The sequence below is a fragment of the Pristiophorus japonicus genome, chromosome 14 (genome assembly GCF_044704955.1).
Source record: "Pristiophorus japonicus isolate sPriJap1 chromosome 14, sPriJap1.hap1, whole genome shotgun sequence".
Lineage (NCBI taxonomy): Eukaryota > Metazoa > Chordata > Chondrichthyes > Pristiophoridae > Pristiophorus > Pristiophorus japonicus.
This window is the reverse complement of record NC_091990.1, coordinates 99581712-99725890: the sequence shown is the minus strand read 5'-3', so window position 1 is coordinate 99725890 and position 144179 is coordinate 99581712. Positions and strand designations below refer to the sequence as shown.

The following is a 144179-nucleotide window of genomic DNA, read 5'->3' as shown; positions in this document are numbered from 1 at the left end:
AAGCACACAACCGACCCCATATGATGAGGCATCGCAGGCCAGCACTAACCGTTTACATGGGTCATAGTGTTCCAGTAATTTATTGGAACATAGCAGGTTCCTGGCCTTCTCAAAGAGATGTGTCCCAAACCCAGTCATTACTCTTTCTCAGCAACATGTGCAAAAGCTCGAGTAATATGCTCAAACTAGGTAGGAATTCACCGAAATAGTTGAGAAGGCCCAGGAATGAATGCAGCTCCATCACGCTCTGGGGTCTGGGTACATTCCTGATGGCATCTGTCTTCGAATCCATAGGTCTGATACCGTCTACTGCAATCTTTCTCCCCAGGAATTCGACTTCTGGTGCCATGAAAACGCACTTGGAGCGTTTTAGTCTGAGTCCCACTCTGTCCATTGATTGGGCTCAGTTTGGGTCTTTTTACCTTAGTGTCCCACAGCTTTTCGAAAGCCCTCTTGCTCATTATTGACTGACTCGCACCCGTGTCCAATTCCAGGGATACTAGAACCCCATTTAATTTAACTTCCAGCATTATCGGAGGACTTTTGGTAAGAGAATGTACCCCGTACTCTTCTTCGTCCTGTACCTCGGGTTGAGTTGCCTGTGCCGTTTGATCCTCGCTGGATCGATCATCCTCAGCCACGTGGCATGTCGCAGCATGCCTGCTCGTTTGTGGACACATTCGCTGAAGGTGCTCTATTGCACAGCCTTTGCACATGTATTGCTTGAATCGACATTGATGGGCCTGATAATAGCCCCGCAATGCCAACAAGGCGAGATTTGATTCACGCCCGATGGTGGACTTTGAGCAGTTACAGGTAGTACGAATGCGGACGAGTAGGCCCTGCCATGTGCAGCTCTGCCTGCTGATGATATTATTTTATGCACAGTACTTGCCGGTGAGTTTCGATGCTGGGAAGTTATCTGTTTCAAATTTTCGTCCATGGACATACATGCCTGGGCGATCGTGATGGCTTTGCTCAGGTCTAGAGATTCAGCAGCCAGCAGCTTTCAAAGGATGACCTCGTGGCCAATGCCAAGCACGAAAAAGTCCTGCAGCATTTCCTCCAACGCAGCTCCGAAGTTGCACGGCCCAGCGAGACATCTCAGATTGACGACAAATTCCGCCATGTCCTGGCCCTCGGAGCGATTGTGCGTTTAGAAACGATATCTCGCCATGATGATGCTTTCCTTTGGTTTAAAGTGGTTCCAAACCAGCGTACAGAATTCATTGTAAGTCGTATCCATTGGTCGAGTTGGTGAGAGTAGATTCTTGATAAGGCTATAAATCTTTGACCCACAAACGGTGAGGAGAAGCGCCCTGCACTTAATTGCGTTATCAGTTCCTTTCAAATATATTGGCTACGAAGTACTGGTTGAGGCAATCAGTGAAAGCCTCCCAGTCTTCTCCTTCCACGAATCTCTCCAAAATTCCAACAGACATGGTTGCGTGAAAGTTCGTATTTTTGACTCGTCACCAATTGTTAAGTATCGAATAACTCCACGAGGCTAAGTACGATGAGCTAGTTAAGGCATGACCTTACTCCAGTTTATTTATTCTCAAAGTGAGGATTCAACATGGCTGCCAACATTATATACACGGCTTCCACGTGTCTGCCAGTGACAATTAGGACTCCGACAGTTGCGCCCTCCGGTGGCAGGTAAAACCTAGTTAACATACATAACACTTTAAAAGTAAACTAGCACAAAATATAAAAACAGATAGCAAGAGTTCCTTTGGTATATAAAAAGGAAAAGAGTGGCTAAAGTAAATATTGGTTCCTGAGAGGACGAGACCGGAGAATTAGTAATGGGGAACATGGAGATGGCAGAAACTTTGATCAAATATTTTGTATCATTCTTTACGGTAGAGGACACTAACAATATTCCAACAGTGGATAGTCAAGAGGCTTTGGGGAGGAGGAACTTAACACAATCACAATCACTAAGGAGGTGGTACTCAGTAAGATAATGGGACTAAAGACAGATAAATTCCCTGGACCTGATGGCTTGCATCCTCAGGTCTTAAGAGAAGTAGTGACAGGGATTGTGGATGCATTGGTTGTAATTGACCAAAATTCCCTAGATTCTGGGGCGGTCCCAGTAGATTGGAAAATTGCAAATGTAATGCCCCTATTTAAAAAAGGAGGCAGACAAAAAGCAGGAAACTATAGACCAGTTAGCCTAACATCTGTGGTTGGGAAAATGTTGGAGTCTATTATTAAAGAAGCAGTAGCAGGACATTTGGAAAAGCAAAATTCGGTCAGGCAGAGTCAGCACTGATTTATGAAGGGGAAGTCATGTTTGACAAATTTGCTTGATTTCTTTGAGGATGTAACAAACAAGGTGGATAAAGGGGAACAAGTGGATGTGGTGTATTTGGACTTCCAGAAGGCATTTGACAAGGTGCCACATAAAAAGTTACTGCACAAGATAAAAGTTCACGGGGTTGGGGGTAATATATTAGCATGGATAGAGGATTGGCTAACTAACAGAAAACAGAGAGTTGGGATAAATGGTTCAAACTCTGGTTGGCAACCAGTAACTCATGGGGTGCTGCAGGGATCAGTGCTGGGACCCTGCTGAGATATAAGGAGCTGGCACTGCTCAAGAAAGGAGAATGTGAGTAAGGATAGGCTTGAGCAGGAACATCAAAAGCAAATTATCCTCACCAATAAGTTTGAAGCACTGGCTTCCTGTAGGGAGGATGAAGTCTTTGGAAAGGAACATCAAATAGATGACATTGACAGCGGTCCATGGGTGGGTTTTGAAGGGTGGGGAGAGTTGGGGGGGGGGGGGGGGTGGAACAATCGAGAGGGAGAGGGAAACTGGGAATAAGAACAAAATTATTCATAACATTAAGAAGTATCTTGATACCCCAATGGAAAAGGAGCTCGTTAGTAAAGAAACCAGCTTATTATCTGACGTTATTGTAAAAGTATAAGTCCAATTAGATTCGCCTTATATGGAGCTGTATTTTTACTTTTGGTATAATCATGTAATGCATAAACGTACAAGTTGTCACTTAATTTGGGGTGAGAGGAATTTATAACAAGTGGCAGAATGTAGTGAGTGTTTAGATTCATAAGGGTTTGATCCTCCTAAAATACTTAGCTCAGGGCTATAGCACTTTGGAGTCCCCAACCATCAGATGTAAGAGTATGTTTATGTAATATTGCATGTACTGGATGCTTAATAAATCATCACTAGACCACAATCGATAGAACATCTAATCATAAATAAAAACCATCCTCTAACAACGCCAAGATCCTGTCCTCTCTCAACTGATTTTAGTTCCCAACACTGCACCTATCGAGGTTAAATACCATTTGCCAGAGTTTGGCCCACTCCCCCAGTGTCTCCAAATCTGCTTGCAGAAATTTTGGGGAAAAAATTGGGCTCTGCAGTGCCCATTTTTTAGGCAATATGCAGCCTCCTAATGGTGAAAAATAGTGCCCATGATCCGCACGCACACTTTCAATGGGAAGTGCACCGGATGCTATCTTGGTAAAGGGGGGTTGGGTGTGCGTGCACTTAACGACCATTGGCAGCATGCAGAACAGGCAAATTATGATGTCAATCATTGTGCAATGCTGATTTGATGCCAGCGCTGCCATTTTCAAATGCCGTACTTCAGTCTGCGCCCTGTCCTAACCTTGCACAGCCGGGTGCAACATTAAGTGGTATGAAGGACCCCCACCAGCGCTATTTACTGAACAAATTACAGGTTAGTTGCTGAAGAGGAGCCAGACACAGACTTGTCTGTTCTAACCTCCAGCTTATTTCATTTAAATCCTCCCCAAAGGCTTATTCAAAATTCCAAGCATGTGAAAAATTAAGATGGAGGCTGTCCCTTCCAAAAAGCTTACCTTTTCTTTAGAATGTTGTTAATGAAGACCAGTCACTCCCTCTTGCACCAAACCTCTAATCACATATTGAATCCAATGATGTGACTTTTTTTCTGGAGTTCCATTCAGCACCAGATGTAGGCCTGAGATGATTATCTTTGTTCCTTTGTCCTTCAATGTATTGACCAGTTGTTTATAGTTCTGCTGTAAAACAAATTACTTTTAAACTATAATATTATTGGTACCAATATAAAGTGCTATTGCAGTTTTAGCCTTTCATTAGGCTATCCACACTATTGTGAAGATCCTTCATCTTGGCTCCTAGAAAATATCGAACTGCATGGGATAATGCCTTACCATTGCAAAGTGTGGTGGCCATGTGCCTCATGATGGAGTCGCCAATGACGAGAGCACACTGCCTTACTATCAGTCTGCCTTTGTCTTGGCTTTCCTACCTGTCGTCTTTTCTTTCTTCTGCACAGTTCCTGTCCTCTTGGAAGGGTGGGTTGAGGTGGAGGCTGTGGCTGCTTCGATAATGTTGCCATTGATGACAAAACTACCCTCCTCAAGATTACAGAATAATACAAACCGGTTGACTAATGCAAAGGTACAATTAATGGTTGAGAAAGAATCAGTCAGTTCAATTGAATTATCTGACTGCTGTTGCCTGGTTCAGGATGTCAACAAAATCCACAACATACGTGTGGACCTTTACTGGCTTCTTCAGACAGCCGATCTCCTGTTTGTGAGCTTCAAGCTCATACTTCTAGTACATATAAAATAACCATAATGTCTCATCTCAACTTCCTCCCTGTCCAAGGTTACCTTACGCTGAAGATGTCATATTCCTGAGGTGGCCATAATGAACTTAGTATTGCTCATGTGAAGAGATATAAAGCAGAAAAAGGAGAAAAACCCACAAACAGGAAAAAGCACACTAGTATTTAAGATGGAAGGAAAAATGAATGAACTAGTTCTTACACTTTCAGTCACAACTGTTGCAAAATACTTTTTCACTTTCCTGAACAGTTGCTCTACTATTAATCCCTTAGGTTAGCTTTGACAAAAATTCAAAGAAAAAGCAGCAGCATTAAGTATGAACAAAAAATAGATAAAGTGTTTGCTTGTGATGTTCAGAATGTAGGAAATAAACTGAGGGAATCAGAGGTAGTTTGCCACAGGAGGATATAGATTTAATAGCACGAACAGAAACTTGTCTGCAAGCTGGGCAGGAAAGAAAAATAAGCAGGTTATAATACTTTTAAGAAGGACATCTCTGGTCCTCTCACATGGTGGGTGATATAGAAGCTTTGGAAAAAGTCCAAAGGAGGCCACAACAATAACCCCAGCTTAAAAGACCTTAGTTGTTCAGAAATGCTTCAAAGGCTGGTTCTATTCCCATTAGAAATGTGTGGACTATGGGGGAATTGATAGAGGTATGCAAAATTGTTAAAGGGCATGATTGTGTTCCCGTTGAGAGGCTATTTCAACTAGACAAGGGCCTAGAAATTCAGGTGGTTTTCTTCACGCATTTTAAGTGGTTTTGCCCTTGGTGGTTTCAAATCACCCCTCTCACAACAGTTCTAGGCCCGGGAATTATAGCGGTGAACAGAATACACAGTTATATGGACAGATCTTTCGATTTCAACCATCACAATGCTTTTATTCAAGTTAAAGCACACATCTGTACCAGTAAAACACACCCTGGTGGTGTAAAACAAACAAACAGTACAACACACAACACTGGCCCGTCAGATCAGGGCCCTATCGCGAAGTACTCATGACTCAAACACCCCTGCTTGGCTCAATAGGGCATCACCGAATCTGTCCAACACACTGTGCGTACGCCTATGATCCGTGCAGAAACCACCCCACTAACTTGGTTAGGACACACAACACCCCTTCACACTGTAAAGATGTGTGGGCTGGGATAACGCTCACCAGTTACCCCTCTGGCTTACTTGCTGCTTCTCCTGATGAGTGAGGCTCTCTTTGCTCGTAGATGATGGTTTCTTCTCTCCGTCCCAGATGGACTGCTCAGTCCTGAGTACGTTGAACGAAGCAAGCAAGCGTGGAAGAGGAGCGCGAGCGAGATGGCTGCAAACTGCCGTCTCTTACACCTGAAAAATGCTTCTGAATTCTCGCGCCAAAAAACAATCCTTTGCCTGAGGCAGTCCAACTAAAAAGTAATGAATCACATCTTCGGCCTGTGCCTTTGTTACTGGGCTGTTCCTGGGGATAAAGGCTCTAATGAGTCTAGGTGGCCAAATGGCTTCCTTTGTCCTGAGGTTCCCGCGCTCCGAGGCTCTCAGTCATTTCAATGGCTTGAGCACTGACCAGTTTACCTGATCACTCGCTGATGGGTTCCCATTACTTGACAAAGGGTCCTCCGTCAGCCATCTTCCTGCGATTTCAGCCATTGACCCATCCCCGCTCACCTGATGTGTACTCCTGTGGAACATGTCTGGACCTATCCCAGTCCACTGACTGCTCTTCTGCAGTAACAGAAAATATGGAAAAGCAATGTACAAAACTTAAAGCCCAAAATGTTTACGCTGATGCTATCGGTGTTTCCGCCGATTCTTACACCATTAGCAAGCTTTCTTACACCAGCTGGGGTGGCTACCACGGTGGCCGTCATTTTTGGCAGGTTGTCATCGCTACCGTCACCTGCTATCAGCGAGAATATTTTAATGAAGTGGAGAGTGACCTCAATCAGCATGCAGCGCCAAGTTAACGCCAGCTCATCCATTTTGGAATTCTCCTCTCGCATTGCCGCCCGTGTTAAATCACACCAGTGATGGCTACCGCAAAAAGGTCTTTCAGCAGTGTTAACAGCCACGAGGAGACTGACAGGACATAGGAGGATGGACGGCGGAAATTCAAATATCTCCTTTGTCAAGGTTCTTTTAAACTTCATTCTTTGCCCATCAGTTGGGGGGGGCACTTTCAGACTGTTTTCCGAGAGGCCTACAGTGTTTGTAAATCAAAGGGCAAACTCCATTGCAGCGATTGAAGATGATCTGTGATAAGATCTCTTTTATCTGCATTCATGGGGTACCGCAAAGTTCTGTGCTGGGGCCCCAGCTATTTACACTGTACATTAATGATTTAGACGAGGGGATTAAATGTAGTATCTCCAAATTTGCGGATGACACTAAGTTGGGTGGCAGTGTGAGCTGCAAGGAGGATTCTATGAGGCTGCAGAGTGACTTGGATAGGTTAGGTGAGTGGGCAAATGCATGGCAGATGAAGTATAATGTGGATAAATGTGAGGTTATCCACTTTGGTGGTAAAAACAGAGAGACAGACTATTATCTGAATGGTGACAGATTAGGAAAAGGGCAGGTGCAAAGAGACCTGGGTGTCATGGTACATCAGTCATTGAAGGTTGGCATGCAGGTACAGCAGGCGGTTAAGAAAGCAAATGGCATGTTGGCCTTCATAGCGAGGGGATTTGAGTACAAGGGCAGGGAGGTGTTGCTACAATTGTACAGGGCCTTGGTGAGGCCACACCTGGAGTATTGTGTACAGTTTTGGTCTCCTAACCTGAGGAAGGACATTCTTGCTATTGAGGGAGTGCAGCGAAGGTTCACCAGACTGATTCCCGGGATGGCGGGACTGACCTATCAAGAAAGACTGGATCAACTGGGCTTGTATTCACTGGAGTTCAGAAGAATGAGAGGGGACATCATAGAAACGTTTAAAATTCTGACGGGGTTAGACAGGTTAGATGCAGGAAGAATGTTCCCAATGTTGGGGAAGTCCATAACCAGGGGACACAGTCTAAGGATAAGGGGGAAGCCATTTAGGACCGAGATGAGGAGGAATTTCTTCACCCAGAGAGTGGTGAACCTGTGGAATTCTCTACCACAGAAAGTTGTTGAGGCCAATTCACTAAATATATTCAAAAAGGAGTTAGATGAAGTCCTTACTACTAGGGGAATCAAGGGGTATGGTGAGAAAGCAGGAATGGGGTACTGAAGTTGCATGTTCAGCCATGAACTCATTGAATGGCGGTGCAGGCTAGAAGGGCCGAATGGCCTACTCCTGCACCTATTTTCTATGTTTCTATGTTTCTATGTTTCTATACCATAAACAAACAAAAAAAAAATCAACAAACGTTGGATGGCAGCTAATATTTTTGGAGCACACGCTGCAACTTTTTGGGTCGCTCCTTTCTTCCCCGCTCCCCTGCGCTGTGAGTGGGAGACCGAGGCAACCTTTGGTCTTCTGAAATTCACACTGCAAAGAGCGCGTTGCACTAGCAAATCACCACCAGGTTGATGATAATGAGCAGGTAGTAGCAAAATGCTGGTACTGCCTGCGCTCGCTTCGCTGGTGGCCGTTATTCTTGGCCGCCAATGTTACTGGCAGGTTTCCAACGTTCCCCAATTTTTAGGCCCAGAAGTTATGTGGGAAAAGCTACCGAATGGTAGGGCTAGGTTAGATGGTAGACGGTTCTTCTTTTCGCAGAGAATAGTACATCAATGGAACAAGTTACCAGCTGAAGTGATGAGTTTCGACTCTCTGCTTGCTGAGACCTGTTTGCTGAGATCCTGATTGGGGTAATGATCATAGTTTGTAAAAGGTATGTAGAATACCAGGGGTCAAAATTGCCTTGCGCCCCGATCGGGAGCGGTAAACCTAAAGGCCGGGACTTTTATCGCCCGGCCGGAATGTCCCACCCCAACACGGAATTGGGCACGTGCACGCCACCAAGGATGCGGAGCACTGACTCCAGTACTCTGCGTCCTAGGAGGGGTGCTCCAGGGGCAGGAGTGCGGCGCTGAGTGTAGCACCACACACAGAAGCCCAGAGCCGCAGTCCAGAGCGTAGCACTACATGGATGCTCCGCGTAGCGCTGACACACTACAACGCCCCGCCCTTTCACTTAAAGGGGAGGGCCGCTGCGAACTCCGCAGGCCCTTTGGTGGCTGCAACTGGGCCACCAGGGAGGCAATTGACTGGGCACCCATGACGGAATGTTGGGCTGCATGATGGCGGTGCAAGGGCCGCCATTGTCGGGCAGACGGAAGAGGTGGTCGGCAAAATAACATGCCGGCCCACAGCGCAAAAGGCCTCTCCTTTAATGGGCGCCCCAGCAGTGGATGTCCGCCACCTTCCCTGAACAGCCTAGCTCTAATTTTCAAGTTATGTCCCCCTTGTTCTGGTCTCCCCCATCAAAGGAAATCATTTATCTCTATCCACCCACACTATCCTTTAATCATTTTAAACACTTCAATTAGATCACCTCTTAATATTCTACATTCAAGTGAATACAAACCTAGTCTATGCAACCTGTTCCCATTATTTAACTCTTATAACCCTGGTATCATTCTGGAGAATCTGCGCTGTCCCCTCTCCAAGGCCAATATATCCTTCCTGAGGTGAGGTCCCCACAACTGAATGTAGTACTCCAGATGGGGTCTGACCAAAGCTCGACAGCTGTAACATAATTTCCACACCATTGTAGTCCAGCCCTCCTGAGATAAAGGCCAATATTTCATTAGACTTTTTAATTATTTTTTGTATCTGTCCACTAGCTTTTAGAGATTTCTGTACTTGGACCCCTAAATCTCACTGCTCATCCACAGTTCCGAGCTTCTCGTTATTTTGAAAACACTCTGATCTATCTTTCTCAGGTCCAAAAAGGATGACCTCACATTTTCCCACATTGAACTCCATCCCACTCACTTAATCTGTCAATGTCCCTTTGCAACTTTCTGCTCCCAACAAAACTATTTACTGTGCCACCTAACCTAGTGTCAGAAGAAAACCTAGATATATGATCTCTATTCCTTCATCCAAGTCATTTATAAATATGTTGAAAATCTGTAGCCCCAGTACAGATTCTTGGGGGACACCACGAGTCACATCCTGCCAATTTCAGTACAGGCCCATTATCCCAACTCTCTGTCTCCTACCTCCTAACCAATTCCCTATCCAAGCCCATAGGTTTCCTAAGAGCTGAATAAGACTAATCTGACACCACCAAATTTCTAATTTCTTTCCTTAAAATTAATGAAATAATGACTTTTATTTAAAGACACAGATACATAAGTGCAGTCACACAAGATACAAGTGTAAGAAATTAATGTAAGCTTTTACTTTTCGTGAGTTCTGCCACATCAAGAAAGCCAGCAGAAGCATGTGTCTGGTGCACAATCCTCACATTAACCAGAGGAGACAAAAAAATAACCCCCACAATTTCTAATATAACTATCAACAGCACTCACAAAATTATGCAGTTACTGATAAAACTGGCATTCAAATGTAATGTATTCTGAAGCTGAGGAGCTGAATATTACCTTTTCAATTAAAAACAGTCATTGTCTGTTAAAATTAGGCTTGCAAGGATCGCTATCAATCATAGATAATTATACCATCATTTTATGTGTGTATTTATGGAAGCAGTTATGCCATTAAGGTTGACTATTATGTATGATTGACCATGCTTTGCAAACCAAATAAACAGCTGAGTCATGTCTTTGTTTATTTGGACACTTAACTTGATATATCATCAAAATTAGAGGCATTCAAGTCACATTACATTATATGTTGACATAAAATAAATTAAGACATATTTTATTTTATAAATCAACTTACAATGGGAGAGAAATTCGGGAACATCCTCCTTCCTGGAGCGCAACAGGATGCAGGCGGGGAGGTAGGTGTGCAGCGCTGTATAATGAGCCATGCAACACCAATGTATTCGGAGGCTCCTTCCCTCCATTAAAGGGAAAGGTCATCGCTGCAGACTCTGCATTGGGACCTGTGAGCTGGTCCCCGACGGCAGCCGCGGTCCAGCCCAATCAGCCCAATGCACTGCAGCAGAGTGCCGGGCTCATCGACCACAGCTGAGGAGGAAGCTAAAAAAATGAGCAAGACCATTTCTGAAATTGTTTTACTTACCTCAGCCACCTTGCCTTTAACTTTAGTCTCCCAAGCGCCCAGCCTTCCGATCAATGCCTCTTGCAGCTGCCAGTGATGATCAGAGGGCGCAACCGAAGTTCGGGTCTGTGGCGGTACCCGGGCGATGCTCATGTCAATGACGTCACGATCTCTGGGCAAAGAAGCCTGGAGCACAATGTCTTACCACCGCCACAAATCTCCTGCGGGAGTTGTTCATCTTGCCGTGCCCACTGGTTAGTGCCCCCTTATTGCCCCCGGAGAATATAAAGGGATATGCTAAGGAGGCCAATTTCTAGGCCAATATGTTTAAAATAACAGCTGTAAAATAACTTCAAAGGGATTCTGTTATCTTGTCAAAGTGGCCAGTAAAATGCAAGTGAGATCAAATTTGGGAATTTCCAACACGCAGGAATTTTTCCTCTGTGTATTTTGTGTAAAGATAATCTTAAGTCTGTTTATAAGGAAAGTGTTTATTCTCTTGCTGCACATAGCCCACCAAAGAAATCTTCCTCCATGCTACCAAGTGTTAGAGTTTCTGGGTCCTGGCCAATTAACTCATCAGTTCCAAAAGATTCAACTTGACCCTATTTGGTGACAGTGATTATATTTCATTCAGTGTAAGTGAAGTTTGATATATTACAGCATCTGAACAGTAGTCTAACAAGGCACAATCATGTGTTATATTATCCATTAAACCCTGGGTAGCAGTCGTGACCTCCACCAGTCCACCCTCTTCAGCCCTGGCCTCTGCACTTCTTTGTTCACTGGTGTGACATGTGTCACCTTCACCAACCCGTTCTCTCTTTGGCTCATCTGGTGGAAGTTCCCAAGCCCATGGTGAATGATTCTATAACCGAAGTGTCTGAGAGACCCCTTCTTATAATATTTTTCACCGGCAAAGCCTATAGAGTACAGTTAACCCAATCATTGACTTACATCCAAAACCCAAAATCCAATCATAAAGATATCACAGTACCTTGGCTTACATAGGTTCTAGTCACTCTTACATCTGTTTTTGAACAGCAAGACTCATATCTGGGATAGTTAGGGCAACACAAAAGGAACATATCTCCATAGTGTAGAGATATGGCATTCTTGCTGTTTCCGTGAAAGGTCTATATTTGTAATTCACTGCAGATATCATAACATTCCAACACAGTGGCTCCTACACCTGGCCTTGCTTTCCAGGCTAGCTGCATTCTATTCAACCATGGCAATCCTCTTTCTCACCCCAGGCTGTCTGGTTGCAGCTTACTCACAGACTTTTAATTATAAGTAAAAGGGTTGCATGTCATATATAATTCAGGTTATCATTGCATACAATTGATGATTACAAACTTCTACATTTAATTCTTACACACTATTATAAATCCATTACTGATGATTATATCACTAAAGATAGAAAACAAACATTCTAATAATTAACTAATCTATCTAACCAGGTCCACCCAGGGCATAATACACTAGTTTAAAAGTATGATTATTCAAGAACCGTTGTGTATCGTGTAACAGTTACATAATACAAACTTGAACCTATAACTAATAATACTTATTTCATTTGTCCAAGTTAGTTAGTGGGGAGAATCTGAGATGGAGACTTCCCAAAATTCTCACACAAGCTATGAACCTGCATTCCTTGAGCAATGTTATTTATTAGGTTTCCATGTACAACTAGGCCATGTCATTCAAGCTGATCAATAACATAACTATAGACACCCCTCCTGCTCCACGGTGCTACCCTTTTCTCTTGAAGGTATTGACACATGATGTACAGTTCCACCAGAAAAGTAGCTGGCCTAGAGAGACTGACGATGGGGTTTGTTAATGCTGCTTACATCTGTTCCCCCAACAGCCCCTATCGCCTCCACGCTTAACTCTCGGTCAAGAAGCATCGAAACACAGGAACAGGAGGAGGCCATTCAGCTGCTCGGACCTGCCCTGCCATTTAATGAGATCATGGCTGATCTACCCAATCAGCGACCTGGACCTTGGTGACGTCCAATCCGGTCGCCCTCTTCACAGCAATCACTCTCCAGCACGCGCTGTACCTTGAGGTGGTTAGCCGGGTCGGGCTCCATGTTGCTCCTTTGAAGGCCCCGACCAGCTGATGGTCCTTGCAGGTCAGGGCCGCCGCACCGAATGCTGGGATTGGACCGTGGACAGGTGCAACAGGAGTGGCGAGGTTGGGGCGTAGGAGCAGCAAGTGATCGTGGAACGACGTAATCAGGGGTCCAGAAGAGGCGAGGCCCCCGGACAGCACGGGCCAGCCCACACTGCGATATGTGTGCGCATGAGGTCCGTGCAGCAGAACTGGTCTCCATTGGTCTTGGTCAATCCTTGCCACTGGACCAAGGCCTAGCTCTGTCAAGCCCATGTGGTGGGTGCTGTGCAACGGCCACCCCACATTAAAAAAATCCACGCACAGGCATCATCCACCCTTGAACGTGTAGTTCGGGACAATATTCGGTCCTTCATTGAAACACTTGTGAGCTCATCCCTTTTTGGCGTGGAAGCAAATCATCCTCGACACGAGGGACCGCCTACGATGACAGTTCCATAGTACCCTTTAGTACCTCCCCCAAGTGGCCACTATTGATATGTGACCATTGCAGGCTATTCTATCGCAGCACTTGACAGCAGAGCCTAATTCTGTTCTCACACAAACGCCTCATATGCACACGTTCCTGCAAGAGTCACCAGATTTAGGTTCAGGGTGGGGTAGGGTGAGAATTCCTCTGGCTGCTATGATGAGCAACATTATAAATGTGTTCACAAAAATCTCATCATAAATATGCTCTGAAGAATCCATTACCGCAGGAGTGGCATAAGGACATTTTAAACTCACAGTAGATTCAAGAGCTCCTGCCACATTAGCTTACCCTCAATATAACCTCATGGAATTTTGCTGATGCACAGACACATCTCCCTTTTAAATTGGATTAATGCTGTCTATATATTGTCTATATAGTTCTAATATGAATTTTGCAGGGATGTTCGAAACACTGTTTAGAATTATTTGACACTTAAGTACGAAGTGGTCCTATTAAAGACCACTAGGAAGAAATAGTTGCCGAGGCAGCTGTAGAGTTTGTCCTACTAAACTGAAACATATGAATTGACTTCAAATCAGCAAAATCCTTCTCCTCCCCCCACCCCGCCCGCCAACCCCCCGGTGCTGCAACCAGAGAGTATCTCAATAATAAGGACCAAGTTGGTCCCAGGCCTCATCTCTATTCTGTGCTGAACAAATTGACCTCAGGGGCACTAAAATTTGCCTCAGAAGCTGTGGGTTAGGGAAGAGAAACTCAGATAGGGCTCCTGGTTGTTACCCAACAACATCTGCTGAAAGTACCCATGGGTGGGTGTCTGGGTTGTGTACACCCCTGCTGTCAGATCAGCAGCCAATGCTCACAATCAAGATTTACATATGAATAATAGTCACATTGGTGAGGTACTTAAGAGAACTGTACCAAAGCAAGAAGCCATTGTCTTCAGGAGAGGGGAAGAGAGCAAGAGGAAAAAAGAAAAAAAATCAGCATCATGAGTCCTGATTGTGGTCCTGAAGTTCCCTTTTGGCGATGGGACTGAAGCTTTACAGTTCAACATGGGTGAACTCCCATGATAGATTCTTCAACACGACACCTTTCTGTTGGTAGCAGAATACCGAATGATTTCTTGATCAGTCTTGGTTGAAACATAGAAACATAGAAAATAGGTGCAGGAGTAGGCCATTCGGCCCTTCGAGCCTGCACCACCATTCAATATGATCATGCAACTTCAGTACCCCATTCCTACTTTCTCTGCATACCCTTTGATCCCTTTAGCCATAAGGGTCACATCTAACTCCCTTTTGAATATATATAATGAACTGGCCTCAATAACTTTCTGTGGTGGAGAATTACATAGGTTAACAATTCTCCAAGTGAAGAAGTTTCTCCTCATCTCAGTCCTAAATGGCTTACCCTTTATCCTTAGACTGTGACCCCTGGTGCTGGACTTCCCCAACATCGGGAACATTCTTCCTGCATCTAAACTGTCCAATCCGATCAGAATTTTATATGTTTTTATGAGATCCCCTCTCATTCTTCGAAATTCCAGTGAATATAAGCCTAGTCGATCCAGTCTTTCTTCATATGTCAGTTCTGCCATCCCGGGAATCAGTCTGGTGAACCTTCGCTGCACTCCCTCAATAGCAAGAATGTCCTTCCTCAGATTAAGAAACCAAAACTGTACACTATATTCAAGGTGTGGCCTCACCAATGCCCTGTACAACTGCAGTAAGACCTCCCTGCTCCTGTACTCAAATCCTCTCGCTATGAAGACCAACATGCCATTTGCCTTCTTCACCGCTTGCTGTACCTGCATGCCAACTTTCAATGACTGATGTATCATGACACCCAAGTCTCTTTGCACCTCCCCTTTTCCTAATCTGTCACCATTCAGATAATATTCTGTTTTTGCCACCAAAGTGGATAACCTCACATTTATCTACATTATACTGCATCTGCCATGCATTTGCCCACTCACCTAACCTGTCCAAGTCACTCTGCAGCCAGTTAGCATCCTCCTCACAGTTCACACTGCCACCCAGCTTAGTGTCATCTGCAAACTTGGAGATATTACATTCAGTTCTTTCGTCTAAATCATTGATGTATATTGTAAATAGCTGGGATCTCAGCACTGAACCTTGTGGTACCCCACTAGTCACTGCCTGCCATTCTGAAAAGGACCCGTTTATTCCTATTCTTTGTCTCCTGTCTGCCAACCAGTTCTCTATCCACGTGAATACAATACCCCCAATACCATGTGCTTTAATGTTGCACAATAATCTCTTGTGTGGACCTTGTCAATAGCCTTTTGAAAGTCCAAATACATCACATCCACTGGTTCTCCCTTGTCCACTCTACTAGTTACATCCTCAAAAAACTCTAGAAGATTTGTCAAGCATGATTTCCCTCTCATAAATCTATGCTGACTTGGACCGATCCTGTCACTGCCTTCCAAATGCACTGCTATTACATCTTTAATAATTGATTCCAACATTTTCCCCACTACCGATGTCAGGCTAACTGGTCTATAATTCTCTGTTTTCTCTCTCCTTTTTAAAAAAGTGGGGTTACATTAGCTACCCTCCAATCCATAGGAACTGATCCAGAGTCTATAGAATGTTGGGAAATGACCACCAATGCATCCACTATTTCGAGGGCCACTTCCTTAAGTACTCTGGGATGCAAACTATCAGGCCCTGGGCATTTATCGGCCTTCAATCCCATCAATTTCCCTAACACAATTTCCTGACAAATAAGGATTTCCTTCAGTTCCTCCTTCTCGCTAGACCCTTGATCCTCTATTATTTTCAGGAGGTTATTCGTGTCTTCCTTAGTGAAGACAGAACCGAAGTAGTTGTTCAATTGGTCTGCCATTTCCTTGTTCCCCATTATGAATTCACCTGATTCTGACTGCAAGGGACCTACATTAGTCTTCACTAATCTTTTCCTCTTCACATAGCTTACTCTCGTACTCTATTTTCCCCCTCCTAATTAAATGCTTAGTCCTCCTCTGATGGATTCTAAATTTTTCCCAGTCCTCAGGATTGTTGCTTTTTCTGGCCAATTTATATGCCTCTTCCTTGGATTTAAAATTATCCCTAATTTCCCTTGTTAGCCACGGTTGAGCCAACTTCCCCTTTTTATATTTACGCCAGATGTACAATTGTTGTAGTTCATCCATGTGATCTTTAAATGTCTGCTATTGCCTATCCACCGTCAGCCCTTTAAATATCATTCACTAGTCTATCCTAGCCAATTCACGTCTCATACCATCGAAGTTATCTTTCTTTAAGTTCAGGACCCTAGTCTTTGAATTAACTGTGTCACTCTCCATCTTAATGAAGAATTCTACCATACTATGGTCACTCTTCCCCAACAAGATTGTTAATTAATCCTCTGTCATTACACAAGACTCAGTCTAGGATGGTCTGCTCTCTAGTTGGTTCCTCAACATATTGGTTTAGAAAACCATCCCTTATACACTCCATGTAATCCTCCTCCACAATACTGCTACCAATTTGCTTAGCCCAATCTATATGTAAATTAAAGTCACCCATGATAACTGCTGTACCATTATTGCACGCTTCCCTAATTTCCTGTTTGATGCCATCCCCAACCTCCCTCCTACTGTTTGATGGTATGTACGCAACTCCCACTAACGTTTTTTGTGCTTTGGTGTTTTGCAGCTCTACCCATATAGATTCCACATCATCCAAGCGAATATCCTTCCTTACTATTGCATTAATCTCCTCTTTAACCAGTAATGTTACCCCACCTCCTTTTCCATCCTGTCCATCCTTCCTGAATATTGAATACCCCTGGATGTTGAGTTTCCAGCCTTGGTTACCCTGGAGCCATGTCTCCGTAATCCCAATTACATCATATCCGTTAACAGCTGTCTGCACAGTTAATTCATCCACCTTATTACGAATGCTCCTCGCATTGAGACTCAGAGCCTTCAGGCTTGTTTTTTTAACACTCTTTGTCCTTTTAGAATTATGTTGTAATGTGGCCTTTTTGATTTTTGCCCTTGATTTTTCTGCCCTCCACTCTTGTTTTTCTCCTTCCTACCTTTTGCTTCTGCCTGCTTTTTACTTCCCTCTACCTCCCTGCATAGATTCCCATCCCCCTCCATATTTGTTTCAACCCTCCCCAACAGCACTAATAAACACTCTGCCTAGGACATCGGTTCCGGTCCTGTCCAGGTGCAGACCGTCTGTACTGTAGTGGTTTGTACTGGTCCCACCTCCTCCAGAACCGGTTCCAATGTCCCAGGAATTTATATCCCTCCCCCTTGCACCACTCCTCAAGCCATGTATTCATCTGAACTATCCTGCTATTCCTACTCTAACTAGCATGTGGCACTGGTAGCAATCCTGAGATTACTACCTTTGAGGTTCTACTTTTTAATTTAACTCCTAGCTCCCTAAATTCAGCTTGTAGGACCTCATCCCATTTTTTCCAATATCATTGGTACCTATATGCACCACGACAACTGGCAATTTACTCTCCCATTCCAGAATGCCCTGCAGCAGCTCCAAGACATCCTTGACCCTTGCATCAGGGAGGCAACATACCATCCTGGAGTCTCGTTTGCGGCTGCAGAAACACCTATCTATTCCCCTTACAATAGAATCCCCTATCACTATAGCTCTCCCATTTTTTTTTCCTGTCCTCCTGTGCAGCAGAGCCACCCATGGTGCCATGAACTTGACTGCTGCTGCCTTCCCCTGATGAGCTATCTCCCCCAACAGTACCCAAAATGGTATATCTCATTTGGAATAGCACACTTAGTGAGTTAGTCACACCACAGGGAATGGGTGACCAACACTACCTTCCTTCCCCTGCTTTTCCTGTTGGTCTGGACTCTCCTGCCATGACTTAACCCTTAAATTAACTTAATTTGGCAACAATGCCAAAGGTTTCTTACTGATACGAAAAGAAAAAGAAAAAGATAAAATACTCACCAATCCACCAGCCAATCACTTACCCGCTTGGCTGTGACGTCACACTTCAATTTATTTTTTCTTCTTTCTTTACTTTCTGCCCCTACTGCAGCTGGCCTCATCCCAACTGCCCCTGCTCCAAGCTCCCGCCCCCACTTTTTAATCCTGCGCCCGCTTCTTTCTCACGATGCTGGCTTCCTGAATTATTAGGACCATTATTTTAATATATATTATGCTGAATATTATAGTATATCATTATTGAAACTCAAAACTCTGTAATTTCATGTATGGTTCAGAAAAATTGGAAACTTAAGTGCGCTGGCATGTGTCTATAGCAGGAAGCAATTCCTAGCTGCCTTCTGGTCAATTTGAAGTTTCATCAATATTAATTCTTTCTCCACAGTCATCACAAGTGGTTATATTTGGATTCAACATAAATTTTTTATTATGCAACTGATCTGGCTTGAACTGTGAAAGAAAACTAGATCAACTAAAGCCAAATAATAAGAATGCAATGTTTTTGGAATGTAAGAGCAGGAGTAAAGCATTCAGCTCCTTGAGCCTGTTCCACCATTCAATTAGATCATGGCTGATCTGTAACTAAACTCCATTTACTTGGTGTTATTCTACATCCTTCGATATCCTTATTATCATAGAATCATATAATCTTACAACATAAAAGGGGGCCATTCAGCCCATCATGCCTGTGCCAGTTCTTTGAAAGAGCTATCCAATTTATTTACACACCCCCAGCTTTCACCCCATAACATTGCAAATTAGATCTCTTCAAATACATGTCCAATTGTCTTTTGAAAATTCCAATGGAATCTGATTCCATCACCCTTTCAGGCAATGCATTCCAAATCATAACAACCCTGTGTGAAATATATCTTTTGCTAATTCTTTTTAATCTATGACCTCCTGTAACCTTCTCTGCTCTACAGGAGAACAACCCCAGCTTCTCCAATCTCTCCACATAACTGAAGTCCCTCATTCCTGGTATCATTCTGCTAAGCCTCCTCTCCAAAGCCTTGATATCCTTCCTAAAGTGTGGTACCAAAAGTGTACACAATACAGCAGCTGAGGCCTAACTAGTGATTTGTAACGCTTTAGTATGACTTCCTTATTATTGTATTCAGTGCCCATATTTAAAAAGCTAAGTAACCTCTACACTTTCTTAATCGCCTTATCAACTTGCCCTGCCATATTCAGCGGTTGGTGAATATGTACCCCTAGGTCCTCTACTCTTGCACCTGCCCCCCAAAATAGTACCATTTAGATTATACTGTCTCTCCATGTTGTTTATCCAAAAGTGCATCGCTTCACACTTATCCACATTAAATTGCATCTGCCATGTGCCTGCCCATTTCACGAGTCTGCCGAGGTCCTCCTGAAGTTTGCTACTTTCATGCTCACTACTGACTACATTGGCAAATTTAGTATCATCAGCAAACTTCAACATTTTACTCCCTAAACTCAAGTCCAGGTCATTTATATATAAAGCAAGAAAAGCAATGGTCTGAATACCGACATCTGGGAATCCCACTGCATACTTCTCTCCAGTCAGAAAAGTATCCATCCACCACTACTCTCTGCCTCCTATCCTTTAGTCAATTATGTACCCAAGTTACCACTGTCCATTTAGTGCCATGTGCTTCTATTTTCCATGTAAGCCTGTTCTTTGGTACTTTATCAAATGCTTTTTGAAAGTCCATATATACATCCACTGCACTTCCTTCATCAACCCTCTCTGTTACTTCATCAAAGAAGTCAATTAGGTTCGTCAGACACAATTTGTCTTTAACACATCCATGCTGACTGTTCCTTAATAACCCATGCTTATCCAAGTGAGAATTAATTTTTTCCTCAACCGTGGTCTCTAGTTGTTTTCCCACAATTGATGTTAGACTGATTAGTCCGTAATTACCACGTTTATCTCTCTTCCCTTTTTTTAACCAGGGTGTAACATTTGCAATCCTCCAGTGCTCTGGCACCACTCCCATATCCAAGGAGGGTACCTAACATGAATCTATTGATCTCAGTCTTGAAAGTATCAATTGACCTAGTCTCAACAGCTTTTTAGAGGCATAAGTTCCATGTTTTTGTTACCCTATGTGAGATTGTTTTTCTCTTATTTCATTCCTAAATGGCCTAGTTCTAATTTTAAGATTAAGACCTCCTGTTCTGGATTTCACCACCAGAGGAAATAGTTTCTCTATATCTACCCTATTGAATCTCTTTATCACTTTATACACCTTGATTAGATCACTCCTCAACCTTCTAAACTCAAGGAAATACAAGTCAAATTTATGCAACCTCTCCTCATAGTTTAACCCTTTTACGCCCCGGTATCATTCTGGTGAATCTACACTGTACTCCCTCCAAGGCCAATATATCCTATAACGAAATGCAATACTCCAGATAGGATGTGACCAAAGCTCTGTACAACTGAAGCATCACTTCCTCACTTTTGAATTCTAGTCCGCTTGATATAAAGACTAACATTCCATTAGCCTTTTTAACAACTTTTTATACCGGTGCGCTTTTGTGCAGATGGACACCTAATTCCCTTTGTTTCTCCACAGCTCCGAATCGCGCACCATTAAGAAAATACGTGGGTTCAGCAGCAAATTTATTCAGAAGGAATTCAACATTGCCACTTGGTTTTGAAAAAAAATATTGTAAATGTGCGGTCTTGATTTTTATGTTTTACTCAGGCTATTTAACCAAATTGGCTATAAATATAGAAACCAGTTTTCACGTTAGTGAAAAAGTACATCGTTGCATTTATACTGAGCATTTGATGTACAATTACGACGATCGCTAGAACGTCTGTCAAAATACAGCTGTTGCCTCTTTGATCTCCAGCTCACAGAGTGAATGAGTAATAGGTCCAAATCATACTTTATTGCTTGTACTATACATGTAATTTGTCAAAACTGACAAATTGCATAGGGTGCTTAGGGGCGATCTGTGTGCAAATACGTGTTATCTTTTTGTGTGTGGACTTTCTGACTCATACAGGGTGGTCGGTTCCTCTCCAATCTGAACGCCCTTTGACTCCCCCATATTCCTGCATTTAATAGTTCTATTAAGCACTACTATTTCAAAACGATTCTTTATGGAGAGAAAATTGCACTTAAGCAGGGCTGAATCGATCGGCACAGGAAGAGTTTCTGCGGATTTGTTTGTTCTCTATATATGTCAGCGATTACACTCAATATGACATTTGTACTGTTCCAGAATATAGAGCATCCTTGTTTTGAATGTTCTTCTCGGTTCTCACTGAACAGGCAAACCTTGTTATGGGAATTCTACATTTTGACTTTATGGCTCCCAAAACAAAGCAATTGAATAAACTTATTAAAAAAAACTGCATATCCACGACTCGGTTTAAATCTGCTATGGTTATTGATTCAATAAATCCCTACAATCGCTGTACAAGTTCCCTGTTTGTCAGATGTTTTACGACGTTTTCAGGGTTAAAGCAAAAAAAGACAAACCATTAGACACTAGTACACAGAACACGGGATTATATTTTAGCATTTACCTTTGTCGACCTTCTGTGCATAATACGATATATTACTTAAAACATGTGGTAAATATTATATCTGCAGTATGTAAAATAAATGCTACATGCCAGATAGTTACATAAATATGCGGCTCGGTGTCACATTTTTATCGCATAACACTCCTGTGAAGCACCTTAGGACGTTTCAATACATTAAAGGTACTCTATAAATACAAGTTGTTGTTGTTTTTGCTGTTGAAGTGTACTAACTCTATGAATAACTGCATGTAAAAGTTTGCACACTATAAATAAGACGTGTATCCCTAAAAAAGCCGGTATACTATGCAAATACAACTTTTAAAATGCTGCTATACTATTAAATACTACATCTAAAAATTACCGTGTCACGTACATGCAATCGATGTCACAAACAATACACATCATCACGGCTCTCTGATATAAATAGCTGCCCATTCAATCTCTCATCAGTGTGGTTTAGTTGTAATGTCAATGAAACACCCAGTTATTGTTATCAAATAAGGCTGCCCAATACTCTGCGGACACGCATACCAAGGATTTTCCTGGGCGCTGTTTCACGGCCGTGAGTAGCTGTCACAGTTAGCCCCGAATCCGCCTCTGGGGTGTCGAATTTTGCCCGTGCCTACAACATCTGTAGCATCTCCAGTTAATGTTGTTTTGCAAAGGTAACCTGAGAGTGCTACTTTGCCCAAAGCTGCGGGCGCAATCTTAGCCTCGGAGCAGCTGAAACCATGGAATGGAGAAGGCGATACTAATAAAAACTAGGATAAACACTTCTGAACCCGAATATTACAAATATTTGAAATACATAAAGCTTGAGTCAATTTCAAAGTATTACCAAAAAAGGAAAAGTGTACGGCTTGAAAACAGAAAGTTATTTGGCAACAAAGCAAAAAGGACAATTCAGGTCGGCTCCATACTCAGAAACAGTGTCCATGGTTAAAGCCGTGTTGGAAGTATGCGCGGCTGCTGTGGAGCCAGAGTTACATTCTGTTAGACAGACTTGCATTTATATAGCGAGGACGTCCCAAAGCGCTCCATTGTCAATGAAGTATAGTCACACTTTCCATACAGCAAGCTCCCACAAACAGCAATGTGATAATCACCAAATAATCGGTGTTAGTGATGTTGGTTGAGGGATAAATATTGCCCAGAACACTAGTGAAAACTGAATCGTTTTCATACATCTGAGATGTTGATGGGGTCGCGGTTTAACAGGTCATCTGAAAGACGGCACCTCCACCAGTGCAGCACTCCCTCAGTGTCAACCGGAATTGTGTGCGCAAGTCCTTGGAGTGGTGCTCGAACCCACAGCCTTCTGACTCAAAAGCAATAGTGCTACCAACTAAACCACAACAATAACCATGTACTGCCTATACCAAGAGGTGTTTAACGAACAGTATGTCGTTTACAAGCCCAGGAGATTAGGTAAATCGGATTAAACACGTTTTATTGGGTTTCTTGAGTCCGGACTTTTCTCCCTCCCCAGACAGCATCGAAATGCTTTCTAACTTTTTCGGGAAGACGATGGTCACGGCAAGGTTTACTCCAGAGCTGAATGTGATACACTGAAGGCTCAGCCGGTCAGAAGAACGCAAACATAACCCACCATCGAATGTCTGTGGGCATTATGTTGGGGGATGGGTAGCAATCGTTAATTCAAAGCATGGTGTATCACAGGGGGTATAATTATCTGTTATTTAAAATGTGTTTTATGGCTATTTGTGATGGAGATTTGGGGGGAAAGTATCCAGCAACAGAGAAAACACCGCTCTAACTGCACAATGTGACACGCTGTAATTATCAAAACTGAAATCAAGCAATTACAACCAGCATTCTGAACCACACGACAAATCGGGCACTTATTTTTACTGAGACCTTTAAGGACTCAGCATTTTATTGACTGTCTTTTTTGTGTGTGTTATGTTATCAGTCATACAATCTCATTCAAGAGGAAACATTTAGATATAAAAGCAAAATACTACGGATGTTGGAATCTGGAACAAAAAAATTAGATGCGTGCAAATAAAATGGGTAATTTGTACATTCTAGGATACTATCGAACAATCCAATATTTTTCATCGGCAGTTATCAAATGAGGAGTGTAAGGGGTATAACGGTCACAGTAATTCAGTGAGGGAGCCTTAATTACCTCAACAGGAAGCGATTTGCTTATTACAGCATTGGTATAGCAGATTACATCATCAACCTAGCAACAAAGGACAATTACTTATCACAATAACAGTGACTCCTTACTATATATCTGTTTAGCAACAGAAAACGACTTTAATCTTCAAACTGCTCACATTGGCATTGGTGTGTGTTTACTCTGCAACTTTTCCTGAGGTCCCACCATTGTCCATTCTTTGTTTTCCTTTCGAAACTATATCATCGTCATAGGCAGTCCCTCGGAATCGAGGAAGACTTGCTTCCACTCCTGAAGTGAGTTCTTTGGTGGCTGAATAGTTCAGTACGAGAGCCACAGACTCTGTCACAGGCAGGACAGATAGTCGTTGAGGGAAGGGGTGGATGGGACTGGTTCGCCGCACGCTCTTTCCGCTGTCTGCGCTTGGTTTCTGCATGCTCTCGGCGTTGAAACTCGAGATGCTCAGCGCCCTCTCGGATTTACTTCCTCCACTTAGGCCAGGGACTCCCATGTGTCAGTGGGGATGTTGCACTTTACCAGGGAGGCTTTGAAGGTGTCCTAGTAGCGTTTCCGCTGCCTACCTTTGGCTCATTTGCCATGAAGGAGCTTCGAGTAGAGCACTTGCTTTGGGAGTCTCGTGTCTGGTATGCGGACTATGTGGCCTGCCCAGCAGAGCTGATCGAGTGTGGTCAGTGCTTCAACGCTGGGGATGTTAGCCTGAGTGAGGACGCTGATGTTGGTGCACCTGTCCTCCCAGGGGATTTGTAGGATCTTGCAGAGACATTGTTGGTGATATGTCTCCAGCAACTTGAGGTGTCTACTGTACATGATCCATGTCTCTGAGCCATACAGGAGGGCAGGTATTACTACAGACTTGTAGACCATGAGCTTGGTGGCCGTTTGGAGGGCCTGGTCTTCAAACACTCTTCCTCAGGTGACCAAAGGCTGCACTGGCACACTGGAGGCGGTGTTGGATCTCATCGTCGATGCCTGCTCTTGATAGGAGGCTCCTGATATATGGGAGGTGGGTCCATGGTGTCCAGGGCCGTGCTATGGATCTTGATGACTGGGGGGGCAGCGCTGTGCGGTGAAGACAGGCTGGTGGAGGACCTTTGTCTTACGGCTGTTTAGCGTAAAGCCCATGCTTTCGTACACCTCAGTAAATACGTCGACTATGTCCTGTAGTTCAGCCTCTGTATGTGCGCAGACGCAGGTGGCATCAGCGTACTGTAGCTCGACGACAGAGGTCGGGGTGGTCTTGGATCTGGCCTGGAGACGGCGCAGGTTGAATAGGTTCCCACTGGTTCTGTAGTTTAGTTCCACTCCAGCGGGGAGCTTGTTGACTGTGAGGTGGAGCATGGCAGCGAGAAAGATTGAGAAGAGGGTTGGGCCGATGACGCAGCCCTGTTTGAACCCGGTCCGGACGTGAATTGGGTCTGTAAGGATCACGGCCTGCATGTCGTCGTGGAGCAGGCGGAGGATGGTGATGAACTTTTGGGGACATCGAAATGGAGGACATTCCATAGACCCTCGTGGTTGACAGTGTCAAAGGCCTTTGTAAGGTCGAAGAAGGTCATGTATAAGGGTTGGTGCTGTTCTCTGCATTATTCCCGTAGCTGTCGCGCTGCAAAAACATGTCCATTGTGCCCCGTAGGGGATGAAATCTGTACTGTGACTCCGGGATGAGCTCCTTGGCCACGGGAAGAAGACGGTTGAGGAGGACTCTAGCGACGACTTTCCCAGTGGCTGATAGCGTCTCGAAGTTGTCAATGCATGCCAGGTTAGTTGTGAGGCGCTGGCTGTGAGGGCTTTCTTAGCTGGGTCCTTAAGTGCTCCAGCATTGAATTTTTTGCGGCACTGCTTCTGCTGCCCCCTCCGCTTTGGGGCTATGTTGATCTCGATGATGGATCGGATTAGGCGGTGGTCCATCCAGCAGTCGTCGGCTCCTGTTATGGCGCGGGTGAGGCGCACATCCTTGTGATCCCTGGCTCGTACGATGACGTAGTCGAGCAGGTGCCAGCGTTTGGAGCGAGGGTGTTGCCACGATGCCTTGTATTTGTCCCTCTGGCATGTTCTCCTCCCTCCAGATGATAGAGATGAGGTTGTGTATTCGTGCCAGCAGTACCTCTCCACCATACTTTAATGCCTCAGCAGGGATTCCGTCCGCATCTGTAGCCTTGTTGTTCTTGAGCTGTTTTATGGCTTTTCCTACCTCGTGCAGTTTTGGGGTCTCACTGAGGTGGTGGCGGGTAGCATGCTGCGGAATGGAATCGAGAACACTCGAGTTAAAGGCAGAGTCTCAATTGAGGAGATCTTTGAAGTGCTCCTTCCAGCGGGCCCTGACTGCCTCGATGTCCTTGATGAGTGTTTCCCCATTCTTGCCCAGCAGTGGGGTGAGGCCTTGGGTGTTTGGCCCGTAGGTGACCTTGACTATGATGAAGAATCCTCACACATCCTCGCCAGTTGTTGTATCTCCTATGCTTTCTTCATCCACCACCTATTCTTTAGGTCCCGGGTTTTTTGTTGGACCTCAGCCTTGAGCCGTCTGTAATACTGTTTTGCTGTTCCTGTATTGGGTTGTTGTTTAAGGCTCAGAAACGCCCTGCACTTGTGATCTATTAGCTCTTGGATCTCCTGAGCATTCTCATCAAACCAGTCCTGGTGCATCCTGGTTGAGTAACCGAGTGTCTCTTTGCATGCACTAGTAATGGAGGCCTGGAGGGCAGACCAAGCGCTGTGGGCATTCTGCGTCTCGAAGTTGTCAAGGCATGCCAGGTTAGTTGTGAGGCGCTGGCTGTGAGGGCTTTCTTAGCTGGATCCTTAAGTGCTTCAGCATTGAATTTTTTGCGGCACTGTTTCTGCTGCCCCCTCGCTTTGGGGCTATGTTGATCTCGATGATGGATCGGATTAGGCAGTGGTCCATCCAGCAGTCGTCGACTCCTGTCATGGCGCGGGTGAGGCGCACATCCTTGTGATCCCTGGCTCGTACGATGACGTAGTCGAGCAGGTGCCAGTGTTTGGAGCGAGGGTGTTGCCACGATGCCTTGTATTTGTCCCTATGGCGGAACAAGGTGTTGGTGATGACAAGTTCATGCTCTCGACATTTTGTCAGGAATAGGGTACCACTGGAGTGGCTTTCCCTACTCCCTCTCTGCCAATCACGCCCCCCCAGAGGTCTGTGTCCTTACCAAACCTGGCATTGAAGTCATCGAGGAGGATCAGTTTGTTGCCCGCGGGGGACGCAGGACAGGGATTTTTCGAGGTTGGCATAGAAACCCTCTTTGGCCTCATCAGTTGCATCAAGTGTCGGGGTGTACGCACTGATGACTGTGGCACACTGGTTCCGGGATAGGGTGAGTCGAAGCGTCATGAGGCGTTCGTTAGTCCCACAGGGGGAGTCTTTGAGGCAGTCAACCAGCTCAGTTTTTATTGGCGAAGCCGACTCCGTGGAGGTGGCGTTCTTCTGGTTTCCCTTTACAGAAGAAGGTGTAACCTCCACCTTGTTCCTTGTGCTGGCCTTCCCCTGCCCGTTGGGTCTCACTTAGGGCGGCGATGTCAATATCGAAGTGTCTAAATTCCCGGGCAACTATGGCGATGCGACGTTCAGGCCTGTCGCTGTTGGGGTTGTCCTTTAGAGTCCTGACGTTTCAGGTCCTGAACTTCATGATAACAGAGTGGAAGATGCCTGTGCGTGAGTTCTTTTAACGTGGGGTGGTCGTTGCACACCGGCAACCACATGGGCTTAGCTGAGCAAGGTCTTGATCCAGAGGCAAGGGGGTCCAAGACGACTGGAGACCAGGCACATGGGCCTTGTTGCCTGCGGCGAGAAATTGGCCGCAGGCTCGGCGCTGGATAGCGCCCTTGGTGGTAGGTGGTCCGAGGCCTGGTTGGGGACAGGCACTGGGAGGGTCAGTGGCCCACTGGGGTTCAGGTAACTGCTTTGATGAAGCTCAACTACTGTAAAGGCAGCAAAGAATGAAAGAGCTTACATTTATATAGCATTTTTCATGGTCTCAGGACATTTTAAGGCACTTCACAACCAATTAATTATTTTGAAGTGCAATCACTGTTGTGAAGTAGGACACATGGCAGCCAAGTAGCAATTAAATAAATTAGCAGATAATCTGTTTTTAGTGGTGTTGGTTGAGAAATAAAGGTTGATTAGGACACTGGGAGAACTCCCTACTCTCCTTCAAAATAGTGGCACTTGAGAGGGAAAATGGGGCCCCAGTTTAATGTCTCATCTGAAACATGGCACCTCCAATGGTGCAGCACTCCCTCAGTACTGCACTCCACTGTCAGACTGGATTATGTGCTCAGAACTCTGGATTGGGACTTGAACCCATAACCTACTGACTCAAAGGCCACTGGCACCTTGAACTGGATATATTGAAAAAGCAATTGGTCTGCTTAAAAACAAACCAGGTTAATTGTTTTCTATATTTAAGAACAAAAGAACATGAGAATTAGGAGCAGGAGTAGGCCATATGGCCCCTCCAACCTGACCCACCATTCAATAAGATCATGGCTGATCTTTCACCTCAACTCCACTTTCCTGCCATCTCCCCACAACCCTCTGGAGACCAAAAATCTATTTATCTCAGCCTTGAATATACTCAACGACTGAGCATTTTGGGGCAGAGAATTCACAATCCTCTGAGTGAGGAAATTCCTCCTCATCTAAATCTTAAAAGACCGGCCCATTATCCTGAGAATATGCCACCTAGTTCTAGACTCTCTAGCCTGGGGAAAGAATCTCTTAGCATCTACCCTGCCAATTCCTCCCTCAGAATCTTATATGTTTCCATGAGATCGCCTTTCATTTTTCTAAACTCCAGAGATTATAGGCTCAATCTACTCAATCTCTCCTCATAGGAAAAACCTCTCATCCCAGGGATCAACCTAGTGAACCTTCATTGCACTGCCACTACAGTAAGTATATCCTTCCTTAAATAAGGAGACCAAATTGTGCGTAGTACTCCAGGTATGGTCTCTCCAGAGCCCTGTACAATTGTAGCAAGCTTTCCTTATGGTATGATTTAACTTTTTATGGAAAAATATCCATATATAGCTAGTATAGCACTAGTAATTCCATTCTTATCTATCTAATCATAGCCAGAGAATCACCTACAATGGCTTCTCTTCCCGCTCTTGCATCGTTACCTCTGGTGTCCCCCAAGGATATATCCTTCACCCTCTCCTATTTCTCATCTACATGTTGTCCCTTGGCGACATCATCTGAAAACACAATGTCAGTTTCCATGTGTATGCTGATGACACCCAGCTCCAGCTCACCAACACTTCTCTCGAACCTTCCATGGTTTCTAAACTGTCAGACTGCTTGTACTAAGCCCCGTACTCGCACCAAGCCCCGTTTACCCATCACCCCTGTGCTCGGTGACCTACATTGGCTCCTGGTTAAGCAACGTCTTGATTTCAAAATTATCATTCTTGTTTTCAAATCCCTCTATGGCCTCGCCCCTCTCTATCCCTGTAATCTCCTTCAGCTCCCCCGCTACCACCCCCCGCCCCCACCGAGATATCTGCACTCCTCTAATTCTGTCCTCTTGAGCATCCCTGATTATAATCGTTCAACCATTGGTGGCCGTGCCTTCTGTTGTCTAAACCTCTACACCTCTCTACTTCTCTTTCCTCCTTTAAGACACTCTTTGACCAAGCTTTTGGTCACCAGCCCTAATTTCTTCTTATGAGGGTCGGTGCAAATTTTTTGTCTTATAATACTCCTGTGAAGCGCCTTGGGATGTTTTACTACGTTAAAAGTGCTAGAAATAAATACAAGTTGTTGTTGTTGTTGTAATGTTTCAAAATTCCACTTTTACCTCACAACAGTTAGATTTGATCTGCTGACATTTGTGACCATAAATAATCCAGCTCTCCTGGCCCTCTGTTTCCAGAGATTCAACTTCATTTTGGCGCATTGCTGTAAATCTCATTGAAATTATGCATCACATTCATTTTGAAAAAATTCCTTTTTTGGGAGGACTTCTCCCCAGTTCAAATAAAGTTGCCTCGTGCTATTTCATAAAAATAATGGACTGGAACCTCCACTTTTGTGCTTATCGCCCTAAAATGGGCGTTATTTCCAGTGTGGGTGGTAAAAAAGGGTTTTCAGATCGCCGGCTTCTCGTCCATTCTCAAAGCACCTAGTCTCCATTTTTGAAAATAGGCGTTACTGCAAACGATATGAAATGGGCGTTAGCGTAACATTTTTTTGACTTTCTGCCGTAAAATGTCGCCGTCCTTAGCAACGGCATTGCAACACTTGATTCCCGCGATTCAGGAGGTCAAGGGTCATCATGACATGCGCAGAGGTTTTGTCCAACAAATAAGATATAACATGGAAAGGATGGAGGAGGCCTTGGGAGCTGATAGCCAGGAACACTGGTGGCAGAGGGCTCTCAGTAGGCCTGGAGTGTGGCACTGCACCCCAAGGTGCTGCACCCCTTTTGCCAACCTCACATGAGAGCCAGGAGCAACATCTTGCTTCTGGCTCGGAGCACGTTCCCACCTCGGGACCATCCTCTCCCATATCCATCCAAGCAGCATTTTGGCCGTCAAACGTCCCCCCGCCCCCGCCCCAGTGAAGCATCAGCTGAGGAGCTCCTCGGCCAGGTGGCTTGAAGTCAGGAGGGGAAGGGGTCGAGGTGGGGAGGAGAAGCGGGGTGTGGGGGGGGGGGTGAAGGGAGGGTTGGTTTGGACAGAAATACTGATGATTTCAGACTAATGTTCGGTGTAAATGTTTTTTATTTAACAAAACCTTGTAGCTCATTGGCTCAGATAGTTGCACTGTTACATGCTGGTGATTCCTTAACATCAAAGGGTATAATGACACTTAACTTCAATCAACTTAAACTTTAACTGTCACCAAGGTGATGCCCACCATTGCTGTATCAACTGCACACCCAACAGTGTGTCAGCCTTGTAAATAACACCAATGTTCTTTCAGGCAAAGCGATCATTGATGAGCTCCTGACATAAGGCTCTTGCAGCTATAATGCCACCATGGGCCATTCCATGTGGTCTACGGGGGGGGCGGGGCATGGCTTCAGCATCAGCCTGATTGTCTGGGCTCCTCATCCCCATCTTTCTCTCTCTGGTGAGGTGGAGTGTCCGCCTCCTCGTCCTCATCTTTCTCTCTCTGGTGAGGTGGACTGTCAAACTCATCAGGCAATTCTTGTCCGCTCCTGATAGCCAAGTTGTGCAACATTGAGCATACCACCACAAATTGAGCTATCTGCTCAGGGTGGTATTGGAGCTCATCTCCTGAGTGGCTAATTGTTAAACAAGTCAGATACAGTGCTCTCACGCAGGATGTGAGCATCATGGATGCTGCCCGGAAATTGAGCATTCACTGCCAATATAATTTTCTGGTGGTCGACAACCAGTTGGACATTCAGGGAATGGAATCCCTTGCGGTTCCTGGAAACCTCTGCATCCTGAAAAGGTGCCCGCATCATGATGTGCGTCCAGTCTATTGCTCCCTGCACCTTGGGGAAGTTTGCAATTCTGGAGAATCCTAGAGCCCTCTCAGTCTGAGCCTCCCTGGTCATAGGGAAGCTGATCAAGTCCCTCCTGCATGCGTACAGGGCTTCAGTGACCTGTCTAATGCAGCGATGTGTGGCATGCTGAGAAAGTCCACAAATGTCTCCAGCTGTGGCTTGAAAAGAACCCGCGGTGACTTTGACCTCAACGGAGAGTGTAGTATTGATGGTGCTGGCAAGCTACAGATCTGCCCTTATCAGCTGGCATACCTCAGTGATAACCTCTTTATGGAAGCGCAGTCTCCGAAGGCAGGTGGTTGAGGTAAGACTGCTTCTCCTTGTACTTGCTGGGGGTGTAATGTCTGGTCCTCCTCATCAGTCTGTCATGTCTTACATTGGGCACATAATGCAGTGGAGCGTACCTTCGGCAATGTCAAGTCTGCTGCATGTAATTGGTCACCAAGAGAGGGTGAGAAAGAACTGGTCCCATTGCAGTAGTCTCTGTTTTCCACCGATTGATCACAAACAAAGAATGTCCCGACCTATTCAATTCCAATCGGTCACAGTATGGTCAAGATGTTTGTAGAGATGTTCACATCAACTCCAACGACGTGTAGAGTACATCCAAGCTCCGCCGAGGGTGAAGCACAGTAGCCTTTTAAAGGATGTGACATGTGATTTAGAACACGGCGTCCATAACGCTGTGATTAGTTCTGGTTAGTTCCACTTTTTCTGGGAGGTTTTGTGGATGAGCGATATTGTGGGCGATATGTGTGTGAGGTGGTGAACTTGACGCTGGGTGATCTCATGGCCACTAGTTTCGGTAAATATGCTCTTTACGATAAAAATAAAGTGGGCGGGTGATTTAATTTCCGCACTCGGCATTAAATCAGTGCGGAAATTAACGGCGGGCGATATTATGGGCATTGATTTGGCCCATTCTGATGATTCCGCCCCAAAAAAGTGGGTGGGCGGTAATAATTTTTCCCGGCGCTACGCACATGGGGAAAGTAATGCTCGGCAATAAGTTTCCTAAAAATGCCCATCAATTTCAATGTTGTGCCAAAATAGGCGATATATAGGCGTTATACGTCATTTCAGCGGTAAAATGGGCATTAGGTGGGTGTTAAGCATGCAAAAAAAGTGGAGGTTCTAGCCCAATGTCCTTTTCATGTCAGTTACTCAGTTGATCATTACCCCACTCACTTGTGACTTTTTCTTGCTTGGTGACTTACACTTTTCATTACGTAAATAGTGGGCTAGAATTTTCTTGCAAAATAACAGTACATTTAATGTGCATGCCTTCATTAGTGCAAAAACACCAGCAGGGTTTTGACCTCCCTATGAGTTTCAAGAAATTACTACATTTGCCCATTCATTAAAAATTTAATTCACAGCAGAAAGGTAAGGCTGGTACTTAACAGTGTAAGGACCCTTTTAATTATGAAATTTATGCCATTCAATGCTAATTTACCTCTCCTGCCCAGAAAGGGTACAATTGAAACTGTGGACTCTCATTCCTGTGGGTAGTAAATTATTCTTGGAGATTTGTAAATTTAAATTTTATGCATTTTTTTTCTTACTTTTCCTTTCTGTCTCTTTTTTCTCTCTCTCTTAATCCAATCTTTCCTTCCCTCTCTTTTTGTCTCTTTCTGTATATTATTTGACTTTAATTCACCCTATTTCCTTCTCCCCCATTCCCCTGCAGCTTTCTCAATCCTTAATCATTGGTTAAGGAGATACACTGCTGGTCCTGTCATTCACCATTGCCCTCACTGCACCGTTATCAGCTCCCAGTTCCAGCAATTTACAGGCAAAGACATTTTGAGCTGAAAGGTGGAAGAAAAAGTCAAACTAATGAGGCATGCTCCATCAAATCCTGGGTGAATACTACATAGATACTGCATGTCCACAGCATCTTTGAGATCTGAGTTGAACTGAGCACCAGTAGGTGGGAATATGACTGAAGCTCTCGAGTAACTTATAAGCATGTACTGCATTAAACACCAGGGGTCGTTTAGGGAGAAGAGTCAAAAAAAGAATGTTATGAGACATAATTATCAGTAAAATCTTTTCCCAATGAATAATTGAGAGACGCATTTTAGTGAGGAAGAGTTAAGAAACACCCATCAGTAGGCCCATAAGGAAAGTAAGATCATACTTTCTTCAGGCAGGAGAAAGTTATGCCCTACCTCCTGGATGCTGGTTACACGCCCAGTAATGTTGAACATAGAACATAAGAACATAAGAAATAAGAGCAGGAGTAGGCCATTTGGCTTCTCGAGCCTGCTCCGCCATTCACTAAGATCATGGCTAATCTGATCTTGGCCTCAACTCCCCGCTCCCCATAACCCTTGAAATTGCTCCCAACAAGCATCATTCATAAATGTGATTAATACTCAAAGCCATGTTTACTATAATATTGGACATACATCCTTGGGTTTTTACAGAACCTTTGCTTACTAACTTGTACAAATATTATTGAGCTTTCCAGTGTCATATTGAGCTAATGGATTATATTCATAGTTTTGATCTTTTTGTAGTAAACTATTATTTATATATGTTATCCCGAAGAAGCGTTTTGCTCCCCAGATGCCTCCTCATGTTTATATGTAAACAGATGAATAAAAATATCTGCCTAGAATGTCTCCTTAGTTTAGTCAAACATTTCATGTTATGTTCCAAGTTAGAGCATAATGTGAAATGCTTGGATAAACTAAGGAGACATCTTGGTGGATTTTTTTTGCAACTTGTGCATGCATGCTTGTGAAGGGGATGGATCGTGAGGGAGATACATCGGAATAGGTGTGCTTTTTTCAAATAAGTAAAAATAAAACAAGTATAATTGCTGTCAACATTCAGTATCTTACAGTTTTACATCAAACAGTTTCAAATCCACTCATTTTCAGCATAAACATTAAACCATTTAATCTCCAATTTCTCAAACATATGTGAATGGAATTATACAAATATGAAGAGGCCTGGAATTTTCACAATGCAATTGGGCGCAGTTATGACACCACTATATTAATTTGTTCATTTAATGATTAATGCTCAATTATATATACACTGAGGGTCTCAGAGTAGTTTTAATGCCAGATAATTTAAACATATGGCATTTCCTTATGAACAGAAAACCCAGATAGACCTGTCATACAAACGGGTAATACCTATGAGATAATTTACCAGTGACGGACACTGAAGATAAAAGTAGGAATGGGTTCAAAAGCTCACATATATGTGGACAAACAGAAGGCAGAAAGATGGGTTTGAAGTCAATCAGTATAGGCGATTAGCAAAGGTAGGTTTCAGATCAATCAGTATAGGCGATGGGAAAAGGTGATTTGAGAGCAATTAGTGAGGTAGTGGAGTTGAGGCAAAGAACAGATCAGCCATGAATTTACTGAATGGTGGAGCAAGCTTGAGGGGCCAAATGGCCTAGGTTCTTATGTGATGGATAAGGGAAACATAGAAACATAGAAAATAGGTGCAGGAGTAGGCCATTCGGCCCTTCGAGCCTGCACCGCCATTCAATATGATCATGGCTGATCAGGCAACCTCAGTACCCCACCCCTGCCTTCTCTCCATACCCCCTGATCCCATTAGCCTTAAGGGCCACATCTAACTCTCTTTTGAATATATCCAACAAACTGGACTCAACAACTTTCTGTGGTAGAGAATTCCATAGGTTCACAATTCTCTGGGTGAAAAAGTTTCTCCTCATCTCGGTCCTAGATGACTTACCCTTTATCCTTAAACTGTACTCCTGGTTATGGACTTCGTCTACATCGGAATATTTTTCCAGTATCTAACCTGTTCAATCCCTCAGAATTTGATATGCTTCTATGAGATCCCCTCTCATTCTTCTAAATTCAAGTGAATATAAGCCTAGTCGATCCAATCTTTCTTCATATGTCAGTCCTGCCATCCCGGGAATCAGTCTGGTGAACCTTTGCTGCACTCCCTCAATAGCAATAATGTCCTTCCTCAGATTAGGAGACCAGAACTGTACCCAATATTCCAGGTGTGGCCTCACTAAGGCCCTGTACAACTGCAGTAAGACCTCCCTGCTCCTGTACTCAAGTCCTCTCGCTATGAAGGCCAACATGCCATTTGCTTTCTTTACTGCCTGATGTAACCGCATGCCAACTTTCAATGACTGATGTACCATGACACCCAGGTCTCGTTGCAGCCCTTTTCCTAATCTGTCACTATTCAGATAATAATCTGCCTTCCTGTTTTTGCCACCAAAGTGGATAACCTCACACTTATCCACATTATACTGCATCTGCCATGCATTTGCCCACTCACCTAACCTGTCCAAGTCACCCTGCAGCCTCCTCACAACTCACACTGCCACCCAGCTTAGCGTCATCTGCAAACTTGGAGATATTACATTCAATTCCTTTGTCTAAATCATTAATGTATATTGTAAATAGCTCGGGTCCCAGCACTGAACCTTGCGGTACCCCACTAGTCACTGCCTGCCATTCTGAAAAGGATTTGTTTATTCCCACTCTTTGCTTCCTGTCTGCCAAACAGTTCTCTATCCATGTCAATACATTACCCCAATCCCATATGCCTTAATTTTGCACACTAATCACTTGTGTGGGACCTTGTCAAAAGCCTTTTGAAAGTCCAAATACACCACATCCACTGGTTCTCCCTTATCCACTCTAGTAGTTACATCCTCAAAAAATTCTAGAAAATTTGTCAAGCATGAATTCCCTTTCATAAATCCATGCTGACTGGGACCGATTCTGTCACTGCTTTCCAAATGCGCTGCTATTACATCTTTAATAATTGATTCTAGCATTTTCCCACTACCGATGTCAGGCTAACCGGTCTATAATTCCCTGTTTTCTCTCTCCCTCCTTTTTTAAAAAGTGGTGTTAAGTTAGCTACCCTCCAATCCATTGGAACTGATCCCGAGTCCATGGAATGGTGGAAAATGACCACCAATGCATCCACTATTTCTAGGGCCACTTCCTTAAATACTCTGGGATGCAGACTATCAGGCCCTGTGGATTTATTGGCCTTCAATCCCATCAATTTCCCTAACACCATTTCCTGACTAATAAGGATTTCCCTCAGTTCCTCCTTCTCACTAGACCCTTGGTCCCCTAGTATTTTCAGGAGGTTATTCGTGTCTTCCTTAGTGAAGACAGAACCAAAGTATTTGTTCAATTGCTCTGCCATTTCCTTGTTCCCCATTATGAATTTACCTGATTCAGGTTGCAAGGTGTGGTGTATGTAGGCACCTTTTGCAATGACTCCACGAGGCAGTGTGCAGGTAACCCTTAGGCCTCCAGCAGCAGCACCCTGTGGTGTACAGGTAAGGTGTGTACAGTGTAAGGGTACATTCAGTGCTACAGACATCACACAACAATACAACATAGGAATGTTGTTTATATAACAACACTCCTCCCTAAGCATTTTGACCTGGGGAGGTGATCAGTAGTGGGCTATGGGAGATTGTGGTGAGAGTTGTGTGGGTGCCAGATGTGACCCATGTACTTGAGGCTGGCCTCATACGTTAGCCCCCCTCCCCCCTCCCCCACCCCCCCCCGCCGCCTCACACACAGACCATGTGGGTGTCACTGTTGTGGGATCCCTCAGTGGGGTAGCCACAGTAGCAGTAGGTAGGGTGCATACACTGTGATGTGGGTAGTTGTGTGTTGGTCGGCAGGGCCACATGACTGTGTGGACTCCTTGTCCTCCAATTGGAATGAGGGTCTGGTCATCCCAGGGTTTGCCAAGGAAGCTGGAGGGTATTGGCCTCTCGCTCCTGGTGCTGGCCTGGTGCCCAGGGTGTGTTGGGCTTGTCTGGGGCAGGTTGCCAGTGGTGGTGGCTGTGCTGCCCATTGACCACTGTCCCTGTAGTGGGTCTGCTCCCACTGGGTGTGTGTGTGTCCTTCCAAGGGCATCGCATTTGTTCAAAAGGTCCAGGCTACATGGTCTGGTAGCCAGCTGGACCTGGGGGTCACCCACAGGGGGATTCCTCTCGCATTTGCATGGTCCCTATAGAACCCAATGTCCTTTAACAGTTTCCTAGCTGTATACATGACACCTTGGCTCTGATCACACATAGTCGAGCCAACATTATAAATTACAATATTTGCATCACTTTTTGTGGTCATGGTCTCACCAGACATGGTTACATTAGTAATTTAAAACTCTCTGTCATAATTATCAAACCTAACAAGCTTGTTCTTAACCTTACTTACACAAGCATTCATCTCATTTGTTACACCAGCATCACAATTCATGTTTACATTATCATACTTGCATCCTTTTATTGCATCTTTAGCTTTAAAGTCCTTGTCCTCATTTAGTTGAAACTGTCCCTTTAAATTTTTTACCGGTCTCCTTTAAGGGAGCCTTCCAATCCAATTGGCAGCTCGGTGCCATGTGTCGCTCCTCCAACGCTGCCTCTCGTGTTCTGGCCGAGGCCATTTTGTTTGCAGGTTCTGCTCCTCGTGGTACGGCCGCCATCTTCTGGCTCTCCTCCAGGTAAGCTGTGGTGATCTTTTCTTCCTCAGGTTCGGCCATGGGCATCGGGAATCCACTTCTTTCGACGATGTTCACCTCTTGGAGTCCTGCCCCGGCCCGGAAGGTGGAGTTTGTGGAGATTTTGCCACGATGTTGTGGAGTCGTCGCCACGCAGTTGAGCTGGATGGTGGGATCTCTGGATGCAGTGGTGGATCCATGTTTGATGTCGATTGCTGGAGCCGGGAAACCGTCGCCACTTCAACCGACTTGGACCAGGTTCATCCAATTACTTCCCCGCAGCGTGGGACCGACGCTGGCTGTGATCCACGGGGGAAGTTCGTTCAACACGCCGCCCTGGGAGAACTGGATGTCCGCGCTGCCAACGACCTTTGGTGTAGGTGAGCAGCTTCGCTTGGACAGGATGCAGTTTTGGTCAATTGGCGGGATTTATGCAAAGTTTTTCAAAGGTCGTTTGGCTCATCACAGACTGGCTCACCCCTGTGTCAATCACCATAGAAACTGGGACTCTGTCGATGTCTATTTTCATCGTCCACGGAGAACTTTTGGTGGAGCAGGTATAAATTCCATACTCTTCTTCCAGGAGTTGAGCAGCTTCACCGTCATCTGTGTCGGAGCCTTGGTGATCACCAACTCATCAGAGACGCGGTGAGTACAGCTTTTTCTGCACATTCTTTGAAGGTGCCCTTTCTCTTTGCAGCCTTTAAATGCATAGTCTTTGTAGCAGCACTGGTGGGCCCTATGGTTTCCCCCACAGCGCCAGCACGGGGCCATCTGGTTTGCCCCATGTGGCGGACTCAGGTTTGCTGGACTCGGGGCAGCATTTCTGCCTTTAGAAGTATCCATGCGGTGCACTGCATTCACCGGTTTAGAGTCCTGGGTCAGTATTCGCCTGGAGTCGCTGGCCGAAACCATATAGACCTGGCTCACTTGAATTGCTTTCTGCAGGGTGACTGTGATGTCTGCAGAGAGCAATTTGTGCAGGAGGCCCTCGTGGCCAATTCTGATGAAAATATGTCCCTTAGTGCTTCATTAAGGTGGCCTCCAAAATCACACGGTCTTCTTAAATGTGCAGCATACTTAGTAATTTCTTGGCCTTCGGGTCCTGGTAAGTGTAGAACCAGTGCCTGGCTGTGAGGATGCTTTCTTTTGGTTTTAGTTGCTCCTGTATACGTGTTACAAGTTCCTCATAGCTTTTGGTGTTGTCTTCGCTGGGGCTAGCAAGTCCCTCACGAGACAATGGATGATGGGCCCACAACTGCTAAGCAAGTTGGCCCTGCGCTTGTTCGGTCGTGTAACCAGTGTGTCCCCATCCAGGTCGTTGGCTATGAAGAAATGTTCCAATTTTTCGACAAACATGTTCCAATCTTCCCCATCGGTAAATTGCTGAAAGTTGCTGAGTTTAACATGCCGAACGTGTAGTTCGTGACCTCATAGCCTCGTCACCAGGTGTATGTAGGCACCTTTTGCAATGACACCACAAGGCAGAGTATGGTACTTAAACTGTGTAGACTGAAGTCCTTTATTTGCAGCTCCTCGAGTGAGGACACCAAGCTGTGAGCTTGCTTTTATAAGGGTGCAGGTACCCCTTAGGTCCCCAGCAGCAGCACCCTCTGGTGTACAGGTAAGGTGTGTACAGTGTAAGGGTATATTCAGTGTTACAGACATCACACAACAATACAAGCATGCATATATAACACAAGGGACCTACATTAGTCTTCACTAATCTTTTTCTCTTCACATATCTATAGAAGCTTTTGCAGTCAGTTTTTATGTTCCCTGCAAGCTTACTCTCATCCTCTATTTTCCCCCTCTTAATTAAACCCTTAGTCCCCCTCAGCTGAATTCTAAATTTCTCCCAGTCCTCAGGTTTGCTGCTTTTTCTGGCCAATTTCTATGCCTCTTCCTTGGATTTAACACTATCCCTAATTTCCCTCGTTAGCCACGGTTGAGCCACCTTCCCCATTTTATTTTTATGCCAGACAGGGATGTACAATTGTTGTAGTTCATCCATGTGATCTTTAAATGTCTACCATTTCCTATCTATCGTCAACCCTTTAGGTATCATTCGCCAGTCTATCCTAGCCAATTCACATCTCATACCATTGAAGTTACCTTTCTTTTAGTTCAGGACTCTAGTAGTCTCTGAATTAACTGTGTCACTCTAAATCTTAATGAAGAATTCTACCATATTATGGTCACTCTTCCCCAAAGGGCCTCACACGAAAAGATTGCTAATTAATCCACTCTCATTACATAAGACCCATTCTAGGATGGCCTGCTCTCTAGTTGGTTCCTTGACATATTGGTCTAGAAAACCAACCTTATACACTCCAGGAAATCCTCCTCCACAGTATTGCTACCAGTTTGGTTAGCCCAATCTATATGTAGATTAAAGTCACCCATGATAACTGGTGTACCTTTATTGCACGCATCCCTAATTTCCTGTTTGATGGCATCCCTAACCTCACTACTACTGTTTGGTGGTCTGTACACAACTCCCACTAACGTTTCCTGCCCTTTGGTGTTTCGCAGCTCTAACCATATAGATTCCACATCATCCATGCTAATGTCCTTCCTTACTATTGCGTTAATCTCCTCTTTAACCAGTAACGCTACCCCATCTCCTTTTCCTTTCAGTCTATCCTTCCTACATATTGAATACCCCTGTTATTTAGTTCCCAGCCTTCGTTACCCTGGAGCCATGTCTCTGTACTCCCAATTACATCATATCCATTAACAGCTATCTGCGCAGTTAATTCATCCACCTTATTACGAATGCTCCTCGCATTGAGACTCAGAGCCTTCAAGCTTGTTTTTTTAACACTCTTTGTCCTTTTAAAATTATGTTGTAATGTGGCCCTTTTTGATTTTTGCCCTTGACTTCTCTGCCCTTCTCTTACTTTTCTCCTTCCTACCTTTTGCTTCTGCCCCCTTTTTACTTCCCTCTGCCTCCCTGCATAAATTCCCATCCGCCTGCTATATTAGTTTAAACCCTCCCCAACAGCACTAGCAAACATTCTGCCTAGGACATCGGTTCCGGTCCTGCCCACGTGCAGACCGTCCGGTTTGTACTGGTCCCACCTCCCCCAGAACCGGTTCCAATGTCACAGGAATTTGAATCCCTCCCCCTTGCACCATTCCTCAAGCCACGTAGTCATCTGAACTATCCTGCTGTTCCTACTCTGACTAACATGTGGCACTGGTAGCAATCCTGAGATTACTACCTTTGAGGTCCTACTTTTTAATTTAACTCCTAGCTCCCTAAATTCAGCTTGTAGGACCTCATCCTGTTTTTTACTTATATTATTAGTACCTATATACACCACGACAGCTGGCTGTTCACCCTCCCCCTCCAGAATGCCCTGCAGCCACTCCGAGACATCCTTGACCCTTGCACCAGGGAGGCAACATACCATCCTGGAGTCTCGATTGCGGCCACAGAAACGCCTATCTATTCCCCTTACACTAGAATCCCCTATCACTATAGCTCTCCCACTCTTTTTCCTGCCCTCCTGTGCAGCAGAGTCACCCCTGGTGCCATGAACTTGGCTGCTGCTGCCTTCCCCTGATGAGCTACCTCCCTCAACAGTATCCAAAATGGTATATCTGTTTTGGAGGGAGGTGACTGCAGAGGACCCCTGCTCTTCCTGAGGTAGGTTTGTGATCAATCATTGTAGGTAATGGGGAAAGGTGGATTCAAAATCAATCAGTGTAAACTATGGGGAAATTTGGGTTTGAGATTGGACAATGGAGAAATGGGATTTGTGATCAGTCGGTATAAGCATTGAGTAAAGGTGGATTTGAGATTAATCAGTACAGGTGATGGAAAAATATGGATTTCAGATCAATCAATGCAGTCTGTGGGGAAAGGTCAGATTTGAGGTCAACCACCATGAGAGTGGTGAAAAGTGGTTTTGAGAACAACCAGTACAGGTGATGAGGAAAGTTTCATTTCAGATCAAACAGTATAGACAATGTTGAAAGGTGGGATTTGAGAACAATCAGTACAAGTGACGGGGAAAGGTGGGGTTTGAGAACCATCAGTATAAGTGATGGGGAAAGGTGAGGTTTGAGAACAATCAGTATAAGTGACGGGGAAAGTTGGGAGTTGAAATCAAACACGGCAGGCAATGGCGAAAGCTGGGATTTGAAATAAAACAGTTTAAGCGATGTGGAAAGGTGGGTTTGTTGATCCGAATGGCCTTTCCGGTTCCCACAATCTTTTGTATTCATATTTTGGATGCTACATTTTTCTTATTCTTATGCTGTGCTCTTCCGTTTATTAGTACAGTCTATCCTCATAGACTAAACCCCTGGAGGTTTGTTTCTTATGTGAACGAAGTTTAACCTTTTCAGAGCGTCACTATCTCCAGCTGAGAAACAGCATTATTTGATGATCTTGGGAAGAATATGGCTGATGCGATAGGCATTGGAGATACATGCAGCAGCCTTTCGATTTTGGCTGCGCCCCTCCCCCACAGACCAACCTCGTGTATATTGCAGTTGAAAAAAAGGTCAACATTCCCATCGACTATTAAAGCTTCTATTTGTGTGCTGCACAGAACTCCAGTCGTCACTTGGCGCGCTCCGATTGCACCGTGTTAAATGTTGCACTTGATGCTGTGTAACTCAAGTTAGAATACGCGGTTAATTTGAAAGATCCTTGAATGTTGTGACTTACGAACAACGAGGGACAGGGAAATACCCTGTGCCCCACACAGCTTGTCAACTTGTTTTGTTACTGTTTAAATAACGGCGCTTGAGTAAAATGTAAAAATGAAGTAGTTACGTTTTTAATCTTACGTTAAGTCGAGTGTGTTATTGAATAGCAAATCACGTGCTGGGTCATCCGGATCACCTCGAAGTGTTTGTTAACCGTGTCAGCCTCTCTGGGAATAAAAAAATAGGTTTATGAGCTTTACCTCTAACCAGCAACTCGGGTTATTTAAACCTTTAGGTTTTCACTGGGCTCTCCCGGTTTCTTTCCGTCTGTCACATGCACGTTTGTATTTTTTTCAGTATTTATCTCTTATGTTGTTGTATTGCAAACAAAAAGGGGCTTCTGCAATGAAAGCTCCTAAGAACGCCTTTCACAGGTTAGAACAGGGTGTACCGGAGTGTGTTAATATTGGGGCTTCCCATACACTGCCAAGTTTGATGGGCATTAGTTTAAAGTTCTGATCGCTGCAAGAGACGCTTCGGAGAATCTAGCCGTTTCAAATGATTGGTTTTTTACGCCTCAAGCTTACACAGCCCCGAATCGTGTTTTTGCTTCTTTCGGTTTTAAGATAACTCTATCAACCGATTTTCCTTAAAAGTCTTTGGAACCGTTGAGTGAAAGCTCTGAGTGAGGTGGACACTCAACAGATGCAGCAAATGCCGACTGTCATTTGACTTGACCTCCACACAGGATGGAGCATGTCTCTGTGTGTGTGTCGCTCAGAAGCGAAATTGCAGGAGATAATGAAATTAGACGCGTCTGGTCTCCTGGGCAACTCGTATTTAAAGTTCCGGCTTTACCGCTTCCTCTGCTTCTCCAAGAGCGGACAACTAATCTGACAACCTCCCCCCACCCCCAACCCTCCACCGTCCCACCGTTTGCACGTAGCGTCTCAAGAGAAATGATGGGAAGGGGTCTAATCAAAGGCACCGTGTCCTGCCATACCCCAGTGGTGTCGGGGATCTGGCTTAGTGGCGAATCCGGCCTCATATAGGAGAGACTTGAGAAGCTGGGGCTGATCTCCTTTGAGCAGAGAAGGTTAAGAGGAGACGAGACAGAGTTGTTCAAAATCGCGAATGGTTGCGATAGAATAAATATGGACAAGTTGTTTCCATTGGCAGAAGGGTCGGTAACCAGAGGACACAGATTTAGGCAAGAGAACCAGAGGGAACATTTTGTTACACAGCGAGTTAGGATCTGGAATGCACTGCCTGAAAGGGTGGTGGAAGCAGATTCAATAATAACTTTCAAAAGAGAATTGGATAAGTACTTGAGGGAATAAATGTCTGTCACACCTGTAACAGTGTCTGTGGCTCTGGTATCGGACTGTTCAGCCATCAAAGAGCTCACTTTGGGAGTGGAAACAAGCCCTCCTCAATTCCGAGGGCCTGCCTATGATCATGATGAGGAACCATGTTCCAGGGCTGAGGGGAAAGAGCAGGGGTGTGGGACTAATTGGATAGCTGGGCACAGTCATGGGCCAAATGACCTCCGATGTAGTGTATCAGTTCACAGTTCTGTCATCCTAAGGAATAACAACGAGGTAGAAAGGAATAGAAGGAGGTGCTAATATGTTGAGATGAAGAGAGGTGGGAGGAGGCTCGAGTGGAACATAAACACCGACATAGACTAGTTGGGCCGAATGGCCTGTTTGTGTGCTGTAAATACTTTGTAAGTCGCATTGAGGGGAGGGGGAAACTTTTTATAGAACTCTTCTGATTCGTTTTTTTTAAGGGGAAGGGGGGATGGGGGAGAGATTTGCTGTTTGTTCGACATTCAGAAAATCCAATAAATGGACGCGATGGGGTGTCAGATAAGTAAATGAGAGCAGTTGACGTAAGGAAGAAGATGCCGTTTCCTTATAAATAGGAGCGGAGGGTTCGCTGGCTCAGGCACCAGTTGACCAACTCGCACGGACGCTCCATGATGTCCACCTCAAGTTCGTCGTCCGCCAAGGGCTTCCGCCGGGCAATTTCCGAGCTGGATTCCAAACAAGTGGATGCGGTGACGGTGAGATTCATAATTCTACTCTCTGTAGAAATAACCATTGTTTGCATCCATTCTCTTATCTCGGCATACTGGGCTCAGTCTGTGCGCCCCGATTACCTTGGTATCTATCTCTCTCCCCTAGAGCATGCACTCGCTGCATCTGCAGAACGCAAAGATTTGTTTTTATCCGCGAGGTATAGATAGATATATTTTAGTTATCTATCCAATAAAAAAGCAGATTCCTGAAAATTCGGCATCCTACCGATTTCTTTCATGGGTTTAAAAACTCAAAAATCTCATCCTTTTCAACTGCAAAAGTAAAGCATTTATAGCAGCTGTTGGTGTTAAATTATAATTCAAGAGGATCGCTAGATGCCCTGCAATTCTCATCTTGAATTGACAGGAACCCCTTACAGCCAATTCTGTTTGTTTAAAATTGGAATTTTGTTTTCACTGGATGGAAATCGCCAAGCGGAAACACTGTGCTGATAATCGGGACTTTATTTCACTCAATGCCGTACGGACCGGACACTCCGCTGCCCAGCTGCCGATAGAATCAATCACACGGTAGTTCCAACAGAACGGGGCAGCACTTCAAGCGAATCACAGAAAAGGGTTTATTCAAAGATAGAGCCTTACGTTGCTTCCCACGTATTTGATGTTATTTTAATATTAAATTCATAATACATATGCACACAGCCAGAGCAATTCTTTAAAAACCCACAGGGGAAGTAATATTTACAAAAGATATTGCCCATATTATTAACAATCTAGAACAATATATAAACTGGGGGCATGAAATTGAGTTTTAATCAGGATGATTCCGTGACCCTATTGGTGCAATGCTGCGCTCGCCTTGCAAGTTAGAACTTTTAGAATCTAACTTAGTGTTTTCCTGCAGGGAGTTTATTTCAAGTTACCAACGCCTGGAGGTATCTTGGAATAAATGATCCATCGTCACTGAACACAAGTGGGTCGTCCAGTGTCCGGGCCAGTTATTGAGCCAACTAGAAGCTGGGCGAATGAACTCTCTTTGAGGTTATTCTTTTGCGTCTTCGCCGTGGTTTGGGAGATGGTCGTCACTGTTTCTTTGTGCAATCGTGTGGAGTGCCTTTGCTCCCAGAGATACGACCCCCTCCGGGAGCGACTGAGTGGAAACAATTCCCCCCTCGCCATATCCCCGAGTCACCCACTTCATTGAAACTCTGGAATCAGAAGAATTAGAGCTGTCTCCTGGCAAAAAGTCCAATTCAAGTCAGACCCTTGAAATAGATCATGCGATTCCAAAACAAAAGCGTAAAGTTTTATATTTAAAATAAAACGTTCCAAGGAAATAGAAAGCAAAGGCCAACACAACATATAGATTTTCTTCAAACCCCCTTCGAGCCACTTTTGGCGATGTGCTGCTGAGCATGGCCAGCAACCCTTTCCAAACTGCTTGGTGCCTCTCACTGTGTGTAGTTTCTTTCCACTACATGCGGTGTACTGCTCGGTACTTACTGAGTGTGCGGTAACACAGGAGGATCCCTGCAGGTTCTTCATCCCACTTCCACATCCCAGGTTACGGGCGACAATGTTACGTCGGTGTGAAGACCTTATTCGATTTTGTGTGAAAATTACTCCATGATTTCATTTTCAGCCATAAATCCGTAAAGAAATAAAATGCTACCCACCTCCCCTTTCCTGTCTCTAAATTACAACCGGTCTCTCCGTTTCTCTTCATCCAATATATGTTCCGTTTCCTTTACGTGCCTGTTACTAGTGAGTGCAACACCATTATCAATCTGAAACCACAGCAGAAAATGTTGGAAACACTCAGCAGGTTAGGCAACATCTGTGGAGAGAGAAACTGAGTCAATCTACCTGACCCGTCCTTCTGTCTATTCATTCAACTCTTCACCTCAGTCTGTCTCTGCTCTGTTTCAGTCAATGACCTATCTCTGTCTTTCACGGATCCTCTCACTGATTGTGTATGTGTGTGTGTGTCCGTGTGGTCTCTGTCTCAGAGGTACAGTGTTTTCCACACTTCTCTCTTTGTAACTCGGGAATCTCTCTATCTGATCCTCTCTTTCTTTGATTTCTCAATCGCTCTAATTGACTTTCTGATCCCTATCCCTCTCATCCCTATTTCTTCAATTCCGCTCTTTTTCTTTCTTTCTGTTGTTTCTTTTTGATTCCTGTCTGCCTTTGACTACTCGCTCTTTGATTCCTATCTGTCTGATTCCTCTCTCTCTCTCTCTGGTCTCCACCCAATCTTGTTTGCCCCTGTCTCTCTTTGATTAGCCTCACCTATCATTTCTCTGTTATTCCTCTCTATCTTGTTCATGTCTATTTCTGATCCTTTGTCTCTGATCCTCTTGTTTTCTAATCCTCTCTTTCTTTGATTCCCCTCTTTAATTACTCTTACTTTCTCTTTCTCTCCTCTTTGATTTCAGGTGTCAATCTTGACTAACTGGTGGCACTCTCACCCGGAGTTAGAAGGTTGAGGAGTTAAGTCTCTCCAGAGACTTACGCAGACATTAGTGCTGCATTGTGAGAAGTGCCACCTTTTAAGTGAGATGTTAATCTGATGGCGTTGGGCCATCTAGTGGGTATAAAAGGTCCCATGGCACTATTTGAAGAACAGGGGAGGTGTCCTGGCCAAAATGTAACCCTCAACCAACATACCCAGAACAGATCTCTGGTTATTTGTTGCATTACTGCTTGTAAGACCCTATGGGCTGTGTGTGCTTACATATTAACAGCGACTACACTTCAAAAGTAATATAATGACTGTGGAGCACTTTGGGATGTCCTACTGATGTGAAAGTTGCTAGTGGGAGGACAGAAGACTAGGAAGCTTTTAAAAGTCAGCAAAGAATGATTAAAAAATGATTAAGAAAGGGAAGATAGACTATGAAAGTAAACTAGCACAAAATATAAAAACAGATAGCAAGAGTTTCTACAGGTATATAAAAAGGAAAAGGGTGGCTAAAGTAAATGTTGGTCTCTGAGAGGACAAGACTGGGAATTAGTAATGGGGAACATGGAGATGGCAGAAACTCTGAACAAATATTTTGTATCAGTCTTTACAATGTCCCAACAGTGGATAGTCTAGAGGCTATGGGAAGGAGGAACTTAACACAATCACAAGGAGGTGGTACTCAGTAAGATAATGGAACTAAAGGCAGATAAATCCCCTGGACCTGATGGCTTGCATCCTAGGGTCTTAAGAGAAGTAGTGGCAGGGATTGTAGATGCATTGGTTGTAATTTAACAACATTCCCTGGATTCTGGGGAGGTCCCAGCAGATTGGAAAACTGCAAATGTAAAGCCCCTATTTAAAAAAGGAGGCAGACAAAAAGCAGGGAACTATAGACCAGTTAGTCTAACATCTGTGGCTGGGAAAATGTTGGAGTCCATTATTAAAGAAGCAGTAGCAGGACATTTGGAAAAGCAAAATTCAGTCAGGCAGAGTCAGCATGGATTTATGAAGGGGAAGTCACGTTTGACAAATTTGCTGGAGTTCTTTGAGGATGTAACGAACAGGGTGGATAAAGGGGAACCAGTGGATGTGATATTTTTGGACTTCCAGAAGGCATTTGACAAGGTGCCACATAAAAGGTTACTGCACAAGATAAAAGTTCACGGGGTTGTGTGTAATATATTAGCATGGATAGAGGATTGGCTAACTAACAGAGAACAGAGAGTCAGGATAGCTGGTTCATTCTCTGGTTGGCAATCAGTAACTATTGGGGTGTCGCAGTGATCATTGCTGGGACCCCAACTATTTACAATCTATATTAACGACTTGGAAGAAGGGACTGAGTGTAATGTAGCCAAGTTTGCTGATGATACAAAGATGAGAAGAAAAGCAATGTGTGAGAAAGAGACAAAAAATCTTCAAAAGGACATAGACAGGCTAAGTGAGTGGGCATAAATTTGGCAAATGGAGTATAATGTTGGAAAGTGTGAGGTCATGCATTTTGGCAGAAAAAAAATCAAAGAGCAAGTTATTATTTAAATGGAGAAAGATGGCAAAGTGCCACAGTACAGTGGGACCTGGAGGTACTTGTGCATGAAACACAAAAGGATAGTATGCAGGTACAGCAAGTGATCAGGAAGGCCAGTGGTATCTTGGCCTTTATTGAAAAGGGGATGGAGTATAAAAGCAGGGAAGTCTTGCTATATAAGTATTGGTAAGGCTACACCTGGAATACTGCATGCAGTTTTGGTTTCCATATTTACGAAAGGATATACTTGCTTTGGAGGCAGTTCAGAGATGGTTCACTAGGTTGATTCCAGGGACGAGGGGGTTGATTTATGAGGAAAGGTTAAGTAGGTTGTGCCTCTATACATTGGAATTCAGAAGAATGAGAGGTGATCTTATCAAAAGGTATACGATTATGAGGGGGCTTGACAAGGTGGATGTAGAGACGATGTTTCCACTGATGGGGGAGACTAGAACTAGAGGGCATGATCTTAGAATAAAGGGCCACCCATTTAAAACAGAGATGATGAGAAATTTCTTCTGTCAGAGGGTTGTGTATCTGTGGAATTTGCTGCCTCAAAGAGCTGTGGAAGCTGGGACATTGAATAAATTTAAGACAGAAATAGACAGTTTCTTAAACGATAAGGGGATAAGGAGTTATGGGAGCGGGTGGGGAAGTGGAGCTGAGTCCATGATCAGATCAGCCATGATCTTATTGAATTGTGGATCAGGCTCGAGGGGCCGTATGGCCTACTCCTGTTCCTATTTCTTATGTTCTTATGTTCTTATGTGCAAACTGGCTACTGTGTGTGCCTACATTATAACAGTGGCTACACTTCAGAAGTAATATATAGACTGTGGTGCACTTTGGGATGTCCTAAGGATGTGAAAGGTGCTATGTAAATACAAATTCTTTCCATCTCTGATAATTTGTAACTTTGATACTTTCCTTCTCTGTCTCTATGATTCCTCTCTGTCACTCTCGGCGAGTCCTTTCTCTATTTTCTCTCTGATTCTTCTCTCTTTGATCCTCTCTGATCCTCTATTGATTCTATCTCGGATTCCCCCTCGGTCTCTCTGATCCTCTATTCATTCTATCTTGGATTCCCCCTCTGTCTCTCTGATCCTCTATTCATTCTATCTCGGATTCTCCCTCTGTCTCTCTGACCCTCTGTTCATTCTATCTCAGATTCTCCCTCTGTCTCTCTGATCCTCTGATCCTCTGGTTAATTCCAGTCTTTCATTCCTGTCTGAAACCCTTGCTGATTCCTCTATTTTTGAACCTTGTATTCTCGGCTCCATTATTTAATTTCTCCTTTCACTTATCTTTTCTTTCTGATTTGTCTTGGATTTATCTTGCTGTTAGTGTGAGTCCACTCTCTCTGAACCATTACATTTATTTCCTCATTCTAGGACATCTGATTCTCCATTCTGCTGCTCCCCATTTTTGATTCCCTTCTCTCTCTATGGTCTTTCTCTCTGATTCTTTTTCAAAACCTCTCCCTCTGCTTCTCTCTTTTGGATTCTGTTCTTCCATTGTCCTCTCTTTCCAATCCTACCTATAAACACTCTCTGATTTTACTCTTGTTGAAGCTCTCTAATTAATTCTCTCTCTCTGATCCTTTCTCACTTTGATTCCTTTGTTTTCTATGAACCTTTTTCTCTCTGGTCTTCTCTCACTCCTTTGTTGCTCTCATTTTGAGACCACTCTCTCTCTTTCTCTCTTTGACCCCCTCATTTTCTCTGTGATCACTTTATGATCTGCTCCCATTTATTACCCTCCCTCTTTCTGACCCGGTTTGATTTATCACTCCCTGTTGCTCCATGATTCTAATTGCCCTGTGTTTGCTCTCCGTTTGTCTCACTCTTACTTCCTCCCCTTGATTCCTTTTTCTGATACCACTCTCTCACCTTTGATCCTTTCATCTCTGATTCCTCCTTCTTCCTCTGATCATCCTCTCTTCCTCTTCCTATTTCTCAGAGTCTCATCTCAGATTCCTCTAATTCCAATCTCATGCCCTTTTCTCTGATGTCTCATTCTGGGATCCATCCCTCTCTCTTTCACTGGTCTGTTTATTCCTCTCTCTTTCTGATCTTCTGGGTCTTTCCCCTCTCACCCTGATTCCAACTTCCTAATCCACTTTCTCCAGTTACTCTTTGATTTCTATCCCTGTTCCTGTTTCTCATTCCTCTTATTTTCTCTTCTCGCTTCTTTCTTTCTTTGATTTCGCTATGTCTCTGATTCCTCTCCCTCATTTCCAACTCTCTTTACTTTCCTCTCTCTCTCTCTGATCCTCTGCCTGAACTGCTAGAGGTGTTCATGGAGGGTTTTGATAAAGTCAATATGGCAATCTATTTCCACTGGCTGATGATTGGGTACAGGAGGTCATAGATTTAAAACCGCCACCAAAAGGACAAAGGAAATGATTAACACTGCAGAACTGGTTGTTAAAGGTTGTTGGAAAATAATACACCTCTTCTCTCTTAGATTCCTCTTCTCTCATTCCAATTTCCAATATCCTCACTCACTTTGTTCACTTACTTCTCTTTGATTCCATTCTTTCTGTCTGATCCTTTTTCTACAATCTTCTCTCTTTGCCTCATCTCTTCATCAATCCTCTCCATCTGATCCAGTCTCTGATACTCTCTCTGATACTCTCTGTCCTTTCTCTCTCATTCTGCTGATTCTCTCTTTTATACCATGTGCTCAGATATGTCTTCTCATTGATCACCGATACTCTCCTTGATTCCACCCTCTTTAGGATCCTCTCCCCATCCTCTCTCTAACTTATCTGGCTAATTGATCCTGACTTTGATGCCTCTATTTCTTCTGATCTTTTCGCTGATCTCTCTCTCTCTCTCTCTCTCTCTCAGACTCTCTTTCTCTGATACTTTTATCATGTTTCTAATCCCCTTTCATTGTTCTCTGTGACGTTTTTCTCCCTCTCTCTATCATTTTTCTCTACCATGGCCTTTCTTTTTTGTTCTCACTCTTGATTCTTTTCCTTGGTCGTCTTTCTGACTCCACTTTCCTCCTGATCCCCCTCTCTTTCTCTTTTGATTCCTTCTTTGGTTTTTCTCTGATCCTCTGTCTCTTATTTCTCTCTATTCCTCTCTCAATCTGACCTTCGGATCCTGCTCCTCTCTGAATCATTTGATTTGACATTCTGCTTTGGACTGAACTCTGTCTTGACCCTGTATTATATTGAACCTTGCTGGCTTCATTCTGACCCTGTTGCATGTCCTTTGTTTACCGCTGGCAGTCCCCCCATTTCATCGGGCGCAGACAGTCCCTGATCGAAGATGCCCGGAAGGAGCGAGAAGCGGCCGCTGCCGCCGTGGGGTCTGCTGATTCTCGGGACCAGCTGGTGTTCGAGGAGGAGGATGGCAGGGCCATGGTTAACTTGTTCTTCACACTTCACTGCGCCAAGAGCTCTTCGCTCTCCCGGACCCTCAAAGTATTCGAGGTAATGTCCCATATTAACCCTTGTGTGCAATGAACCAGTCACTGTCGATATAAGATACGATGCAAGTGTTTAAAATACCCAGGCTGGAGCCCGATTGAATCCGAGCCCAAACTCTGAAACTATTACTGAGAAAATGAAGTTGAAAGCTGAAGCCTATGCCATTGCTTTGGTTACAGCTTTGACACCTGTACCGTCTGCAGTTGGACTGTAGCTGTCACTCTCAGGTCCCTCACTGAAAGGCAGTGCTCGCAAATCGGAGTTATACTGACGGCTGCTGGCCGCACTGAGGTCAGTGACGCAGAGGACTACGCATTCATGACCGGGTGGTGTGACTTCAGGCTGAGCCAGGCTTGGGCAGAGCAGGGAAGTCTTTGAACTCACAGGGAGTTGTGACAGAGGGTGTTTGCAGGGACCTGTATTCCGGTGGGCTTGTAGTGATTGAGTGGATTGTGTTTGAACTTGCGCTTGTTCAGAACATTTACATAGGATTACATAGGCTATACGGCATAGAAACAGGCCATTTGGCCCAACCAGTCCAAGCCAGGTTTATGCTCCACTCGAGCCATCTCCCGTTTTTCCTCATCTAACGGCATCAGCATAACCTTCTCCCAATGCTTGTCTAGTCTCTCCTTAAATGCATGTAACGCTGTGGTAGCGAGTTCCGTTTCTAAAAACTGCTGTTATTAATCGATATAAAGAAAGTGCAGATAAGATTGCTCATTTTCTAGTAACATTGAAAATGCTGAAAAGTCAGTTTATATAGTGTCCCAAAATGGGCACTTTAAAATGTGCGTCTCCACGTGGTTTTAACTCAGACTGGTTTAGAGTTCGCCTTCCATTATTGGGCTCCAGTTGGCTCAGATAGACCTGACTCCAGCCGTGTTTGCATTAATGTCCACTTGAATACAGATAAGAACTCAAAAGTTTAATTACTGTAAGTGTAACTTAAGGCAGCAGTTACCTGCAACATAACCCTTCACTGCCACAGTATAACTTCAGGATCATTTCACAATGTGATTCTGGAACTCAGCAGTGTGAGTGTTCCTCCGGGAGGACATCTTACTTCAACTTCGCATCCAGTGCAATGTAACTCCAGCCAAGTACCCAGTGCAGTACAACTCCAGTACGGCACCCAGTGCAGTATAACTCCAGTACAGTACCCAGTGCAGTACAACTCCAGCACGGCACCCAGTGCAGTTAACTCCAGTACAGTACCCAGTGCAGTACAACTACAGCACGGCACCCAGTGCAGTATAAATCCAATACAGTACCCAGTGCAGTATACCTCCAGTGTGGTGTCAAGCTTGATTTAAAAAATACTCAGGTGCTAACAGTTTCTCTTCTAACTGGTTTGAAAGAACCTGCATATGTTCCCATCTATTCTCTCAAAATATTCCAAATATACCCTCTGGGAGGTAAGTGCGCATGGGTGGAGTTCTCTCATGACACCCTGTGTGCGTTTCTCAACCAAGGGCAGCCTGGTATATACAATGGATTTTGCTAGTTGTAAATTGTACCTTTTAGCCTCAGATTTAAAGTCTCAGCATGTAGAAGAGGTATCTGATTCAACTCAGCACTTAAGGTAAGGTTGGTAGCAATTCCTTAGTTCTGTTCATCATGCCTTTACGTGTGACAAGTAGTTACTGGTGTGTTATCAGTTGGGGAGGAGGGTAGAAATTGGACTATATTGTGCCTGTTGTATGGCCGTAATGGTGCCCAAATTTGGGTCCAATGTCCTACCCTCAGAGGGCTGAGAAAAATATGATCTGAAATTGGGTTGGGCAATTTTTCAGGCATCCCTGGCAGCCTCATTAAAAAGCCATTGGGTGCCTTAAATAGGGCCAAGTGCCTGTTTTGGGTCCCCTTGCAGAAATTCAATGGTGATGAGCAGGGAAGGCGTTGGGCTTGCCTCACTAAAGATGTTTAATCGACTATTGCGGCCTAAGCAGCAGCCGACAACAAATGGTAAGTTTAAAAGACATTCCCTAAAATATCCTTCCTGTGGAACCAGGAGGAGCAGGAGTACTCTCCCAACTCCCAATTGTTAGGATCACCTCCCCTTCCCACCCCCTCCACTGCCTGCACCAAACCCCTGTCCTGGGACTCATGTTTGAGCCACTGCCCATGAATCTACTGCCCGTGGGCCTGAACTATGCGGTGTCTGTGGAGGTGCGCCTATGCCTGCGGCTCACGCACAACACGTTAATGAGGCCGTGGACCAATTGCGGACCTCTCGTTTGGGGCGCGCACTGTCTGTGCAGCATTGAGTTTGGGACTGAAAACGGGCCCAGACGAATTTCTGCCCTGGGTCTTTTCAGGAGTTTGCCAGAAGGAGTTGAATGAACACAAGGTACTTTTAATGTGTCCTGTCAGTTTATGTATTGTAAATTATCAATTGCGTTTTGTGTTTGCGATTTTTGGAATAATTTTATAATTATGAATATACCTGCTCATAAGTTTGGACCGAATTAAATTGTGTTTGTGTTGTTTTTTTTCTGCTGGTCAGTTTGACAGGAAATGTACTGAGAATCATACAGGCTTTGCATTAAACATGTTATAGTGATCGGAGATCACCTGGGCTACAGAAAAATAGTGCATCAGGCAGTGAAAGACAGTTGGTAAGAGATGCTGGCCAGGATTCTGGAAGCAGTGGAGACTGAAGGAAAATGCAGTGAAAATTACCACTACCTCACTGCCCAACCTGCATTTTCCTCCCCTATCCCCATAGTGACCACCGTTGAGAGTTGTTGATGCCAGTTCATTGGATATATTCAAGAGGGAGTTAGATATGGCCCCTACGGCTAAGGGGATCAAGGGGTATGGAGAAAAAGCAGGAAAGGGGTACTGAGGGAATGATCAGCCATGATCTTATTGAATGGCGGTGCAGGTTCAAAGGGCCGAATGGCCTACTCCTGCACCTATTTTCTATGTTTTCTATGTTTCTATGTCACTTTTTCCTCAACTACTACATGTAACTGGTGGTAGGGAGCATCGGGCAAACCACGGGGGGAATTTCCCAACCAGAATTTCCTGTGTAAGAGTTTGCAGCAGTGCAGCATTTTGGGATTGAGAAGCTTAAAGCGAAAGGTCGTTCTGCAGGACACGGTTGTGAAGAGTAGAGGAAGTGACTCAAGAAAACCAAGCTGGGCTTTCAATGTCTACAAAGGATTGAGAGAAGCGATGAGTCTCACAGTTTTGCGGTTCTGAGACAGAATTGATTAAAGTCGGAGTTTACAGTGAGTCCTCATTAAGACATAGTGAGGATGCAGGGAGGTGGAAGATGCATTTTTAGGAAAATAAAAGTTGTAACAAAGTCGGACCTGCGTGCAGTGGCACTGACACTAATGCACAGTTTCAAATTGGAGTAATTAATTTAAGAAAAGTTCAGAGCTCTGCAGTCTGACATGAGTGATATGTGAGAGAGCAGCAATCATTTCAAGGCCCCCTCTGGCAAACAAATACATTGTTCAAACAGATTCGGGTTTAATAGTATTTGTATGCTAAAGAACAGCCTCAGGGGCTGTAGCCAGAAAGCAGCCTTACATTATTGTAGTCACACGGAGGGGTAATTTAATATTCAATGGAAAGTTTTTGTTCTCCATCTAAGTTGATTGACAGGAGGCTTTAACAAGGGTAGGAGGCTGAATAACAAACATGCAGTAATTGAATTGAGATACAGCATCACATTTATGTTGATTGTATCTATCATGAGAATGAACAACTTTTTTTTTCCTGATGTTGGAGATGAATTGAAGGTATTCAAGGAATTGAAGTCACTCGTTTTAGTATATTCCTCTCTGATTACATGTCTGTGCTCAGTTGGCTGATCTCGATTGAGGTGGCAATAGAGGTATGGCAATTGCCTTTGGACTAGGGAGGAGAAACATCAGCCAGGGCTTACACTCCTGCTTGATCTCCAGTAACTCCTGCTGGACAGTGAACAACAGGTGAGGACAGGTTTGGGTTTGGCCGTGCTGTCCCCACGTTGCCGAATAGCCCATTGGCATTCAGGTCAGGTTTCTCTGGTCTCCTTTGATTGAGTTGCATCTGTGATGGGGTGGATCTTCCGCTCACCAAGGAGATGTGTCCTTGACCCCAGCTGAACTACTGACCTGAGCGGCTTTTAACACAATCAAGGTGGGCTCTCCGGAATCCACCAGGGAGTTGCACTGAAAAGTGACGGGGGATGTTTGGAGCACCGAGTCTCGGGGGACTGCCACAGTGCAGGTTGCAGGATATTCTTTTTTTGAAAAAAAATTGCTGGTTCCATTTCGATCTGTGCAGGGCAGCACACTGAGAGTGCTTGCATAGGCTCTGGCTCCTCCGAAAAGTTCTTCAGCCCCTCTTCTGACCTCAGAAAGCTGGATGCCTGGACCTAATAGGCGAATTTTGTGTCCTGCATTCAAATGGCCCTCATTTGCATTTATTTAACATATACCTGCCCACATATGGATGGACACTTTCTGTGCCACCAGTCCCAGCCAGCAGGAAATACCTGGGGGTGGTTTGGGTGGGTGGGAAGGTGAAGGTGTGCACAGAGGTAGAGCGTTGGTAGAGCATGTACATCAGCAAATATCTGCCCATTCTTGTCCCAGATCCACCAAAACATCAGCAGGAGGGTATTGGAAAGTCTTGGCCTCATTGTCTTGGCCTGTATATGAAGAATGGCCATTTGGATAAGGTACTGCAATATTGTTAGTGCCAATGAAGCCATATTCTTGGGAAGCTTTCGGAATAGGTGTCAATGGGTGTCACTTGGCAAAAAGAAGAGGAGAGAATGGTCTCAATTTCAAACTGTTCAAAGTCAACAAGGGAACCCTCTGCCCTGAATTATATTTGAAAAATACAGTAATCATTGATATTAAAGATAGTGAAAGATCTAGCAAACCATCTTTACAACTGCGATAAAATATAAAATACTGTAAAAGCATAGGAAGTGGATTAGTCGGCATCTGGAATAAAGCATGTTAACCCACTTTAAAGTGGTGTCCCTTTAGAATATTTGTAGACGTGTTTAAGTATAAAATATAAAATCTTATATACCTGGGAATGAATTGAAGACTACACTTCAAACTAAAGCTTCCAACTACACAGAGAACCACTTGATTTTCACAGTCTAATCTGGCAACAGTTCAGTCTCAGTACCAACAGCAGCAGAATCCTGAGATTGAAGTGATAGGCTTCTGCTCACTCCCAAATTTGTGTTTGTATCTAATACTTATATAATTAAAAAAAAGGAATGATCACTTCCTTCGGTGAATGGAGCAGGAACTGAGCAAGGTAATTATGGGGAGACAATGCAACTTAAGAGAAAGGGTCTTAAAACTGGTTATGATGCTTGTCCTTAAGTGCTAAAGCAATACAAGCTTTTCAACCGTAGTTTATTGGGTTATTTATTATTCAGCACACAATATACAGTATTATATATGCAGAATAAATGGTGTCAGGGAGTCCTTTACGAAACTGTAATACACTTCAGTGATTCAGATGATTTTGCTGGTTTATGTTTACTAAGTGCTAATCCACAGAGGCCAGAAAAATCCACAATATTTTCTGTATTGGTTCAACCCAGCCAGGGCAGCAACTAGTACACTGCAATTGGCCCAGTAGCCTTAGGGGAGAGGAAAAACCCAATTCTTGATTATGATTGAGTGATTCCCACTGGAAAATGCAAATGGGTGGATGGCGGGTGAGGACAAGATGGGCTCAGCCACAGTACCTCTTGGGATCAAATAGTCTGCACATTAAAAGCAACCATGTTGGTAAGATACTGGCAGCTGGCCAGCACTTATATACCCGCAGTTCCTTCGAAAGGGGACGGAGGAAAAAGGAGATTGTGAAACCCTTGCACTAAGCACCATAACATTGGTAATTCTCTGACATCGATGACACCATAACTGCATGGACTGGTTATTGGTGTCTGTCTTGACAGCGGCTGTGAGCAAGAGCAATAATGATTTTCACCCTGGGTAGAGCCACCCCTAAACTTCAGATTGTACACATTATAAAGGAAAAAAATATACATATCTTGAAGTGATTCAAAAGCTGTAATTTCATGTCAGGATTCATCCACTGGTTATAAATGTTTAAAACTTTGCTCCAGTGCTTTCTGGTGTCTCCCAAACGTCTCACTGAGATTATTGGCTTGTTTCTATTATGCTTTCCCTGTCTGTAAATAGTATTATCCACAATGCTGTGCCATATCAGAAGGTTTAAAAAAAAAATTACTGTTAAAGATGCTCCAAAAACATGGTTAGTCTGCATCCATCCATACATTTATCAAAACGTTACACCTAGCTCATATATTGTCCATCGTGTCACACGTCCAGTGTCGCACTTGCGATGTCACATTCAATTTATTGTAACAAATCACAGTTGTCAGAGGCAGCACTCTTGCCTCTGATTTAGAAGATTGTGGGGTCAGTTCCGACTCCAGAGACCTAAGCACAAGAGCTACCTGACTTTCAAATGAGATGTTAAATTGAGGCCCGGTCTGCCCTCTCAGAGTGGATGTAAAAGATCCTACGACACTATTCAAAGAAGAGCAGAGAAGTTTTCTCTGGTTTCCTGTCCAATATTTATTCTGAACCAACATCACTGAAAAGAAAATGATCTGGTCATTATCTCAGTGCTGTTTGTGGGATCTTACTATGAAAGATTCTGCCCCATGATCCCGCCTGATTTTGGATGCAGTGGAGACTGAAGGAAAATGCAGGAAGTGAAACGTACCACCACATCTCTGCCCAATCTGTATTTTTCTCCCCTATCCCCATAGGGACCACCACTTGTCCCTTTTTCCTCACCTGCTACATATAACTGGTGCTAGGGGGCATGGGGCACATACCCCTGGCAGATTTCCCTCTGTGCTACTGCCACTTCCATGGGCTGCCATACAGAAGGTGATGGTAGGCTTCAGGAGCAGTCCTGCACTGACCGTGTGAAGGGAGAGGGTCTTGTAGCAGCCTCAACTCCCTCCAGTTTGGCCCCCAACAGACACCTGCGGAAGGTCCCAGTCTCAGCCAGGGACTAGAGTGGGACCACCTCCCATCTTTGTGAGGAGGCAATATCCTTATTTTTGAATTGGTATTTTTTCCTCTTTTTTAATTCTCCCCCAAGACATACCACATTTTCTGACTAGTGACCATCTGTTAATACCATTTTTAGGTGACTGGACGGTGTGTGGAAAAAGATCTTAGTCGCTAACTAAAGCACTAGCGTTTACCCTGACATCAGGGTCAAACACATTTCATTGTGTGGAAATTATGGGTTACTCCGGAGCACAGCAGAAAAGAGCATCAGGACATGATTTTCCCTGTCTGTAATGAGTTAGCTGATTTCAGCTGGAACGATTGGTCTCAGAAACTCTGGGACTGAGGAGGGAAAAATCATCCAGAGTTCCAGCTCCTGGTCCTTATGCTGAGACTCCTGCTGGAAGAGCACATGTGTGAACATCAGGCGAAGCTGTACTGAGGTGCCCCTGTCAACAGAAGAGCCTTTTATACTCACTATTTAGGATCAGAGGTGGGTAGTAGCCACTTGAATGAAGTATAGGAGCGTACTCGGTGACACTGAAATTGTGTAACTCAATAACAGTCATTGGGGGTCATTTTAACTCTGAACGATGGTGCAAAATGAACAGTATCGGATCAGTTACCATGGAAATTTAAATTGGGAGAGATGTATAGCAGGCGCCTGAATTGATAGTGGCCATTGTACACAATCACTCAAAGTCAAAATTACCCCATTGTCTTCAGGAGAACTTTGAGGTTCTTTCCTATTTATAGTGGAAATGGTGCTGTCACTAGAAAGAAAAATAAGTGCCCGGAAATTCCTTGGGATGGTGGGGTGGGGGCACAGTAACTTCTGTGAAAACCCCAGGTGAACGCATAAATGATGCCTCCCGCTGAAATTACGGTGGCCGATCAGGGGAACCACAGGAGGAATTTCACAGGCAGAATTTCCTGTGTCAGTGTTTGTAGAAGTGCAGCATTTGGGGATTGAGAACCCTAAAGTGAAAGGTCGTACTGCAGGGCATGGCCAAGGTTGTGAAGAGTAGAAGAAGTGAATCAAGAATTGTAGAGAGAGGAAAGATTGAGGGAACATAAGAATATAAGAAATAGTAGCAGGATAGGCCATTTGGCCGCCCGAAGCCTATTCCACCATTTAATAGCATCATGGCTGATCTGATCATGGACTTAGCTCCACTTCCCTGACCGCTCCCCGTAACCCTTTATTTCCTTATCGCTCAAAAATCTGTCTATCTCCGCCTTTAATATATTCACTGACCCAACCTCCACAGCTTTCTGGGGCAGAGAAGTCCACAGATTTACAACCCTCTGAGAGAAGAAATTCCTCCTCATCTCAGTTTTAAATGGGCAGCCCCTTATTCTGAGACTATGCCCCCTAGCTTTAGTTTCCTTTATGAGTGCAAAAACCTCTCTGCATCCACCTTGTCGAGCCCCCTCATTTTCTTATATGTTTTGATAAGATCACCTCTCATTCTTCTGAACTCCAATGAGTATAGGCCCAACCTATTCAACCGATTTTCATAAATCAACCCTCTCACCTCTGGAATCAACCTAATGAAACCTTCTCTGAACAGCCTCCAATGCAAATATATCCTTCCTTAAATACGGAGACCAAAACTGCACACAGTACTCCAGGTGTGGCATCACCAATAACCTGCACAGTTGTAGCAGGACTTCTCTGCTTTTATACTCCATCCCCCTTGCAATAAAGGCCAACATTCCATTTGCCTTCCTGATTACTTGCTGTCCCTGCATACTAACTCTTTGTGTTTCATGCAGAAGGACCCCCAGGTCCCTCTACTGCAGCACTTTGCAATTTTTCTGCCTTTAAATAATAATTTGCTTTTCTATTTTTTCTGCCAAAGTGGATAACCTCACATTTTTCCACATTATATTGCATTTGCAAAAATTTGCACACTCAGTTAGCTTGTCTATATCCCTTTGCAGATTTCTTTTGTCCTCCTCACAATTTGCTCTCCCACCCATCTTTATATCATCAGCAAACTTGGCTACATTATACTCGGTCCCTTCATCCAAGTCATTAATATAGATTGTAAATAGTTGAGGCCCCAGCACCAATCCATACAGCACCCCACTAGTTACTGTTTGCCAACCGGAAAATGACCCATTTATCCCAAATCTCTGTGTTCTGTTAGCCAATCATCTATCCATGCTAAAATATTACCTCCAAACCCATGATCTTTTATCTTGTGCATTAATCTTTTATGTGGCACCTATTGAATGCCTTCTTGAAATCTAAATACACCACATCCACTGGTTCCTATTTATCCACCCTGTTTGTTATATACTCAAAGAACTCCAGCAAATTTGTCAAACATGATTTCCCTTTCATAAAACCATGCTGACTGCTTGATTGAATCATGCTTTTCCAAATGTCCTGCTACTGCTTCCTTAATAATGGACTCCAGTATTTTCCCAATGACAGATGTTAGGCTAACTGCTCGATAGTTTCCTGCTTTCTGTCTGCCTGCTTTTTAAAATAGGGGCATTGCATTTGCGGTTTTCCAATCCTCTGGGACCTCCACTGAATCCAGGGAATTTTGGTAGATTACAACCACTGCATCCACTATCTCTGCAGCCATCTTTTAGGACCCTAGGATGCAAGCCATCATGTCCAGGGGACTTTCCATTTTTAGTCCCATTATTTTACCAAATACTACTTTAGTGATAGAAAGCGAGGCATCCCACAGTTTCGAGGTCCTGGGACAGAATTGATTAAAGTCGGAGTTTACAGTGAATCCTCATTAAGACATAGTGAGGATGCAGGGAGGTGTAAGAGTGTGTAGGATGCATTTCTAAGAAAATAAAAGTTGTAACAAAGTCGAACCTGCATGCAGTGGCACTGACACTAATGCACAGTTTCAAATTGGAGTAATTACCTTTAGAAGAGATCAGAGATCTGCAGTGTCACATGAGTGATATGTGAGAGAGCAGCAAGGCCTCTTCTAGCAAAACAAATACATTGTTTAAACAGATTCAGGTATAATACTACTTGTATGCTAGTTGTATAATTGTATGCTAAAGGACAGCCTCTGGGTCTATAGGCAGAAACCAGCCTTACGTTATTGTAGGCACATGGAAGGATCATTTAATATTCAATGGCAAGTTTTTTCTCCCATCTAAACTGATTGAACAAGAGGCTTTAACAAGGGTAGGAGGCTGAATAAAAAACATACAGTAATTGAATTGACATACAGCGTCACATTTATGTTGATTGTATTGTTCATGAGAATGAACAACTTTTTTTCTGGATGTTGGGGATGAATTGAGGGTATTCAAGGAATTGAAGTCACTTGTTTTAGGGTGTGTATATCTTGACTGCGACTGTGAGCAAAAGCAATTTGTAACAAATCACAGTTGTCAGAGGTAGCATTCTTGCCTCTGATTTAAAAGATTGTGGGGTCAGTTCCCACTCCAGAGAGCTAAGCACAAGAGCTACCTGACTTTCGAATGAGATGTTAAATTGAGGCCCGGTCTGCCCTCAGAATGGACATAAAAGATCCTACGACACTATTCAAAGAAGAGCAGAGAAGTTTTCTCTGGTTTCCTGTCCAATATTTATCCTGAACTAACATCACTGAAAAGAAAATGATCTGGTCATTATCTCAATGCCTTTTCCTCAATGCTGGGATCTTTCTATGCATGTCTACATAGTGCATTATACCCACACAACCTCAGACACACACAATGTCCTGATATAAGACTATCTATGAAAATTTAACAAATACATATATTTCCTGCCTTCCACACATCAGATGTCACACATTGTCTAATCTAAGTTGGTTTGTCACATTTGAAAAAGAAACAAAGGCTGTCAATTTAAAGTACAGGAACAAAAACACTCCAGGAACATAAATAACAGCTACAATTTGTGCAGTTCTTCCCACAAGTAAAGCTAGGGAGGGTTCTGATCTCCAGTCTGAATAGGAATTGGCCATTGAATAAAATCACTCAGTGTTTACTTAACAGCAATTGAATTTATAAGCTAAAAGGGACACACACCTATACTTTAGTAGCAGAATAATACATTTTACATTACATTTATAACACTCCTGTATTTATAAAATAGCATACTATTTGATCATCACAGGAGAGTCACTAGTTGCACTAAATGCAATTTTTTCTAAAACTGTGTCTGAGACAACACAGAAAAAGTTTGCAAACTTTCACAAAAATATGTCTTGACATGTCTGTTAGTGCTAAGACCATTCTTGACTTTACCATTGGTGAGGCCAAGTATGGAGCATTCTGTGAAGTTTTGCTTATCCTATCTCAGAAAATATATAAATCTATTGGAAAGATTCAGAGAAGAGTGACCAGGGTGATTCCTGTTTTAAGGACATATAAAATTCTGACGGGATTGGATAGGTTAAATGCAGGAAAAATGTTCTCAATGTTGGGAAAATCCAAAACCAGGGGACACAGTCTAAGGATAAGGGGTAAGCCATTTAGGACTGAGATGAGGAGAAACTTCTTCACTCAGAGAGTTGTTAACCTGTGGAATTCCCTACCGCAGAAAGTTGTTGATGCCAGTTCATTGGATATATTCAAGAGGGAGTTAGATATGGCCCTTACAGCTAAAGGGATCAAGGGGTTTGGAGAGAAAGCAGGAAAGGGGTACTGAGGTGAATGATCAGCCATGATCTTATTGAATGGTGGTCAGGCTCGAAGAGCTGAATGGTCTACTCCTGCACCTATTTTCTATGTTTCTATGTTTTTATAAAAACTCACAAACCTTAGGCAAGCTTAGAGCTTAGAAAACAAATATTTCCTTGATATTGGATATGTGGAACAAGCTCCCAGAGAATGTAGTTGAATTAGGGTCAATTTGGAGGTACTTTAAGAGACAGCTGGAGTGACATATGTTGAGTAGGGGGATCGATGGTTATCATAGGCAGTCCCTCGAATGAGGATGACTTGCTTCCACAAGAGTTCACAGATGTTTCAATTCTTAACTGCAATTGAGGGAGTGAAAGATGCCTGTGCATGGATTTTTTTGACGTGTGGTGACCGTTGCATATCAGCCACCATACGGGCTCGACAGAGCTAGGCATTTATCCAGTGGCAAGTTTTGAACCAGGACGACTGGAGACCTGCTCTGCTGCATGTGCGCACAAATATCGCAGTGTGGGCTGGCCCGTGTTGCCCCTGGGCCCTCGGCTCTTCTGGGCCCCCAACCCTCATTCGCCGCACCTCCGCCATGATCTCTCTCCGCTCCTCCGCCTAAAAGAGGAAACCAAGGCATGGATGAACCATACCTTTCAACAGTGACTACACTGCAAAAGTATTTGATTGGCTGGAACGCTCTTTGGAACGTCCTGAGATTGTTCAAGGTGCTATAGCAATGCAGGTCTTTTCTTGAGTTTTTTTTCTTCTTTTATTTCAAACCAGACTCTGCGCTGTTCAAAGGGAAAGAAAGACTTGCATTTCGACAGCACCCCTTTGCCATCTCAGGACGACCCAAAGCGTCTTACAGCCACTGAAGTACTTTTCGAAGTGTGGTCACTGTCGGTAATGTAGGAAATGCCTACGATGGTTATAGAGATATTACCAATACTTATTTTTAGTGGAATTCTGGAAAGTATTACCTAAAGTGGGAGATCAACGAGTAGCATGAGATAAGGGTCTAAAATAAAATAATCTTACATGGGATCTAGATGGATTCGATTCAATGTGCAAAATTGCATTTTTTTATTCTGGATTTTCTAACATAATTATGGTGTCATGTTCTGTTTGTTTAAACATGATTTTTTTTCTCATTCTGTTATATAGACTTTTGAAGCTAAGATACACCACATTGAAACAAAGCCAACCAAGAAATCTAAAGATAACCTGGAGGTATTAGAATTCTTCATCCGTTGTGAGACAAACAGCTCGGATATCAGCACCTTGATCAGTTCTTTGAAAAGAGTTGCTGAAGATGTCAAAACAACAAAAGAAGTGAAATGTAAGAATGATGACCTTTCACTCTATCTAACCATTGTGTGCCTCCTCTTAGACCGTACAACCGCAATACTTTTAGGGGTGGAAATTCCGTCCGTTGCCGCCTCTGTTTGCGCCCTGGAGGGGCTGTAATGGTGGCAGAAATCATTTCCAGGTGGGTGGTCAGCTTCCAGCGCCCCACTGATACATTTGCCGCCGGTTTTGCGGGGATGTGACACAGCATTGAAATTTGTTTCGTGCGGGATCCGTAGCGCCCTGCAGTGGGATCGCCTGGGAAAGCGGACGGTCCGAGCTGTATCAGTGGCAGTGAAGGAAGCAATGTCTACCTGAGATAAGTGTGATGGTTTAAATGTTTTTATTTTTGCGATTTATATTTATTTGGCGTCAGTGAGGTATTGGGAATGTTTTTGTTGTTTTCCTTGCCGATATTATTTTTCCCCAGGGAAGCCTCTCTCAGGGTGCTGCGAGGCTGTCTATTTAGCTTGGGATTTTCAGTTGCTCAGCCGACTTAGTGCCCTAAAAAGGGTGTGGAACGCCTCCCTTAATGCTCCGCTCCATACTCAGGGCCCAGCTGATGAATTTTGCGGCTGCAAAATCAAACCATTTCCCGGTGCAAACTTTACCGCCCGCTGCCATTAGCGCCTCAAAATGGGTGGTACTGAATTTCCACCCCTTAGTCTTTAGTGAATATCATCAATCATTTCCCAGTCATGTTCGAGACTGAGCTCATTTCTTTTCGGATTTTCATTCATTTTTTTCCAGAATCCTCCACAATGTTTTCCTCTCCTTTGCTGAAGGAATTATTTCATGCTGAAATACAATTCCATGGTTACTGGCTGTCCTGAGACACATACCCAATTGGGTATTGTGAGCCTTAGACAGTGAGTGTTGGTATCACAGCAGAGCCCAATCAAATCCAGCAGGATATTTGGGGTGGAGGGCGGGGCAGTGGGGGCACGGGGGGTGGGGGGGCGTGGGTGGAAACTGGATATTAATCCTGAGCAGGAATCCTGGACGATATGTTTTACCCTTCGTAGCTCAGGGGAGCTGAAGCACCTTGACTGCTGTACCAGCTGAGATCAGATAACTTATCAGAGACTAGGGGTTAACCCTGACCTTCATGATCTGCAAGACTCAGTACCCACAACAATAACGTGCATTTATATAGCACCTTTTATATAGTAAAATCTCCCAAGATGCTTCACAGGAGAGTTATCCATCAAAGTTTGACACCGACACACTAAAGGAGATAATAGGACAGATGACTTGGTCACAGAGACAGGTTTTAAGGAATGTCTTAAAGGAGGGAGAAAGCTAAAAATGCAGAGAGGTTTAGGGAGGGAATTCCAGAGCTCAGAGTCCTAAGCACGCTGAAGGCACAGTTACCAATGGTAGAGCAATTAAAATCGGAGATGTGCAAGAGGCCAGAATTGGAGAAGCTCAGATATCTTGAAGGGTTGTAGGGCTGAAGGTGGTTACAGAGACAGGTAGGGGCGAGGCCATGGAGGGATTAAAAAAAGAGAATTTTAAAATCGAGACATTGCCAGCCAGTGTAGGTCAGCAAGCACAGGTGTGAAGGATGAATGGGACTTGGAGCGAGTTAGGATACAGGCAGCAGAGTTTTGAATGAGCTCAATTTATGGAGGATGGAAATTGGGAGGTCGGTCAGGAGAGCTTTGGAATAGTCAAGTCTAGAGGTAACAAAAACATGGCTGAGGGTTCCAGCAGCGGATGAGCTGAAGCAGGGTTGGAGATGGACGATTTTACGGAGTAGGAAGTCAGTGGTTTTTGGTCATGGATATGTGGTTGAAAGCTAATTTCAGAGTCAAAGAGGGCGCCAAGTCCTACCACATCAGTGCTGTATTTCACTAGTCAGGCCATTGGTGGAACTCCCATTTCTGTTTAAAAAAATTTAAACTGCGCTCCTGTGGGACTGCATCCCAACTTGAATCACCGCCTTCTGGAGAGGAGGGACACGAGGAGAAAATCAGAAAGAAAATTAGAGAGTTACTAAAAAAAACAACCCAGACAGTCATATTACTGAAATAAAAACAGAAAATGCTGGAAATACTCAGCAGGTCATGGCAGCATCAGTGGAGAATGAAATAGAGTTAACGTTTCAGGTCAGAACGAAAGATCATTGTTTTATATCATATTTCCAGCATCCGCAGTATTTTGTTTTTGTAGGAGTATTACTGAACTTTTTGAACATGGTGCTTAAATAAGACAATAGGTTGTTGTGGCTGTTAGTGAGATACAGGCAGCAATTGAATCAAAATGATCTGATGGCCTGATCATAAACTGGGAGGATGAGAACTGCAAAGCTAAATAATGTCTTTAAAGAGATTGCATTGATATAGTGCTTTATCATGTCTCTCAAGAATAGCCCAGGGCACTTCACATGCAATGAATTGAAGTGTAGTCAGCGCTGTTATGCTCAGTGCATGTGACAGCCATTTTACACACATCAATGACCCACAAATAGCAATCAGATAAATTCCAAGTTCATCTGTTTTTACTGTTAATTGAGGGAAGATTGTTGTCCAGATGAGCAGGAGAGCACCCCATTCTTCCTGAAATAGTGCCATGGGATCTTAAAATTTCCCACCCAAAACAGGCATATCAGGACTCCATGTACTGACAGTGCAGCACTCCCTCAGTACTGCCCTGAAGTGTCAACACAGTTTATGTGCTCAAATCCTGGAGTAGGGCTTGAACCCACATCCTTCTGACTCAGAGATGAGAGTGCTGCCAACTCAGCCAAGCTGACACACTGCCAGGCATTTCTTATGCTTTATGTCATATAGCACAGTTTATTTCATTTGTTTGAATTTTTTAAAACCTTTATGCAGCATTCAGGCCACAGGTTCTGGATGTACATGATATACAAAATGTACCTGTCTTTCAATATGCCATTTAGTACTTATACTATATAATATACAGGTTCCAATCAATATATGTGTTCCAATAAACATTCCAAATGCCCACACCTTTGCTAAGTATTTATATAACATATTGGAAAAACTGATCGAGTGAGGCTGAAAGAACTAGGCAGCAATCCTTCCCGTCTATCCGCATGCCCCAGAGCAATTTATGCTTGGCATGGATCCTGCAATTGCATCAAAGAGAGGATTAAACAATATTAAACAACTGCTGCTCCTCTGATACGTCTGATAATTACATTCTTTCAATGGCTCATTTAGTCAGAATGCACATCATTCCTTGTGGGATTCTCATTGAGACAAACAGTCTTGCTGCAGGTACACACTGGGGACGTACAGCTTACCCTTCCCTTGCTCAGTGCCTCTATTTATCACACTGGGTTTTCATTTGAAAATACTACAGGATTATTCTTTCCATTACCGGCTCCGTGTAAGTCGACTACCTTCAGTAATACTCTGGTTCCTACAGCACATCTTCTCAATGCACTGAGATGTTATAGCGATTTATCAGTTATTTTCTTTTGTCTCTGCTTCCAGTTCATTGGTTTCCAAAAAAGCTATCAGATTTGGACAAATGCCATCAATTAGTTACAAAATATGACCCAGACCTGGACTTCGATCACCCGGTAAGTTTTGAAAGTTTATTTGAAGGTATCCTTGCCAGGGAGATGGGGGGGTCAACCAAGCACTTTCAATGTAAAGGGTTATGGTTCGATGAATAGTGTGGGAGCAGGCTTCCGTGGAGTATAAACACCGGCATAGACCAGTTGGGTCGAAAGGCCTGTTTCTGTGCTGTAAATTCTATGTTAAATATTTCTCTTCTGTCTTTTCTGCCACAATTAAAGATGAATTACCAAACAATCACAACATATTATAAAAGGAGATAACTGTATCCCTTACTGGCCATCTTTCACCTTGCTCTTTGCATTCATGTTGTACACTTTAGAATTGCTGCTAACAGGTAGGATTATACATTTTGAGTAAAACTTTCCTCAGCATAACATAGTTCAGTTCTTCTCTACCATGTCTAACAAGTGCTGTCTGCTGTTCACTGTCCTACATCATGGTATCTCTGGAGCAAATACTTCAGAGGACTTCGGCATCAAAGGGAAGATTTTATGCTCCTGGCAATGAAGTGGCAGTGTGCGCTTCAATGGGCAGAAGCTCATCAAAACAGGGCGGGGATGGCGAGAAATCACATGTGTCATCAGCCTACAGGCTACAGGTAAAAGAATGCAGCCATTTAAAGGTAAGGTGTCAAAAATATGTTCAGCCTTTTCAAAAGCTGCATGAATCTAAAATATATTTTCAACCTTTCCAAAGGCCGGATGAAAGATAAGGAATGGTTGGCAAAAACCGAGGGAAAACAAAAACAAAGGTGTCAGCTGGTAACAGTGCCTATAGATAAGTGATGAAGCAGTTTGATGAGTGGTGAAGTGGAGGTAGTGTTGCTTGACATCAGTTGTGAGAAGAGTTCTAAATGGCACTCCATTGCATACTTCCTAGAGGACAGTAGTGCAGACAGAATCACACAGTGTGCACTACCCCCAGGACCTGGGAACATATGAAGAAGAAAATGGCCACCTTAAGAAAGGTAAGATTACCCAATAGCATCATTGACCAGGTAGATGGTTCGAGTATACATGCCAGAATGTGTTGCTTGTCAGTTTGTTCACACTTACTGCTGATTCATGCTGAATCCTCACATAACATTACAGCTCTTTCATTCCTTGTCATACACAGCCATACTCCAGCAGGGCATGCATTCAAGCTGCAGCTTACAATTCAACTCTTTGCACACTAGTGTTTTCAAAGAGCATCGACATATAATCATTGCAACACAACCTACCTGCATGATGCATGTCACTCACTGATGGACTGCAGGCTGCCACAGTTCTGTCACTATGCACCGTCAACACTTCAAGACTACTTCCCCGCTTTGTATGATAAGATAGCCCATAACACAAGAAAACAGACCTTATCTGGAGGAGGACTTGGGCATTATCTGCCCTCGACTTATTTGGAGGAAGCCACCCGATATCTTCGCATGAAAGTGTATCAATGGGTGAGGGGAAGGTGAAGGCTCAGACATCCCCAACCGCAGGGTGGATTCTATTCTGCTCTTCTGTCTTGGCCCCTTCTTTCTTCCTTCCGCACAGGTGTATACAGAATACAAATATCACTCAGTATCTTAACGGGCAAACTGTTGGAAGCCTGCACTGGAGCAAGAGTTCTTTGGTGCCATTGTAGGCCTGGGGGAGCAGCCCTCCAGCAGAGTCTATGTCACAGAACCAGGCCGTGGCTCACAGTACTCTTCATCCATCTCACTGAAGCCTGCAAGCACCAGCTTGGTATACATATGTCCTGGAAAACAGAGTTAGGTTGCTTGGGGAAGTAGCACCAGATGAGTCAGACTGCGTTGGTGAGGAGGAGCGGCAGTGGCACTGGAGGGGCAGAAACCCACTGGCCGGATGGCCACGTGGCTGCCATCAGTAACCACCTTGACGTTAGGAGCGTGGTGCAGTTGGGCAGCCAGGTCAGGATCTTGTTGATGATCAGTGGAAAAGGATATGAATTATACTGCAAATTGACTGAAGTTGGGGATGTACCCCTGAGGTAGATGGGAAGAAAGAAAAAGAAAAGAAAGACTTGCATTTTTATACAGCGCCTTTCATGACCTCATGTCCCAAAGCGCTTTACAGCCAATGAAGTACTTTTGTATTGTAGTCCCATTGTAATGTAGGAAACACAGCAGCCAATTTGCACATAGCAAGGTCCCACAAACATTAATGTGATAATGGCCAGATAATTTTTTTTGGTTATGTTGGCCGAGGGATAGATATTGGCCAAGACACTGAGGATAGCTCCCCTGCTCTTCTTTGAAATAGTGCCATGGGATCTTTTACATCTGCCTGAAAGTCAGAAAGGGTTTCAGTTTAACATCTCATCCAAAAGACCGCACCTCCGACAGTGCAGGACTCCCTCGGTACTGCCCTGTAGTGTCAGCCTTGATTTTGTGCTCAAGTCTCTGGAGTGACAATTGAACCCACAACCTTCTGACTCTGGGGTGAGAACGCTATCCACTGAGACATGGCTGGGAAGGAACTGGAGAGATAAAAGTTCAGTGCTTAAGCCACTTTCACAGCCAGTGGCAAGGCATTATCTTTTGCCAATGTTTTCTGCAGATAAGATACCAGCAGATGGCACTGTTACTCTGGCAAAGAAGAGCCAGTAAAGTCAATTGTCATTGGACATTCCCAGGTACGTGTGCCTGGGTCTGTGCATTGCTAAGGGTGGGTGCAGGGAGTCTACCTCTAGTCCAGCTGAATCTGCCTCGTATCCATCTCTTTGTCCTCCTTCTCCACCTTCAAAAAATCTAAGAGATGAGCACACAATCCAGTGCCCCTTCGATTGCAGCGATGAAAGACACAGCAAAGCTGCGGATGTTGGAAATCTGAAATAAATACAAAAAATGCTGAAACACTCAGCAGGCCAGGCAGCATCTGTGGAGAGAGAAACAGAGCTAATGTTTCAGGTCGATGACCATTCATCAGAATTGATAAGGCAAGATACAGCAATATAGCTTTAAATATTCACTTCCTGCCTGCTCTTTATTGTGGGTGATCTGAATGCATATAAATGCATTTTGTGTTAGAGCACTTTAAGGCACTCTACAGATTATGCACTGGGCGAATCAGATGGGGATTTGACAAAACAGTTTCCCAGCTCAATTTTCTAGCTCTCGCTTGTACATTCCATGCTGGTAGAAGGAATTCCATTTAGTTCCTGATATCCTTGTATCCCCTTGGTCCTTAGTACTTCTGAATTCCAGATCATATTCCAGAAATACCCTCACCAAAAAGGCCAAACCTGTAATGAAACATAATAATAATTACATATAGTAAACAACATTGTAAAACCTTTTTGCTAAAATTGCATTTTGAAGGTTGGTTTTATTGCAACCCTACACAATATTTGCAGCTATACCATTTACAGTCATTTCCCTACATGGCCAACAGAGGGCAACGAAGGACATGCTGTTGGATCAGGGTAATCACAAGCACTGTTACCCGGAGGGAAAGTGTCTCGGTGTGCTGTTATTCATCTGTCATTGTCACATCACAAGCAGGTGATGCAAGATCATTTTGTGGACATTATACATAATCTACGTGGTACGAATGAGACCATTGCACCCGCTTATGAACAGTCACAGAGGTCTCACAACTACTTTTCATGGGGGAACGATGTCTCTTTGTCACTCACCACCTTCTCCATCTGACATTGTGTGGATCCTGAAATTAAAACGAAAATCGTAAAAAATTGTAATAATAAAACAACGATGGTATGAATGAGCCTGATTTTTTCCATCCCACCCACTCTCACCCACCCGCTCCGCCCACCCCCACCCGCTCCGCCCACCCACCCTCACTTCCTGGTTTTCCCAAGCTACTCATTGTTTAAGGCCGATAAGCAGATGTACCAAAATGAACGGATTAACGCATGGGCTTACAGGGCCTGTGCCCAGAGGCCCCAGACAAATATGGAGCTCCCAGTTAAACTTGCCATAATACAGGAAAACTAAGTTTTTGCAGGATCAGTTTCACTTAAGTGCAGTATATTGCGATATTGATTTGCTTTAATATTAAGCTGTGTGTAAACATTCTGTTGGCCTATTTCTTGGTGCATTTTACTACATATTTGTGTTTTAATGGATCGGGGAAAGGGTTGTGTGGAGGGTTGCAACAATTCTTAGTCCGGCTCTGTCTACCAAGTCACAGTGAGAGGCCAACACCTAAGATCGCAATGGCTTAGCCCTCGACTCAGGATTGCATTCTCATCATCATCATCATCATCAGAGGCAGTCCCTCAAAATCGAGGAAGACTTGCTTCCACTCTAAAAATGAGTTCTCAGGTGGCTGTACAGTCCAATACGGAAATTACAGTCTCTGTCACAGGTGGGACAGACAGTGGTTGAAGGAAAGGGTGGGTGGGGAGTCTGGTTTGCCGCATGCTCCTTCCACTGCCTGCGCTTGATTTCTGCATGCTCTTGGCGACGAGACTCGAGGTGCTCAGTGCCCTCCCGGATGCTCTTCCTCCATTTTGGACAGTCTTGGGCCAGGGATTCCCAGGTGCCGGTGGGGATGTTGCACTTTATCAAGGAGGCTTTGAGGGTCTTCTTGAAACGTTTCCTCTGCCCACCTGGGGCTCACTTGCCGTGTAGGAGTTCCGAGTAGAGTGCTTGCTTAGGGAGTCTCGTGTCAGGAATGCAGACGATGTGGCCCGCGCAACGGAGCTGGTCAAGCATAGTCAGTGCTTCAATGCTGGGGATGTTGGCCCGAGCGAGAACACTGACGCTGGTGCGTCTATCCTCCCAGGGGATTTGCAGGATCTTGAGGAGGCAGCATTGGTCGTACTTCTCCAGCACTTTCAGATGTCTGCTGTATATGGTCCACATCTCTGAACCATACAGGAGGGCGGATATCACTATTGCCCTGTAGACCATAAGCTTGGTGCCAGATTTGAGGTCCTGGTCTTCACTCTCTTCCTCAGATGACCGAAGGCTGCGCTGGCAGACTGGAGGCGGTGTTGGACCTCGTCATTGATGTCTGCCCTTGCTCCCGAGGTATGGAAAATGGTCCACATTGTCCAAGGCCGCGGCGTGGATTTTGATGAATGGGGGGCAGTGCTGTGTGGTGGTGTCAGGTTGGAGTCTTACGGATGTTTAGCGTAAGGCCCATGCTTTTGTACTCCTTGGTGAAGCTGTTTATGAAGGCTTGGAAGCCATGATCCTGAACAACAAATCCATCACAGACCAAAGCCACGTCCGGACCGGGGTCAAGTAGGGCTGCGTCATCGCACCAACGCTTTTCTTGATCTTCCTTGCTGCAGTGCTCCATCTCACTCAACAAGCTCCCCACTGGAGTGGAACTAAACTATAGAACCTGTTCAACCTTCACCGCCTCCAGGCTAGATCCAAGGTCGTCCCATCCTCTGTCATCGAATTACAGTACGCGGACGATGCTTGCATCTGCGCACATTCTGATTGTATTCTCAAACTTGTATTGACCATGGCAGTAATTCCCAGCATTTCTCTCCAGCACGAAAAGTGAGCCTTGAGGGCTGTGTTGTCCCAACAGCCATCCATGAGGCTTTGTTCAATAATTTCAGTTCCAATCTACATAGCCTCAGCTTCAAAGTATTCCCGTGCTCTCTATTGCTGTCAACCAAGAAAAAACGCTTGCACATTCCAACGTGCAAGGAACTGCAGAGAGCAAAAGAGAAAACAGCACAGGGTGATAAAGAATGAGAGGAAGAGAGGAAAGGAAACTGAGGAAGTAAAGCAGAGAAAATGCAAGAGAAAGGAGGAACAGGGGATAAGAGAGAGGAGAAAACCTATTTGACTGTCCTTAGAAGACTGTGACAAACAAAACTTTTTAACTGTGTTTATGTTTTTAGTGAGAGGCAATGCCTCAGATTTTTGGCTTGTAAATTAACATTTCAAGCCCAGAGTTTGTTAAACATTGATTAACATTACCAAGGGGATAGGCAGGGGAAGAGTCTACCAGATCTTCAGGCTCCTTTACATTGGCTGCAGGAGATGTGGCACAGTAGGCCGGGGATGAACATCTCCTCCAGTTGTATGTACAACCTGGCCTTGTGGAAGCATTCTATGTAGTATCGTTCGCTACCTGCCAGTATCTGACGTCAAGCAACTATCGACCTAGACATGTTTGATGAAAACAGAGCACAACGCCTAACATTTTAATGCAATATAAATACCACTCACAGCTTAAATGATGGTTTATTTAAAATAAACCATCTTTTGACATTGCGCAGCTACTTAACCCAGTCCCCCTTTAGGCCAGCGGATTATGCAGTGCACCATCACTCGGTGGTTTATTTTGCTTTGGTCACCGCTGGTTCCTATCGTGTATGCTGAATGCAAGAACTTGCCAAAAAGATCAGCGGAACTTTTTATGTTTTGTTTTCACTGAACTACAGAACAGAGGCTAAAATCCTACAAACTTGCAGCTTCAGCCCAGCAGAGCTCAGGAAGTTTACGGGACAGTACCCAGACTCAACATTGTACCGAAGCACATTGTGTACTGCTTCTGTGCACTCAGTTTACTGTAGCTACAGCCAATGTCACTGTCTCTCTCTCTCTGCTGTTTATTGTAAGTGTGTGCATTTGCTTGGGGTTTGGACTGGACCGTCTGGTTTTATAGCCATGTCTCGCGTGCCCAGAAAATCCTGGGTGTAAACCGGACTCCAAAGGGGATGATATACAAAGGGGCCTGAGCAAGCAGTATATCCCTGGAAGTGACACATCCTCAAGATTAAGGAGATGCAATGGGTGTGTTAATGTGGATTTTCAAAAAGCATTCGATAAGGCAGTGCATAAGACACTAATAGAAACATAGAAACATAGAAAATAGGTGCAGGAGTAGGCCATTCGGCCCTTCGAGCCTGCACCACCATTCAATATGATCATGGCTGATCACGCAACTTCAGTACCCTATTCCTGCTTTCTCTCCATACCCCTTGGTCCCTTTAGCCGTAAGAGCCACATCTAACTCCCTTTTGAATATATCTAACAAACTGGCCTCAACAACTTTGTGGTAGAGAACTCCACAGGTTCACAATTCTCTGAGTGAAGAAGTTTCTCCTTATCTCGGTCCTAAATGGCTTACTCCTTATCCTTAGATTGTGACCCCTGGTTCTGGACTTCCCCAACATCAGGAACATTCTTCCTGCATCTAACCTGTCCAATCCCGTCAGAATTTTATATGTTTCTATGAGATCCCCTCTCATTCTTCTAAATTCCAGTGAATATAAACCTAGTCAATCCAGTCTCTCTTCATATGTCAGTCCTGCCATCCCGGGAATCAGTCTGGTGAACCTTCGCTGCACTCTCTCAATAGCAAGAATGTCCTTCCTCAGATTAGGAGACCAAAACTGCACACACTACTCTCACCAAGGCCCTATACAACTGCAGTAGGACATCCCTGCTCCTATACTCAAATCCCCTTGCTATGAAGGCCAGCATGCAATTTGGTTTCTTTACTGCCTGCTGTACCTGCATGCCTACCTTCAATGACTGATGTACCATGACACCCAGGTCTCATTGCACCTTCCCTTTTACTAATCTGTCACCATTCAGATAATAATCTGCCTTCCTGTTTTTGCCACCAAAGTGGATAACTTCACACTTATCCACATTATACTGCATCTGCCATGCATTTGCCCATTCACCTTATCCGTCCAAGTCCCCCTGCAGCCTCCTAGCATCCCCCTCGCAGCTCGCACTGCCACCCAGCTTAGTGTCATCTGCAAACTTTGAGATATTACAATCAATTCCTTTGTCTAAATCATGAATGTTTATTGTAAATAGCTGGGGTCCCAGCACTGAACCTTGCGATACCCCACTAGTCACTGACTGCCATTCTAAAAAGGACCCGTTTATTCCCACTCTTTGCTTCCTGTCTGCAACCAGTTCGCTATCCACATCAAAATACATTACCCCCAATAACATGTGCCTTAATTTTGCACACTAATCTCTCGTGTGGGACCTTGTCAAAAGCCTTTTGAAAGTCCAAATACACCACATCCACTGGTTCTCCCTTATCCACTCTGCTAGTTACATCCTCAAAAAACTCTAGAAGATTTGTCAAGCATGATTTCCCTTTCATAAATCCATGCTTACTTGGACCGATCCTGTCACTGCTTTCCAAATTAGATGCTATTACTTCTTTAATAATTGGTTCCAGCATTTTCCCCACCATCGATGTCAGGCTAACCGGTCTATAATTCCCTGTTTTTTCTCTTCCTCATTTTTTAAAAAGTTGGGTTACATTAGCTACCCACCAATCCATAGGAACTGAACCAGAGTCCATGGACTGTTGGAAAATGACCACCAATGCATTACTATTTCTAGGGCCACTTCCTTAAGTACTCTGGGATGCAGACTATCAGGCCCTGGGGATTTATCGGCCTTCAGTCCCTTCAATTTCCCGAACATCATTTCCTGATTAATAAGGATTTCCCTCAGTTCCCCCTTCTCGCTAGACCCTCGGTCCCCTAGTATTTTCGGGAGGTTATTCGTGTCTTCATTAGTCTGCCATTTCCTTGATCCCGATTATGAATTCACCTGATTCTGACTGCAAGGGACCTACATTAGTCTTCACTAATCTTTTTCTCTTCACATATCTGTAGAAGCTTTTGCAGTCAGTTTTTATGTTCTCTGCAAGCTTACTTTAATACTCTATTTTCCCCCTCCTAATTAAATCCTTAGTCCTCCTCTGCTGAATTCTAAATTTCTCCCAGTCCTTCGCTGCTTTTTCTGGCCTATTTTATGTCTCTTCCTTGGATTTAACACTATCCCTAATTTCCCTTGTTAGCCACGGTTGAACCACCTTCCCTTTTTTATTCTTACGCCACACAGGGATGTACAATTGTTGTATTTCATCCATGTGATATTTAAATGTCTGCCATTGCCTATCCACCATCAACCCTTTAATTATCATTGTCCAGTCTATCCTAGCCAATTCACGTCTCATACCGTCGAAGATTCCTTTCTTTAAGTTCAGGACCCTAGATTCTGAATTAACTGTGTCACTCTCCATCTTAATGAAGAATTCTACCATATTATGGTCACTCTTCCCAAGGGGCCCCGCACAACCAATTGCTAATTAATCCTCTCTCGTTACACAAGACACAGTCTAGGATGGCCTGCTCTCCAGTTGGTTCCTCGACATATTGGGCTAGAAAACCATCTCTTACACACTCCAGGAAATCCTCCTCCACAGTATTGCTACTGTCATATATTCAACTATCATTGTAACCCATGTATAAGCTGACCTAAGTTGTACACCCTGAGAACATTGACCACAAGTGGGTGAACTTGTGGGAGACACTTCTAACTTGGACTTTCAGGTACAAAAGGGGAAGTTCCACCCACCTTCATCACTTGAGGTCTTGGTAATAAAGGTAACTGGTCACAGAGTGACCTTCTCTCAAGTATGGACCTCGTGTGCATTTATACTGTACAGTAAGGACTTATCATTGGCGACGAGAAACTGGGATTTAAACCACGCGAGCATGGCCACTAGCAGCACAGAAGAGAGGCACTGTGTTGGTGATGATTGGGACAACTTTATTGAGAGACTACAGCAAAGTTTTGTCACTAAGGAATGGTTGGGACAGGATTCGGCCGACAAACGCAGGGCTCATCTCCTGACGGTTTGTGGATCCAGAACGTACTCCCTGATGAAGGACTTTCTAGCGCCAGAGAAGCCGGCGGACAAGACGTTCCAAGAGCTCAGTAAGTTGATCGGGGAACACCCTAAACCGGCGAGCAGCATGCACATGGCGAGACACCGGTTTTACACGCACCGGCGGCGAGAAGGGCAAAGCGTTCCTGACATTGTGGCAGATCTCCGGCGACTGGCGAGCCTATGTAAGTTCCCAGATACATGCAGAGCGGAGATGCTGCAAGACATTTTATTGAGGGCATCGGGCACGCTGGGGTTTTCAGGAAACTGATTGAGACCAAAGACTTGACCTTGGAAGCAGCGGCTCTGATAGCCCAGACATTTATCTCAGGGGAGGAAGAGACCAGAATGATGTATGACAAAAATCTTGGCTCAAATGCGGCAAACGACCAGGGAGTCAACATTGTTAACACGGCACACAGATCTCTAGGCAGACAAGGGCAATCGGACATGCCCCAGCATGTAGTCGAACCCAAAGGGGGAATTCAACAGAGACAATGACTAGCTGTACGGCGATTCGTGCCATCGCAATGGACAATGCGGCCAGTAATGGGGCCATCAACACCTGTTAATGGTGCGTTTAAGGTCAGTTACAGAGACAGTCAGAGATGATCGACTGGTAATGGACCTTTTGTTTCCAACAACGGCTCATGTTGGAGGTGTGGAGGCAAACACCCAGCCAAAGCTGGCAGGTATCAGCAATATACCTGCAGAAATTGCAAAGTCAGCGATCACTTGGCGCGTATGTGCAGGAAGCCTGCAGCCAGGTTGATGTACGAGGAGGACGGGCCCGATGTAAGCCCTACGAGACCAAATGAATACTGGGGGAAATCGCTGGAAGCTGAAGTTCAGCAAGTTCATGTGGAGCACATATACAGTTCATATACCACGATGCCACCGATAATGATTAAAGTGTTCCTCAATGGCATCCCAGTATTAAATGAGCTAGACACAGTGGCCAACCAGTCCCTGATGAGTATCAAACAGTTTGAAAGGTTGTGGGTGTCCAAGGCCAGGAGGCCAAAATTATTGCCGATTGACGCACAGCTACGGACATACACAAAGCAGATCATTCCGGTGCTAGGCAGCACCACGGTAGCCGCGACCCACAAAGATTTGGAGAACAGGTTGCCACTCTGGATTGTCCCAGGGGACAGTCCCGCACTACTGGGGAGGAGTTGGCTTGCTGTCATGAACTGGAAATGGGGCGATGTTAATGCAATTTCTTCTGTGAAGCGAGTGTCATGCTCACAGGTCCTGGACAAATTTGACTCGTTATTTCAGCCCAGCATCGGCACTTTCATGGGGGCCAAGGTAGTGATTCACATAAACCCGGACGCCAGGCCAGTACACCACAAGGCCAGAGCAGTGTCGTACGTGATGCGGGAAAAGATAAAATGCGAATTGGACCGCCTGCTGAGGGAAGGCATCATCTCGCCAGTCGAATTCAGTGACTGGGCGAGCCCGATCGTGCTGGTGCTGAAGGCGGATGGGTCAGTCAGGATTTGTGGCGATTACAAGGCCACCATCAATCGGGTGTCATTCTAAGACCAGTACCCGCTACCGAGAGCAGAGGATATCTTTGCGACGCTATCCGGAGGCAAACTTTTTTCAAAATTGGACCTGACCTCGGCTTACATGACCCAGGAGCTGGCGAGTGAGTCGACGAAGCTGATCATCATCATGGCACACAAGGTGTTGTTTGAGTACAACTGATGTCCGTTCGGGATTCGCTCGGCCACCGCGATCTTTCAGCGAAATATGGAAAGTCTCCTTAAGTCGATTCCAAGGACGGTGGTTTTTCAAGACGACATCCTTATCACGGGTCGCGATACTGAAGAACACCTCCACAACCTGGAGGAGGTGTTACGCAGACTGGACCGGGTAGGGCTGCGACTGAAAAAGGCGAAGTGCATCTTCCTAGCTCCAGAGGTAGAATTCCTGTGGAGGAGGGTAGCAGCAGATGGGATCAGACCCACTGCGTCCAAAACTGTAGCGATCCAGAGAGCACCCAGACCCCGTAACACGACAGAGCTGCGTTCGTTCCTGGGGCTCCTGAACTATTTTGGTAACTTTCTTCTCAAATTGAGCACGCTGTTAGAGCCGCTACATGCGCTCCTACACAAAGGTCGTGATTGGGTCTGGGGGGACAGCCAGGAAAGGGCTTTTGATAGAGCATCCAACATGTTATGCTCCAACAAACTGTTAACGTTATATGACCCGTGTAAGAAACTTGTTCCAACGATCGATGCGTTGTCCTATGGGGTCAGGTGTGTGTTGCAGCATGTGAAAGCCAATGGTCAGTTACAGCCGGTAGCTTATGCCTCCAGAAGTCTGTCCCAGGCAGAAAGGGGCTACGGGATGGTAGAAAAGGAAGCGCGAGCATGTGTATATGCAGTAACAAAAATGCACCAGTACCTGTTTGGCAGGAAATTTGAGCTGGAGACAGATCACAAACCCCTAACGTCCCTTTTGGCTGACAACAAGGTCATAAATGCAAATGCATCGGCCCGCACACAGAGGTGGACACTCACTTTAGCCACCGATGACTACACAATGCGGCACAGACCAGGCACTGAAAACTGCGCCGATGCACTCAGCAGGCTCCCATTAGCCATCACTGAGGGGGCAACTGAGCATGATGCTAAGATGGTCATGGCTGTTGAAGCTTTCGAAAGCGAAGGCTCACCTGTGACAGTCCTACTCTCTTTAGTTAAGAAATGTGTCCTGAATGGGGACTGGGCAGCCACGTACGGGGCATGCCCTGAGGAATTTAAACCGTTTCATAGGCGCAAGGATGAACTCTCGATTCAGGCCGATTGCTGACTGTGGGGAAACCAAGTAGTCATGCCCCAGAGGGGTAGAGAGGTGTTTATCAGCGAACTTTACAATGAGCACACAGGCATTGTCATGATGAAGGCAATTGCCAGGTCACACGTTTGGTGGCCAGGTATAGATGCAGAACTGGAACTTTGTGTTCGCAGGTGCAACACGTGTGCTCAGCTGGGCAACGCACCCAGGGAAGCCCCCCTTAGCCCCCGGTACTGGCCTGCCAAGCCATGGTCACGCATCCATGTGGACTACGCAGGTCCTTTCATGGGAAAAATATTTTTGGTTGTCGTAGATGCCTACTCCAAATGGATTGAGTGTGCAATTTTAAATTCAAGCACATCCTCCGCCACGGTGGAAAGTCTACGGGCAATGTTTGCCGCCCATGGTCTACCGGATGTCTTGGTCAGCGACAATGGCCCATGCTTCACAAGCACTGAATTCCAGGACTTCATGGCAGGCAATGGAATCAACCATGTCAGAACAGCACCGTTCAAGCCGGCCTCAAACAGCCAGGTGGAACGAGCAGTGCAGATAATCAAACAGGGGATCCTCAGAATCCAAGGGGGTTCCCGACAAAGCCGCTTCCTCCTGTTGGCCAATAGATCCCAACCACACTCACTCACAGGGGTTCCACCCGCAGAGCTGCTAATGAAAAAAACGCTCAAAACCAGGTTATTCCTTATACACCCTACTATGAAAGAAATTGTTGAGAGCAGGCGTCAGTCACAATGTAACTACCATGACAGGAATGCGAGGGTGCAATGTATTGATGTCAATGACCCTGTTTTTCTCCTTAATTACGCTGCAGGGCCCAAATGGCTTGCAGGCACTGTGATTGCCAAAGAGGGGAATGGGGTTTTGGTAGTTAAATTTACCAATGGGCTAATCTGCCACAAACATGTGGATCAAACTAAAAGGAGGTTCAGCAACACCATAGAATAAGCAGAAGAAGAACACGATGTAGAGTTGACTCCACCACAGGTGACCGAACACCGTAACCAAGTGGAGGAGAGCCCAGTCACTGTGGGCAGTCCGGACAGGCCTGAGGCACCGCAAACAGCAGACACTCAGGCCAGCGCCCAACAACCGGAGCCCCAACTCAGGCGCTCTACAAGGGAGCGTAAACCACCAGAGAGACTTAACCTGTGATCCCAATAAGACTTTGGGGGGGAGGTGATGTCATGTATTCAATTGTCATTGTAACCCATGTATAAGCTGACCTAAGTTGTACACCTTGAGAACATTGACCACAAGGGGGTGAACTTGTGGGAGACTCTCCTAACCTGGACTTTCAGGTTTAAAAGGGGAAGCTCCATCCACCTTCATCACTTGAGGTCTTGGTAATAAAGGTAACTGGTCACAGAGAACCTTCTCTCAAGTATGGGCCTCGTGTGCATTTATACTGTATAGTAAGGACTTATCAGCTACAAGTTTGGTTAGCCCAATCAATATGTAGATTAAAGTCGCCCATGATAGCTGCTGTACCCTTATTGCACAGGTCCCTAATTTCCTGTTTGATGCAATCCCCAACCTCCCTACTACTGTTTGGTGATCTGTACACAACTCCCACTAATGTTTTATGTGCTTTGGTGTTTCGCAGCTCTACCCATATAGATTCCACATCATCCATGCTAATGTCCTTCCTTACTATTGCGTTAATCTCCTCTTTAACGAGCAACGCTACCCCACCTTCTTTTCCTTCCTGTCTGTCCTTCCTGAATATTGAATACCCCTGGATATTGAGTTCCCAGCCTTGGTTACCTTCGAGCCATGTCTCCATAATCCCAATTACATCCTATCCGTTAACAGCTATCTGCGCAGTCAATTCATCCACCTTATTACGAATGCTCCTTTCATTGAGACTCAGAGCCTTCAGACTTGTTTTTTTAACACTCTTTGTCCTTTTAGAATTATGTTGTAATGTGGCCCTTTTTGATTTTTGCTCGATTTCTCTGCCCTCCACACTTGTTTTTCACCTTCCTACCTTTTGCTTCTGCCCCCTTTTTACTTCCTTCTGCCTCCCTGCATAGATTTCCATCCCCTGCCATTTTAGTTTAAACCCTCCCCAACAGCACTAGCAAACACTCCCCCTAGGACATTGATTCCAGTCCTGCCCAGGTGCAGACCGTCCAGTTTATACTGGTCCCACCTCCCCCAGAACTGGTTCCAATGTATCAGGAATTTGAATCCCTCCCGCTTGCACCATTCCTCAAGCCACGTATTCATCTGAACTATCCTGCAATTCCTACTCTAACTAGCATGTGGCACTGGTAGCAGTCCTGAGATTACTACCTTTGAGGTCCTACTTTTTAATTTAACTCCTAGCTCCCTAAATTCAGCTTGTAGGACCTCATCACGTTTTTTACCTATATTGTTGGTACCTATATGTACACGACAGCTGGCTGTTCACCCTCCCCCTCCAGAATGCGCTGCAGCCGCTCCATGACATCCTTGACCCTTGCACCAGGGAGGCAACATACCATCCTGGAGTCTCGTTTGTGGCCGCAGAAACGCCTATCTATTCCCCTTACAATTGAATCCCTCCCACTTGCACCATTCTTCAAGCCACGTATTCATCTGAGCTATCCTGCAATTCCTACTCTGACTAGCATGTGGCACTGGTAGCTATCCTGAAATTACTACCTTTGAGGTCCTACTTTTTAACTTAACTCCTAGCTCCCTAAATTCAGCTTGTAGGTTTTTTACCTATATTGTAGCTCTCCCAGTCTTTTTCCTGCCCTCCTGTGCAGCAGAGCCACCCTTGGGGCTATGGACTTGGTTGCTGCTGCTTTCCCCTGATGAGCCATCTCCCCCAACATTACCCAAGGTGGTCTATCTGCTTGGAGGGAGATGACCGCAGGGGACCCCTGCACTACCTTCCACTGCTCTGCCTGATGGTCACCCATTCCCTATCTGGGGCTCCACAGTGAATTCATCCACAGCTCCAGTGTCGCAATGTGGTCTGTCAGAAGCTGCAGCTGGATACACTTCCTGCACATGTAGTTGTCAGGAACACTGGAAGCGTTCCTGACTTCCCACATAGCACAGGAGGAGAATGACATGGGTCTGGGCTCTTCTGCCATGACCTAACCCTTAAATTAACCTAATTGGTAACAACACCAAAGGTTTCTTACTGATAAGAAAAGAAAAAGAAAAGAAAAATATTAAATACTCACCAATCCACCAGCCAATCACTTTCCCGCTTGGCTGTGACGTCACACTTTGATTTATTTTTGCTTCTTTGTTTACCTTCTGCCCCTGCACCAGCTGGTTTCTCCCACCTTCTGGGCCCCTTTTAGGGTCTCGCTGCTCCTGACCTGCTGTGCTGTGACCTCCGCTGCTTCTCCCGACTCCTGGGCCCCTTTTATGGGCGTCGCTGCTCCTGACCTGCTTCGCTGCGACCTCAAGATAGTAGCATGTGGAATTAAAGGGGAATATGGCAATTTGATGTGAGGATAAAAGGACTGGAGAGTTGCAGTGAATGGCGCTCCACAGGTATCATCTGTGTTGGGCCCCTCTAATTTACTATATACATAACTGATCTGACCATTGGAACTGAGGGAGCACCATTGAAACTTGCTGATTACACCAATTTGCGGATATATAGCAATTTGTCATGAGGGCTGCAAAAGACTGCAGGAGGAATTAGATAGACTGCCTGATGCAACTCCATATAGAAGAATATATTTGTACATTTTAAAATAGATAAACAAAATTTGCCTTAGACAGTAAGATTTTAAAAGGTTGGAGGAGGAGGAACCCTTGGTGCGCAGATACAAATGTCATTAAAGGTGACAGCAGAAGCAGGTAAAGCTATTAAAAAATAAGGCAAATTGAATCCTTGGTTTTGTACCGAGAGGCATAGAACACAAACGCAAAAAGGAAATGTTTAACTTTTGCAAACCATAATTCGACTGTATTTGAAGTTTGTGTGCAGTTTGGGCATCCGATTGTAGGAAGGATGTAAAAGTATTGAAATGGTTTGTGATGAGGGGTTACTGTTATGAAGAGAGACTTAGGAAGTCAAGTTTTCCTCCACTGGGGCTTAGAAGATTAAGGGGTGAGCTGACATAAATCTTTATGAAGGCTCCTGATGCAGTGAATGTTTCCACTGGCTGGCAAGACAGTAACAAGGAATCAGAATACTGTATAAAATAATCAGAAAAATAATTGAAGGGTTAGAATAAAATCTTTCTATAGACAGTGGTTAGAAGGTGGAATTCTGTGTCACAAACCATTGTCAATTCTTCTTTTTAAAAACAAGGGAATCTGATGGTTGCTTATAAAAAAAAAGGAATTTGAAAAGATATGGGGAGTGAGCAGTAGAATGGGAATAGACTGGGTGACTTATGTGGAGAAAAGCACCCATTGATCAAATTGCCTGTTTCCATGCAGTGACATTTTATCATTCTATTTTATGATTTTCTCCTTCAGAGAGGTAGTGTGCTTATATACCCTGATTGTTCGTTGCAAGCATAACACTATATAAACCTATAAATTACTGTGGACAATTAAGAGATAAATGCTTATCATATTCAAATGACATCCCCCTGAAGCTCTGCTCGAAATTCCTACACAGCAAGCGAGCCCCAGGTGGACAGAGGAAACGCTTCAAGGACACCCTCAAAGCCTCCTTGATAAAGTGTAACATCCCCACCAGCACATGGGAATCCCTGGCCCAAGATCGCCCAAAGTGGAGGAAGAGCATCTGGGAGGACGCTGAGCTCCTCAAGTCTTGTCGCCGAGAGCATACAGAAATCAAGCGCGGACAGCGGAAGGAACGCACGGCAAACCAGACTCCCTACCCATCCTTTCCTTCAACCACTGTCTGTTCCACCTGTGACAGAGACTGTAATTCCTGCATTGGACTCATTTTTAGAGTGGAAGCAAGTCTTCCTCAATTTTGAGGGACTGTCTATGATGATAATCCATTTTGAATGAAAGGGTTAACACCTGCATTAATATATTGGACAGAGTAATGTCATATCAACATGTAAAACATCTGTTCGCTAATTGCTGACAGTCATTTTTAGGCTTTAGTCTCATCAGAATTTGCGCGATCTAATAAGAATTTAGTCACTGTTTTTTGCCAAATTTAGACCTAGTGGATTTCAGCAAGAGAAACAGTTGGCATTGACTCCAATTGTTAAATTCAGCAAGGATCCTCTCTCTCAGGGTAGAGCCTCGCTAGGCAGCAACACATTTAGAGATAGAGATATCACAACAAAGCCACATTCTCCAATCTGTATTCCTGTCACTCGAGTTTCTCACCTCACTTAAGTCATCCTATAATATCACCCAAAAATCATTCCTTGTAACATAGAAATTGCTATACAAAGAAATACCATGGTCTATCTCGTTTGCCTTCTCTTCTCTTCTTCAGCAGTCCCTCGGAGTCGAGGATGACTTGCTGCCACACTAATATGAGTTCTAAGGTAACCGATGAGACCAATGCGGGACCTACAGTTTCTGTCACAGGTGGGGCAGATGGTGGTTGGAGGGACGGGTGGATGGAGTGCCTTCTACCATTGATAATGGAGTTGTTGACAAACTATAGCAATTAATCTCTATCAATTAGTTTACAACCTGTCCAGACATGACCTGAATAATACTGATGTTTTATTACAGGTGGGGACGAACGTTTGCACAAGTTCTGTGACCTTGCTGGATTGTACAATGTAACACTTCCACCTTGTTTCATTATCATTTTTGTATTTTGGTGATTTATTGCAGGGATTCTCTGATACTGAATACAGGGAACGACGGAAACAAATTGTACAAATTGCATTAAACTATAAACAGTAAGTTTATTGTGCACTCTAAGGCCGAGATTTTTCAGGGGCTCAGCGGGCACGTTCGGTGGTGGGTCGGGTAGGAAATGTTTTTTTCTGACAGCGAGTCAGGACTTCACTGTCAAGCCGTCACCACACTACTTTCCCAGATGTCAGGTCTGTCAGAGCTGAACAGACCCGACACACAGCGGCGGGGGGAGGCAAGTTAGGTCATTATGACTTTGTTAAGAGCCTATTAAAAAGAATTTTGAGCTGAAATTACCATTTTACCAGGTTGTCCATGGGGTACACACTGCTAGGGGATCATGTCATGTAAGGATGTCGGGAGTTGTGCGACCATGAATTCATTTCTTTACTTGACAGCTACAATTGTGCTATAAAAGCTCCCATTTTACAGCTGTTCGCTTTCCTAGATCAAACGATTTTGCTTACTGCATTTGGAAGACAAATTGAACTATATGCAGCTTGCAAGTGTTTGGAGCAAACTCTCTATCCATTGTCACCTCATTGCAACAACCTCTCTTACCAGTGACAGATCGCTTCTGTCATCTCAAGTTCACCTGCCATCTATTACATTAGCATTGATGCCCTTTAAACTATCTCACCTTGGTCCTCAGAATCCCACCATGATCAGCCCCAACACCAGCAGCACCAGGCACACCAGCAGTACCAACAACAACACCAACCTTTTCCACAATCACCTGATGCTGCACAGGACACAGCGCATCAGCACCCGACCACATTGCTGCCCGGGAGGCCAGGGATGGCCTTACCATGGCCAGATTTACTTCACTTAACATTGCACATCCTGGCTGCCACATGATGTGCCAGGTTGGCACCACGCACACCAGCACCAGAAAACATCCCTACATTGCTCAAGCCATTCCTTTCACACTCATGACCATTTTAGGGGGTACCGTTATGTCTCACCATTCACTACAACTCACTAAGGCACTTCCAAAGGTGTACACAAATCTGTCCAAGAACACAAAGTGTTGAAAATAAAGATTTCAATGTTTGACAGCACATTCACAAGAAGCTTTACATGAACATTGGCTAAAAGACCCAAGTGCCTACCCTTGTGTGTTGTTAGTTGATTTGATTGGACAAGGATGAAGGTAAGTGTGAGGGGTGGCTAGTGAGAAGGGAAGTGATAATATAGATAGACAGGGATGGGTGGAAGTGCAAGGTGAGTTGGTGTGAGTAAGGATGTGCAGGAGTAGGGTAAGGAAGGCAGAGTGATGGGGATGTGATGAGTGGCCCAGCAGGATGAGGTTGAGTGCGGCTTTGCAGTGACATTCCGTGATCTACTGAGATCATTTTGCGCCACTGCACCCTGGTCCTCCTGACGACACCCCTACTTGTGCCCTCCTGTGCAATGTGCAACTAGGCTGAGTTAGTGTCCTAGAGAGGTCCTAGAGAGGTCTCTTCCGCCTATTGGAAGAGAAGAGAACCTCCCTGCATGCTGTGACTCGGAGGGAATGATGGGAGAGCCTGGGTGCAGCCCTGCACCTTTGTGCAGTGTTTGTCAGTGTTTGCAGCACCTCAATGTCATCAGACACGCTTCCTCCATTGGCCAGGAAACGCGTTGGACGGGCTCAACAAGCCCAATCAGGGGAAATCATTTCACAGAGTGGGCTGGAGCCAGCAGCAAGGTTGGGACCCGCCACCAACCCCGGCTACACCGGACCCGCTCCTAATGTAATTAGAATATGTACCGTCTCTTTCACTGATTTCCTTGTTTACTGTAGTGATGTAAAACCATGAGTATTAACTGCTCTTGTCTCCACAGGGGTGAGTCAATCCCCAGAGTAGAATACACCCCAGAGGAAATTGCGACTTGGTTAGTTTACTTCGTTATTATTTTCTACTGAGACTCCATAGAGATAAAATTCTTCCTGTCAGTGAAAGAAATGGGTGTGAATATAAAATGGATAGTCATAAGAAATATCAAGGTCAATAAAAGCCATTTGGCCTAATTAAGCTCATTGCTCTTGTTCCCCATCTCTCCTGTTCTGCTATTCAGCCTTATTTCGAATGTCACTGATATTTCCCCTCTACTACCCGTCCTGGCAGATTGTTCCACATTGATTGCTTGGGTTAAATAATCTACAGGAGGAATTTCACCCCCTCTGTACCTAATCTTGTCCATATATGAAACCTGGAAGAACTTGCTAGTAAGAAGGCAATTCTATCAGTATGCATGTGTATCACTGACGCGTTCCAACGCCACTCCCTTTCCGTTGAACTCTGCAGGCCATTTGATGGCCTCCACTGGGCCACCAGGGCTGTGTGGTATCATGGCCACAGGCCGGCACCCAAACAGAATGCGGGGTTGCACGATCGCGGCCCGGAACTCGCGACATCGCTGGAGCACAGGCCGACCAGTGAGTCGGCCGAAGAAAAAAAATGGTGCTATGCAACGCAGCACACCTCCCCTCCCCTTTAACTTCCGACCCGCAAGGCTCATAGGGGCTAGGAAATTTCCACCGTGAGGCGGAAAATGGTTCTGCGCACAGCGATGATGTCATTGCCGGTTGTGCAGCAGCCCAGTGCGCTACTAACATGGCGCGGTGCTACCGTGTTCGCACCCCCGCTAACTCCCACGCAATTTCACGGGAGCCGGTTGGGACCCCCTCCCCCCTCGCCTCCCCATGCCCCGGGCAAAACAGTTTCGCACCAAATTAGCATCCCCCAGAGGCACTAACGGGAGGTACAGTTTAGGGCAATTTCAGCCCCGTAGTTTCTAACCTATATAGACACTGTTCAATAAATTGAACTGTGATCGCAGATTAAGAACTACAGAAAAGCAGCTTTGTCATTGGGCCACTGGTCAAATGCACCTCCTCATTTGGTAATGAGCCATAAATGTCAGGAAAATTCCAGGTACAATCATGGGTCTGTTCTTTGTTAGCTGATCTCAGCCAGCCCAGTGGTGATTGTGCTAAATTGACCTCAGCACAAACTCAAGGAAGCAGCCTTATGGCATTTCTACATTCTGCTGATGGCTAATTAGGTCTCCTGCTGTCAATGGGACTTTAGTGCACAGCTGGTAACCACCAGAGACCCAGTTGTATTGGAGACCCCCCATCAGCCGGTCCAGGCAGCGGGCGGTCGAGGGAGTGGTTCAGCCTGACTGCCTGCCTCTCTTCCGTGCTTACATCCGGGCCAGGGTGTCCCGAGAGATGGAGCACGCGGTGTCCACCGGTACGCACGCGGCCTTCTGCGAGAGGTGGGCGGCGGAGGGACTGGAATGCATTATCACCCCCGGCAACCAAATTTTAATTTGATTTTATATGCTTTAAAGTTTAATTTGTTTTAATTGCCAGTTTTAGTGTCCCCCTCCCCTTTTATAGGGGGCACTTGTAAATTTATGCTTTTAGTGCCCCCCCAAAAAAAACAAAAACAAAAACAAACACAAAAAAAAAGGGCACTTGTTTGAAAGTGTTTGGAGTGTCCCCCAAATCAGGGGGCACTTGAGTTAATGTTTATTTTCTCCAATCAAAAGAGTTGTATTGGAGACCCACATTTATCACCTTTGGCCATTGGTCACCTTTGATTGTTGAGTTTTTTAAATGGGTATGCAGTGGTATTATGCAGGGAAAGTCTTGCTTGACCAAGCTCACTGAATTTTTTGAAGAGGTAACAGAGAGAGTAAACAAAGGTAATGCAGTAGATGTAATTTATCTAGATTTTTTAAAAGGCCTTGATAGACTGATGAACAAGGTCAGAAAATGCAAAGTTAGGGGACAAGTAGCAGAATGGATCGCTAGTTGGTTGCAAGACAGAAAGCAGAGAGTAAGGGTAAAGGGTAGCTAGTCACAGTGGCAGTAGGTGGGTAGTGGTGTTCCACAAGGATCAGTGCTGGGACCATTGTTGTTCACAATTTATATTAACGATTTAGACTTTGGAATTAAAAACACAATTTCTAAATTTGCAGATGATACCCAACTAGGGGATAGTTAATACTGAGGAGGACTGCAACAAATTACAGGGGAACATTAATAAACTTGAAGAATGGCATATAATTAGCAAATGAAATTCAACACAAGATAAATGTGAGGTATTAAATTTCGGTTAGAAAAATGGGGAGGTCACATATTACTTGGAAAATACAAATCTAAGTGGGGTAGAAGAGCAAAGAGAGCTCAGAGTACAAATACACAAATCACTGACAGTAGTGGTACAGGTCAACAAAGCCATTAAAAAAAAACAAGCACTTGAGTTTATTTCTGGAGGGTTTGAAATGAAAAGTAGAGAAATTATGTTAAACTTGTATTGAACCTTGGTTAGACCACACATGGAGTACTGTGTACAATTCTTGTCACCATATTATGAAAAGGATATAGAGGCACTGGAGAGGGTGCAAAAAGATTTACAAGGATGATACCAAGAATGTGAGTGTATACCTATCAAGAGAGGATAAACAGGCTGGGTCTCTTTTCTCTTGAAAAAAGAAGACTGAGGGGTGATCTAATAGAGGTCTTTAAAATTACAAAAGGTTTTGATAGAGTAGATATGTAGAGAATGTTTCCACTTGTGGGGAAGAGCATAACTGAGGCCAGCAATATAAGATAGTCACCAAGAAATCCAATAGGGAATTCAGAAGAAACTTATTTACCCAAAGAGTGGTAAGAATGTGGAACTTGATACCACAGGGAGTGGTTGAAGTGAATAGTATAGATGCATTTAAGGGAAGGCTAGATAAGCATATGAGGTAGAAGAGAATAGAGGGTTAAGCTGATAGAGTTAGATGAAGAAAGACAGGAGGAGGCTCGAGTGAGCATAAATGCCAGCATAGACTGGTTGGGCCAAATGGTCTGTTTCTGTGCTGTATATCCTATGTAATCCTATGCAAAATGCAACATGATCTCATTGAAACATACAAAATTTTTACAGGGCTTGACAGGTTATATGCAGGGAAGATGTTTCCTCTGGTTGAGGAGTGTAGAACCAAGGGTCACAGTCTCAGAATAAGGGGTTGGCCATTTAGGACTGAGATGAGGAGAGACTTCTTCAATCAGAGGGTGGTGACTCTTTGGAATTCTCTATCCCAGAGGGCTGTGGAGGCTCAGTCTTTGAGTATATTCAAGACAAGATCGATCGATTTTTGGATATTAAAGGAATCGAGGGATATGGGGATAGTGCAGGAAAGTGGGGTTGAGGTAGTAGATCAGCCATGATCTCATTGACTATGGAGCCGGCTCCAAGGGGCCGAATGGCCTACTTCTGCTTCTAATTCTTATGTTCTTACAACAGGGGAGAGCAGCACACTGGTGTCACGAGTCTTCATAATCAGTGCTGCACTTCTGGAACCACATACTATATTTAACGTTATCCTTATTGCATCAGTAGCTTAGGAAGAAAGAGCAGATCACCGTTGTAGCAAAAGACCTTGGAATCGTCTAGTGCTGGCTGAGTTAACCGCATGCGTTGTTGACCTTTTTGGTGTGTTCTTGTCCAACAGGAGAGAAGTATACACAAACCTGAAGACTCTGTATCCAACACATGCTTGTATGGAACACCTGGAGGCCTTCAAACTGCTGGAGAAACGATGCTGTTACAACAAAGACAACATCCCACAACTTGAGGATGTCTCCTGCTTCTTGAAAGGTTGGTGCTAAATGAAATGTTAATATCTGATCTAAGAGACTTAATATTTGAAACATTTTGATTACATAAACAACTTGCATTCATATAACAGTTTGTAAGACGTCCCAAGGCATTTCACAGGAGCGTTATAAAACAAAACTTGACACCGAGCCAAAGAAGGAGACATTGTGATAGGTTACATTTGGTCAAAGAAGTATGTTTTAAGCTGAGTTTTTAAGGATGTGGAGAGGTGAAGAGGTTTGGGAAGGGAATTGCAAAGAAGAGCTTAGGGTCTAGATGGCTGAAGGCTCCAATTTTGGAGCCAATTTTGGGGCTAAAGAAGTTGGGATTATGATTCATAAATTCTTCAGCTAATAAACTGAAGTTCAGTGCTTGAATCTGTAGGCATCATCGAGACTTGTGACATAATAGGACATATCGGATCAATTCAACCTTACTCTTTTAAATTATATTGTAATAGCATTGATTTCAGTTTTTTGCTGTAGACATACACAGCTACTAGTCTCAGACTAAAAATGAAACAAATTCCATGTAATAAATGCAACGTTGTCAGACTGGAGTTCTACTGCTCACTGCACCTTGCTGCAGGTCACACTGAGGTCAGCCACCTAGGAGCTGTCCACATACATGCTTGGATGTAGGTACAGACATCTGCCCTCAGGCTGTATAGTGTTAGAAGCCAATGACAAGGATTGTCAGTTTTCTCGTAACTTAAAAAGAATCCAAACAAAGTTTAAAAAGTTACACTTTCACACCAATGCACGCCAGAATCACATGCCAGTGTAACAGCACCTTTAACAATCTCAGCCAAGGTGATGTTAGGCTGTGAAGGATCATCTGTCAAGTTTTCCACTCCTGATTGCTCTTGGTATGTAGAGATCCAGTTCCATATGGATCAGTGAACTGCACCTAAGCTATCAGGAGAGCTGCCTTAAAATTATTGGGGAAAAATGTGTTCATGCTCAAAAACAGGGATGCGGAAGGGGGTTGGGGGGGGGGGGGAATGGAGGCTGCAAGGAATGTTCCATGCACCTGAATGGATAGGCCCAGTGCGCACCTAATATTGGGTCTCCAGCCTCATTACCATCGAACCAGCGAATTGCAGACACGTAACGGGCATTCCAGGCAGATCACCAGAGAAGAAGCCTCGATGATTGGGACGCTGCAACACTGGCAGTGGCCCTCAGTTAAGTCCTTCAAGAGACCCAAGAGAGGGGACGCACAGGAGAGAAGGCCGGGTGGGGGGTGGGGGGGTGACTGGGAGGTAGTGATCAGGACTGGGGGAAACCAGGAGGGTTGTGACCGGGGAGGGGGAGGGGCAAGAGATCGGGAGGGAGGGTACCGATGGCAGCAATCATGGCTGTGATCGATGTGGTGGAGGGTGAATGGTGGCCATCTGTGGTGGTTTGAATGTGGGGCTGGGAGGAACACTCGTGATACTCCCAACACCACATCGTGGAAAGTATTTCTTAACAAATTTCCCTTTTTAGTGGCAGCCTGCAGTGGCCTTTATAACCCCCGTTAGGCCACATATATATATGTTTTCCTCAATGCAGCCGGTGCTGTCATTTGCTGCTTCAGAGTAAATCTATATTGCAGAGTGGGTCCATTGTTTGCATATGCAAAGTGTCTAATACCTGATTCAGCTGAGGGTCCTGATCGCCGATTTTTCTGCCTGTACCATAATTAGCGTGAGTTCCTGCACTCCATATTGGAGGCTTGTGGGCCCATTTAGCACCGGAAAAATGGACGTGCACCATCAAATGTCTAGGCCTCTATATCCTGTAATAATTTTCATCTATAAACTCATAAAATCAAAAGTTTCATGTTTATATAACCAAAGAAAAGATTGCTGCTAATTTTATGACATGTTGTGATTTGGCATAACATGTGTTTGATTCCGTTCCAGAACACTCGGGGTTTGTGCTGTGGCCTGTTGCCGGGTTACTTTCGGCCCGGGACTTTCTGGCGAGCCTCTCCTTTCGGGTTTTCCAGTGTACTCAATACGTAAGGCATGCCTCCTCGCCAATGCACACTCCTGAACCGTAAGTTGACATTTAAAATAAACACAGCTTGCAAGTTCTGGAAATGAATACTAAAAATTTGTAATGAAACAAGAAAGTGCTGGAAATGCACAGCAGGTCTTTCAGCACCTGAGGATTTAGCCAGATACCCTGTCCGTTTTCTTCATGATTCTGGCAGACCTGCTGTGAATTTCCAGCATTTTACATTTTTATTTCTGGTTATGAATGTCTGATGCCATTATTGCGCAAGATGGACTGACCTGTGACTGTTGCTTCATGCACAATGCACAATACATATAAAAAATCTCATGCTACCAATGGCCTCAGTACCCATGGGCTAGGGAATGGAGAAATCAGCCAGATCCTAATCTCTATCCAATGATCTTCACAAAAAGGTCAACAAGTGGGTATTGAGTGAGGGGAGGATAGGCCTCAGCTGGGATGTTTGCCATGGCAGACGCGGGGGCCGGAATTTTCTCCGGGGAGGCTAGTTGGGGTTGGGTTCCAGGTGGGCGGGAAACCCGGGTTTACCGCATGCTCTGACGTATTTACAGTCAGGGCCTAATTTGAATGTGAGGCCCTGGTTTCCCACCCACAGCCAGCTAGCTTGAGAGGCTGGCTGGCTGTAGGCAGGTAGGCCTTAGTTGCGAGGGGTCTGTCCAGGGGAGGGATCGCGGGAGGGGAATTCGGGGAACAGCGGGGATGGGAGCATCGGAAATCGGGAGGGGGCCAGGAATCAGCTGGGGGCGGGGGCAGAGATCGGCGGGGGGTGGCGGGGGGTCAGGAGTAAGCGGGGTGGGGGGGTTTGGGAATCGGGAGGAGGGTTGGGGATTGGCGGAGCTCGGCAATTGGGAGGGGGAGAGAGGATCGGCGGGCGGTTTGCAGGATCGGCAGGGAATTGGGGATCAGCAGTTGATGGATGATGGTCAGGAATCGTGGTGGAATTACGCGGGGGGGGGGGTGATTTCCCAGGGATCGGGGGGGTTGGTGGGGTGCCGGAGCATTGGCGGTGGGGCCGGAGGATCAGGGCTGCTCTCATCATTGGCTGTGGTGAGGACAGGGGGCGCCGGAGGCCTGGGATTATGGGGGGAGGTCTGGAAATGCAATTGGAGGCCTGGCACAGGAATCTCTGATCGAGAGGGATGGGTATGCTTGGGACCCTGGATCCAGGAGGTAGGAATAAAGCCACTTACCTCTTGGATGCAGCAGATACCCGCCTCAGTTTAACTGCCAGGATTCACGAATTGTGTGAAACCTGTTCCCAGGCAGTTAAACACAAAATGGAAGTAAAAATAGAGGCTTCTAGCCTCATTACAATATTTAAATTGGCACACTGCCCCCTAGGAGCGGGTTGGTCAACCTTCGCCCATCCTGCCACCGGTAAAACCGGAAGTGGGCGGGATGGAGGCAGGATCAGGTCAGGAATCCCATTTTTAACAATTTAACTACACCCACACTCCAAACCCAGCCGTTTTTTGATGGGAAAGTTCAGGCCGGGGTCAGTTTGACTTTGGCCGATAGTGTAAAGCATGTGATAGCGGGTTGATACCAATGGAAACCAATATCGTTTAACGAGTGGCCACGCTAATATCGCACAGTCGTCTAAAGTCAAAGTGATGCCCTCACTGTCTAAGCTCACTCATGAAGAATTGCCATTTGAATGAGGTACCAGAGGCAACTGGCAACATGGAACCCACATCGTGCCCAGCATGTCACATCTTCAGAAAAGATGGGAAGAAACGTGGGGGAAAAAATGTCATCTCCAGTTCACCAGAAATAAATAACTGAATGATATGTCATGCAGGGGAACTATTTAATTCCTGCTTTAGGAATTTTGCAGGGGGTGGAGTGTACAAGTAAGGGTGAGGTGTGTCTTTTCATGGTAGATTTAAATTTGTAATTCTAGCTCTTCACTCCATATGCTTTCTAACTGCAGTCAGTATACTTTAGTAGGCCAGGTTTCCCTGCAAACCTTTAACCCCCTCAAATAGCAACCCTCCTCATGGTCAAGACTTTCCTTTGGTTTACAGTTGGCCACAGTGGATATGTGTACACAACAAACGTTCTCATATAAACAGTTTAACAATATTTAACTAGCAGACATTATGATTGGTGCTTCATGACAAGTACTAGTAAATAATCTGATAGGATTAATATCAATTTGTGAGAAGGCTCATTATCAACGAGTACAAGGAACATTAGCAGCCCATTGTCTTTAAGACAGGCAAGATCTGAATGTAGCTGCATAGACCCCAACAAGCTCAGACAAGTACTGACAAGTACTGAATGTTGAGGCATAAGGGAGCATCAGGGAAGTTGAGGGCAAGTGTGCTGATTAAAACTCCAAACCCTCCAAAAATGTTCAGACTTTCCTACAAGTCTCCCACTTTTCCGTTATGGTGTCCTGGCTGCTGTCTTGTACAGACAGATACTTTTTTTCTCGTATTTTTGTTTCAGCTACTTCTGGCTATTCAGCAATCGGATTAGCCCATTGCAATCATGTGTTGTGCATGGGGCTGACAACCCAGTTGTTCAAATGTGTTGGAGGCTGAGGTGCATTGAGGTGCACTGTGACCACTCATCGGAATTTATTGAAAACTCACAATGCCGAAGAGGAGCAAAATAGTAAATCCCCTTGTAACCAAAGGTTTAGGGGCAGAAATTGACCCCTGCCCTGTTTGGGGCGGATAATTCAAATTGTGTGATGAATTAACGCCCGAATCGATGGGGCAGGGAATAGAGGGAAATTGCCCTCTTTTCTTTAAAAAAAATCATCGGGGTGGTTTTTGGGGGTCAGAGGGGCGGAAGTGAATTGGGAGGGTAGTGGAAGGCGGGCAGTGTCATCAGCACCGCGCTGAGCACGTCAGCGCAACATGGACGTACCACGTCATGCTGGCATGTATCAACGTCCTTCCCCTTCACTTAAAGGGAAGGAGCGTTGCAAGGTCGACTTCAAAACCACTGGCCCACCAGGGAGAGTTTCAACCGGGCCACTGGTAACCAAGAGGGGGTGCCGGCCTGTCTGTTGGCGGCTAGGCCGAACCCATGGCCACAATTGTCGGGTCGACTGCAGAGTTGGCCGACAATTAAAATAAAGTGCCGGCCGCGACGGTGCGCCCTCCCCTTTAAGGGCGGATGCGCCGCTCAGCCATTGGCAGCTTTCTGCCGGGGTAAGCTGTCATGGGCACCGACCGGTGAGGGGCAATTCCCCTCGCGGGATGGAAAAGGGTCACCGCCGGACGGTAAGGGGTCGGCAAGTGCCTGACAATGGGGCGGTAATAGGCCTTAAGGAAGGGGGCAATTTCGGACCCTTACTCTTTGAAACTGAATCAAAGTAACTTTCAGTGGCACTGTAACCCTTGTCAGTTTGGATCTTAGCATTTTATAACTTCTGAGTCCATTACCCCCACCCCCACCAGCCCCCCACCACAGATGGTGTTGACTATGTCCCAGTGAATGACTTGCATTAAAGAAGCCCTGGGAACATAAAATACTGGGATTTATGAGAAATTTGTAGGAAGCGTGTCAGGAACCTCTGGAATCATGAGACCCAAAGCTGTGGAAACTTTAAATTAAAAGTTTCTGGAAACTTGAGATTCTGATTTAGTAGACCTTCAACTGGTAAATCCCCCCAATCTTCCACTCCTTTCATATCATCTAAATCTAAATAACCCGTTCCCATTCATAAGGAGTAGGATGAGGCACATCCAAAGCCAAAGATTCAGTTTGAACCTTGAGCAGAGGCACATGCTGCTCCTGTGTCGGGGGAGATATGTGGTTAATAGAGTGAAGTGGCCATTGATGGGCGTGCCTGTCAGTGTAAATATGCAAGGTGTCCTGACTGAAAGGATCTTGAATAGGTCTTAGGCTGCCCCAGGTATGGAGCTACCATGGCTCAAAATTGTACCAACTCAGGATAGGACAGGACATTGCGAGATGGTGAATGATGGGAAAGTCCTGTATGAAGCTATCTCATAGGTGATAAAGGTCTATTGATGATTACCTCAGACTCCTGGATGAGTAAGGAATCAATAGACTTTTCACAATTTAGTATCCCAAAAGGAATAAAATGTGAGAAGAATATTGACAGGCAGGGACCAAGGCAGTTAGTGTTTGGTAATGCCAAGTGGAAGGACACTTACTGTCAGTAATGCTCCTAAAGGAGGCTCGATCTGTGGAGACTTGTTCAATTCAAGATGCAGGAAAACAACTTCTTTGGAGGCCTGACTGAGGAAATCCATGACAGTTTTAGTATTGCCTCAGAGCAGAATGATGTGAGAGTAGGTGAGTGGAGCTCTGTAGCGTGCCTGGTACTGATCAGTACCACAGAGGTGTAGGAGTTTGGTAATGGCTGGATGAGGCAGGGTACACAGGGGAGAATGTCACAGCAATAAACAAAGCTGACTTCAGTGGGATGAAAGTTGGTGCAGCTTGAAATCGGGATTGGGAGTTGACAGAAGCATTGTGGTATCAGTAGGCATGGAAAAAGAGTGGATCAGCTAGAATCATCTGGACAAGTAAGGCTAGTGAACTGGGGCAGTGAGAAAGATAGAAGATCCCTTTTGCAACACCAATTTGACAAACAGCACAAGAACGTTGGAGGAGCTGAGGGGAGTTGGTGAGTTATTGACCCCATAGGGTCATTTATCAGCACTGATATGTGCTGTAGAGACTGATAAGGACACATCACTAAACTAGGTAAGGCAATAAGCTGTCGAAGTAGACACACAGTCTAAGGCAGAAAATCTATGCATTCCATGTTTGTTTTGCATTTTTTAGGTTTATCATGCATGTCTCTTTGAAGGTCAGGGAGTGGAAGAGCCTAAGGGCATAGTGAAAAGCCAAGGCAGGACCGACAACTATTAACATTGTGTTCTGAAGCAGGCATTTGATAGGCATCGTACCTGCCCATTACTGATAATTGAGTTTGACACTCTTCGGACTGCTGAATTCCTTTGACAGGGATTGATGCCGGTATTCTGTCAGTTTGAATGACTGTTAATTTTAAGGCTTCTTGAGCTTACTTCATGATTTTGTTTTGTCTGTTTTCCTCTTCTATTATAAAAAGAATAGGATAGTTTGATGAAGACCTAAATAAGAAAATATATTGTACCTAACATGATAACCAGATCCAGAAGCTGAGGTAATTCAAACAATATCAGGTCGTGAAGGACGCAATAGCGGGCATGGGGAGAAATTAACTGATGACTCCTGTCTTTTATAGAGCTTAGGAATTGTCAATCACGTATCAACAGTGAGGTTTCTGACATAGTAATTTGCATGTTAAGCATGTGACTCCCCAGGACCAATAGGACGAGAGACAATGGGGCTGAATAAGACCCTTGGCCGCCTGAAAGCAGCGGTCATGGATCGGTGCAGACTGGCCGCCGAGGCTCCGTGGATGGGCCGCCATTTAAAAAATTGCCCTTCCTCAGGTTTGTAGTGGGGTATGGGACCCACCGACCCCTTACCGACAGGTGGCGACCCCTTACCGAAATTGCCCCTCGGGAAATTGCCCCTTTCCTGGAATTGCCCTGCAGGAGCGGCGCCGCCACCGGTCAGTGCCTACATTCTCTGTGGCTTGGCAGCGGGGCTGCCCTTGAAGAGGAGATATCGCTGCCGCTGACGACCTTTTTTTTGTCTGCCGACTGCCAGGTCGGGCCGACAATTATGGCCGTGGATTCGGCTAGGCTGCCAATAGGCAGCCTGGCAACCCCTCTTTCAGCTGAAACCCTCCCTGGTGGCCCAGCGTTTGCCACTAAAGTGGCTGTAGTGTTTTCAGCGGCAGTCCTCTTTAACTGAAGGGGAAGGACGTTGCGACGGGTCAGCGTGGCGATGATGACTGGTCAGGGCGGCGGGCCCACTGCAAGGGCACTTCCGCCCCGCGGCCGACTGGAACACCACAAAAAAAATTCAAAGATGTGTATTTCTCTGGTATCTCCACACCAGCCCATGGAAGGTACGCCCCGTTTGGGGCGGGGCTGAATTTCGGCCCCAAACTCTTTTGGTTTCTGGAGAAGAAGGTATCTCAGTACAAGATGACAGAATTGCCCTGAAACCCAGGAAAAATCTTCCTATTAGCTTACCAATCCTGGTTCTAAGCTGGCAACATTCATCCTACTGAACCCTTTTAAGCAGTTGTAGGGTATATCTTGTGGTACTTGCATATTGTTAACACTAGATGGGCCCCTGATAAGAGAGAGCACATTGCAACACTTTTCTTGTATTTCTTTCGATTTTCTTTGATATAATATTCTAAAGGATCTTGGAAATAAAAGCAGTTGGTTATTACCACATCGTTGCAAGTGTTTATTCAGACATAGCTTAATTGAGGTAACTTATAGTGCTTATTGATCTTTCTCTTAGGCAGTCCCTTGGAGTCGAGGATGACTTGCTTCCACACTAAAATTAGTTCTTAGGTGACTGATGAGTCCAATGCGGGATCTACAGTTTCTGTCACAGGTGGGGCAGACAGTGGTTGGAGGGACGGGTGGGTGGGGGTGCTTGGGTTGCCGTACGCTCCTTCCGCTGTTTGTGCTTGGCTTCCGCGTGCTGCCGGTGAAGAGACTCGAGGTGTTCAGCGCATTCCTGGATGCTTCTCCTCCATTTTGAGCGGTCTTGGGCCAGGGATTCCCAGGTGTCGGTGGAGATGTTGCACTTTTTCAAGGAGGCTTTGAAGGTGCCCTTGAAGCATTTCCTCTGCCCACCTGGGGCTCGCTTGCCGTGTTGAAGCTCTGAGTAGAGCGCTTGTTTTGGGAGTCTAGTATCAGGCATACGGACATTATTGATAGGAAAACATTGGACATAGTAATCTGAAAAGGGAGAGATATGGAGAGAATTCCAGTTTTCTGACATCCCTCCACTCCTTCTCTCCCAAGGTCACTCATTCTTTAATGGGCTACAGTTCCATAGCCTCTGGTCACCCTCCAGTAACTCACCCAAGTGCCCATTATTCATGTGTAAGCCTTGATGCTATGTCCATAGTCTAATTGACAGCAGTGGACATCACAGCCAACATTTGCCCTTACTTGATACCACAGGGGTACTTTCATCAGGGTGACTAATGAGGCTAATTGTAGCACCTCAACTGGCATCCTGGCTGGGATCTGCTAACTCAACACAGACCAGGAAATGAACTAGCGATCTTCCATTGGTTAATGTTATTCCCCATTAGACCATCAGGGGAGTTGTCTTATTATATTGTATATTAATCAACAGATTGTGGGTATCAGTCACAGTGGACCCATACCAACAATAACAATTAAGATTTACCTCCCCTTAATTATTCAAATAAGTAAAAGGGCTTCTTGATGCCACATTGGATAATGTATTGTCTGGTCCCAGTCCCAGGCTTGACCCTTAGACAGTGCTGAGTTAGCTGATCTTAGCCAGTCAATAGTGAGGCCACTGCAACTGGCCTTGACAGCTCTGTACAAGATAGGGTTGAAAAGGATCAGACATGGTTTCCACTACTGATTGTTATCCTGGAGCTCCTACTGGAAGTGTGTATGTTAGGTGTGTGCAAGTTGGGCTCACCTGTGGTACCTCCAAGGGCCAATGTTGAGGCCCTGAAATTACAAGGGAACCACTTTGTGGCACAAGTATAACAGAGCAGACCCTCAACACCCCTCACCCACCCCCCAACCCCCTCCATACCACCACCCTCCCCTCCAGTCTGATAGCTGCAGACTTTATCCCAAATTATAAAGATGGGGTCATTTGTATTGCCAGGGCAAGTGCATCCTGCCTGCAAGGGTACTTCTGTGATGCCAGCCAGCAATATCAACAATATGTTGGAGCAGCATCATGCAGAGAGGAAGCTAGTGAACGTCCAAATAAACTCTTTATATCTTCTGCTCCCAATGGAACAAGCAGGCCTTGTGAGGAAGATAATCCATCCCCTTTGGGATTTAGGACCCTTGGTTTGAGGCCTCCTAAGGCCCTCAGTCGGACTCATGCCAGCTCTCAGCTGGAGAGAGTCCATTGATGTCTTTTAGGGATGGCATTCCCTGGGTAGAACATAAGAACATAAGAAATAGGAGCAGGAGTAGGTCATCTAGCCCCTCGAGCCTGCTCCACCATTCAATAAGATTATGGCTGATCTGATTTTTGCCTCAGCTCCACTTCCCTGCCCACTCCCTATAACCTTTGACTCCCTTATCTTTCAAAAATCTGTCTTATCTCCAACTGGAAACTCTCCCAGACACACCCTCCTGACTTAGTAAGAGAAGGCAGAAGATCTATCCACAGATCCTCCCAGCTGGAATTTAAAGAGCCAGTGCAAACAGGGTGGGATCCTGGATTCTATCCCAAATTCCTGGCTCCCCCAGGTGGAAATCATCCATCGTGCCTACTTAAAGCCCAGGAATTTCAGGGATTCACTTTCTGGGCTCACATGCGAAGAATGGTCTGTTGACCAAGGGAGTGAAGGGCATGTAATGACATCGGTACTAACTTCCACCAGAACCCAGTGCTGCCAGAGGAATTTGGAGGAAAAAACTAAGTAAAAATATTGTCGTGAAGAATTGTTCTTTCAAGAATGTATTGATCAAGATGGAGGTGTAATAACAGAATTGGATGACATTAATCTTCTTACTGTTCAAATTTAGGGATTGCTGCCATGAGCTGCTGGGACATGTGCCCATACTGGCTGACAAGACATTTGCACAGTTTTCTCAGGTAGTTCCAGATTCCTCTATTGTGAATATTTATCATGTACAGCAGAATGAGGAGAATTCAATGGGTTCTTGTTCTTAGAACAGAGAAGGTTAAGGGGAGATTTAACAGAGATGTTCAAAATAATGGAGGGTTTTGATAGAGTAAATAAGGAGAAACTGTTTCCACTGGCAAAAGGGTTGGTAACCATAGGGCACAGATTTAAGATCATTGGCAAAAAAAACAGAGGCGGCGTGAGGAGAATTTTTTTTACGCATTTAATTGTTATGATCTGGAATGCACTGCCTGAAAGGGTGTTGGAAGCAGATTCAATAATAACTTTCAAAAAGAAATTGGATAAATATTTGAAGGGGAAAAAGATTGCAGCACTGTAGGGAAAGGGCAGGGCAATGGGACTAATTGGATAGTTCTTTCAAAGATCTGGCACAGGCATGATGGGCCGAATGGCCTCCTCTGTGATGTATCAATCTACGATGATCTGTGTGATTTTGATCTTATATTGTCTTGGGGTGTTGTGGTATAAGAACATAAAAACATAAGAAATAGGAACAGGAGTAGGCCATACAACCCCTCGAGCCTGCTCCGCCTTTCAATAAGATCATGGCTGATCTTATCTGTCCTGCAAAATAAATGGGACGGATTCCATAACACTGGTAGCGCCAGCACTTTGCTGAATTGTTTCCAGGTAGAAGCTGATCTTTGATCTAAAAAGGGAAGACATACCTTTACCTGTGTGTTATGATATATGTATCCTATTCACTCGACATAAGAATATAATTGCAATTAGTTATAGAATTCAGAACTGGTACAGAAGCCATTCTTTACAACTGAGATGTTGACAATTATCCAACCCAATTGTTTAAGAATTAGTTTCACAGTGCTGTGGAATGTGCTGCCAGGTTCCAATTCTGGAACTACTTGGCCACCAATCATCTTAAAGTCCTCTCCCTGCCCCCTCCACCATCATCTTTAACAAGTGTGAGGAGCTATTGGATTTCCTTACTATTATTCAGCTGCCTTCTTTGCTTCTCCCTTTCCCATGACCGTAAGCCAATGGGATGATGAGGCCACAGTTCGAGTACTGGATGTAGTTTGCATGCTCCATTATAGATAGGACCTTAAAACTATAGAGTGTGGAAGGTGTAGATTCACCAGATTGATGCCAGGGATGAGAATGTACTTGTTATGAGGAGAGACCTGAGATACTGGGAATATTTCCACTGGAGCAGAGAAGGCTAAGGTGAGATTTAATAAAGGTTTTTAAAATTATGAAAAGTTTTAATAGGATGAATGGAAAAACATTAATTCCTCTGGTTGGGGAGTCAATGATGAAGGGTCATTAATTTCAACGTGAGAGTGAGGAACAGACTGTTGCATTTTTTAAAGGAAAAGGAGATAAAGATGTGAAGCAGAGGAAGATACAGGGCTATTGGAAGATTGCAGGGCAGTGGAATTAGTTTTGGATTTTGGTAGAGATTGCCAGGATTTTGACCCAGTAACAATGAAGGAATGGCAAAAAAAATTTCCAACTCGGGATGGTGTGTGACTTGAAAGGGAACTTGGAGGTGGTGGTGTTCCCATGCGCCTGCTGCTCTTGTCCTTCTAGGTGGTGGAGGTTACTGGTTTTGCACTGGGAAAGAGATGAGTGGACGGGTAGAGATTCTAAATATGGGAGAAAAAAGACCTAAATAATGAAGAAGAAAAGCACCAATTAGTGAACAGTGCCTATATTGCCAGTTAAGTTACTTTGCCTGTGATTACTGTACCGTCTAACTCTTTCTGTCACCTCAGAACATTGGCCTCGCCTCCCTCGGAGCCACTGAAGAAGAAATTGAAAAGCTTTCCACTGTGAGTTTACCGTATTCACACCTGCATGCAATTCATGTTGATTGTTAAATTATTTTCTCAAATAAGCAATATAAAGAGAACACCCCCAAGATGACATCATTACGCCCTCACACTGCACGGAGCAGGGCTGGGTAATTGTTCTTTGGAACCTGTCTGTTGCAGCTATACTGGTTTACCGTGGAGTTTGGACTGTGCAAGCAAAATGGAGAAATTAGAGCATATGGAGCTGGGCTGCTGTCATCCTACGGTGAGCTAATTGTAAGTAATACTGTAATAATGTGCTCGCTTTTAAAAATAAATTCTCAACAATCATTTTTCTCCGTGTTACTCTTTTTCCTCAATTTAGAGTTTAAAGAGTATTTTTAAGAGTGACACTTTAATTTTCTGGTTTTCTCCCCCATTTTCCCCTCACTCACGTTAGGGAATGACCTGATTTGCGTGTACCGACACTGCCAGCCCTCCGGTACTTTGCCTTAGTAGGCGTCACACATGCCAACCTGGAAACTGGGGAGAAACAGCAAAACTGAGCCCTGGGCCACGTCACACAGTATTTTACCCCACTTAATTTTGACCTTTCATTCACTATCCTGGGGGTCACCATTGACCAGAAACTTAACTGGATCTGCCACATAAATACTGTGGTAACAAGAGCAGGTCAGATGCGGGGTATTCTGCGGCAAGTGTCTTACCTCCTGACTCCCCAAAGCCTTTCCATCATCTACATAGTATAAGTCAGGAGTGTGATGGAATACTCTCCACTTGCCTGAGTGCGTGCAACTTCAACAACACTCAAGAAGCTTGACACCATCCAGGACAAAGCAGCCCACTTGATTGGCACCCCATTAAGTACCTTAAACATTCACTCTCTCCACCACTGGTGCATCGTGGCTGCAGTGTGTACCATCTACAAGATGCACTGCAGCAACTCACCAAGGCTTCTTTGGCAGCAGCTCCCAAACCCACGACCTCTACCACCTAGAGAGACAAGGGCAGCAGGCACCTGGGAACATCATGACCTGCAAGTTCCTCTCCAGGTTATATACCATCCTGACTTGGAAATATATCGCCATTCCTTCATCGTTGCTGGGTCAAATTCCTCGAACTCCCTCCCTAACGGCACTTTGGGAGCACCTTCACCACACAGACTGCAGCGGTTCCAGAAGGCGGCTCACCACCATCTTCTCAAGGGCGATTAGGGATGGGCAATAAATGCTGGCCTTGCCTGCAATGCCTACATCCCATGAATGAATTTAAAAAAAACAATCCTTATCCATGTTCAGGATTTACCCTGAATCTCCATAGCTTTGAGTTTGACTAATAGCCTTTCATATAGAATTTTTCAAAAGCATTTTGTAAGACCACACCACATCGTAGATGTTTCCATGATCCATTTAGGATGTCACTTCCTTAAAGAGGTTGAGGAGATTGGTCTGCCAGCACCTTCCCCTTCTGAATGCATGCTGACTGCTGTTAACTCTTGTGCAGATAATCCTCAGGTTTACTCTTGATAATCTAGCCTGTGTACAATTTTCTGGTATCTCCCCAGTGTCCAGTGATTCCTTCATAATGATTGTCAACACCGAACAAATTGCCCTGGTCTCTCTCAGCTCTCTGAGGAAAATATTGTAGCTTCTTGGGGACCTATTTGTTTGAGTCTGTCTCAGATTTACATCTCATTTATATCACGTCATTGATTATCTCTTTTTGGAGAGAGCATGTTGTTCATGTCTTCTCTTGTAAATATTTGGAGGCAGTCATTCAGAATATTTACTATTCTGTGTTGATCCTCAGTTTCAAACCTATTTGCAATTTTTAGGGCTTTCACCTCTTCTCTGATTGCCCTCTTAGTGAGGCACTCTTCCTCTCCTGTTTCGCCCCACCTAATCCAGCCCCAAGTGCATCCGGTGAAGACAGTATTGGGCTTGGTTCTGATGTCCTACTACTTGAAAAGTCTGCCAATGTGGGATTACACATGAAGAATGTGTCAATTTGGCAAGATACCAAATGGTTATTTGCACCCATGGAACCTCTGTAACAAAGCAAGAGTCAACAAGTCAGCACCTGGTAAAAATGTGTTTTAAAATGCATCTGTTTTCCGGGATCTGGTCAGGAGGAACAATGCGTTGCGTTTTTTAAAATATTATGTGCAAAATTCTATATGTTTTTGAGGCTTTCTGTTCCTTAATGTATCAAATATCAAACCTGCATTACACTTTAAACCGATTTTCGCCTGATACGGACTCTGAATGTTTTGTACGTAGCACGCGCTGTCTGATGCACCCGAGCTGCGAGAGTTTGACCCCAACGCTGCTGCGATACAGCCCTATCAGGATCAGATGTACCAGCCGGTGTATTTTGTATCTGAAAGTTTTAATGATGCGATCGACAAACTGAGGTAAGAGGTTTTTGTCAAAGTGCAACAGTGCAGTGCATACGCAGTTAATATGGTCAAAACATTTGCATTGATGTCACGGGTAATTCACTAAAGGTCTCTCCTATTCATTATCACTTCATTTTTGGTAGGATGGTATTACTGGACCAGTAATCCAGTAATCCAGCGGCCTGGGCTAATAATTCAGAGAACATAAATTCAAATCTCACCATGGTAGTTTTAAAAATCTGGAAATAAAAAGCTAATTTCATTAAAAGTGGTCTTGAATCTGTCGGATTGTCATAAAAACCCAACTGGTTCACATGTACTTTGGGGAAGGAAACTGCCATTTTTACCCGGTCTGGCCTATATGTGACTTCAATCCCACACCAATGTGGTCGAATCGTAACTGTGCTCTGAAGTGGTCTACCTAGCAAGCCACTTGGTTGTGTCAAACCGCTCAATGATTCAAGAAAAAGTCTCGCCAACACCTTCTCAGGGCAACTAGGAATTGGCATTAAATGCTGCCTTTGTCAGTGACGCCTACCTCCTAAAGTAAAAAAAATATTATTCCAAGGCATGGAGCAATCATCATTCTTTATTGGATGTGCTCTCCAGCCTTTCTGAGCACCATTTATATCCCAGTGATAAGAGGAATTGTGATATCAGTTTGAGGTGCTTTACCATCCACTTTTTTTCTCTTCTGTGATTAAGGCCTGGGGACAATTGGCCTCGGCATTCCTGGGTTAGAGAAAGAAAACTAAGCCATGGTTTCTGATCCTCATCGCTATCCAGGAATCCCTGATTTTTTTTTAATGACTGTGTAGAGGTAATGGGGCCGAAATTCAACTCCCAAAGAGGCCACATACCAGCAGAAAGTGGCAGCCAGGCGGCGGAATCGAGCGGACCGACTTCCGGTCCAATGGCCGCCGCCAGCGAAATTCACCTCGGGGATTTTTCTGGCGGGCTCCACTTCCGCCCCACTGCTGCCAACTGTCCTAAGTATGTCATCAAAGGGTGCACCGCTGATCTCCCGCACCTCCATTACACACGCGTCGTGACGTCACCTCCGCTCCGCTACTGACTTACAGCACAGAGACTCCGTCCCGCCTCCACTTCCGCCCCCATTATGACCGACTTCCAGTCCGCCAAAAAAAAAAATGACAATGAGCTGAATTTACTGAAAGAGTCGACCTCATCCCACCTGGCAGAGGAAACACTTCTGGAGCGGAAGGTGCGACCCATTTCGGGTGAAGGTAAATTTCATCCCCAATGGGTGAGGTCAGAGATGGGCTCAATGGTGATTCCCCAAAATTGGAGAGAAAATTAGAAGGAAGGTCAATCCCTTATGGTATGCACCCTAGGCTGTTGAGGAAGTCAGAAAGCTATCAGCAGAGCCAATGACCACAATTTTTCAATCCTCCTGCAGTATGCAAATTGTACCAGGTGAACTGGAGGGCAGCCAGTAACAGGTCTGTTAAATGAAAGAAAGAAATTGCATTTATGAAGTGCCATTCACAATCTCAGGATGCCACAAAGCGCTTTACACCTAATGAAGTGCTTTTAAAGTGTATTCACTATTGTAATGTTCTATAATAGAGAGAAGACTAAATCAAGTAACTATAACCCAATTAGTTTATCAACAGTTGAGGGCAAATTCTTACATTGAGATCAAATTAGAGAGCATTTTGGATAATCAAGGACATCCAACTCAGATTTATTAAAGGCAAGTCATGTTTGACAAATATAATAAGAGTTTTTCTGACAAAGTGACTGGCTAGATATGTTCAGATGCATGAATTTCAGAAGGTGTTTGATAAGGTGTGTTACAGGAAACTTGTTACAACAATTCAGGTGTATGTAGCAGAGGAGATGTAGCAGTATAGGTAGATTTTGGTTAACCAACAGGAAACAAAGGGTTAGGGCAAATGGTTACTTCTCGATTGGAAAGGGTTGGAAGTGTAGAGCAGGGGTCAGGACTGGGGCCACTTTTGCCCTTACTATTTAGGGCAAAAAACACATACGTTTAAACCCAATTGGTCACTTCCTCAATAAACTCTATTAAATTTGTCAAACACAACTTGCCCCTTAATTTTATTTTGAATTTGTTGCAGTTCAATCTTTGTGGATTTTATGCTCCTTGATCAAGACTGTTCTGAAAAGTAAAAGGTTATGGTGTGAAAGTTTGGTCGATATGCATTACTCGTCATAAGTCACCTGAATCAAAACAGTTGTATGCACTGATCATTATTTCTGACAGAAATGTGACTTTTGTGCTTATAGAAAGTATGCAGCGAGTATTAAGCGGCCGTTTTCAGTGAAATATGACCCATTTTCCAAGACCATAGAAGTACTGGACAATCCTCAGAAAATCAGGAAGTCGCTGGACAATCTGAAGGATGAGCTAAAGATGCTGGCTGATGCGTTGGATGTATTATCCTAACCTCTGGCTCTACGCATGTCACAGAAGGCAGCTGTGTTCCGTCTATATTGCTGCTGCATTGTAAGCTTCATCATTTGTGGGTCAGAATTTTAGCTTCAAGCAAATGGAAGGTTTGCTTCACTGCTGGGTGGATATTTCATTCTTTGCCTGCTTAATGGTGCAATGTTAGAAGAATCATGGGGGGTGAAATTGGTATTTGCCATAATCAAAATGGGCTCATAGCGAGTATGCAGCCCATTTAACAAGGAAAAAAAAATGGGTGCTGTGTAAAACATTTGTGCTATCGGCCTGTTTTACAATATTGATGAAGTCTAGTTTCACCCCCCGCTCCCCCGCCCTCCCCCATCCCTCGTTCCAAATCATGCAAGTGGATAGGCCTCTTTGAATGGATGGGGTCCTACCTTGTTTTATGCTGTCTCTCCGGTCCTTTCCCCAATATTGTTCATGAATGTTGCTTATTGGAAGTAACTCCTGCTGGGAGATGGTAGATACCAATCTGACTATTGGATGTGGAAGAATTAATGGCCAAGGTACCCGCCTAGGCAGAGGTCTCGGTGAAAGTTCTCATTATCTGGTTATTTTCATTGACACTCAGGCACTTTGGCAACCAACCTCCAATTTGTGCGCCTTCAAAAACTCTGATATGGTCACTAGAGCAAACAGAAAACGTTGCTTCTGCACAGAGAGCTTAGTATGTGAGTTTGTGTGGGGTTGGGGGGAGGTGGGGAGAGAGGGAACAGCCTTCCAAGCACAAACATTAAACAATGGGAACAGGGGCAGTGCCACAATGAAGAAAATTCAGCTCTATTTCAGGAGAACAAAAGGACTTGATATCCGATATGAATCATAGAACCTTACAGCATAGAAGGAGGCCAATCAGCCATTCGAGCCTGTGCCGGCTCTTCGAAAGAGCTGTCCAATTTAGTCCCAGCAATTTCCCCATAACCCTTCAAATGAGTCCTCTTCTGAACGTTCCAATGGAATCTGCTTCCACCATCCTTTCAGGTAGTGCATTCCAGATCATAACAAACCTCTCTATGAAAAATTCTCCTAATTTCTCCTAGCTCTTTTGCCAAAAATTTAAATCTATGTCCTTTGGTTACTGACCCATTTGCCAGAAGAAACAGTTACTCCTTACTTGTTCCATCAAAACTCCTCATAAGTCTGAATACCTCTATTAGGTCTCCCCTTAACCTTCTCTGCTCTAAGAAGAACAATCGCAGCTTCTCCAATCTCTCCACAACTGAAGTCCCTCAGCCCTGGTAAAATCCTGGTAAAACTCCTTTGTACCATCTCCAAGTCCTTGATATCCTTCTTAAAGTGTGGTACCTAGAATTGTACATAATACTCCAGCTGAGGCCAAGCTAGTGACATGTAAATGTTTGGCATGATTTCTTTGTTTCTGTATTCAATGACCCTATTTACAAAGCCAAGAATCCCATACGCTTTCTGAACCATTTATCAACTTGTGGTGCCACCTTGAAAGATTTGTGAATATGCATCCCCAGGTCCCACTCCCCTTGCACCCACCTCAATATAGTATAATTTAAATGATATGGCCTCTCCATATTGTTTCTCCCAAAGTGCATCAATTGACACTTATTCGCATTAAATTGCATCTGCTATGTGTCTGCCCATTTCACCAGTCTGTCTATGTCCTCCTGAAGTCTGCTCAATATTTTCTACGTTACTCAGTTTTGTATCATCCGCAAACTTCAAATTGTACTCCCTATACCCAAATTCAGGTCATTTATATATAACAAGAAAAGCAATGGTCCTAATATTGACCTCTGGGATTGCCGACTGCATACTTCTCTCCAATCAGAAAAACATTCATTCACCACTACTCTCTGCCTTGTATCCCTTAGCTAATTACGTACCCGAGTTGTCACCATCCCTTTAATACCATGTGCTTCTATTTTCTGAATAAGTCTGTTCTGTGGTATTTTATCAGATGCCTTTTGAATGTCCATATTAAAATGTCTACTGCACTACCTTCATCAACCCTCTCTGGTCCTTCATCAAAGAGCTCAATCGAGTTAGTCAGGCACGATTTGCCTTTAACAAAGCTGGACTGGCTGTCCCTTATTAACCCATGCTTCTCAAGTGAGAATTAATTTTGTCTTTTAAAATATCTTGGTGTCTCTGTTAATGATGACACAGCTTTCTGCTTTAAATGCTATCAGTAACAAATGTGCGCGGTGCATTGGGAAGTTGACCTGATTCCTCAGCTCTGTCTGTTAATTGCTCACATAACCAACCCTCCTTCAAAGTGTGTATTCTGTCGCCTGTTGCATTGACTTTTGCTGTTCTCTTCCATGCATTATGTGGCAATGGTCAAGCCCTTGTCTGTCCCAGGAATCTTCAGCAATTGGGATGGGATTTTGTCTCTGCTCTGTTAATGTAATAAACAGTGTCTTGATTGGAAAGAACAAAAATCTGCAATTTTGTATTTAATTTTGTCTGCAAAGACTTCTCGAAATGAGAAAACATTTACAAGCCAATGTCAGAGGTGAAAGGACAACCATGGAAATCTGAGATAAAAATAAACAGAAAATGATAGAAAGGCAAAGCAAGACAGTTAGAATCCGAAGGAAAAAGAAATAGGTTAACACTTCCTCCATCAGTGCTGCCAGTGTCAGCTGTAGAACCCCATTTTATAACACTGACATCTGCAAATTAAAAAAAAACAAGGTCAGAGAGGGTCAGGAAAAGAGAGAATAATAGGGAGCAGGAGTTCAGGAGTGGTTACTAACTAGAGTTGCTGAACGCCAACCCTCCTGGATTTTCCTGGAGTCTCCAGGAAGTAGAAGGTTAATCTCCCGGGCATCACTGTGAGCAACTCAGGAGAAAATGAGGTACGTAGAGTTTGCGGTTCGTGCTGTCATGTGTCACGCCTGCGCGAGTGGGTCTTTTCACACAACAACCTCAAGTTCAGCCGCCAAACCTTCCATGTCTCCCAGAACTCATGAAAGGCTGTGCTCAAAGGTCATCGCCAGAGAAACAGCATGGGCGACACAAGTGCGATCGGCAACTTTTGACCGAGACCAAAAACCAGACAATATGTGGAGTCACAAAATGGAGTCACAGAATGTGTTAAGCCAAAATAAAGAATTCATTTAAACAAATTCTAAAAGTAGAATTAATTTTAAACTATATTTCTTAACATGGATGTGTTATAGAAATAGAAAACAAAAACACATGCATAACCTGCACTGGACTATTCTATTTTATTCCCCATTTAAAGCATTTGAGCAAACTGGGAATCTTCAGGTAATTGTCTAACCTGAACAAGCTTCAATTGAAATAAAATTGAGGTGCCATGAGACCATTGTGATTCAATAACCATAACAAACATGAACATGTACAAAAAAGATTTAAAGTGCATACGAGATAAAACAAGTTATGTTTTTGCTGGTTAAATAAACTGTTGTAAAATCCAGTGCATGAATCAAATCTTTCAAATACAAGAAAATGACGAAGTTTTACAAAAGAACAAACCTAAAAATGTGGGTGCGCCTTTGAAAAGAAATAGAAGATATGAAAAAGTTCACAGTTTACTTTCACACAAAATGGTGATCCTTCAACTATTCTTTTTTTTTGAAAAAATACTGATAAACAGGAACAATGATACTAAACTACATGGGAACTAACTTTTATAAGGTAAATGCAATAACATTTGCAAACTGGGCAAAATCCATGTGATCTAATGTTACCTGATCAAACCTCCAGCCAGAGTTGGCAACCCTATTAATCGATTTAATTGGTACCTCTTCCCCTCCCACCCCCTCAATTTACTTGACCATGTCTAAAGCAAGGTGAATTATTGGTTACAGATATGTCAATGTTAAAATCACAGGCTCTATGAGTAAAACTGATGACCTGTCACAACGTGACTGCCTGTAACAATCCCATGGCTTTTGTAATATACAATGATGAGCTCAATATTATCCCAAGCAGTATGATTATTTAAAACATTAATCCATATATATTTTTGTTAAATATGTCACTTCAAACAATTTTGCTTGTTAAATTGTGCCTTTTGGAACATTAAAACCTTATGCTTGAGTGCAGAAATCATCTGACTGCACCACATCTGGTGCACTTTCCCACTGCCAGTACACCATATGCTACAGTACACCACTGTCACAGTGCCATATAGTCCGGTTCAGTAATATTAACACTCCAACTGGTACAATACAACATTGCCGGCAGTCCATCTGGTACAGTACAACACTGCTGATACTGCATCTGGTATAGGACACCATTGCTGACACTCCATCTGGTATAGAACACTACTGCTGGCACTCCATCTGGTAAAGTGCACCACTGACAGCACGCCATTAGGTATAAAATGTTTATTATTACATGTAGGAGTCCAGTCCTCTCACTTGTGGTGTTCATTCCCATCCCTGGTGGTCCACTGAACAGTTAATTTGATGAAACTCGACTAAGGATGATGGGTACGAAAAAGGTAAGATATTGGCATCTCATGTATGTACTCTTCACCACCCATGAGATAATGAAGAATGTGGAAATTGTGGGGGTGAAAAGGGGCCAGCACTAATAGAAAGGTGAGAAAAAGAGAGAGAAAAATAAAATAAGCTGTAAATGCAACTGAACTGAAAGTAAAACAGAAAATCCTAGAAAAGTCCCACTAGATTGGAAGGTAGTAAATGTAAGAAAGGAAGGAGAGAGAAAACACGGTACTACAAATCAGGTAGCCTGACATCAGTTGCTGGGAAAATGCAGAAATCAATTATTAAGGAAATGGTGGCTTGCTGCAATAGATGTTTTTTAAGTGTATCAAGAGTGCTGCTGGATGCTTGCAAGGTCTCAAGTGGTAAAGAAAGGTCCCTGAGAAGACAGAAAGTGCTGAAAATACTCAACAAGTCAGGCAACATCCATGGGGAGAGAAACAGAGCTCATGGCTCAGGTTGAGATGCTGCCTGACCATCTGAGTATTTCCAGCATTTTATGCTGTCATTTCAGATTTACAGCGTTCACTCACAGAGGGAAGAGGAAGATACAGAAGAGGAGGAAGCAAAAGAGGAGAAAGCAAAAGAGGAAGAAGCAGATTTAAATGAAGAGATATCCCCTTTCTGGCCGGCATATCCGGTACCAGTGACCACAACCCCAACCCCACGGCGCAGTGGACCCCCCGGTATAGCAGCTTGTCCGTGGGAACCAAAACCAAACCGTTCTCTGGTCCCTGGGTGGTGGTAGGGCATCTGTCCGTGTCAGTTGGTTCGGTCGGGGCTGTGGGCAGGGGCTGTCTGGAGTGTGCACTTAACTCAGTGGTGTGGATGGAGCTGGGGTGGCTTATTATGCATGCGACCATGCTCCGGTCCCATCCCAACCCCTCCCATTCGTCCCGACACTGTCGGGAGAACGCTATGGAGATGCCTGCCGGGCATATCTTCTCTGATCCCCACATGCACACATACACTCCCAACTCCTCCTCCCACCATTAACCCAAAACACACACACTCCCCCGCCCCGTGATGGTCTGGTAGGTGCTGTTGTCCAGTCTCTCCCAATTTGCTGTCGGGTTTCCCATGTCCTTGCTCAGCTTCCTGAGCCACCACCACCTTCCCACCGGGATGTGCCCCTTACAGGTCAGGCGAACCCTCTTCCCAACCACTACCCTAACCCAGGATGCGGTCACCTCAATGCTGGGGCAGGAGACTGATGCTTTCCCATACGTGACCCCGGGGTGGCTGGAGTATCTAGTGGAATTGGACCCCACCCACCCTGGCCACCTTCCCCTATGGGTGATGGTTGGTGCCTGCCCCCCTGAGCATCCAAAAATAATGGCTTCTTCAGTCTCTCCCCGGTATCCGATGCACATTCTGATGGTGCACAGGAGCCGGATTTTCCTCATCTACGGTTCCTCTTCTGAAAGACAAAATCTCATTTGGTTTAAAGACTCTGAGCCCCCTGGCTCGTTCCTCCCCCATTTTCCCCTCTGTCTGCATCTCACAGTACCCCTGCACGGGTTTAAACTGTGTGTGCTTATTTTTGCTGTGGAAGTCAAGGCATTTCAACTAATTGGTATAACCGCAAACCGCAACAAACCCTTAAAAAAAGAAACAACCTTACACAAAAGAGGAAGTGAGAAAAAAGTCAAGGGGTTTCACCTAATAAACCCTTGAAAAAACAAACAACCTTACACAAAAGAGGAAGTGAGAAAGAGTCAAGAGGTTTCAGGCTCCCCCATCCTATTGGCTCAAAAGCCTCACTGTTTTCTCCTTATATTGCAGAGGCCACCTGAGCCCCACTACACTAGAGAAAACTTTTTATCATTCTGTACACACCTACTGCTCTTCTTTTTAACCTGCTTGCCACCCTTCCTGGGTGGCTGTGCTAATCTCTGGGATGCTCCTTGGTTTTCCTTTTATGCGGGGGAATGTAGGGGGGAGACCACCTCTCCTTTGGCCTCTTGGGCCGGACCAACCTCCGCGGCCCCTCTGTCTCCCCTGCCAAGGTGACCCCCGAGCTTCGGTGGTGCTTACTGGGCTGGCTCACGGCCCCCAGGAGCAACGAAAATTCCCTGTCAGGCTCCTCACTGCCGGGGACTCCGTATCCTCTGGGGGCTTTGGGTTGTACAAGGGTTCCATCCGAAACCACTCGCAGCTGGTACTCTCACAACGTTTCCTCTGTTCTTCTAGGGACCACTCACTACTGGGACCCGCCGCCACCCTCTCTCCTGCAGGCTCTGGGCTGTCTGCACCGAAGACTAGGCTAGTCCCGACAGGCTCCTCACTGTCGGCGGCCCCTTCCTCCGGTACAACCCCTTCCCTGTCAGGAGACTCTCGTTCTTCCAGGGACCACTCACTGCTGGGACCCGCCGCCACTATCTCGCTTGCAGGCTCTGGGTTGTCCGTACCGAAGGCTAGGCTAGCCCCGACAGGCTCCTCACTGTCGGCGGCCCCTGTCTCCGGTACAACCCCTTCCCCGTCAGGAGACCTTGGCTGCGGGGTCACATCCAGTGACTGGCTGCCTGCCCTGCACGGCCCTTTTCCCCTAGTATTTCTCGGGAAAGTAAAACAGGCTGCTAGGGACAGTGGCACCCTTGGCTGCGGAGTCCGAGCAGATCTCCTAACAGGTGGAGGTGAGTCCTCGTCCCATATGTAAGGTGGGAATCCCCCTTCCTGTGGGTCCCAAATCTGTGGGTAGTTTGTACCTGTGAAGCAACTCACTGCTCCTTGTGGTGGGATCGGTGGGGCTGCAGTGCTGGGCTGGGGGCCTGGGCTTCCCGTCGGGATTATCCCTCCTGGCTGCTCTTTCTCACGAGGTTTTGCCTTGTTGGAGTTAAACAGTTTACATTGGTTAATGTGAAACCATTTAACCCGGCGGGGCATCTTGACCGCGTATACCATGGGGCTTGCCTTGTCGATAATGCTGTAAGGCCCCATGTATAGTGGCTCAAAGACTCCCACCCTGGCAAAGTTGAGGACCATGACCTGGTTCCCCACCTGCCACTCGTGGTGTTTGCTCGGTTCCAGCAGCAATCGGTTGGTCTGATGCTGCTTCCCCATGTTAGTGGCCGCCTGCCAGTGAATCTGCTTGAGGTGCTCCAACAGACTCTTGGTAAAGCGGTCCCTATTCACCTCAATTACCTGAACTTTCATCAGGACCGGGGCAAGTACATGGGTGGAGGTTCACATGGCTCTTCCAGTCATGAGCTCGTATGGGGAATACCCCGTGCTTTTCGACTGGCTGGCCCGGATCCTCATGAAAACCGGGGGCAACCTCTCCACCTACCTCTGCGGTGAATCCCCATTCTCCTTCCTGAGTTTTTCTTTCAAGGTCCTATTCATACGCTCCACTAGCCCCGAGGACTGGGGATTGCCACTTCCCCTCAATCCCCAGCACCTTAAGGGTTGCCTGCATGACCTGTCCCGTGAAGTGGCTCCCCGGGTCGGACTCCACATACTGTGGAAGTCCTCACCTGGAGAACACCTCCCTAACCAATATCCTGGTGGTCCTCGCTGCTGTGGCTGTTCGGCAAGGGAAGGCTTCAACCCACTTTGTGAAAGTGTCCACCAAAACCAGGCAGTACCGGTACCCTCCCTTAGCCACAGGTAGGGGCCCTATGTAATCGATTTGTATCAATTGCCATGGTCCCTCTACCCTCCTTTCTTTTCTGGGGATCTGGATTATTGGTTGCACAGACAAGACAGTTCGCGCAAAATTCACAAGTGTCTTCCCGGAGCTGGGGCCGCCACCCGACCTGTTTCATCCATTGCCAGGTGACCTCCAGTCCGGGGTGTCCAGCTCCAGGGCCTGCGTGGGCCAGCTGAAGGAACTCCCTCTGGTGCTGCTGCGGCACTACCCACTGCTCTCCTTTAAACAACATCTTCTCTCTAACATGGATGCCTGTGCCTCCGTACGGTCCTTCGACCTTTTCTCCAGCAGTCAGCTTGTACATGATGGACTTGAGGACGGGATCTCGCGCCTGTACCTGCTGGAGGTCCAGGGCCAAAGCCACCCCTGCTCTCCCTTGTGTCCCCTTTCCGCCCCGGATAGCTGCTGTGGGGCCTGCCTCGAGCGGGTTCCACTTGGTTCCCGTTCGGGCTCCCTCTTTGGCCAGTTGATCTGTCTTTTGGTTTCCTGCAGCCCTGGGCTCATGTTTGTTATGGGCCTTTACTTTGTGAATGCAAATGTCTGCTCCGGTCCCTACTGCCTACATGATGTGCTGCAGTAGGGGTTTTATGGCCAGCGGCTTACCGTCTGCAGATATATACCCGCGATGGGACCAGATGGCTAGGTACTCCGTGCAGGCATTGCAGGTGAACATACTATCTGAAAAGATGGTATAGGGCCGTGGGAATTCGTCGGGGTGGGTGACTACATACATGACTGCCGACAGTTCAGCACGCTGGGTGCTCATGGTGTTTGGGAGCTTTATGGCCCTGGCAATGCCTGCCTGGGGATCATAAATCCCACACCCTGTGAGCCTTTCCCCCACCACCACCACCGTGCTGGACCCGTCAACATAGATCACCCGGTCGTGGGGATGGATCCCCGCCCGGAGCTTTATGTCCATGTCCCAGACCTCCTTAACGGAGCAACAGTGGGTTTTCCCGGGGTACAGCATGTTGGCTGCCAGTCGGGGCTCACAAATCCCTTTAACTCTCAAATCCACCTGTGAGAGCATGAGGGTCCAGCGAGCAATACGTGTACTGCTCACTGTCGCATCCTTAATTCTCCCATCCAGCAGCATTTGAGTGGGGGTGTGATGAGTGAGGAGGGTGATTGGGGACACTCCTGTAAACACCTGTGACCGCTTCACAGCCCAGTGGGTGGCCAGCAGATGCCTTTCACACCTCAGTGAGGATCCTGGAGGAGTAGACCATCGGTCTCAGCTGGCCGTGCCCCTGTTGCATCAGCACAGCACTTAAGCTATCCCCGCTGGCTGCTACTTCCAGGAAAAATTCCTCGCCCTCATCTACCGCTCCCAGGGCCGGAGCTTTCTGCAGGTCTCCCTTGAAGCGGGTAAACGCTGCATCACAGTCCTCATCCCACTCCCACTCCACGCCTTTGCACAGAAGCCGGAGTAGAGGGGCTGCAATGGCTGCGTAATCCTCAATGAAGTCCCTGCAGTAACCGGTCAGACCCAGGAACGACCTCAGCCCTGTAACTGTAGTCGGAGTCAGTAACTCCTGAACTGCCCTCCTCTTAGCCTTATCAATGGCTCTCTCCCCTGCCCGCACAGTCAACCCCAGGAAGTTTACCTCTGTCTGGCCGATCTGTGCCTTCTTAGGGTTTACTTTAAAACCTCCTCGTGCAGCAGTCCCAACAGTTCTGCCAACAGGGGACCATGCTCTTCCTCCGAATCGGAGAATAGAAGCAGGTCGTCCACGTACTGGACTAGCTGTCTGGGTCTGCTGAACTCTTTCAGGCAGTTGGCCATACACTGATGAAAAATGCTCGGACTGTTGTGGAAGCCCTGGGGAAGACAGTTCCAGGTATACTGCTGTCCTTTGAATGTAAAGGCGAATTTGTACTGGTCCTCCCACCGCAGCGGGATGGACCAGAACCCATTCGAGATGTCCAGCACCGTAAAGACGGCTGCAGCCGCGGGGATGGCTGCGACAAGGTCGGCTACGGCTGCCACTGTGGGCACACAGGCAGGGATATTTTTATTGAGGACTCGGTAGTCCACTGTGGCCCTCCAAGAATTGTCCGGTTTCCTAACCGGTCAAAGTGGAGAGTTCACATGTGTGGCTATTGGTCTCAACACTCCCTGTCTGACTAGAGATCCCAATGCGACCTCTAGGTCTGCCTCAGCCTCCCTGGGAAAATTATACTGCTTCTGGGGCTTAGGCATGGGGTCCCCATCTACTCTGACCTCGACCCCATTTACCCGTCCACAGCCGTGCTTATGCCTGGCAAATGCCGCCAGGTTGGCCCACACAAAAGCCTGATAGATCATCGGGGTGCCGTCTCCCAGAGCGCCGAGGTCATAACCCTCCTTCGGCTTACAGTGCAGAGGGAACCCTTCCCCTGCTTCCCCTGGATGACTGCTGTACCTTCCCCCTCCCCGGTGTCAGCTGTGCCCCACAGACAGTGGTTCCTCAGGTCGACCAGAATTTTCTGGCCGCTGAGGAAATCTGCCCCTAGGATGCCTTTACCCACTCCCTCCCACGGCAGAAGGACACACTTCCACATGGTGTGGAGGGTGCCTATGTGTATCTGCAGTGGTTTGGAGAAGAAGCCCTCGCATTCTTCTCCAGTGAAGCTGGTTAGGCAGTAGGGGATCCCATTGGATAGGGGTGAGGTGGTTGGGTCGTCTACATGAACCAGGGTGCACGAGGCCCCTGTGTCCAGCAGATACTCCCCCCGGACCCCTTCAACCCCGATCATGACACGTGATCTGTTCCATGCATCATAGGTGACCCGGCAGAGATACACGGGTTCCTCGGGGTCTAGTCATTGTGGGGTGTTGGTCTGGGCCTGAGGGACTTCACCCCCCGTCACGGCTGCGACCTTCCAGTCTGGGTAAGGAGTGCCTGCAGAGCCGCGAGGAAACCCTTGAGTGGGGCGGCAGGGCTGGGCACAGCTGGTTTAGGAGGGCTTGTGGCCACGGGGACTGGGGCTGAGGTTGGGACCTGTGGACCTCTCTTTTCCTGCCTCGGATCCCAGCATTCCCTCCTCATGTGCCCTGTCTTCCCACACCCGTAGCAAACCACCTCCCTGCTTGCCTGCCAATTCCCTTCTGGCCTCCACTCTCTTTTATCAGAGCCGGGGCGGATCTCACACACCTTCCCCTTGGTGGGTTTCTCCCCCCCGATTCTGCCATTGCGAAAAGAGAGCGTTAGCTACCTCAGCACCATCTCCGCTGTGGCTTGGGGGTCTCTGAAATCGAACCACAGGTTGGCCTGGGTGCAACTCAGGTAGGCTGTTTGCCACCAGTGCACGCAGCCAGCGACCATGTTGATGAGCATCCAGCTGGGTTCGGTCCAAATTCCCCCCTCTGGCTTCCTCATACCCTGGCCACAGTCGATCAGCGAACGCCTGGGGGGTCTCCCCGGGTCTCTGGACAGTGGCCTGTACCCGGTCGAACGGACAGCCGTCGTTCAACCCCATGGCCTCCAGGATATCTTCCTGGAGAGCGGCCACTGTTCGCTGACCCCTCTTACTCTCAGTAGAGAGAGACTGACACAGGGCTGGGTCCAGTGAGAAGAGAAGCAGTTTGCTCCGTTCGGCCTCATCGCAGTCATGTATGTCTCCTACCTGCTCTATTTCCATAAAGTGGACAGAGGGGTCTACTTTTCGGGTAAGTTTATTCACATGGGCCACCATCTGCCGCAGCTGGGTCGCACTGTGGGGAACCATGTACGAGTTCTGTAGGGGACCCTCAGCCTGACCCACTGTGGGTGGTCTGAATCTACGCTGCCTGATGGGGCACATTGGGTCTCAGAGGTTTAGATTCCAGCATTTCACCCTGCCTCTCCTCCGGTATCCCCAATAGAGCTGTGGGAGAGGGCCTATAGGATTCTTCCTCCCTTACAGCCTGTTTCACTATGCTCCCCCTTCCGTACCTCGGCTGGGCTGATAAGGCACACCACTCCTTTACTGGGTGCCTTGCTTTCAGCCCAGCCAAGGGCTTTTGCCTCAGCTAGGGCCAGAGCTTTGGTGTCGGGCCGGGTGGAGATTCGAGTCTCGGGCACTTCCAGAGTTTTTGCTCCGGCTAGAACAAGGGCTGCTTTGGCTTCAGCCAGAGCCAGGGTGAGCCGATCAATTTGTTCCTAAGGAACGATGATCCGCCTCTGCCCTGCTGTGGCACGCCTGAAGTGCAGCCTGTAGCTGGAGAGTCTTACCCTCCCCCAACTTTCCCTGGTTCTGAGCCTGGGCAAGTTCCTCCTGCAATCCCCTGATGTGACCTTTTCCCTCAGTTACCTGGGACTGAAGGTACTCCCTGTGGTTGCGATAGCTTTCTCTACCTCTCTCTCTTTCCTGCCTCTCCCACTTTAAATCCTGATCCAGCTTTTCCCTTTCTTTGCTGGTCTTTACTAGCTCCACTCTCTGCTCAGCTAACCCTGTCTGCAAGATGTTTACCTGCCTGTCCAAAACCTGTATTTGCTTCTGAAAGCAAATCAGCCACACTGCCTTTTCCACTGATCTTTTATAATCTTTACTCTGGGTCCACCTGCCTGTTGCATCCTCAGGCCGTTCAGCCTCCAGCAGTGCCTGCACCCACTTCCTTGAGCAGTTTATCCTTGCTGTTACATACCTAGCAATCCTACCCTTCATTTTATACTCCTCTTCACCAAGACTGACAGTCTCTTCACCCTCACTCAACGCACATCCCATTTGGGTCGCCATTCTGGAAGGGGAGCTTGGGGTGTGGGTTCGAATCCACACTCCCCTGAGATTCTGTACGTGCGATTTATGAGGGTGGGTGAGTAATGAGGCACCAGACACAGTGGGTAAGAGTACAAAATGGCTAATGTTGTTTATTTAGAATAGCAAACACAAAGATAGAGGGCATAGGAAGAGGTCATAAAATAGCAGTAATGGCACAATCTCACTCAACAACCCGAAAAATCTCACAACAGGGAAGGGGAAAACAAGAGGTTAAAACATTCCACTCACACACAACCACACCTCCCACTCCCACCCTTCCTACCAACTCCTATCCTAAATTGAGTCTGTGAGGGGGTTTGGGCTATACTCTCTCAATCCTATCAACTCCGGGGTTCTGTAGCACTTATTTCAGCTCGGGGTGCCTCTGGGGTGGGTTTTATGTTGTTGTTCGGTTTTCCTCTTCGATGTTGCGTCGGTTTCTTCCACCTGCCTCTCGGTTATCATCAGACTACAGCTGTGAATCCAGGTTATTGAACCAGGTGTCCAGGTCTGCACAGCTCTGCATGCCCCAACCTAATGCTATGGCTATTCTCACCCTGCCCAGTGTGTGCAGGGCTAACAGCAGCACCTGCTGCCACTTACCCACCAGGAGGTTGGCTCGTGGGTTTTTAGGCTCCACCAAAATCAAAGTTTGCAAAACTCTCTCAGCTCCTTTCTCCGCAGCAGCCAGCAGCCCTTTCAAGAACTGACCCCAAACTGTTTTTCTCCACAACTCCTGCAAGTCTTTTCCTCTCCACACCTTTGCTCCCCTGCGAACTCTGCCCACAACTCTTTTTTCGTCCACCACTCCTTTTTCTGGTGGTTCTGTGTCCTACATTTGTATTCAATTCAGTTCTGGTCTTTTCGCGCTCAAACCCAGTGGGTGGTCCATTGTGTAAGTTTGGGCGGGGAGACAGCTTTGAATATTTAATCAGAAGATGTCACAGGTACATGCAGCTGTGAGGACCAGGGTATTGTTACGGGGCACATAGGTGCCTGAAAGTCTGTGGGTCCTTTGTTATAGTCCTGGGAGTCAGTGGGCCATTCCTGCAGTGATTCATAGTTTTGATTCAGAGCTATTGTCCATATTAATTAGGTAGATAATGACCCACATTCGGAGTTTGATTTGGGGGGGAGAAGTCATTTTCAAACTGGGCCGGGGAGTCCTTATTTGTTGAAGATTTCCCCACATTAGGCCCGACTCGACCCCTGATTGGCCTGCCAGAATGCACTTTTCCCCCATTGGCCAGTGCCTCTGTCTCGCTTGTGGGCCCAGACTCCACAATGTCTGTATCCAATGTCTCTATTCGCCCATACATTGTCCCAACCTGCTTTTACTTGGCCAAAAATGTTCATTTAGTGTATGGAATGATCCCATGTTAATTTTCTTGTCCTTCGGCTGTTTCAAATGCGGCCATGGATTTTCGAACCTTACAAGTTGGTAACAGACGGCTTTTGAAGATGCACCTTGACCAGTAGCCTGAGGTCATGAAGCTTCTTTGGGCACTGGAGCCAGGTGATGGGAGTGACATTGCTTATCCCTGTGTGTAGAGGATCTGTCTTGCAGTGTTGACCCCCTGCATAAAGCTAGAGCGCTGCTCCTTCCCTGGCTTGTTAAGCTATTTGTGTTAGTGCTGAAGCGTTGAAAGGCAGTAAGGCAGTAAACCTCCTGGAAATAGAGGAGAATTTGTGGTCTAGCAAGAATGAGGAACTGAAAGAAATTAGTATTAGTAAAAAATAACACTGGAGGAATTAATGGCACTGAAAGCCGATAAATCCCCTGGACCTGATGGCCTACATCCTAGGGTTTTGAAAGAGGTGGCTTTGGAGATAGTGGATGCGTTGGTTGTCATCTTCCAGATTTCATCGATTCTAGAAAGATTCCCGTGGATTGGAAAGTAGCAAATGTAACCCCACTACTTATGAAAGGAGGGAGAGAAAAAGCAGAGGACTACAGACCAGTTAGCCTGACATCAATAGTACGGAAAATGCTAGAATCTATTATTAAGCATGAGATAACAGGGCACTGAGAAAATAATAATAGGATTGGGCAGAGTCAACATGGATTTATGTAAGGGAAATCATGTTTGACAAATCTGTTGGAGTTTTCTGAGGTTTTAACTAGCAGAATAGATAGACCATTGGATGTGGTGTATTTGGATTTTCAGAAGGCATTCGATAAGGTGCCATACAAGAAGTTATAAACAAAATGAGGCCTTTGGGATTGGGGGCACAGGCAACTCTCGATTATCCGGGTTCCTCGGGGATTGGGCTACGCTGGGTAAACGATTTCTCCGTTAGAGCGAGTTGACATTATAAAGTTAAAACTTCAATGAACAAATACTGTGCAATCAGCTACAAACAGTAACAAGGCAGTTAAGTATGGACATTACCAGCATGCATGCAGGTGGCCTCGAGGAGGAAACTGTCTAGCTCCGGGATTCTGGAGCGCGCTGCTTTCCCGAAAGGACTCCGACATCACCGGCCCGATGCCTTCCCAGGCCGAAAGGACTTTGAACGCACTGGCCCAATTCCTTCCCGGGTGGAAAGGACTCCAACATCAGCGGTGGCCGCGAGAGGCAGCGGCTGCAGCAGCGCGCACACATACGGAATTTTAAATGCCATTACAACGCTTTCCCGTTGCATTCGTATGCGGATAATCGAGAGTTGCCTGTAATATATTAGCATGGATTGAGGATTGGTTAATGGACAGAAAACAGAAAGTAGGAATAAACTGGTCATTTTCAGGTTGGCAGGCTGTAACTAGTCAGGTGCGGCAAGGATCAGTGCTTGGGCCCCAGTTATTCACAATCTATATCAATGATTTGGATGAGGGGAACAAATGTAATATATTCAAGGTTGCTGATAATACAAAGCTAGGTGGGAATGTAAGTTGTGAGGAGGATGCAAAGAGACTTCAAGTGGATATAGCAGGCTAAGTGAGTGGGCAAGAACGTGGCAAATGGAATTTAATGTGGAGAAATGTGAAGTTATCCACTTTGGTCGGAAAAATAGAAAAGAAGAGTATTTTATAAACGGTGAGGGATTGGGAAATGTTGGTGTTCAGAGGGACCTGGGTATCCTTGTACATGAATCACTGAAAATTAACATGCAGGTACAGCAATAAATTAAGAAAGCAAATTGTATGTTGGCCTTTATTACAAGAGGATTTGAGTATAAGAGTAAAGACGTCTTACTGCAATTATATAGGGCCCTGGTGAGACCTCACCTGGAGTATTGTGTATATTTTTGGTCTCCTTACCTAAAGAAGGATATACTTGCCATAGAGAGAGTGCACGAAGGTTCGCCAGACTGATTCCTGGGATGGAGGGATTGTCCTATGAGCAGAGATTGAGTAGACTAGTTCTATATTCTCTAGAGTTTACAAGAATGAGAGGTGATTTCATTGAAACAGACAAAATTCTTACAGGGCTTGATAGGGTAGATGCAAGGAGGATGTTTCCTTTGGCTGAGGAGTCTAGAACAAGGGGTCACAGTCTCAGAATAAGGGGTCAGCCATTTAGGACTGAGATGAGGAGAAACTTCTTCACTCAGTGGGTGGTGAATCTCTGGAATACTCTACCCCAGAGGGCTGTGGAGGCTCAGTTTGAGTATATTCAAGACAGAGAATGATAGATTATTGGATATTAATGGAATCAAGGGATATGGGGATAATGCAGGAACATGGAGTTGAGATGGAAAATCAGCCATGATTTCATTGAATGGCGGAGCAGGCTCAGGGGCCGAATGGCCTACTCCTGCTCCTAATTCTTATGTTCCTATGTTAAGGCCTGATAGCTGCATTGTAATTTTTATTAGTTCTGAATGCTTTGCCCCTTTAATTCATAGAACCTTTAATTTCCCACAATTCCTTGTGAACTCCACAGCCTCGCTCCCAGAGGCTGTAAGAAGCTGCACCGCCGACTGTGGACGGGAACTTCGGGTCAGAGGCCTCCATTAACGCCACCAAGAGGGCGTTACATGGTAAGTTAACACATTTCCAGCTCCCAGCGCAAATTTTTGCCCAGTAGCGCTGTGGCTAGTTTCAACGGCTGTCATCTTGAGTTGTCAGTGACATTGGCAATTCTTTTGCGTACACAAATTTTTTCCCCAATGAGTCTGCAAAAGTATGTAGACTGTTTAAGTGAGCAAGAAGGTAGCAGATAGAGTGTAATGTGGGGAAATAGGAGGTTCTTCACTTTGGTAGGAAAAATAGAAAAACAAAATGCCGAAATGCCTTACCCCAGTATTTATTTGTACTACAAAAATGTCCACTATGCTCCATCCATTATCTATGATTGGTCCCCTTGGAGAATAAGCCACACCCTGAAGTTTCACAGGAATGTGTCACTGGAACCGCCCATCCCAAGGTCTCACTGACTTTGCAAATTGTAACTCGATCCACTTTGACTTACTGAAGCGACAGACAGAGCTCCCCGAAGACAGTAAGGGCCAGCCAAAGTGCCTTACCCCAGTCCAAGTACATGCCTCCCCCAGCCAAAGTGCCTTACCCCAGCCGAAGTGCCTTACCCCAGTCCAAGTGCATGACTCCCCCAGACGAAGTGCCTTACCCCAGCCGAAATGCCTTACCCCAGTCCAAGTACATGCCTCCCCCAGCCGAAGTGCCTTACCCCAGTCCACGGGCATGCCTCCCACAGCCGAAATGCCTTACCCCAGTCCAAGTGCATGCCTCCCCCAGCGGAAGTGCCTTACCCCAGTTTAAGTACATCCCTCCCTCAGCCGAAGTGTCTTACCTCAGCGCACGTGCATCCTTCCCCCCGTCCCTTTCCCCACCCCCACCCCACCATATATGGGACGGGCATTGTGTGCGGATTGTTAACAGGTTTATTGGGTACGAGGTGAACAGTGACAGTGCCGTGACTTCAGGATATCATCCACTTCAACAATGTCCCTTGCAGGGGATTGGAAGAACGTGATGTATCTTCTCCCCACCCGTGTCTCTCCCCTCAGCCTCTCTCACTCTCCCCCAGCCTCTCTCTCTCTCTCCCCAGCCTCTCTCTCACTCTTCCCCAACCTCTTACTCTCTCCCAGTCTCTCTCTCTCCCCCTGCCTCTCTCTCTCCCAAAGCCTATTTCTCTCTCCCCCAGCCTCTTTCTTTCTGCCCCCCAGCCTCTCTCTCTCTTCCCCAGCCTCTCTCACTCTCACCTAGCCTCTCTCCTTCTCGCTCCCCTAGCCTCTCTCTCTCCCTAAGCCTCTTTCTCCTCTCAGCACCACGTGGAGGTAATATAAGAACATAAGAACATAAGAATTAGGAACAGGAATAGGCCATCTAGCCCTCGAGCCTGCTCCGTCATTCAAAAAGATCATGGCTGATCTGGCCGTGGACTCAGCTCCACTTACTCGCCCGCTCCCCGTAACCCTTAATTCCCTTATTGGTTAAAAATCTATCTATCTGTGATTTGAATACATTCAATAATCTAGCCTCAACTGCTTCCTTGGGCAGAGAATTCCACAGATTCACAACCCTCTGGGAGAAGAAATTCCTTCTCAACTCGGTTCTAAATTGGTCCCCTGTATTTTGAGGCTGTGCCCCCTAGTTCTAGTCTCCCCAACCAGTGGAAACAACCTCTCTGCCTTTATCTTGTCTATCCCTTTCATTATTTTAAATGTTTCTATAAGATCACCCCTCATCCTTCTGAACTCCAACGAGTGAAGACCCAGTCTACTCAATCTATCATCATAAGGTAACCCCCTCATCTCCGGAATCAGCCTAGTGAATCGTCTCTGTACCCCCTCCAAGGCTAGTATATCCTTCCTTAAGTAAGGTGACCAAAACTGCACGCAGTACTCCAGGTGCGGCCTCAACAATACCCTGTACAGTTGCAGCAGGACCTCCCTGCTTTTGTACTCCATCCCTCTCGCAATGAAGGCCAACATTCCATTCGCCTTCCTGATTACCTGCTGCACCTGCAAACTAACTTTTTGGGATTCATGCACTCCCAGCATGTTGTAATTTTTCCCCATTCAAATAATATTCCCTTTTACTGTTTTTTTTTTCCAAGGTGGATGACCTCACATTTTCCGACATTGTATTCCATCTGCCAAACCTTAGCCCATTCGCTTAACCTATCTAAATCTCTTTGCAGCCTCTCTGTGTCCTCTACACAACCCGCTTTCCCACTAATCTTTGTGTCATCTGCAAATTTTGTTACACTACACTCTGTCCCCTCTTCCAGGTCATCTATGTATATTGTAAACAGTTGTGGTCCCAGCACCGATCCCCGTGGCACACCACTAATCACCGATTTCCAACCCAAAAAGGACCCATTTATCCCGACTCTCTACTTTCTGTTCGCCAGCTAATTCTCGATCCATGCTAATACATTTCCTCTTACTCCGCGTACCTTTATCTTCTGCAGTAACCTTTTGTGTGGCACCTTATCGAATGCCTTTTGGAAATCTAAATACACCACATCCATCGGTACACCTCTATCCACCATGCTCGTTATATCCTCAAAGAATTCCAGTAAATTAGTTAAACATGATTTCCCCTTCATGAATCCATGTTGCTTGATTGCACTATTCCCATCTAGATGTCCCGCTATTTCTTCCTTAATGATAGCTTCAAGCATTTTCCCCACTACAGATGTTAAACTAACCGGCCTATAGTTACCTGCCTTTTGTCTGCCCCCTTTTTTAAATAAAGGCATTACATTAGCTGCTTTCCAATCTGCTGGTACCTCTCCAGAGTCCAGACAATTTTGGTAGATTATAACGAATGCATCTGCTGTAACTTCCGCCATCTCTTTTAATACCCTGGGATGCATTTCATCAGGACCAGGGGACTTGTCTACCTTGAGTCCCATTAGCCTGTCCAGCACTACCCCCCTAATGATAGTGATTTTCTCAAGGTCCTCCCTTCCCACATTCCCGTGACCAGAAATTTTTGGCATGGTTTTTGTGTCTTCCACTGTGAAGATCGAAGCAAAATAATTGTTTAAGGCTCTCAGCCATTTCCACATTTCCCATTATTAAATCCCCTTTCTCATCTTCTAAGGGACCAACATTTACTTCAATCACTCTTTTCCGTTTTATATATCGGTAAAAGCTTTCACTATCTGTTTTTATGTTTTGTGCAAGTTTACTTTCGTAATCTATCTTTCCTTTCTTTATTGTGTTCTTAGTGATTCTTTGCTGTCGTTTAAAGTTTTCCCAATCTTCTAGTTTCCCACAAACCTTGGCCACCTTATACGCATTAGTTTTTAATTTGATACTCTCCTTTATTTCCTTGGTTATCCACAGCTGGTTATCCCTTCTCTTACTGCCCTTCTTTTTCACTGGAGTATATTTTTGTTGAGCACTATGAAAGAGCTCCTTAAAAGTCCTTCACTGTTCCTCAATTGTGCCACCGTTTAGTCTGTGTTCCCAGTCTACTTTAGCCAACTCTGCCCTCATCCCACTGTAGTCCACCTTGTTTAAGCATAGTACGCTCGTTTGAGACACTAATTCCTCACCCTCAATCTGTATTACAAATTCAAACATACTGTGATCACTCATTCCGAGAGGATCTTTTACTGGGAGATCGTTTATTATTCCTGTCTCATTACACAGGACCAGATCTAAGATAGCTTGCTCCCTTGTAGGTTCTGTAACATACTGTTCTAAGAAACAATCCCGCATGCATTCTATGAATTCCTCCTCCAGGCTACCCCGTGCGATTTGATTTGACCAATCGATATGTAGGTTAAAATCCCCCATGATTACTGCCGTTCCTTTTTCACACGCCTCTATTATTCCCTTGATTATTGTCCGCCCCATCGTGAAGTTATTATTTGGGGGCCTATAAACTACGCCCATCAGTGATTTTTTCCCCTTACTATCTCTAATCTCCACCCACACTGATTCAACATTTTGTTCATTAGAGCCAATATCATCTCTCACAACTGCCCTGATATCATTCATTATTAACAGAGCTACCCCACCTCCTTTCCCTTCTTGTCTATCCTGCCGAATTGTCAGATACCCCTGTATGTTTAATTCCCAGTCTTGGCCACCCTGCAACCACGTTTCTGTAATGGCCACCAAATCATACCCATTTCTAATAATTTGTGCCGTCAACTCATTTACTTTATTTCGAATGCTGCGTGCGTTTAGGTAGAGTGTTTTAATACTAGTTTTTAAACCATGATTTTTAGTTTTGACCCCTCCTGCAGCCCCTTTATATTCATACATATTGTCCCTTCCTATCACCTTGTGGTTTACACTTACCCCAGTGTTACTCTGCTCTGTTGCCTCCTGCCTTTCGCATTCTTTCTTGGGGTCCTGTTCATCTGCGCTCTCACCCACTCTAACTAGCTCAGAGCCCTCTCCTAATGATTCGGGCCGAGAGGCGGGGGGTAGGGGCAGGCGGAGCTTGACGGAGGCGGGGCTTGTCACATGTCTGTCAAAAAAGTGCAGTACAAATAGTAACATCGATTTTTTTAATGCTGAGACACTATTAAATGTTTGTATTTAGAGGGATTTGGGTATCCTTGTACATAAAACGAAGAATGTTATCATGCATGTGCAGCAAGCAATTTGGAAGGCAACTGACATGTTTGCTTTTATTACAAGGGGATTAGAGTACAAGAGTAAGGAAGTCCTGCTACAATTGTACAGGGCCTTGGTGAGTCCATATGTGGAAAACTGTGGGCAGTTCTGGTCTCCTTACCTAAGGAAGGGTATACTTGAATTAGAGAGGGGTGCAACGAAGGTTCACCAGATTGATTCCTGGGATGAGAGGGCTGTCTTATGATGAGAGATTGTGTAGAATGGTCCTATACTCTCTGGAGTTTAGAAGAATGAGAGGTGATCTCAGTGAAACATATAGGGGGGAGAAATTGGGGTAATTTGCGCCTCCCGTTACTTTGCAACTTGGCGTAGCACCGCTAACAACTCCCACTAAATTCGGTGGGAATTTAGCAGCGGCGCTAAGGCGTTACGCCCCGATCTCCTGCGCCTGGTGATCATGACATCATTGCTGTGCGCAGCACCCGGTAGCGCCCGGGACCCTAAATTGGGTATCGTCCCCTGAATCTGCACCGGGCGATGACAGCGACAGCTTCAGGGGACGAGTACTGGGTGGCCGGCCGCTAGTGGGGCAAAAGTTAAAGGGCAGGTGGCCGGCTGCTCCTGAAAAAAATGTCCGTTTTTATTTTCCTCACTGCTGCGGCTTTGGGCGCGAGGTCCGTGCCCCGATTGCTCGGCCGGGCACTCTGCTTGATGCCGGGCTGATCGCGCGGCACTCCCGCTCCCCAGTGGTCATGGTAGGTGTGCTCACAATCTGTGGAGTATGCAGCTCGGGCCCTTCCCTTTAACTCAGGGAGGAGCCCCTCCCATGTGGCAGCGCTATGCGGCCCAGTGTGTAGTGTTGCTGAGACATGTGCCCCGCTCCCGAGCTGTGCACCCTGCTACCACCCCAGAAAGGAAGTGCAACGCTTGACTTAACATTTGATTTCACGCTCCACTTCCTTTCGGGGGACGGCAACTCCAATTTCTCGCGAGAGGCAAGATTCGCGAGTGTTACTGCCCCCAAAACAGGATGCACCCGAATTTCTAGGCTATGAAATGCTGAGAGGGCCTGACAGGCTGGATGCTTGGAGACTAGGGGGGGCACAGTCTCGGGATAAGGGGTCGGCCATTTAGGACTGTGGTGAGGAGACAATTTTTCACTCAGAGGCTGGTGAACCTTTGGAATTCTCTGCTTCGTCCCCTGCCTTCCCACTCCGGCACTGACAGACCTATCCCATCTCACAAGCACCCCTACTGTAAATAAAATAGGGAATAGGGAATCAAACTCTAGTCTGACCATTCTGAAGTCGAACTTCAGACCAGAGGACTTCAGAGTGCCCAAGAGCGAGAGAGACATTTTACTGAAGCTTGTGTTGACCTTGGTTAGAGCAGTTGAGGAGGATGAAGATAGAGGGAATGTGAGGGTGAGTTTAACTAGCCAGTCACAGGGAAGTCAGGGTTTTACTTGTGGGCAGAACGGAGATGTTCAATGAAGCAAGGAACCCCAATCTGTGCGTGATCTCCCTATTGTCGAAAAGATCATACTATGAGCAGTGAATACATTATACTAGATTAGAGGAGGAAAGAACTTGCATTTATATAGCACCTTTCACATCCTCTCTACATCCCAGAGTGCTTCACAGCCAATGAAGTAATTTTGAAGTGTAGTTACTGTTGCGATTTGCACACAGCTTGGTCCTGCACAGAGCAATGAGACAAATCAGCAGCTAATCTGTTTTTGGTGGTGTTGGTTGAGAGATTAATGTTGGGTAGGACACCGGGAGAACTCCCTGCTCCCAGCCCACCTGAACAGACAGACAGGGCCTTGGTTTAATGTCTCTTCTGAAAGACACACCTCTAATAGTGCAGCATTCCCTCAGTACTGCTCTGAAGTGTCAGCCTTGAGTATCTGAAGTGAGCCGAATCTCGACATGCTGGCTGTGAGTAAGATTGCTAACACCGAGCCGTGACTAGAGGAAGGAGGTGTGAACTGCTACCTGACATGGACGGACATTAAAGCTCTGGACCGCGGTATGACAGAGGTTCAATGAACAGGTGCTGCATCTCAAGAAGGTACCCAGGCAAGAACAGCTGAAAATAGGGGTAATGGAAGAGTAAACATCCGTGTGATGGAGGGACCAGACCCTCCATACAGCTGAGAAGGGGAGGGGCGAAATGTGCTTGGTGTGGGCCGGTATTGTAGGCTGAATAAAGATATGTTTCACATTAGGATCACAATGTTGATTACTAAGAGGATCAGATAAGACACTTTGTCCAAACTACAATGTTTGTTCTTTGTACATTTGCAGTGTATGCCTTGAATGATCACAAGTTAGCACAGTTTGGAGACATTCAATCAAAAGGTTGTGGCATTCCTTTATTCACATTACAATCCCTTTATCAGCTGCAAAAGACAGCAGACTGATCTCGTCTAAGGTACGTAAAGCTCAGAGCACTAAGAATGATTAAATAGTTTGTGGAAAAAAAGTAATGTTTTCATGGGTTTCGACAAAGTGTCTCCACCCATAACTACCTTTTCTCTTTCAGATGCTGATGGAGCTACTGTAGAATTCCAGAATTTTCCAGTTTTGTTCCGGTCAGGATTTCACATTGTTCACCTTTGTGCCAGTAGAGGGAGCTGACAGCAAGGGTTATATTTAGCCAATTCAGGACCAAATGACTAAACACATCCATCTGAGATTGTTCTGCCTACTATTTTAACACTAATCTCAACACCTTTATTTTAAATGAGCTAATACCTCCAGTAAATCAGAGAACAGGTCAATGTTTTATGAATCTGTTAAATGTTTCCGGTCCCTGCCACAAACTCCGTTCCCTCTTCCCAACTTCTGTCTGAGAATGAACCAGGCTGTTCGCAACCTTGATCCTGAAATAAGCTTTCGACCACATATCCATAGAATAACTAAGACCGTCTATTTCCACCTCCATATCATCACCTGTCTCCAACCTTGCCTCAGCTCATCCACTGCTGAAGCCCTCATCCATGCCTTTGTTACCTCTAGACTTGATTATTCCAACACACTCCTCGCTGGCTTCCCACATTCTACTCTACATAAACTAGAAGTGATCCAAACTCGGCTGCCCGTGTCCGAACTCACACCAAGTTCCACTCACCCCTGTGCTCGCTGACCTACATTGGCTCCCAGTCAAGCAACGTCTCTGTCATGTATTCAACTGTCATTGTAACCCATGTATAAGCTGACCTAAGTTGTATACCTTGAGAACACTGACCACAGGGGGCGAACTCCTAACCTGGACTTTCCAGTATAAAAGGGGAAGCACCACCCACCGTCTGCCTCTTGATGTCTTGTTAATAAAGGTAACTGGTCACAGAGTGTTCTTTTCTCAAGTATGCACCTCGTGTGCATTTATACTGTATAGTAAGGACATATTATTGGTGACGAGAAACTGCGATTTATACCATGCGAGCATGGCCACTAGCAGCACAGGAGAGAGGTACTGTGTTGGTGATGATTGGGACGACTTTATTGAGAGACTACAGCAAAGTTTTGTCACTAAGGAATGGTTGGGACAGAATTCGGCCGACAAATGCAGGGCTCGTCTCCTGACAGTTTGTGGATCCAGAATGTACTCCCTGATGAAGGACCTTCTAGCGCCAGAGAAGCCAGCGAACAAGACGTTCAAAGAGCTCAGTATGTTGAACACCTTAAACCGGCGAGCAGCATGCACATGGCGAGACACCGGTTTTACATGCACCGGCGGCGAGAAGGGCAAAGTGTTCCAGACTTCATGGCGGATCTCAGGCGACTGGCGAGCCAATGTAAGTTCCCAGATGCATGCAGAGCGGAGATGCTGTGAGACTTTTTTATTGAGGGCATTGGGCACACTGGGGTTTTCAGGAAACTGATTGAGACCAAAGACCTGACCTTGAAACGGCGGCTATGATAGCCCAGACAATTATCTCAGGGGAGGAAGTGATCAGAATGATTTATGGCAAAAATCTTGGCTCAAATGCGGCAAATGACCAGGGAGTCGACATTGTTAACGCGGCACACAGTTCTCCAGATAGACAGGGGCAATCGGACATGCCCCAGCATGCAGTCGAACCCAAAGGAGAAATTCAACAGAGACAATGGCTAGCTGAATGGTGATTCATGCCATCGCAATGGACAATGCGGCCAGTAATGGGGCCATCAACACCTGTTAATGGTGCGCTTAAGGACAGTTACAGAGACAGTCAGAGACGATCGGCTGGTAATGGACCTTTTGTTTCCAACAATGGGGCCTCCAGCTCATGTTGGAGGTGTGGAGGCAAACACCCAGCCAGAGCTTGCAGGTATCAGCAATATACCTGCAGAAAGTGCAACATCAGCGGTCACTTGGCGCGTATGTGCAGGAAGCCTGCAGCCAGGTTAATGTATGAGGAGGACGGGGCCGATTTAAGCCCTACGATGCCAAATGAATACTGGGGGGAATCGCTGGAAGCTGAAGTTCAGCGAGTTCATTTGGAGCACATATACAGTTCATATACCAGGATGCCACCGATAATGATGACCGTGCTCCTCAATGGCATCCCAGTATTAATGGAGCTAGACACGGGAGCCAGCCAGTCCCTGATGAGTATCAAACAGTTTGAAAGGTTGTGGGTGTACAAGGCTAGGAGGCCAAAATTATTGCCGATTGACGGACTGCTACAGACATATACAAAGGAGATCATTCCGGTGCTAGGCAGCGTCACGGTAGTTGTGACCCACAAAGATTCGGAGAACAGGTTGCCACTCTGGATTGTCCCGGGGGATGGTCCCGCACTACTGGGGAGGAGTTGGCTTGCTGTCATGGACTGGAAATGGGGCAATGTCAATGTAATTTCTTCTGTGGAGCGAGTATCATGCTCACAGGTCCTGGACAATTTGACTCATTACTTCAACCCGGAATCGGCACTTTCATGGGGGCCAAGGTAGTGATTCACATAAACCCGGACGCCAGGCCAGTACACCTCAAGGCCACAGCGGTGCCGTACATGATGCGGGAAAAGTTAGAATGCGAATTGGACCGCCTGCTGAGGGAAGGCATCATCTCGCCAGTCGAGTTCAGTGACTGGGCGAGCCTGATCATGCCAGTGCTCAAGGCGGATGGGTCGGTCAGGATATGTGGCGATTACAAGGCCACCATCAATCGGGTGTCACTCCAAGACCAGAACCCGCTACCGAGAGCGGAGGACCTCTTTGCGACGCTATCCGGAGACAAACTTTTTTCAAAATTGGACCTGACCTCAGCTTACATGACCCAGGAGCTGGCGAGTGAGTCGAAGAAGCTGACTACCATCATGACACACAAGGGATTGTTTGAGTATAACAGATTCCAGGACTTCATGGCAGGAAATGGAATCAACCATGTCAGAATGGCACCATTCAAGCCGGCCTCAAATGGCCAGGCGGAACGAGCTGTGCAGATAATCAAACAGAGGATGCTCAGAATCCCAGGGGGTTCCCTACAAAGCTACTTATCACGTCTCCTGTTGGCCAATAGATCCCGACCACACTCGCTCACAGGGGTTCCACCCACAGAGCTGCTAATGAAAAGGACGCTCAAAGCCAGGTTATCCCTTATACACCCTGCTATGGAAGACATTGTTGAGAGCAGGCATCAGTCACAATGTGACTACCATGATGGGAATGCGAGGGCGCGATGTATTGATGTCAATGACCCAGTTTTTGTCCTTAATTATGCTGCAGGGCCCAAATGGCTTAGAGGCACTGTGATTGCCAAAGAGGGGAATAGAGTTTTGATAGTTAAACTTACCAATGGACAAATCTGCCGCAAACACATGGATCAAACAAAAAGAAGGTTCAGCAACCCCATTGAAGAAGCAGAGGAAGAACATGGCGTAGAGTTTACTCCACCACAGGTGACCGAACACTGGAACCAAGTGGAGGAGAGCCCAGTCACTGTGGGCAGTCTGGACAGGCCTGAGGCACCGCAAACAGCAGACACTCAGGCCAGCGCCCAACAACCGGCGCCCCAACTCAGGCGCTCTACAAGGGAGCGTAAACCACCAGAGAGACTTAACCTGTGATCCCAATAAGACTTTGAGGGGGGAGGTGATGTCATGTATTCAACTGTCATTGTAACCCATGTATAAGCTGACCTGAGTTGTACACCTTGAGAATACTGACCACAGGGGGCAAACTTGTGGAAGACACTCCTAACCTGGACTTTCCCGTATAAAAGGGGAAGCTCCACCCACCGTCTGCCTCATGAGGTCTTGGTAATTAAGGTAACTGGTCACAGAGTGATCTTCTCTCAAGTATGGGCCTCATGTGCATTTATAGTAAGGACATATTAGTCTCGATTTCAAAATTCTTATCCTTGATTTCAAAATTCTTATCCTTGTTTTCAAATCCCTCCATGGCCTCACCCCTCCCTATCTATGTAATCTCCTCCAGCCCCACAACCCCCCCGAGATGTCTGCGCCCCTCTAAATCTGTCCTCTTGAGCATCCCTGATTATAATCGCTCAACCATTGGTGGCCGTGCCTCCTGTTGCCTAGGCCCCAAACTCTGGAACTCCCTGCCTAAACCTCTCCGCCTCTCCACCTCTGTGCTCCTTCAAGATGCTCCTTAAAACATACCTCTTTGACCAAGCTATTGGTCACTTGCCCTAATTTCTCCTTCTGCGGCTCAGTGTCCAATTTTTAATCTCATAATACTCCTGTAAAGTGCCTTGGGATATTTCACTACGTTAAAGGCGCTAGATAAATATAAGTTGTTGTTGCTGTTCATTGATTAATATTGCCACTAGTAATCTGTAGGCTTTGGAGGCGGGCTCATTGTTATCACCAAATTGTCATAAATCTCATAAATATGGCTGGATTGTATCGAGATTAAAAAGATTAAGGGGGTGATTTTGGCCAAAAGGTGAAAACAGACGCTAAATGGGTGCTGTGCTAATAAGTCATATGTGAGTGAAAGCCTGGATTTAGTACAATAGTCTGGTCCTAATCGCTGATTACCATCATTTGAACTTACCTGAAGGTACCGGAAACCGGAGTGATTATCTGCATGAACATGTTTATGTCCTTCAGCGCATGCGCGCCGTGGACTCCGCCTCTTTTAGCGCATGCGCGTTCGATCTGGTGGATGTGGTGTATTTGGATTTCCAGGAGGCATTCGATGAGGTGCCACATAAAAGGTAGCTGTACAAGATGAAAGTTGGGGATAATATATTCCAGTGATTATTTGTCCTAAATCGCGCTTCTGCGCATACGTCTCCTGATGCATGCGCAGAAGCGAGTTAGGAAAAATAGACTCTGACTCTGCTCCCTCCCCACCCTCCAGTGCAATTTACGCTAACCTTTTTCTGCGCAAGCGTTGAAACCAGCCCCTAACACCACGTTGCCTGCTGAGCCGCCGGTCACTGAGCCCCGAGCTCCCCACTGGGCCCCGAGCTCCCCGCTGAACCCCGAGCTCCCTGCTGGTCCAAACCCCGCACTCCCCGCTGGGCCCCGAGCCCCGAGCTCCCCGCTGGGCACAGAGCACCGAGCTCCCCACTGGGCCCCGAGTTCCCCACTGAACGCCAAGCTCCCTGCTGGTCCAAACCCCGCACTCCCCGCTGGGCTCCGAGCCCCGAGTTCCCTGCTGGGCACTGAGCCCCTAGCTCCCCGCTGGGCCCCGAGCCCCGAGCTCCCCATTGGGCCCTGAGCTCCCCGCTGAACCCCGAGCCCGAGCACCCCGCTGGTCCAAACCCCGAGCTCCCCGCTGGGCCCCGGGCTCCCCGCTGGGCCCCGAGCACCGAGCTCCCCGCTGGACCCCGAGCCCCTAGCTCCCCACTGGGCCCCGAGCCCCGAGCTCCCCACTGGGCCCCGCTGGTCCAAGCTCCCCGCTGGGCCCCCAGTCCCGAACTCCCCGCTGGCCCGAACTCCGAGCTCCCTGCTGGGCCCCGAACTCCGAGCTCCCCACTGGGCCCTGATCTCCCTGCTGGGCCCCAAGCACCGAGCTCCCCACTGGGCCCCGAGCTCCCCGCTTGGTATGAGCCCCGAGCTCCCTGCTGGGCCCTGAGTTCCCCGCTGGTCCGAACTCCGAGTTCCCTGCTGGGCCCCGTACTCCGAGCTCCCTGCTGGGCCCCAAGCTCCCCGCTGGGCCCCGAGCCCCGAGCTCCCTGCTGGGCCCCGAGCTACCCGCTGGTCCGAATTCCGAGTTCCCCACTGGGCCCCGAACTCCGAGCTCCCCGCTGGGCCCTGAGCTCCCCGCTGGGCCCTGAGCCCCGAGCTCTCTCCTGGGCCCAGAGCTCCCCGTTGGGCCCTGAGCCCCAATCTCCCCACTGGGCCCCGAGCTCCCCGCTGGGCTCCAAGCCCCGAGCTCCCTGCTTGGCCCCGAACTCCCCACTGGGCCCCAAGCCCCGAGCTCCCTGTTGGGCCCCGAGCTCCCCGCTGGGTCCCGAGCCCCGAGCTCCCTGCTGGGCCCCGAACTCCAAGCTCCCCACTGGTCCCCGAGCTTCCCGCTGGGCCCCAAGCTCCCCGCTGGGCCCCGAGCCCCGAGCTCTCTCCTGGGCCCCGAGCTCCCCGCTGGGCCACAAGCCCCGAGCTCCCTGCTTGGCCCCAAGCACCCCGCTGGGCCCCAAGCCCCAATCTCCCCACTGGGCCCCGAGCTCCCCGCTGGGCCCTGAGCCCCGAGCTCCCTGCTTGGCCCCGAGCTCCCCGCTGGGCCCCGAGCCCCGAGCTCCCTGCTGGGCCCCGAGCTCTCCACTGGGCCCCGAGCTCCCTGCTGGGCCCCGAACTCCGAGCTCCCCGCTGGTCCCCGAGCTCCCCGCTGGGCCCCGAGCTCCCCGCTGAGCCCCGAGCCCCGAGCTCTCTCCTGGGCCCCGAGCTCCCCGCTGGGCCACGAGCCCCGAGCTCCCTGCTTGGCCCCAAGCGCCCCGCTGGGCCCCGAGCCCCAAGCTCTCTGCTGGGCCCCGAGCTCCCTGCTGGGCCCCGAGCCCCGAGTTCCCTGCTGGGCCGAGCCCCGAGCCCTGAGCCGGGTGGAGAGCGCCGGGCAGAGAGAGTTGGTGGGCGACCGAAGTGGGGGAGAGAGATAGAGAGAGCCTTGTTTGGTGTAGGGCGGGTTGACGGGGGGGTGGGGGGGTGGTGGGAGAGAGCCTGTTTCGGGGGGAGAGGGAGACAGGGTGGCGGGGGAGGGCGGGGGAGGGGGAACTCAGTGAAGACAAATCACATTCTTCAATGCCCTTTACACCCACACCCGACATCATTGGAGAGGATGAAATCCAGAAGTCATGACACTGAAACTTCATACCCAATAAACCTGTTAACAATCCGCACACAATGCCCCATCTATGGCGGGGCGGGGTGGGGCTGATAGGGTGAGTAAGGGACTTAGGCTGGGGGAGGAATGCACTTGCACTGGGGTAAGGGGGATACACGTGCTCTGGGGTAAGGAGGTACTGGGGGAGGATTGTGTCCTTTCTGACTTCTGAAGTCCAAATGGATTATGTTACAATGTGCAAAGTTAGACTGGGCCGTTCCATTTACACATTCCAGAGAAAATTCAGGGTGTGGCTTATCCTCCAAAGGAACCAATCAGCAATAGGTCATGTGATAACGGAGAGCCAATCAGAGAAACAGCTGCAATTCAGTTAGTACAAATAAACGCTTCCTAATATTTTAGCAAGGATAGAGGATTGGCTAACTAACAGAAAACAGAGAGTCGGGATAAATACGTCATTTTCTGGTTGGCAAACAGTGATTAGTGGGGTTCCGCAGCGATTGGTGCTGGGGCCTCAACTATTTACAATCTATATTAATGACTTGCATGAAGGGACCGAGTGTAATGTTGCCAAGTTTGCTGATGATACAAAGCTGGGTGGGAAGCAACTTGTGAGGAGGACACAAAAAATCTGCAAAGGGATATAGACAGGCTAAGTGAGAGGGCAAACATTTGGCAGATGGAGTATAATGTGGGAAAATGTGAGGTTATCCACTTTGGCAGAAAAAATAGTAAAGCAAATTAAAATTTAAATGGGGGTCCTTGTGCATGAAACAAAAAAGTTAGTATGCAGGTACAGCAAGTATTCAGGAAGGCAAATGGAATGTTGGCCTTTATTACAAGCGGGATAGAATATAAAAGCAGCGAAGTCCTGCTACAGCTGTACAGCGTAATGGTGAGGCCACACCTAGAGTATTGCGTACAGTTTTGGTTTAAGGAAGGATATACTTGCACTGGAGGCTGTTCGGAGAAGGTTCACTAGGTTGATTCCGGAAATGAGTGGGTTGATTTATGAAGATGGGTTGAGCAGGTTGGGCCTATACTCATTGGAGTTTAGAAGAATGAGAGGCGATCTTATCGAAACATATAAGATAATGAGGGGGCTCGACAAGGTGGATGCACAGAGGACATTTCCACTCATAGGGGAAATTAAAACTAGGGGGCATAGTCTCAGAACAAGGGGCCGCCCATTTAAAACTGAGATGAGGAGGAATTTCTTCTCTCAGTGGAAATCTGTGGAATTCTCTGCCCCAGAGAGCTGTGGAGGCTGGCTCATTGAATATATTTAAGGTGGAGATAGACTGATCTTTGAATGATAAGGGAGTCAAGGGTTATGGGGAGCGGGCAGGGAAGTGAAGCTAAGTCACATGATCCGATCAGCCATGATGTTATTGAATAACGCAGCAGGCTCGAGGGGTCAAATGGCCTACTCCTGCTTCTATTTCTTATGTTCTTATGTTCTTGTTCTTATCCGGTCTCACATGCGCAGTACGATATATGAGGAAGCCGGAATTGGAGCCCTGCCACGTTACGGGGTCTGCAGCTGCTGCTCCTGTTACTGGGGCTTTTGGGTTCTTTATCGCAAATCAATGACAATACTAAAGCAGCCTCAAGGACTTTTGCCTCGAATATCACTGTGCTTATCAACATGAACATTTTCACGGCCTTCTGAGAAAGAGAGGAGATCGGAGGTGGGAGAGAGAGAGAGATTGGGGCAGCGAGAGAGAGATTGGGAAGAGGGAGTCTGGGGGGTGAGACAGCCCGGGCGGAGAGAAAGAGACATGGGAGAGAGAGAGTCTGGGGATGAGAGAGAGAGACTGGGGGAAGAGAGAGAGAAAGAGAGACAGAGAGAGAGTGTGTGGGAGAGTGAGAGGATCTGGGGCAAAGAGATCGAGAGACTGGGGGGAGAGAGAGGAAGAGTGGGAGAAAGAGAGGGACTGGGGCAGAGAGAGAGATTTAGAGTGGGGGAAAGTGAAACAAAGACTGGGGTAGAGAGAGAGACTGGAGGAGAGATAGAGACTGTGGGAGAGAGAGAGAGAGCGGGGTAGAGTGAGAGACTGGGAGGAAAGAGAGAGAGACTGGGAGGAGAGAGAGAGAGAGAGCGAGAGTGGGGGGTAAAGTGAGAGAAAGTGTGGGAAGCATGTGTGGGAGAACATAAAAGCATAGGAATTAGGAGCAGGAGAAGGCCATTTGACCCCTCGAGCCTGCTCTTCCATTCAATGAGATCATGGCTGATCTTCTACCTCAACTCCACTTTCCTGCACTATCCCCATAATCCCTTGATTCCCTTAATATCCTATCTCTGTCTTGAATATAATGACTGAGCCTACACAGCCCTCTGGGGTCGAGAATTTCAAAGATTCATCACCCTCTGAATGAAGAATTTTGTCCTCATCTCAGTCCTAAATGGCTGACCCCTTATTCTGAGACTGTGACCCCCTGGTTCTAGAATCCCCAGCCAGAGGAAACATCCTTCCTGCATCTACCCTGTCAAGCAGTTTAAGAATTTTGTATGTTTCAAGGAGATCACCTGTCATTCTTCTAAACTCTAGGGAATATAGGGCTAGTCTACTCAATCTCTCCTCAGAGGACAATTCCCTCCTCCGAGGAATCAGTCTGGTGAACCTTCGTTGCACTCCCTCAATGTCAAATATATTCTTCCTTAGATAAGGAGACCAAAAGTGTACTCAATACTCCAGGTGCGGTCTCATCAGGGCCCTATATATTTGCAGTAAGACGTCTTTACTGTTATACTCAAATCCTCTTGTAATAAAGCCCACTATACTATTTGTTTTCTTAATTGCTTGCTGTATCTGCATGTTAACTTTCAGTGCTTCGTGAACAAGGATATCCAGGACCCTCTGAACACCAACATTTCCCAATCTCTCACCGTTTAAAAAATATTCTGGGCTAGATTTTCCACTTTGTTTGCTAGGGCCTAAAAAATAGGCGATGTTCCAGCATTAGCGATGTTGCAGCCTTCATGATCGCTGGACCATCTGCCATTTTTTGGATCGTGACTTTCGGCTCGGCAATAGCCCAGTGATGTGAAATGGGCGAAGTGAGAGCCCAGCGATGTGACATCGCCCAGCGATAGCCCTGCGATGGTGAAGGCAAAAGCTTCCCCAGCAACGGCCTTCTGCGCATGCGTAAATTTTTTTTTTTTGGTGGCCATGTTTTCCTGCATTTCGGAAGGTCAGGGGTCAACCACACATGTGCAGAAGGGGGAGAGAGATCGAGAGAGGAGCGAGAGATAGAGATAGAGAGAGAGGAGGAAAGCAGAGACAGAGAGGTGAGTGAAAAGAGAGAGAGAGACAGAAAGACAGAGAAATATGTCTGACAGCAATGAAAGTGGCAGAGATGTGGAGACGGGGAGGAAGAGGGCCAAACCCTTCTCTGAGGAAGCCAACGAGGCCCCCGTGGCGGAGGTGCACTCCCGGTGGGCCCATTTGACCGGGGGGGGGCGGGGGGGGGTGCGTGGTGGGAAATCAGCACCACGGGTGTACCGCAGGTTATAGGGCGAGATAGCCGATGTCGTCTTGTCTGCATCCCACGAGCCCAGGGGCTCTGACCAGTGCCGCAAACGCTGGAACAGCCTCGTTGCTTCAGGAAGAGTAACTAAGACTTTATATTTTAATGATGCACATTCTAGGTATA

At 45.8% G+C, this 144179-nt stretch overlaps 1 protein-coding gene across 1 annotated transcript; it reads left to right on the top strand.

Annotated features, from left to right (window-relative positions):
• The first annotated feature begins 44613 nt into the window (after positions 1 to 44613).
• On the top strand, positions 44614 to 109917 carry th (tyrosine hydroxylase). The gene is made up of 13 exons (XM_070898572.1): positions 44614 to 44697; positions 51910 to 52113; positions 64935 to 65109; positions 68585 to 68673; positions 86884 to 86951; positions 88735 to 88785; positions 92410 to 92555; positions 94465 to 94600; positions 103189 to 103258; positions 105047 to 105103; positions 105266 to 105361; positions 107365 to 107498; positions 109758 to 109917. The coding sequence occupies exons 1-13, from the start codon at positions 44614 to 44616 to the stop codon at positions 109915 to 109917; spliced, it is 1470 nt and encodes a 489-aa protein (XP_070754673.1).
• Positions 109918 to 144179: the final 34262 nt, after the last annotated feature.

What these genes read in the sequence shown, in the direction of transcription:
- th (XM_070898572.1), top strand. Translation starts at nt 44,614, where the DNA reads ATGTCCACCTCAAGTTCGTCGTCCGCCAAGGGCTTCCGCCGGGCAATT. An exon ending in GGACCCTCAAAGTATTCGAG is followed by an intron (nt 52,114 to 64,934) that starts GTAATGTCCCAT and finishes TCTGTTATATAG; the next exon opens with ACTTTTGAAGCTAAGATACA. An exon ending in AACAACAAAAGAAGTGAAAT is followed by an intron (nt 65,110 to 68,584) that starts GTAAGAATGATG and finishes CTCTGCTTCCAG; the next exon opens with TTCATTGGTTTCCAAAAAAG.